The sequence below is a fragment of the Panthera leo genome, chromosome B1 (genome assembly GCF_018350215.1).
Source record: "Panthera leo isolate Ple1 chromosome B1, P.leo_Ple1_pat1.1, whole genome shotgun sequence".
NCBI classification, from domain to species: domain Eukaryota; kingdom Metazoa; phylum Chordata; class Mammalia; order Carnivora; family Felidae; genus Panthera; species Panthera leo.
In genome coordinates this window covers 102805948-102950126 of record NC_056682.1, presented here as the reverse complement: position 1 = coordinate 102950126, position 144179 = coordinate 102805948, and the positions used below count along the sequence as shown (strand labels likewise).

The window sequence follows — 144179 nt, the reverse complement described above, 5'->3', positions numbered from 1 at the left end:
ACTACAACACAATGTAATGAAAAGCGTCCTGGGTAGGAAGGTATGGCAGTGGTTTCCACTATGATCCCACTAATGAGATGGGAGATTTGCTTCTATGTGGTAGGGTGACCTGAACAATGAAATCTGACCTCTTGGGACTCCTTTTTCCTCATCTGTACAACGAAAACTTGAGAAAGTTGACCCTCTTTTGTCCAGCTATTGGCAATTAGGTACTGAACACTTTCTAGGATTAAAGCATACTGCTACTAATTTATTTCTTTTATGCAGTTAGCTATTTTAGGCACTTAAAAATGTTACATTTGATGTGAAGCTATAAACTGAGTTGAAGAACTCACTTTAATTTGTGAATGACTAGAATTGTACACAACAAAGTAAAGTGATTTCTCTAGTAATTCAGTATAACTTATGATAAATTGCTTCTTCAATATAAATGTTACAATGTGTAAACACATACACAGTCTGGGTTTAAATCTATTGCATATACAGACTGTCCCCCAGCCAGTTCATTTATTCTGATCCTCTTAAAGGTGTGTTGACTACCGTAGGCTGACCCAAATGTTATGATGTGGCAACCTGTGCAGACTTGCCTATCTGTGTATTCGTGAAAATACAGTTTGATAGAATTGCCCTACTATTCCATGATATGGCTTATGTGTATGACCATGTAATTGACTTCTTAGATGAAATCACTTCTATTGTCTTCTAGTCACATTGCAAAACAAAACAAAACAAAACAAAAAACCATGAACCAAACACAGATGGCCTTTTTCTCCAGTGTGGTAGGTTTTATTACTTTTCAAAATTCACCATATATTACATGTATATATATATGTATACACACACACACACACACACACACACACATATGTATATAATCTCTGCAATACATATTGTTCACTGCTATGTGCCAGGCACTGAATTTGGTACTGTGGTTATGGCTGTGCAAAAAACAGACACAGTCCCTGTATACCAATTCCTGGGCCTACTGGTGTTTGTAAATAGGCAAGAACAATTCAGTATGATCTATAAAGTGTAAGATGCCATTGGAGATACGTGGGGGGATAATCGGATCTGTATTTGTCAAGTTTACTCAACCTTCAGTGTGGAAAATGCATTGCCAGAAACCAAGACTAGAGGTGGAGTATCTAGAAGTGGAGTTAGCAGACATGGCAGAAATATAGGTGAGAAATTATGGTGGGCATACCCAAGACAATGGGAAAGAGATTAGAAAAAAGGGGGCATATTCAAAAGCTTTGTAGTTGGTAGAATTGAATTTTGGAATTAAAGAGAAGAACAATCCAGGGAAAATACTCTGGTTTCTGGCCTGGGAAGCTTGATGACTGCTACTGCCTTTCAGTGTGATGAGGAACTGAAAAATAAGCAACAGGAGGGTGAAAATGAGTTTGTCTTGGAACATGTTGCACTTTGGGTTCTGGTGGGCCATTCAAGCAGAAAAGTCTAGTAAGCTTTATGTGGGTATAAAGCACAGAAGAAAAGTCTAGGATGGAGATCAGACAAAGATATACAAGTCCCCAATCTAGTAACATCTGCAGTTGTAGATAAGATGACCATTCAGGGAAAGTGTGTAGGCTTAGAACAGAAGGCCAATACCAGAACACTGATTGAAGTCCACATTTTAACAGACAGGTTAAGACACAAGAGGAAATCCAGAAACATAAAAATGTCACAGAATTTCAAGGTAAGAGGGCACTTGAAAGAGGAAAAAATGGCCAAGTGTCAGTTGGTATAGAGAGGCCAAATAAGGAAAGGTTTAAGAAGTAACCACTGGATTCAGCAACCAGAAAGTCATTGGTGTCTTCTGTGGGAACAGTTTCACTTGAGTGATGAGGATAGAAGCCAGATCACATAGGCTTCAGAACTATGTGAAGGCCGTAGACATAGTGACAACATGTGTAAAAAACCCTCTCGAGAAGTTCAATTGCTAAAGAAAGAAAAGAGATAGAGTGCTAAAGTGTGTATCAGATTGAAAAGAAGGCCTTAGGAGAGACTTAAGCATCATTATATGCCCATTTGAAGAAGCCAATAAGGAAGGAGAAGAAAACAGCCAGTGGCAGGGGATCCCTAAGAGGATCGAGGGTATGAGATATTGGTAAAAGCATTAGCCTTTACCAGGAAGCAACAATCCCTCCAAGTAACAGGAGGAAGGAGTGATGAAGGTTCAGATGGTTGGGTAACAGGAGTTAGTGTGATAAGAGCTTTCAACACACAAATATGAATATGCCAGGATTCTAGTCCTCTCTTGGTTTGGAGGAGGGAGATAGAATATATGCATATAAATCTGTTATTAAGTGGAAAGTGAGACATGACACAAATGACTTAGAAATGAAAGGCAATGCATGTCAGCCTAGAGAATGAAAAGGTTGTTTCTGAATTGGGATGGAGTGGAATCTCATAGAGGAGGTAAAATCTAAGACGTCTTGAAGTATGCAAGAAACTCAGAGGTGTAGACAATTATATAGCAAGAGGACAGTTTAAGCAAAGGGAAAATATCAATAAAATGAAGGTGGTGTTTAGAGAACAGTGAGTATATAATATTTGAGTGAAATATAAGATACACGGAATAGGTGATAAGTCTCAAAATGTAAATGGGAGTTATGTTGAAGAAACCCCCTCACGTCAGACCAAAGAGTTTGGAGTTGGACTTGTTTTCAGTGACAGGTGGGAAGCTGTAGAAGAATTTTTTTAATGTTTAGAAAGTTAAATATTTGGGAATCATATTAGAAAGGTATGACAGCATATTAAAAACAAAGACATGGAAAACATGGAATACAAAAATAGGTATGTTAGGAATTTGATAAATATTGATTGATGAGTGAAGGGGTAATTGGATGGATAAAAAAATAAACACAATTATTTTAACACTGGAATGAAGGGCTTGTGCTGTTTTGCATTTACTACTAGAATCATGTGAGGGGGCTGACTTCTGTTCTACATCTACCATATACACCAAACACCAACAGTGTGCGGTCATTTCTGTAGCCAACTGTAACAACTGGCCCACAATCCCCTCGTAGGCTAATTTAGTTGTCTACCCTTAGGAAAATAAGCTTCTAGATGTTTCAAAGTAAAATTTACAAAGTATGAACTGCTTTTGTATTTGTACATATAATATAGTAAGTCAAAAACTAATATTTCAAACTTCATTTTGACAAATGATTTAAATGAAGAGTATAAAAATACTATGTTAGTTTTTGAAGACCTTAATATATTTGCTAAATTTTACTGTTAGGTAAATTATGCAAGGAAGAATATTTACTCTTAAAATTTTTTAAATATTTTTCAGTGGTGAAGGTTTTGAAAAACACTTTAAGAAAGCATTATAACTATTTCAACTTAATTAAAAAAAATTTCGCTCAGCTTCTATAAAGAAAAAAAAAACCCACAGTATTTTTAATGACATCATGGTGACTCAGATTGCTTTATGAAATACCTACTCTTTGATATTTCCTATTATAAAGAGTTTGCCAAGGGGCTGATTGATTTCTCTTTATCAATGATCAAAACTATTACACTTGTGGGATGACATGTAGAGGAAGCTTGTCATTAAGTTGGAGGTTTGAGGGCACCTGGGTAGCTCAGTCGGTTAAGTGTCCGACTCTTGGTTTCGGCTCAGGTCATGATCTTGGCGGTTTTGTGAGTTCCAGCCCTGCATCAGACTCTGCATTGACAGTGTGGAACCTGCATGGTATTCTCTCTCTTTCCCTCTCTCTGCCCCTCCCCTATTTACGCTTTCTGTGTATAAAATAAACTTAAAAAAAAAAGTTGGAGTTTTGAAGCCTCCAAGTAAAATGCTTTTATACTGCATCATAACTTGGTTTCCTCAGAATTGTACTTCTTAAAGATAAGTTAGTAATTAATTCTAAAGCTATGTTTAATTATAAAACATAAGATATTAAGTATATGCTTGAAAAATATTAGTCATAAGTATTATAGTATGAAAACAAAAAAAAATGCTTTAGAAGCTGCCTTAAGTTTACTAAACTAAGGGCAAACCATGACAAATTTCAGTTAATAAAGAGAATTTTTATATTCATGTCAGCCACTGCAAACAGGAGCAGAATGTGATTTGCAACTCCACTGTGCCATTTGCATTAGCCAGTAGTCAAATAGGCCCTTTAAATACAGTTGTGCTGGGGCACCTGGGTGGCTCAGTGGGTTAAGGGTCTGATTTCGGCTTAGGTCAGGATCTCATGGTTTGTGGGTTTGAGCCCCACATTGGGCTCTGTGCTGACAGCCTGGAGCCTGCTTCAGATTCTGTGTCTCCCTCTCTCTTTACCCCCCACCTCCACCCCAGCTCACATTCTGTCTCTCTCTCTCAAAAGAAAATAAACATTAAAAACATTTTTTAAATAAAAACACAAAAATAAATAAATACAGTTGAGTTCACTGAATAAGAATATGTGAGTGGACAACAATACTGTGTTTTTGAGGATTTAACAGATATACCTAATAGACACTCATATTTAGTCTCTATGTGTGTGTTTCCACACTTGAGAGTTTTTATTTTTTTATTTTATTTTGTTTTTGTTTTTGTTTTTGCTAAGCCTTTCAGCTTTAAGATTTTTGTTTAAGCTCTATGAATTATTTTTGACTCATTAAACAAGTTCCTAGGATTCTTATTTTAAAGCAGATTTTATAGGTAAGATATTTTCCTTTGTTTTCATTAAGCCTGTGAAGTATACAGGAAAAAAAAATTAAAATAGAACTCAGCATGGAGGCACCTTAGCTAAAAAAGTCAGAGATGGCAAAAGTTTTCAGAAGGTAAGCTGTCAAATGGCATTCGTTTTTAAGTGTTAATGTCATTTTTATAAAAAAGTTAGTTAAAAAAAGAAAAGAAAAGGTATTATCTATCAGTTTTTATGGTGTAACTTCCAGTGGGAAAGTTTTAGAAATGAGCTCTTTCCAAGGCATCACTCTCATTCTTTTGAGACAATAGTTCCATCTAGTGGACATTTTACTTAGAAACAAACCTTTGATTTCAAATTTTTCTTTTTCTTTTAACTAAGTCAACGTTAGAAGAAACTAACTGGAATAATAGCAGAGATAATTTGTTGAACAAGAAACTAAATGATTAAGTTGGTAAACAAACAAAAATACCTACTTTTACATAAAACCCTTTCCAAAAAAAATTGGCTAATTTAATCAATGTACAGACCCAATCTAGATAGTGCTGGGGTGACTGAGGTGAGAAATAATTACAACTTGATTAAAAAAAAAAAAAAAAAAAAAAAAGTCTGGTACAAGTGTTAACAAAAATACAAAGCAATAGAGATCTTTTATTTATTTATTCATTCAGCGATAGCATTTTATTGGATGCCCACTTCAACTACATGCTCGTCACTTTCTAGCAAGTGGGATACTGACAGACAGTTGCTTTAGTCATATGGCAGGGGAGGGGCACCTACTAATATCCCTGGCAGTCCAAAGTGAACCACTGGGCATTTCAAAACTTGACCTCTCATTAATGGCTTAATTTGCAACACAATAGCAAAATAGCCAACCTATTTAGATGGTTCATTCAAATATTAATCATCTGGACATATTCTAAAATATTACCATGGTTGGATTTTTAAAATTGATTTGGCAAAGTGTTGCTTCTAATTACATTATCTTTAAAAGCAGATTGAAGGCCTACAAAGTAAATGTCTGAACATTCGGAATAAAAAGTAAGCCTGAAGTCATAGCTCTTGTTATGGTTATCATCATGAACTTAGATGATTCTTTCTATGAATGGCTCTCTGTTAAGCAGATCTATCACTAGTTTCATTTCAAAAGACCCAAATGGTTGATTGAATCTTTATTTACTTTTAATTTGGTTTAAAATTAAAATGATTAAAGTTTGAATAAATCTTTCAAAATACACAGATAGTGTTTTGGGTGCAAGGGTGTTTGGATCTTAAGGCAGGGCATTTCTGGCTTTCTTTTATCCCTTTTATAACTTGACTATGACTGGCTCAACCCAGAGCAGACAAACTGACTACCAGGGGTAGTCTTAGGTTAAGTAGCATTTCTGTACCTCTTTTGCATACATTGGGACCAATTCTAGAGCCTCCCCATGCTGATCTTCCATTTAGATATATCCGATATCCCTCCTGGGATTCTCATATATTTGTATGGTGACAAAAATGCCACTTTGCAATTGCAAGACAGTGGCTCAGTGATAACGGGCCTTAGAAGTCTTCTATCTAGGTGCCAAAAGTTAACTATCCTCACCCTTTCACCAGGACAGGAGGAGTCTTACCAACTGTCTTTGATGCCATTTAAGTACTGGAAAGTACATTACGATGTCAAAGTAATTCAGACAGATGTGGATAGGATAGTCTTGAATCTCTAAAAATGTCTTCTCTAGTGATCTTTCTCTGTAGTAGAAGTTATAGCCTAGACCTGAAGGTAAACTTGCTGAATAGAGCTTTTAATAAAGTGTCAAACAGGTTAGAAACTTAAGCAGTGTTATTGTGATCTATGCAAGCGATTAAAATCAAACTCTTATGAGCCACAAGAGGAAACAGTGAGAACAAAGCCCAGACCTGTGACAATGGGGGTGAAGGAGGCAGCGTGGTTGAATTAAAAGTGTAGGGGCTGGAGTATGTGGCCATTTGAAGATAATACTAATGGCTGTCAGTCACTAGCATCTTACTTGGCACCAAAGATTTGACTAGGTGCTTTCGGATGTTGTCTTACTCGTTCTCACAAAATTTTGTGCAACAGATATTATTACATTGATCCATTTAACAGATAAAAAACTTGAGGGCTATAGAAATTAAATTACTTGCACAAGTTCACACAGAAAATAGGAGGCAAAAATGACATTTGCTGTCTGACTCCAAATCCTTAGTTTGTTCTGCTCTACCAGTGAAACTATTATTTTCAACCTCAAATTAATATATATATATATATAATGGAACTTTATGGAAAGTAGTTGAAACCATTGCAGTATTCTATGCAGAAAAAGCTTTACTACTCACAACAGCATTATTCACAACAGCCAAAAGATGGAAACAATCCAAGTGTCCATCAATAGGTGAATGGATACACAAATGTGGTACATACATACAATGGAATCTGGTTCAGCCTTTAAAAGGAATGAGGCTTTTGTTGTTGTTGTTGTTAAGGTGTGAAGTTCTGGCACATGCTACAACAGGGATGAACCTTGAAAACATGATGTGAAATAAGCCAGACACAATAGGATAAATACTTTGTGATTCTACTTACATGAGAATAGGCAAGTTGACAAATACTGAATATAGAATAGAGGTCAGCAGAGGCTGGGAGATGGGGAGAGATAGGAAGCTATTGTTTAATGAGTACAGCATGGGATGATAAAAAAAATTCTGGAAATGGATAGTGATGATGATTATGTAACATTGTGAATGTACTTAATGATACTGAACACTTAAAAATGGTTAAAATGGTACGTTTTATGTTGTATGTATTTTACCACAATTAAAAACAAAAAGAAAAAAGAACACTTTGTTGAGGATGAAAGAGATTTGAGGAATGTTGAAAGATAAAATCAGGAGCAGTGGAGGGGAGTAAACTGCACTTGTACATCCAGAAAAGTCAGAGGATAGAACTTGGAAGTTTCTGGTACGGAGTTGGGATCCACAAATTCAGCCAAGTCTGAGTACAGATAATCAAAGGGAAAAGGATAGACAAACAGGCATCAACCTACCTAAGAAAGTGCATTGACTGGCCTGTTAAGATGCAAATTAATAGCTGAACCTGCTCCCAACTCAGTCCAGGAAGAGGAGACACGTTACTTTGTTTTGCATACGTTATGGCCTCAGTTATGTCTCCCCTCCCATTCACATGGGGGGCCCTGACCTCCAGTACCTCAGAATATGACTGTATTTGGAGATCCTTTTTTAAAATTTAAAAAGAATGTTTACTTATTTGTTTTGAGAGAGAGAGAGAGAGGGAGTGCATGAGCGGTGAGGAGGAGAGAGAGGGAGGGAAAGAGAGAAAGAGATAGAATCCCAAGCAGGCTCTGCACTTTCAGCACAGAGCTTGACACAGGGGTCAAACTCAATCTGTGAGATCATGACCTGAGCCGAAATCAAGAGTCAGATGCTTTACTAACTAAACCATCCAGGCACCCTGAAGATAAGATCTTTAAAGACGTGGTTAATTTAAAATGAGGCCCTTGTAATGGGCCCTAATCCAATCTGGTATCATTATAAGAAGAGAAAATTTGGAACAAAAGAGACACCAGGGATGCTCACATGCCACAGGAAAGACCATGTGAGGCCACAGGGAGAAGGTGGATTTCTGCAAGTCAAGAAGAAACCAAACCTACTGACACATTGATCTTGGACTTCCAGCCTCCAGAACTATGAGAAAATAGAATTTCTAATGTTTAAGTCAACCAGTCTGTGGTGTTTTGCTGTGATAGCCCAGCATATTAAAACACTAAAGCAAGTATAAAACCTGTTTCTTGAGGTATTCTTGGTCTATGGTAGAGTAGTTTCATTGATGTAGGAGCTAATCCTTCATAATGCTATGCTGAAGAGAGACATCAGAAAGGAAAGGAAAGGTATAACTCTAATAAAAATGGCCTTTGGGTAACTTAAAAAGCAGTTGTCTAGACAGGAAGGTGCTGGGACCATTTTCTACAGTTGACACACATTCTCTCCCCTGGAGTTTGACCCATATAAGGTGAACTTCCCGGCATCCTTAGACTCTTGCGGCTGACTGGATCAGCATCTCAAGGATCCAGGCATGTTCATTCCCTTACCCCGTTCCTATGTAGACCTAGAAGTGGAAGCAAATGCCACCCTTGACAAATCACAAGTGGCTTGAATATTTTAATCAACAAATATTTAAACAAATTTGTTTAATAAACAAATAGTTATTATTTAAGTAGGAATAAGCAAAACAGTTGAATGAGAGAAAATGGCACATTACTTCAAGCACAATAAGAAAATATGTTTTTGAACATGAGTTTTTGAACTGATTAGAATTTTATACAAAGAAAACTGCTAGCCCAGGACCCTTTGGGGAAGGACCAATTCCTGCCTGGTGACTACCTTATTCTTTGCCTGGTTACTTGCTTGCATCTTCCTTTGCTTCCTTCCATGAGAACTGAGTTCCTATTGTGGACTAAACACTGTGCTGAGGAGTACAGAAATGAAGTCTAGAAGCACAGTTCCTATCCTCAAGGAGTGCCAGTTGAAGTCATGGGAAGAGCCAAGTAAGCCAGTGATTTCTTGCAGGGCATTGCATCCCATCACACAGTGATACAGAGTCTTGTGAGAACACAGAGGGGGCACAGCCAGATAAGATGGACACTGGGGGAGGCTATTCTTAAGGCAGGGAGGGGGGATGCTTGAGCTTAATTTTCATGGAGAAATTCATTTAGTCATCCAACCCACAAACATTTACCAAATACCTATCATATACCAGGCATCTTCTAGTGTTTCCGAACTTGGGAGAGCATCAGAATCATCTGGAAGGGTTGCTTGGGAAGGAAGCAACACAGACTGCTGCTTGCTGAGGCAGAAGATCTGCAGCCAGGTTTGATAATTTGCATTCCTAACCCATTTCTAGGTGATAGTGCCACTGGTACAAATATTAGACTTTGGGAACCACTGCTTTAGACAGAGCAGTAAGTAATGGGGGAAAAGAAAAGCAGCACCATGGGTAGGGTTGTGAAGTTTCAAGCAAGAAACAAAGCTTCAGGATGGGCTTTGGTGGCAATGAGCCTTGAAAGCCCCTAATGCACTTGTTAAGTCCTAAAAGCTACCTCAACCTGAGGGAAGAAACACTTGTTCATTTAGTCCATTCAGCAGGGGCCCTTTGCAAAATATCTATCCTGTATGTGAGTTTTAATCGTTGGTCTGCTAAAGGGACCACTTCTTTTGTAACTGGCACAAAGGCTTGGGGTATGCCAAGGCTGGAAACGATGTGCAAAGCAGGGCACGGGCGATGGAATTAGAGATCCGAGATCCTTCAGAATGTTCAGAGCACATAAACAATGGTGAAGCTAGGGCTCCACACTGGCCAATCTGACTTCCACCTGTTGTCTATTACACTTAGCAACCTGGATCCCCTTCCACACACAGATGTTGTGTTAAAATGTTTCACACACACACGGGAACTGCCTCATCTCATCCTGCTTGGATCCATACTGTCACTGTGGACAGTTCTTCAGCTTACCTATTTACAGGCCATGTGATGCTGCTAGATATTAAATAGATGTTAGAAAAAGGCAAAGGTATGGGACCCAAAGGACCAATTGAAGGACACTAATAAAATAATGGCTTAGGTGGAAGATAGTCAATAAACAACGAAGACCACACAGGACCAAAATGCCTGAAGAGGACCGCAAGGACATGTGGGCTCAAGGTCTGAACTTGGGAATTTGTGTGAAAAGATTAAGGGGAATGACTGGCACGTCAAATCAATAAACAACAACAGAACAGGTGATTAGAGTGGCTGTATTTAGAGTTGACCTGAGAGGATTAAAGAAACTTTGCTTGAGAAGAAAGCCTATTAGGAGAAGACTGGAGTCCTTGGGCAAAAACCATTCTGAATAAGAGATTTAGCTTCAGTAACGAAGAGAGAAAAAATCCTGCACATGGAGATTTGTAGGTTCAAAATATTTAAAAGAGGCACACAGCCTGCGGGTCATTTTGTGGGAACCATACTTGCTGTTCATCTCTCTGGTGTTTCCACTGCCTACAATTGTTCACCCCCATATTTTCAACAGGACTTGCAATGTCAAAGAATATGATTGTTAAAATGGATTTGGGTGAAAACAAGAAAATATTGAAATTTCAACATTTCTGTAGTGAAGGCAAAAGGCTTAAAAAAGATCATTTAACGTCTTCTCATTTAAGTCTTTATTAAGACTTCCAGCAACACAAGACTGTTTGTGTTAATGTGCAGGTAAAATCTGCTGTCTGCTAAGTATATCACACGTGAGAGCTCAGCCTGCATCAGCTCCCTGGGGGATTGTTCAAACAGATCAGTAGACTCCCACTCCTGGAATTTCTGATTCAACTTCTGGGGTGTGACCTGAGAATTTGTGTTTCTAACAAACAAGCTCCCAGCAGATGCTGATGCAGCTGGCCTGGGGACAACACTTTGAGAACCATTGTTTGTAAACACTAATAATGTCATTTCTTACAATGAGAAAATCAGTGTTTAAATGGCAAAAGTCACAGCTTGTGGACAGTTTGTGAAGCATTGAGGTAAAGCCACTGAGTTCAGACAATGTTTGAGCAAATGTGAGCACCTCTCACCCTGCAGGGAAGAGATCTTGCCAATTTTGCCCAGCCTGCTTACCAAAGATTTCATGCACAAGACGACAGGTGCAATATGGAAGCGTTTCATAAATTGTACCTCAGTGGAAGAGAGTTGATTACAATCTTAGGCAAGGCTGATTGGGTCATGCCAAGTAAATGGAAGACGTGAAAAATATAAGCATTTGTTGTGAATTTTCTATTAAATGGTAAAAAAGATTCCTTACAGGTAAATTTGAGAGCATATATTTGCTCCAATCACCAATCAGAGCAAACTTTGTACTACATATATCTTTGAACATGCAACTCTTTGAAGAACGCTGTCAGTTGGAAACAAGCACAAAGAGACTAGCACAGAATAGACTTCCTGGTGATGTCCACAAGCAGGTCTGGGAACCCATACAGATCTTAAATCAAAAGAGCCACCACTGAGATTCAGCAAGCTAGGCCTCACCCGTGCATTACTTAAGCATTCCTAGATTAAGTGGCTTATTTGGCCCCAAAGAAATCACTGAAATAATTGGAAACTGAAATAGCTGTTACACACTGTCCTTCTGTCTCTGACTGCTGAACGCATCTCCTCGGTATCAGGTTTAACCCGATGAAATGGTAAGTAGATCAGAACTACTATGGAATAAGCTCAAACTGGTGAAGGGGTTTCTAATATTCATCTGTGAGTGAGTGACCAACCTTTCCTTAGTACATATCAGTTAGATAAACTGGTCTATTAATAGGTCACTTTCAATCTACAAGCTCATTTGGGAAAGCAGTAGGTAATGGAGGCCTCATTCAAATGGGAGAAGCGTAACATAACACTTACTCGAAAAATAGCACTGTTGGTTCTGAAAAAGAAAATGTGTAGGCACTGAATAAGTATCATAGGAAACATGACACAGTCTTATTAGGAATGCCGTTGGAAGTAGCTGTGGTGGAGGGTGGGGCTCAGTCCCTTTAAGAGGAAGGTTGGGACTATTGAGTTCCAGCGGCTCCTCTCATTAAAAGGGACTTAAGTGAGGACTCCTGACTGCGAAGGGGAGGACAGCCAGGCTGGGTGAAGGAGGAGGCTTCTGCTAACAAGCCTGGTATGGGGCCTTACACAGAAAAACCACACAATTGACTTCCTTTGTTGTTTCTACATGGACTGATGTATGGGAGAGAAGGCCCTGATGGGTTAGTTAGGGATATCCCTTTTGAGGAGCCCTAGAAAAGGAGCCAGATGGTAAAATAAAGCCTAGCCAAGATCAATGTGACACAGCTTCCCCAGCACCCTTTAGTTGTGGCTCTTTCGTTCTGGAAAAAAACGTGTTTGTTCCCCTTCGAGCCACATACTCTGCGTGTGTGGTGTGAGTGTCTTGAATGTGCCCATATAAATGCAAAATGCTAAGACCAATGTAGAGCGCTATTTAACTGTACACACAAAGGCACCTCGATTAGCCCTCTTCCCATGACGTATTTTCAAGGTTGCCATTCCTCACTCTGCATATGGGCTAGAGCCAGGTAGCCACAAATCTCAGATGGACTGATCAGGAAAGACTCACTCCGAGCCCGCTTCAGTCAAGCAGCTTGTGTTCTGTTAAGCTTACGGTGTGCTCAGCACCCGTATGTTGTCAGCTCGTGTGCGTATTTGGGCTTCTCCACCATGGAGGATGATCTGGTCCTTACAGTTTAGTCCCTTCTGCTTTGCTTTCAGAAGATGTGCTCATCCTAAGTGAGTCCAAGGAAAAGAACAGATTCAAAACTGGATAGTCATTATTGCAGTATTATTTTCATCAGGAAAGTCTGAAGATGTCATGCATAAATTTGTTTGTCTCTTTTAGACCGAATAATGTTTTGGAAGGTGTGTGAAATCAATGGGTATAACCTGAAGAAAAAGCGGCCAGATGAGGGTCCTGGAGGCTGGAAATAACACGATGATGGTGATTGTCATTTTTATGGCTTCATTTTTGTTGCTTCGAAGGGATTCCCTAAAGAAATTTGCTTATTTTATCAAAGCAAGACAGCTGACTTTGTTTCAGAGTATCTATTGCCGACACTAACACTAGCTCTCCAATTTGCCAAATAAGAATTCTTGCCATATGTTTGGCATCTTTAAAGTAGCTTTTCTCCTTATCTTCAATCAGTGCCAGAAGTTAAGGGATCTGATACAATTTGCTACAAGGCTCTAGCTGTGGTGGTCTTGATCTTGCTGGATAGTATTGTGTCGGGCCATTCAACATGTTTCCCCTCTGCTTTCACTTCAACTATATTTCAATTAAAAAAAAAAACAAACTTGTTGATGTTGCTTTTTTAAATTGTTAAAAAAATCCTTAACTTTTGGGGGTCAGTCAGAAATTTTATGTATGATTCCATTTTGTGAAGAATCACATGTAATCATGGTAGTTATGACATTGTTTATTGCCAGGTAGACTGCTTCTCAAGACTTAGGCATCATTAATTTTGTTCATGACAAACCTAACGTGAGCATCCACAAAGGAAAACCACCATTATTACCACTACCAACAGCAAAATACTAGCTAGGGGATGGGGAGGTTACCACATAATAAGCTAAAAATAAACAAAGTATTCCAATAAGAAGATTCTGGAATGACTGAAAACAAAATATTGGGGGGCGGGGGGGAGGCAAACTTGTTCTACGAGACCTTCTGTGACCAAAAGCCCTGCACAGGCATGTATATGACTTTGTTTTCATACTTGAAAATCTCACTTTAAGCGTGGAGATCTTAACTATTTGTTAAAGCATTTCTAAGGACATCTGAAAAGACTTTTGGAATGAGCTTTAGAAATGGAGCTCACAAAATTCAATATGTCAGGATTGCATTGTCTTGCCAGCTAGTCCTCAAAATATTTTTTTCAACATGGTTTTGGTCAACTGTCCAATAAGGGTTGGACTAGCCAGTGCCTGAGCTATCACCCTAAGAGTACACTCTGCCCCCAACCTTTGTTCATCACTATCTGATTGACCTTTTCCACTGGCAGGACTTTTGCTGAGGGAAAGTCAATCCCAGGTGGAGGCCTGCTTCAAAACTCTGTTTTCTGTGGAGTTCACTAGGTGTCTCAGTAACATTCCATAGATTGGGTGCCTCATAAACAAGAGAAATTTATTTTTCACAGTTTGGAGCCTGAAATCCAAGATCAGGGTGCCAGCATGGTTGTATTCTGGCAAGACCCTTATTCTGGATTATGGAACTTCTGCCTGCTTCTCTCTGTGTCCTCAAATGGTGGAAGGGCGAGCTAGCTCTCCAGAGCCTCTGTTGTGAGGGCACTAATCCCATTTATGAGGACTCTTCTCTCATCACCTAATTACCTCCCAAAGGCCCTGATACCATCACCTTGGGTATTAGGTTTTCAACATAGGAATTTGGTGGTGGGCAAGGGACACAAACATTCAGACCATAGCACCAGGGTATCTTTAAGATGGAAAGGGACACTGTTATGGGTTGAATTGTATCTCTTCAAATTTTGTATATAAAAATCCTAACCCTAGCACCTCACAATATAATTTTATTCAAAAATAGGGTCATTACAGATATGCTTAGTTAAAGTTGGAATGAACACATACTGGAGTTGGATGAGCCACTGATCTAATGTGACTAATGTCCTTAAAAAAAGAGGAATTTGTGGGGCACCTGGGTGGCTCAGTGGGTTAAGTGTCCAAGTCTTGATTTGGGCTCAGGTCATGATCTCACAATTCGTGTGCTGACAGTGTGGAGCCTGCTTGGGATTTCCTCTCTCTCTCTCTCTCAAAATAAATAAACTTAAAAAACAAAAAATAGAAATTTGAGCACAGGCAGCACCATGTGCAGATGAAGATAGAGATGGAGTGATGTTTCTAAAAGCCAAAGAATACCAAGAAAATGGCCAATTAACCACCATAAACTAGGGAAGAGGCACAGAACAGATCCTTGCTCATATCTCTCAGAACTAACAACCCTGCTGGCACCTTGATTTCAGATTCCTGGCCTTCAGAACTGTGAGACAATACATTTATGTTGTTAAAGCCACCCATTCTGTGGTACTTTCTTATGGCACCCCTGGCAACGTAACACAGATGCCATTGTCTTCATTCCTGCTGATGCTATGCACTTCGGATGATCAGCCACTTGTCAGGATTTCTCTGCAGATGGTAGTGGTGCCATATAGCATATTGGGAAAGATCCTTCGTAGCAGTGGGCTGAGTTCTTCCTATTCGTCTTGCTCAGGTCTAAGCCTGCTAAGAGTTTCTGAGAAAGTTTTACCTCAGAACTCACCTCACATGTCACCTCTGAAGGCCTTTTTGCTTTCTGGTTTCTCTACGCCTGAACAAAATTCTGTGAGGAACTCTAGGCTGAAGTTGTTTACCAAGTCGGGGGGTGGGGGTAGAGAAGGGGATATTCTTTTTGTTCCTCTGAGCTCTGACCCCCAGTGATGCCAAAAGGCCTATCTTGGAGGATCCTGGAAGCAGCAGCAGAAGTACACGCAGAGGGCTGTGGGAACCCATTGCTTTAAATAGTTTTGCTTCAGACATTCGGAATTAGTCTATTTTCTTACCTCAAGTTTTGTCACCAGATTAGTTAATCTAAGTACATTTTCAGTTTCCAATGAAAGAACAGTTAAATGGAATTTGATTTGATATGGAAATATATTTACCACTTAAATGTTAGATACATAGTGCACTAGAACATATTAAAATTAATATTACAGGTGTTAATAATACTGTTCAACCCCACCATATTTATGCCGTGGTGATAATGTAGTTTCTGAGGCTTTGCTGAAACATGACTACTGCTAATAACTACTGCCTTTTGAATGACTACTATGTGTCAGGTGATTTATATGCATTATTAATCTTCCAAAAACTCTGTCAGAGGTGGAAGCCTTGCAATTAAGATATACAAATTCTATGGTTTTTAAAAAAAGTCAAGTAAATTGTTTAAGATTGTTGAAGTCGTAAGTGGAAGAGCTGGGATCAAATGTAAGTCTGTCTGACTCCAAATCCCATGTGTTTTCCACCACGACACTTTGCTGTTATTATTTCTGTACTTCTTTATGAAGAGAGAATGATTTTCATATATTTGGAAACAATCAGATCTTTTAATTAAAAAAAAAGTTCAAGGTTGAATATGGTATAATCTATCATAATAGAAAGTTTGGTATCCCAAACTCCAGGCAAATAATGGATGCTTTCCAAAAATGCATTCATTATCCTTCATTGATTTCATTAAATTTCACAAAGCCTTTTTTACAGCATTTATCCAGACAACTTAACTTCTAGATTCCTTATGGAAAATGCCCTTATTTTAAATAAAGCTACTTTATGCATCTTCACATTTATGATGCTTTTTTAAAAATGTACTAATTAACTTATGGACATTGAACTAAAGAATTGTCACATTCTAGTAAATTCTATTAAGTGGTGGCACCTATTGACGATCTATGATATTGCAGTCTGACATCATTAGACACAAATTCTTAAGATTTTAGAAGAGAAAGAAACTATTTTGTCAAGTTTTAAAACTACAGAATGTATATTTCTTGAGAAATATGGTATATCTGGAGTAGAAGTAGAGTGTGGTCACAGAATATGTATGGCACATCTTTCTGACATCTCAATTTTATTCAATATTTATATATGAAAACAAATTATATCATGACTTAGATGGCAACATTGGCCTGAATGTTCTATCTATGATGGAAACCTTTCACAAAGTGTCTATATTGCAAAGGTATTCATTGTTGCTTTGCCATTTGAGGTTCTTCAGTGGGAAACTTTTAGAAACATTGGGTCCAGTTCATTTTACTTGTGTGAAAGGTGAGAAAATGATGTTCAGTGCTGGGTGTAGGCTCAGACACAAGTGCGAGGAAGACAGAGTTCCAAAATCTTATTCAACATTCTTTCCTATTGAATTTACCACCGGATCCTCATTTATATAGTATAAACCCAATTAAAAGTAGAAGAAGTGTTAAATTTAGAAAATCACAAACGTGTGGTCAAAAAATTTTGGGAAAATGTGAGAAGTTCCATAACTTCAGAGTTACTGAAAATTGGTAGCAATGCTAGAATAAAATATCCCATCTGAGAAATCTTTACAAGTTCTCAAATGACTGTGAAGGATATTAACAAGCACGTTTTTGAACCTGACAGTTTCTTTTTGCTGGAAATTTTAAAATTCAGTTCTCCTTGGAGGAGTTTTTCGTTGGGAATATGCCTTTAATTTTATCATGCCAAACAACAAATAAATCACCAGCATTAGTTTCATAACACAGTCATCATTCTGAAACACATCTATTCCATATGATGAAGAATATTCTGGGGCACCTGGGTGGCCCAGTCGGTTAAGCGCCTGACTTTGGCTCAGGTCATGATCTTGCGGTTCATGAGTTTGAGCCCCGGGTCCAGCTCTGTGCTGACAGCTCAGCGCCTGGAGCCTGAATCAGATTCTGTGTTTCCTTCTCTCTCTGCCCCTCCCTCATTCACGCTCTCTCTGTCTCTCTCAAAAAATAAACATTAAAAAGTTAAAAAAGAGAATACTCAAATTTAGGCCAAATTTTAAGTTCAAAGAATAGCTTTGAAATAAGACTGTGGGTGAGTCTATTATTTGATTTGTAGCTAGTTAGATCTCCAGGGTTTTTTTTTTCTCATATATGCCTTTTGTATTCTACTTTTTTTTTTTTTTCAAAAAGCAAAGGGACTTAGGTAATAGACCACTTCAAAAATTCCAAGTGATTGCTCAAAATGAAATCAGACTGAGGTTGGCAAAGATAAGAACTGAAAACTTACAAGGATGCATTATTATTGCAAATAGCCAACGTGTCTCAAAAAAATTGCAAATTAGCTTGCTACCATATTGCTGAAGAGGCATGCCTTTAGCTTTTACTCAAAGTGGCTAGGTTAACATGGAAACTTCATTGTTGCACTTTACTGTTTCAGATGTAGAGAGACTCCAGGGTTTGTTAATTCAGCAATTTAAGAATGCCATTAAATAAATACTCAGAGTCTTTCCTTTTGTTCTACCAACCTTGGTATCTCTGATAGGCCTCTAATGTTTGCAAAATGATTCTATCTGCAAACCATACATCCTCACAGATCAATGTCCAGGGGCAAAACAAGCACAAGAGCTCTCTCTCTCTCAGGTCCCTTTTTAAGAGCATAGAATCTTTCCCTACAAGGTACTCCAGCAGATTTCCATTCTTGTCTTATTACTTAGAATTGGGTCAGGTACCTCCTTCTGACTCAATTTCAAAACGGCAAGGGAAATAGAACTACTGTATTATGGTTGGTTGAAGGTAATCAAGATTTGCCCTCTGGGGCTGAGACTGGACAGGACTAATCTTCCCTGAGACTGAATACCGGTGCCAAATATGGGTTTTACAATAAGTAAAAGGGCTCAGTAAAAAAAGCAAGTGTCTGCTACACAGCACAGCATAGAGCAACAGAAGTCAATCTCCCCCAATGGGGAGAAACTTTTAGTATGGCAGGTACCATGCTAAAATAGAATGTATAAGTGAAAGATACACTTAGAGGAACAAAAGAAAAGGAAAAAAAATCAATGTTTTCCTCTATCTCTTCTGCTATTTGGGAATTTAATCTCTGACTTTATTTTTTTTTAATGTATTTATTTTTGAGAAAGAGAGAGGGAGAGAGAGAGAAAGGGAACAAGCGGGTGAGGGGCAGAGAGAGAGGAGACAGAGAATCCCAAGCAGAGCCTGATGTGGGGCTCAAAACCCACAAGCTACGACCTGAGCCAAAGTTCAAAGATCCTGAGATCACGACCTGAGCCAAAGTCAAGAGTCGGATGCTTAATCGACTGAGCCACCCAGGTGCCCCTTAATCTCTGACTTCAGGTTGTCAAAAGCAAAAGCAGCCTAAGATCTTATGTCCACTTTCACAGCTAGTGCATACAAAAGTATCAGAAGGATTATGACTTGCCCTGAAGAATGCTGGGAGAGCAATTGTGTTTGGCTTAGCTGCCTCTTTCCCCTGCACAACTCCATGTGTTATTTGGGTTTACACATACACAAATTCATGAAGGCTACATTTAGCGTTACTGTGTGCCTGATCTTAGGATTGAGGTACCCTGTGGGAGAAAAGGCACAGGTAGATGAGAAGGAAGCCATTTGTTCTCAGGAAGAATCATGAGCTCTTTAGGTTCTATGAATTCAATTTAAAAGTACTGTCAAATGAAGTAGATTATGAAGGTAACACAGTGGAAACTAATGTAGATAATTTTGCTCATATTGCATATTCTTATTATGCTCTACATTGCCCTTGAAAACTAGATGATAGGATTTTTTTTTTCTCAGACAAGATTAAAAGGGTCAAAGGGGTATTATTTTAATAAATCACCGAGCCAGAATCACATGATAGTATCACTAGAAGAGTTCTTAATCTTCTCTTTGGAAACTTGAAAAACATTAAAGAAAAGGAAACTTCAAGAAAATTTTCTACTAGAAACTGGTTATAAACATTTCTTAGCATAAAATAAATAATGTACTTGGATAGCCTATCTAATAGTGAGTAATGTCCTAAAACCATGTTCAGCTAAGCCATATTTATACTAAAGAGAGCTCAGGCTTCCTTCAGATAATATGATTCTGATAATTATGCAATTCTATGAATTACTGAATGTGTGTTGTTCTCTTTGTTATTGAGTATATCAGAATTATATATATTTGTTAATTCAGCAAATATGCACTGAGTGCCTAATATGTTCCAGGCACTGTTCTGGGTACTTGAGATACGTTTGTGAACAAAATCAACAAAAGATCCAAACCCCGACGAGTTAACATTCTAGCAGGGATGATAAACATAATAAATTAATAAATGTACTATGATAGAAGGTGGTAAGTGCAATGGGGGAGAGAAAAGACGTGAGAGAAAATGTAAATTTGTGATAACTCATACACTAAATTGGTTAAATATTTTATCTCTGTGTTTTCCATGAAGAGCTTCTAATGTAAAATAACTGCAAAATAATATTTTTGTAATGTTTTTGCTTTTTCTTGGTTCTAATATCTTGCTTATTTCAGAACATTCAAAACATTAAAGAGAAAGAAAATAAAACCATCCATAATCCTACTGCTTATAGAAAACTACTAATATTTTAGAAAAATTCCTTGCTTTCCTATGCCTGTACTCTTCCCTTTTCCCTTCCTCCCTCCCTTCTTTCCTTCCATCTCTCCATCTAGATAGAATTAAAAATAAATATACAGATGAATAAGTTTTTTTCAATGTTTATTTATTTTTGAGAGACAGAGTGTGAGTAGGGAAGGGGCAGAGAGAGAGGGAGACAGACACAAAGCTCAAAGCAGGCTCCAGGCTCTGAGCTGTCAGCACAGAGCCTGACGCGGGGCTCGAACCCACAAACCGTGATATCATGACCTGGGCCAAAGTCGGACGCCCAACCAACTGAGTCACCCAGGCACCCCAGATATATGTGTGTGTATGTGTATATATATACACATATAATATATACACATATATATACACATATTATATAAATATATATATATATATATATATATTAAGGCTGTAGCATAGGTCTTCTATCCCTTACCTGAATTTTTGGAGCCAAAGTATGCTTAGGAATTGAGAATTGATTGGCTATAAAAAGATAATGAGGTATAAACTGTGTATTACATAATAGCCCTAGTGTGGTCTGGGGAAGGACCCTGCAATCAAATACGTTAATACTGAAATTTTTATTTTTACAATAAATAAGATGAATAAAGGCTATAAATAGCCTCATATAAATTCAGGTCATATTTTGCTATTAAATGCCTTACAAAATAGTTTTTATTATTTGGAAATTCTTAGATTTCAGAATTGAAGATGAATTGTGAACCTAAGTAGGTTTTTTTAAGTGGTGATTTTTCTTTACTTACATAGTTAAGTTAAATTAACATTCTACTATGTTAAATTTTTGTAGATGATTTTAATAATGACAAAATGGCTCGTGATGTGTTTCTTAACTTATTTAACAATTCTCATACAGGTCTTTGATCATATCACTAACTCTTTAGATTCTTAGAAGAGGACTTGACTGGATCAAAGAGTAAGAGCATTATTAAAACACATGGTACATGGCATCAACTGCTTTCCAGAAAAGGTAAACTAATTTACATTCTCACTAGTAGTATACTAGTAGTATATGAAGGTTCCAGGCTTATTTTAGATGGAATAGAATATAAGTGCTTAATCAATATTTGTTAAATAAATGTGCTTTTAAAAATTTATTTATTTTTTATTTATTAAAAAAATTTTTTTTATGTTTTTATTTATTTTTGAGACAGAGAGAGACAGAGCATGAACAGCGGAGGGGCACAGAGAGAAGGAGACACAGAATCTGAAGCAGGCTCCAGGCTCTGAGGTGTCAGCACAGAGCCCGACGCGGGGCTCAAACTCACCAGCCGTGAGATCACGACCTCACTGAGCCGACGTCGGACGCCCAACCGACTGAGCCACCCAGGTGCCCCTAAAAATTTATTAAAACTATTTATACATTAGGATGTTAGCCAACTGTCCATCATATGAGATGTACATATATATTTCTGGTTTATGTTTACATATTTATGTTGTTTATATGATATTCACCTATATGTTACAAGTAAATACCACATATGGTATTTATGGTGTTTGCCTACACGTTTTCCTAGTTTATAGTTACATATTTATGCTAGCTTTTATAAATCAAATATATTGGTTTCAGTTGTTTCTTCCATTATGCTAAATATTGCTTATAGGGTTTTATATATATATATATATATATATATGTATATGTGTATATATATATATATATATACACATATACATATATATACTTTTTTTACTGTTTAATCCTTCTAGAATGTGTTCTTTAGCTACAATGTATGTTTAAAATATTTTTATTTAGACATTCACATGGGTGATGTGTTTTCTGAGCTCCTGTATATGGGAGCTCGTGGTACAAGATTCTGTCAAGTACATCGGGTCACAATATTTTCTTTTCGCTATTTTATGAGGATCATCTCTCACTTTTGAGGGCTGGTGTCAGCCATGTAGAAGGTGAGGGAATATAGTCCTGACCCTCTAAGGGAAGGACCACATGGTTTAGCATTGCTGGCGTTGGGTCAATATGAGGAGGTCCTCAATCAAGTACCATCTTCAAAAAACCAAAGACAGTAATTGTGAGTAGATGAAAAAGTGAAGGGGGGAAAAAGCAGCTTTTTTCTTAAGAAAGTTTGTGGAGAATAAAAGAAGAAAATCCAGTGATTTTGGTAAATGCCAGTATAGCAGAGCAAAGACAGCCACTTTCTGTTGTGGGCTCTCAGAGCTGACCTGATGTTAGCAAAGAACAGAGAAACTTCTTAGGCTGTGAACTGTGTGTTCAGGTTCAAAAACTCCAGAAAAGAACATGATGACTTTTGTTTCATAAAGAGCCATACAGATGGCATTTCACAGAAAAGTTTCCTGGTGGCTGGCCCTGTTGATGGTCACAATGTAGCTTGTAGTGGATGCTAATTTACCAGAGGACCTCAGTGCTTCAAAGACATTGGCACTTAAGTTGACTTCAGGCTGTAATGTTCCCAGGGTTTGCAATTAAGTGAAGCTGTTTTGTTTTGCTCATAGATGCATCAGATGATGGGTGTTCTTTGATGTTACCTTTCCTCCACCTCATCAATCAACCCTTCATCTCTTTGTCTGCCAACTCCTTACCCCTTACTTTACAAGCCTAGTAAAATCAGAAGGTTGTAAAGGGGGCAGATTAGATGAAAATGGGAGAAGAATTTCCTTTAAGCTTACTGCACTCTGAGTTCTGCTTCTGATTCTAGCAATCTTCTGTCCACGAACATGCAAATGCCCCACCAGCGTGACTGTTTCTAACTTTTACAAGCTGCATACAACATCCTTAGGAATCAGTTTGGATATCTCTTAAAAAGATTCTTAAAGGGGCGCTTGGGTGGCTCAGTCGGCTGAGCATCTGACTCTTGGCTCAGGTCATGATCTCATGGCTCATGAGATTGAGCCCTGCGTGGGGGCTCTGTGCTGACAGCATAAAGTCTGCTTGGGATTCTTTCTCTCCCTCTCTCTGTTCATCCCCCTCACAAAATAAATAAACTTTTTCAAAATAAGTTCCTTCTCTCAAAATAAATAAATAAACTTTTTTCAAAAATCTGAAATGAAATGCACCAGGTAGCATGTTTATTGGTACAAAAGAACTTTCAGAAAAGTTATCAGAAGAAAAAAAATATTTTTTTCAGAAGCTCTTTGTCTTTCTCTGAAAATAAATAAACTTTTTTTCAAAAATCTGAAATGAAATGCACCAGGTGGCATGTTTACTGGTACAAAAGAACTTTTGGAACTTTTGGTACAAAAGAAAGAAAAATATTTTTATCAGAAGCTTAGTTCTTCTTTCATTATTACATTTCTGTTAGGATATTTTAATTGTCTATTTTGTGTTACACTTAAGAAATATATGCATTATTTAATATCTATAAATTGTATATAAGTTGTTTTGACAGATTAATTATAAAGGAAAGATATTTGGATGTTATGCTTTTTACCACTGATTTCCTCTTACTTAAACAAATAGCTTCAGGTGTATCTTTGGAGTACTTATGCTTCTAATTTTTGAAATAACCTCATTAAGAACTTGGATACATATTGTGTTGAAACTAATCAACGATCTAATTGTCTTTTGGAATTGGAGGTGTCTTGCAGACATTACTATCATGAATGTGCCCGAAGCTGCTTTACTCTGGAATATTGTCAGATCTCCAAAATTCCTCTATGTAAGGTGGCATATGTAAGTTTGGCTTCATTGAGGGTGCCTACCAACTAGAAAATTACATAAAAAGCTGTAGTTCTGCTAGATTGGTAACTCTATATCCACATCTGTGATTTAGTTTCTCCTTCCATGAGATGATTTGTTTATCTAAGGGATATAAACACGAAAACCTAAAATCTGAGTTTTACTTGAATTTCTTCTGAACTGCAAGATAGAATAAAAAATTATAAAAAGGATTTTGTGCAATGGCCAAAATGTAAAATGCTGTTAGGTTTCAAAAATAAAACATTTCTTAATCAAGTAATCTTTGGCTTGAACTTTGACCTATATATTATAACAGTAATAAAACCTTCAGATTTTCAAAACTGGAACATAAACTCTCAGGGAGGCAGGCTCCTTGCATTGTATCATTGTTACACTCTAACCCTAGATATGATAAAACTTACATGTATTTTTAAAAGTACAAATATATATTACTAAGAAATAAGGTATTTATAATTGCCTTATAATGTTATTAGGAATTACAGAGTAATTTATATAAAATTTAATATAATTTAAATGTATTATTTATATACATTCAGTATGTTATTTACATTGATACCTGAAAGGTGAGTGAAAAAGTAAATGAAAAATAAAAGTATAATGTAAAGAAAAAATGGCAAGTGCTACTCCATTAATGTTTTCCTGTATGTCGTGTTGTCCAGGATTGGTTGGTATCCCTCCATTGTTCCTTTGTAAACCAATTGATTTTTTAGCTTGAAAACTTGTATCAGAATTATTTTTAAATTCATGATTATTATATTATCTTTGTAATCCAGTTTTTTTTTTTTTTTTTTTCAGAATGTGTCCAGATATTCTGCTTCATTCTTTCTGGATCAGGATGAGCCCTTTTGATTTGCATGCTTTGATCTATTTTCAGTCACATTCAGCTTGAACAAAATTCAAAATTGTTACTCCTTGTTGGAATACATATTCCCTTGTCTCTGTCTCCTTCTATTTGGCATATGACACCCATTCACCCATATATAATATCACAACCCTTCCTGTGTGTGGTCTTATCTTTTAATAAACATAAAATATCTAAATTTAGTAAAGAATTTAGAATTTTATGCCTCTTTCTTGCAGAGATCAATCTTGACTGGCATCTGATTTTTGTGTGAATTCTATGTATGTTCTCCTTACCAACACAACTTAAAATCTTTACATGTTGGGAGAAATTCACAGTGTAAGTTTTGCAATTTGCAATTTCACATGAAGAGATATGAGAGGTGTCCTACAGTAAAGGCTGAGTTGGATGAAACACATCTTACACTCACGGGGATGGAATCCTTTCCTGTACAGCTCCTATTTCCCTTCCAACAAGCACATTTTAGGAATGTTATTCGAGAGAGATCTCTTTAACCATCACAATAAGCAGAAGGAAGTTAATGTATACTGAATACCACCCAGGGCCAAACATTATATATTTGATATGAATTAATTTTTATAAAAATCTTCTGAGATTGTTTTCTTACTGTCCTTTTTCAGTTACAGAAACTGAGGTTCACTGACTTACACACACTTGTTCGTGTTCACACCTGGTGCAACCAGGAGCAGAATCTGTACCTGACTCCAAATCCATGCTCTTTCTACAAAATTTTGCTATACCCATTCATTATACTCTTTTTGCTAAAAGTGGATCTCCTGAAGGATTTAGAATAAAATCTCTTAAACTACCTTGGCTACTTCTATCGGCAAAAAACAAAAAAACAAATGAAAAACAAATCACAAAAACTTATTTTTACCTGATTATTTTTTCATCTTACTGGAAATCAACTTAACACACGCTGTCTCCCCAGTTGGTAGAGGAGTGAAGGAGATAGATCCTAAATTATTTGGTGATGAAGCAAGAAAGAATGTCCAAAGGAAAATTAAAAGTTTGCCAAATAGTATTAGTAATAATTTTCTTTAGGGAAACATGATAAAACTGGAAAAAAAATTAAATTAATTTATGCCAGAACATTGGCTCTCCACTTCATTGAATCTAAAAAAAAAATCCATTTTAACTTATAAATTTTCTTAATAATTAATCTACATTCTGGGATTAACTTTTAATGTCTTATGAGAAAGGTGGATTTCTGTCATACCGCTAGAGCCATATCGAACTAATAATACTATAAAAATAAATCAAAGGCTAGTTGTCCTTTTGGAGAAAATTATTCTAGATTTTGCCAATTATTAAAATAATACATTTTTGTAAGAAAATTTTAAAAATTTGCTAGAGCACTTGAATATTATAATATTTTGCTTAATATAAATTGCTAAATTCTGACTATCTTTCTTCTATGCTTTCTATAAAAGGATGATACTTCCAAAGATGTTGAAAGGCTGAAATATATGTTGAAAATTAAAAGGAGCTTCACTCTCCCTGGCTTCAGTCCATCCTCCTTACAACTGCTAGAATAATTTTCCTTAGACAATAGAAAGAATAGAAAGTGCCTCTATTTCTTTTACATCACCCATCACTGCACACACATTTTTATGCAAACAAAACATGTTTCTAGTGAGTGACACTGACAAATAATAACATTCAAAATAGATATTTGATCAAGATGAGACTTAGGATATGTGTAGAATTGAATGTACTAACTCAGATGATTTTGAAGCCATCAGCAATTTTACCTTAACTTCTCATTGAGGAGCTACCCTGTATCTCAATTAACATTCTCTTACAGAACAATCTGAAGTTTATAATGTTAGAGTTTAACTTTGCTGGGGGAAAACAAAACAAAACATCATCCCACTGAGATGTTAAAGCAGAATTCATTTGATATAGTTCCTACACAAAGGAATTCTATTTCCTATCATTTATTTATTAATACCTATGAAAATGTAAATTAACAGTTATATGCAAGTTAGCACTTCAAAAAAAGAAATAGGAAAGTTAGACATGGGCTTTGGTGGTTTTACTTCATTGGAACTTCTCCCAAGTTTGCCTCATTAAAATATCTTCTTGAAGGGCTTTTCGGATTTAGGAGAAAATTCAAATGAAGAAGTATGTTTTATTTTTCATTGTGGTATTTCCACTTTAAAAGATATTAAAATGTATTGCACCATGATCCAAGATAATATTTTGTAAGACTGGCAAGCATGACATTTAAATTAACCCATCTGATTATATTATTATAAAAGGTTGACTTTCCATTTTTAAAGATATAAAAAAATGTGTGTGCATAACGTATATTTATTTCTTACAATATACTTGACGGTTACTTTCTGACCTTCAACTCTCACACTTGCAATTAATTAAGATTCTTTTCTTTCAAACTCAAGAAACTCTGACTTAACAAATTGATTGGAGAGACACTGGGTTACTCACATCAAAGTGAGTAGAACATGATCTACAATGTGTTGTAAAACATGACCAATTCTAAGGTGCCAGGTAATGACCACAGCCTCCGCAGGACTACGCTGGCTTAAAGTTCAAATTCCAGCAATGGAGTGTCCACATAGCCTGGTTTGGATCACATGGTTGCCTCTTACCTAGGAGAGGGCAGGGCACTTTATGTCAAACCGGTTCCGGTGGGGGAAAGATAACTCTCCTAAAGGATACTGAGGTGCTATTCCAACAAACAAACAAACAAACAAACAAACAAACAAACAAAGATGGAGTGGGCATTTGCAAACCAAGAAACAAACAAGTCTCCCAAGTTCATTTTTCTTTTACTTCAGCATTGCGAGATCTGCCTGCAAAGTAGTCTCTGAATAGAGGGGGTCTCATTCTTATTCTTGCCCTCTGTGTGTGTGTCTGTAGTTGACTAATGTGGGTCATCATCCTTTGGCTGTAGATATGAGAGAGGGAAGCCGTGAGGTTCCCCCATGGATGTGCAAATGAAATCACCAGTCCATCTAAGCACACCCCTGCCAGTCAAGAGCAGACTCAGGAAAATCAGTTAATAAGATGGATTCTCCCAGCAAATTAATGCTAAGTAATAAGCACATGAGGAAGCCCTAAGGGTTGGGTTTAGTTTACCAAACAGTATTTCCTGAGTCTCATAAATTGCGCTCTTCCTTCTGACGTTGGAATGGAATAAAGTCAAAGGAGAGTAGAGAGAAATTATTTTAACTTTCCGTGCAGTACACAAATTAGTGAGACTCACATGCTCCCATGAACATTAAAAGTCCCATCGTATTACTCAGCAGTTACTGGCAAATTATTTGGTTCTAGATTTCAACATTATCACTTCCTGCAGGAGTTTAGGATAGAGTTTGTCAGTATTCTTGGCAATATATTATGCACACAGGGATTTGAGGCAAAATGGAAAAAAAATTAGCTTTATTATGCAAAATTTCCCATTGAATAAATCTACTCAGACATAAATGGAGAAACTAGAGGCCTAAACTGTTGCCTGTAAGGTAGAGAGGTAGAGGCAGGGTGTGTGTGTGGTTTGTGTGTGTGTGTGTGTGTGTGTGTGTGTGTGTTATATGTGGGTGTGTGCATAGTGCGTGCTGGTAGAAGTTTCCTTTTCTATAGAATCACAAATGCTTGGAGTCCCCCAGAACACCTTTCTTCCTTGGACCAAAGACTGATGAGCACGAAGAGGTAGATAGGTAAAATGGTGATGAAGCAAGAAAAAATATTTCTAAAATTATTAAAAGTAGGGATTATAGAAAATATTTTCCTTTCTTTCAAGCTGTGTAATTGGAGATTAAGCAATTTTGAGGCAGGGAAGGAAGATCATAGTGTAGCTGCAACAGCAACGCAAATGATTCTGTATCACCTTCGGATCTAATATTATTGGGGTCCCTGGGAAGATGGGTAGAAAAATGGCAAAAAGGAAAAGGGGGCAAAGGGGCTCTCAAATTGAGGAGAATAAAAGCTGCTAAATGACTCTGCCTCTCCCCACCCCCAAATATGTATTCAACCAAAAATAGTGCACAGAGGCAAAAGCAGTGTGAGATGTTTTGTGCTGCCTAGACATTTTTGAAAATAAGCCTGTATTCATATAATAATTGTTGTGCTCACTTAGGCAGTATATATACTAGGATTAGAATGATACAGAGAAGGACAGCCTGGGTGGCTCAGTCAACTGAGCATCTGATTTCAGATCAGGTCATGATTTTGCAGTTCCTGGGTTCCAGCCCTACATAGGGCTCTGTGCTAACAGCTCAGAGCCTGCAGCCTGCTTCAGATTCTGTGTCTCCCTCTCCCTCCCCTTCCCCACTTGCTGTCTCTTTCTGTCTCTCAAAAAAAGGAATAAACATTGAAAAAATTAATTAAAAATACTGTTAAATTGAATTATTGAGTTGGGAGGTCATAGGTCTTTTAGATTTGATTTCACTAGTGACTGAGCTATGTTATGGGGCACATGGATAACTCAGTTGGTTAAGCATCTGACTTTTGATTTCAGCTCAGGTCATAATCTCACAGTTTGTGAGATTGAGCCCTGGGTTGGGCTCTGCACTGACAATGTGGAACCTGCCTGGGATTCTCTTTCTCCCTCTTTTGCTGCCCTTCCCTGCTCTCAAAATAAACAAACATTAAAAAATGTATTGATACATGAAAGCAACCATTCAGGCCCATACTTGTACCACGTAATGCACTTTATTTTATTTTAATGTTTATTTATTTTTGACAGAGAGAGACTGGGAGAGACAGAGTGTGATCAGAGGAGGGGTACACAGAGAAAGAGGGAGACACAGAATCTGAAGCAGGTTCCAGACTCTGAGCTGTCAGCACAGAGTCCAGCATGGGGCTCAAACCCATGAACTGTGAGATCGTGACCTGAGCCGAAGCCAGATACTTACCTTATTGAGCCACCCAGGTGCCCCTCATGTCACTTTAACATTAAGTGTATATTTTTCTTTTCCCATGTAGTTGCCTAAACGAGATACTTCTCTTATTTATTTATTTATTTATTTATTTATTTATTTATTTATTTTTGAGAGAGAGAGAGCAAGCAGGAGAGGGGCAGAGACAGAGGGAGACAGAATCCCAAGCAGGCTCCACACTGTCAGCACCATAGCCCGAAAGGGGCTTGAACCCACGAACCGTGAGATCATGACCTGAGCCAAAACCAAGAGTTGGATGCTCAACCAACTGAGCCACCCAGGCACCACAAAATGAGATATTTCTCTTAACTCCAGGGGTAACTTACTAAATTCTATACGATATACAGTATTTTCCTTATTAAAATACTTTCTCCTAACAAGTATGTTCTTGTAGTGCAATTTTGTGAAAACCCGAAAGAACTGTAAAAACAAGGAGAACTTGCTGGGGTAACCTAGAAAACAGAATTACAGCATGCACAGAACTGGGTGGCCCTGGCCCACAATTTTGAATCCTGGCTCTGCCATTTCCTTGCCTTGAGACTTTGCAGAAATGACTGAATCTCTCTGTGCCCTAGATTAATTATCTGTAACAAGGCAGTAATTATACCTCTCTTGCTGGGTGATGGAGCTCAGTAAATAAACTAAAGAAAATCATGTGGAACTCTGTCCGTAATTAATAATATTAGCAAGTTAGTCTGAAATGTCCTTTTCGTTGAAAAGAAAATGAGGTAAAACTCTATGCTAGTAGCAACAGAGGCTGGCCTAACTCCCAGACCTAACCAGACCCCAAGAAAGGTTTTCTTTTGACTTCACATCACAATCAGGACAAAGTGAAGGTGATACCTTCAAGATCAAATTCTCCACGATCATCAAAAACTTAAAATGTGCCCTAGTTGTACATTTCCTAGATAAAAGAGACTGTGTGGTAGGACTTCTTCCCCTCAGCTATTCCTCACCCAATTTCCACAAATTGTGTTGTGATAATGAAGCAAGTGCCACAGCTGAGGATGACCTTTATTATGGGCTGAGACAGAAGTCCCCAAACAAACGGTTTGGGGAGAAGGACCCAGGAGGGACTGGCTGGCTCTCGGGCCACGGCCAAGGCTGTAGACATCTGTCTTCTTGGAAGCGCAGGTGTATTCAGAGCAAGGGGTCCCCTTCTCACATTTGCAGTCACCCACTGGGAATTCAAATTAAATTAGGTCTCACTTAAATTGGAGTGTTTCCCATTACATTAGCATTGGTGCCATCTTGCCAATGTTTGCCAATTTGCTAATTAATAATAGGAAGACTTCAGTAATAGTAATGGGATGGTTAAGTCTTGTTTTATTGCTGTTGGATTGACCTAGAATGAGTCCATCAAAGGGTACTTCTTGTATGTGTGTTCCATTCTTATTCTGACAGGCACATCTCAGTTGGTAAACTTAATCCACCACTAAAAGTTGTTACTGCAATGACTTTTCCACTAATCCGAGGAAACAGAAATTAAAAAAAAAAAAATGTGTTTCCATGAAACTGACTTGTAAACTCCATTGTTTTCCTGATTCACTTATGCTGAAGTATTGCTCAAGAATGGTTTGTCTCTTTAATAAGGAGCAGCGAAAACAAAAACAAAGCTTCAGAGAATTAATGTAAGAGAAGGATAGTTCTTTCTCAGGAATTGTGGTTTGAGTAGCTGGACTCAGGCTGAAAGTAGTTAACTTTCTAAAGCTCTTTCACTTCTCCATTACACGAAGTTTCAAGTATATTCAGAAACTGAAAAAGAAAAGCATCTGAGCTGGAATTAAGTAGTATAACTTCGGGAAGTCGGAGCTAGATAGTTTCGGCAGTATCTTGGATTGTTTTATGTGACTTCAGGTTCAGCAGATGCTCCCGGTTTTCTTTAGGTACGTCTAGGATCACAGATATCTGTGGATCTCACGCTCCTGTTATACATCTCACAAAGAGGATCTCCGGTTGGTCGTAGCAAAACCCTTATTAAATGGATGAACGGAATACTTTTAAATCTGCTTAGTCTTTAGACATCTGTCATGCCACTGTACAATTTAATTGCCACACAATTCGGATACATTCATTTTCCATTTTAATAGGTTTGAGAAGTCAGACATGTTTTTCATCAATAATTACTCAAATCCACAGGAACTAAAAACAGATTTAACTACAAATCCACGTATCTCCGAACTACTACTGGACGTGCATATGAACACAGCCAATACCATCATCATCACAGTAGGGTTTTCTTTCATAATCTAGTCCACCTAGAAATGAAGTAGGCTCACAATTTCCCATCATCTTAAAGGAACGATCTGTTTAAAGAACAGTTTCAAGTTTATATGTTATTCAGATTGAACCATTCACTGAGTTTCAGGAAGTATATACACCTCTTCAGTCCTATTGACAAGTTCACTGAGGCCAACAAGGATGAACACAGTATCTAATCAAACAGGCTAAAGAACCAAGCCCCTATACAACTAACGGGAGCAATGTTACAAACTTACCCCTGCAGATGCTTTTCCCCCAGAGAATACATATTTCAATCAATATATAACACCACTGCACCAAAAGTGGAGTCGCTGAAATTGGGAAATCACCTCTGCAAAATCTGACAGCGATATGCTGAAGAGAGTTTCAAAGAAGGGCGCATAATCTGTCTGCTCAATCTCATGCCGAGGAAACTGGAAGTTGTGTTTGGTTGTGTCACACTGGCTTCTCAGACTTGGTCAGGATCTTAGCTGTCACAAGTCTTTTCCTCTATCCATGCCACAGGGAGACACTGCCGGGCACAAATAATGGAGTAGATGGTACGCAGTTGTGCAGACGCAAGCCACGGGAAAAAGAGAAATGAGGGCCCTCTGCCAAGCTCTCCCTCTGCCCGTACGCTCTGCACGTGTGTGTGCTTCTACTGATTGACTTTCTTTTCTGAGGAGAAGCCTATGAAAGACAGCAGGAAAATGTTTCAGATTAAAAACTGAAAATTCATTTCTTTTCTTCTGGCTTAAGGCTAACATAAACATTGAGGCTGGCAGGAAAAAAAAAAAAAAAGAGATTTTATTCATGAGTTCCCATCAGTTTACACGGAGAAATCAAGGGGCGGGAAATGGAGGGCTATTATTTTAAGCACTGACATATGCTTACCACTTTGTGAAATCAGCTGTGGCCTAGTTCTACTCACGCCTGAAGAGGAATAGTCCGTACTACTTCGTATCCTTGCTGGCATTTTGGTGGCTCAGGCATTTGCTTGTGAAAGTAAGTCATATATGATACTATGGGGTTCAGTACGTAGCCCACAGAATGACAGCTGTCACCTAAACTACTTTAAGTGTGGTAAAGGGTATGTTATTGTCAAAGCAATAGAAAAGATCACAGTTCTTAAGATATGTTAATGGCCCATGAAGACCAATATGAAAAACACAGTATATTTTAGTAGGACTACAGGAAAGCACTATAGGGAAGACAAAATCAAAGATCTCCTCATGGCAACAGAAAAAATATATGTAACTTTTAAAATATAAAAAAATAAAGTATATACAATTATATAAATTTCAAGAAATAAAGTGTTTTCCTATTCATGATAACAATTTTGAATATATTGAATGTTTTATTTTTGCTGGCCTGCATTTGGTATTTCAAATAAACAAACGTTTAAATGGACTCACTAACAGTTTCCTTTCCAGGTTTAAAAAATATTCTTTTAAGCATGGCGGCCATTACATTAAAAAGGTATCCAATATGTTAAGAACATAAATTTGGACCCAGAAGCATAGTTCACAGATCTAAAACAATCTAAAGTTTAGATTTAATACATTAATGATATCTTAAAACATTAAGAAAAATTAATTCTTCTGTAGTTTTTACAGCACTCTTGTGAAATAGGTACAGAGGCAAGGGTCATTATCTCCATGTTTTAGATGGAGACAGGTTGTGACCCACGAGATAATCCATGGCAGAATGGAAATCTGAACAAAAGCAAAAACAGGTCTTCAGTTCCTTGAAGAGAAGGCAGAGTGTCATATAGTGAATGTGGAAGAGACTTCTGTCATCAGACTTGGCTCCACAGTTCTGATGGCAGGGCAAGAGAAATGGCACAAGGGAATCATGGGTTCTCACAGTGCTAGACAGTCTGCTTTGCCTTATTGGTTGGTAAAGAATTCTACTCACTAATGTGTGGCTTATTATCTATTAATGGTATGTGTTACACTCCATGCTTTTATGTTCACAAGAGTGCATGTTAAATAACATGATGCTGAAGTGATCTGAATAGAACCCAGAGATCTTGGTGGCAGAGGCCATGTCTGACTCTACATCAAGGATTAGCTGAATCTGAAGTCCCCTGAGAGGAGAGGGGAGTGCAGCAGAAAGGTTAAAAGGATTGAGGGGACTTTGCTTTCTCTTTCTCTCTTTCTCTCTCTTTTGAAGACACAAAACTTAATTTCATAGAAATTTTGTAACTCTTACATTCTCAGTGCGAACTGAGCTGTAACCCACTGCCCCATGCAGAAGTGGGCCAGTCTTGGGAGCAGGGAGGAAGGGAGATGGTGGGTAGTGGTCAGAGCTCAGGCCCTAGAAGCCCTGTTCTTCCTCACTGCTGAGGGTTAGGGATGCCACCCTCTTCCCCTGTCCCCCTCTGGGATCCAGGAAGGAGAGCAGATGGAATCTTGGGCCTGGGACCTCTCCCCCACACTCCTGTCCCTTCAGGTTGGAGGGGAACTAAGGAATCTGGGGAGAGAAGGGGACAGAGAAGGCAAAGATATCAATCAAGAAAGAGGAGGATCATGCCCACTCACCTCTTAGAATGTGGGTGCTTATGCATCAACAGTAAGGAAACCTAGGGAAGTAAACATTCTTCCCTAGGAAGAATGGAATGCAATATGGGATATAAACCTCGCTTCCCTACAGAATTTTATCTTCCATTTAAGAGGTATATTGCAATACCTAGTGGAATTGTGACTAGTCTAGCCTTATTGTATGCATTTTTCTCATCTAGGTTCTATCTACCTACCTATATCTATATATAATGTTAACTAGAATGTTTAGTCTTTGCTTATAAATCAGTGTCTGCATAGGAATATATTTACCACCTGCATTTTCATATGTTCCTGTACATATAAATATACACTTACACTTTATTTAATATTCCCTTAGCAAAATCACTTAGTTTACCAATAAGCTGAACTTTATAGCATTATAAAGTGAGGACACCTTATAATTTCTTCTGCAATTCTTCTCTGAAACTCCAGAAATGAAATAGGCATAAAACTATCTGTCTCTAATTAATTAATACTCTTTATTAACTCCTGGTAAGATAATTATGAAAGTAATATATTTAATTTTTTTTTCACATTTATTCATTTTTGAGAGAGAGAGAGAGAGAGAGAGAGCGAGCATGGGTGGGGGAGGGGCAGAGAGAGAGGGAGACACAGAATCTGAAGCAGGCTCCAGGCTCTGAGCTGTCAGCACAGAGCCCGACGTGGGGCTCGAACTCACCAGCCATGAGATCACAACCTGAGCTGAAGTCAGACACTTAACTGACTGAGCCACCCAGGTGCCCCAAGTAAGTAATGTATTTTATAAAAGAAAAATATTATTTTACCCATCTGTAGTGAAAACCACCCAATGTAGCCTCTAAGTTTCTTCTGTTTCTTACATCTCTTAAGTAGCTTTTACTGTTTACACTGGTTCCTGTATCTCCTCATATCACCAGGTACTAAAAAAAAATCCAACTAATCCAGCCGTCTTACCAATGTAAAATTACCAGTAATGGTTAGATACAAAGACAGTTATAAAAAGACACAAAATGAGAAAGATTCTGGCTTTCAGGACAGGGCCTTAGAATTTATTTAAATAGGGGTGCCTGGGTAGCTCAGTCAGTTAAGCTTAGGTCTTGATCTCAGGTTCATGAGTTCAAGTGCTGTGCTGTGCTGGGCTCCCTGATGATAGCACGAAGCCTGCTTGGGATTCTCTCTCTCTCCCTCTTTCTCTGACTCTACTCTGCTTGCCTGTGCATGCGTGTCTGCTCTATTTCTCAATAAATAAATAAATATTTAAAAAATGAATTTATTTAAATAAAATATATGAAAACGACAACACTACTATATTTTAATGTATAGCCAGGGGTTGTCCATATTGCTCAGTGGTTACAATGTGGGCTTGGGAGCTAGACTGCTCGGGCTTGTCTATGTTGTAGGCAATAACCAGCTATGTGGATTTGGACAAGTGACATTACGTCTCTGGTCCTCAGTTTCCACAATTATAAAACAGGAGCAACAGTGGTACTCATTTCATAGGGTCGCTACAAGGTTTTGAGCAATCCTGTGCCAGACACAGGATTAGTGATATAGGTTGAATTGTGTCCCCCCAAGAGATATGTGTAAGTCTTAACCCCTGGTACCTGTGAATGTGACCTTTTTTGGAAACAGGATTTTTCATACAGAATCAGGTTAATATGAGATTATACTGGATTAGCCTAATCCAACATGACTGGAGTCCTTACAAGAAGATGAAAATTTGGACACAGACACAGATAAGAGGGAAGACAGCCATGTGAAGAGCAAGGCAGAGATTGGTGTTCTGCTACCACGAGCCAAGTACATTCTGGGGCTACTAGAAGCAGGAAAAGGCAAGAAAAGAGCCTGCCCTAGAGGATCTGGAGGGGGCATGACCCCAACACCGGGATTTCAGACTTCTAGCCTCCAGAGTGTGAGAGTATAAATTTCTGCCATTTTTAAGCCACCTAGTTTTTGCTCCTTGGTTATGGTAGCCCTAGGAAACGAATTCAGTAAATGTTCAGTTAACGAGTTATTATTAGACGTTAGTAAAGGCCAATTATAATAGTTGGACTTTGATCTTCTGTATCGTAAAGAAATAATTATGTTTTCTCACAACACAATCTCACATGCCTACATTTCATGTCTTTCCAAATATGTAAGAATTGAGCTCTAGCTCATTAGACAAAGTTCAACTCTGCACCATATGAAAAATTTGGAAGGTACAGAAGTGACTGGCAGGCAAAATAGTTAGAAAACATAGCCTTTTTGACATTTCACAAGGAAGAAACAAAACATGTTTTCAAAGTTATACTAACTCAACTATGTCATAATTGTTCTAGAAACATGGAAGTCATTTTGCATCCCATTCTGATAACAGACGAAATGAAATTAAAATGTTCTCTGTAAAATCACATTTCTTTTTTTTTTTAATTTTTTTTTAACATTTATTTATTTTTGAGAGACAGAGAGAGATAGAGCATAAGCAGGGGAGGGGCAGAGAGAGAAGGAGACACAGAATATGAAGCAGGCTCCAGGCTCCAAGCTGTTGGCACAGAGCCTGATGAGGGGCTTGAACTCACAAACTGCGAGATCATGACCTGAGCCAAAGTCGGACGCTTAACCGACTGAGCCACCCAGGCACCCCTGTAAAATCGTGTTTCTAAACAGAAACTGTAGCCCCTTAACATCTGTGTACTTCAATATATTAAAATCTAGTGCTATGAAGAGAGAAAGCCAAGCAAGTCTTAAATGTCTTGAAAACCTTTATTTAAATCTTTAGTTTTTGAAAAAAGAATTTTCTTTTTCTGTGTGTGCATTCTTTTTTTTTTTTTTTTTTTTTTTTAGAGAGAGAGAATGTGCATGTGCAAGTTGGAGAGAGGGGCAGAAGGAGGGAGAGAGAATCTTAAGCAGGCTCCACACTCAGCACAGAGCCTGATGCAGGGCTCAATCCTATGACCCTGGAATCGTGACCCAAAATCAAGAGTCGGGTGTTCAACTGACTGAGCCACCCAGGCACCCCAGAAGACTTAATTTTCAATGCGTCCCCAAAGCATTCTGAAATAACCAGAGACAGTAACTGAGAGCAACGATGGAAATTAGTTTACTCAAAGACTGTTCAATAGACTAATCCTTGGCCAGGAAGTCCTTCATTAGGTCTACGCTTATAGAGGGACCTGCTGTGGTCCTCCTCTAGCCATCTCTCTCCCTGGCCTGAGTCTGCTTTCTTCTAGAACAAGCTGTTGGTACCTACATGCAGATCCCCAAATTTCCTGCCCAACCGACCCTATTTCTGCTTCTAGGCCTCATGTGGTCCTCTTTCCCAAGCCTGAAGTCAAGGGGTGCTGTTGTAGCATAATGAGGGGTATATGGATGAAGCTGGGATGTGCAAACGGGCTGTACTCAAATTCACACTCAAGACCCCTCCCACTGGAAAGGTGGGAAGAGAAGGGGATGGGCCATGGCTCAGGTGTTCCTGTGCCACTGTTTCCTGGAACAGAACTGGTTGGAATATGTGCATTTTAAATTTCACTCTGCCATTCCAGGTATATATTTATCAGTAGGAGGATAGACTATAATAGCTTCTACGCTTGATTCATGACACTTAAATATTTAACATGAAGTATGCAGCTCTCCATGTATTCTTGCCTCAGGCCCTGGGAATGTTAAAGGAGGATCTAGTGGTGTCAGAGCAATTTAATCACTCATTACCCACTGTACCTTTGAAAAATCACAAGGCTACTGCTCTACAAACACTTCATGCATAGACATCAGAGCCGCTATTTCAGGTTAGATGATCTTAAGAGGAATAATTATAAGGAGCAAAATATAATGTGCTATATATATTGCGGTAAAAAAGTAAATTTGTCAGGAGTCACAGGAAATTAATAAAAAACTGAGAACTAGGGCAATGTACAAAGCACACATACAAATTAGTATTAATTTAAATACCATATTTCTGAAAGGATCATTTTCATTTAAATACAAGTAAATTACTTACATAGTTATTATATGAATAGAATTTATATGAGTTTTAAAAATACTTTCTGGGGTGCCTGGGTGGCTCAGTCGGGTTGAGTGTCCGACTTCGGCTCAGGTCATGATCTCACAGTTTGTGAGTTTGAGCCCCGCATCAGGCTCTGTGCTGACAGCTTGGAGCCTGGAGCCTGCAGCCTGTTTCTGATTCTGTGTCTCCCTCTCTCTCTGCCCCTCCCCCGCTCATGCTCTGTCTGTCTGTCTCTCTCTCAAAAATAAATAAACATTAAAAAAATACTTTCTGTTTATAATTTATCAGGAACAGAACCTGATTTTCCACTCATTTCTCCTTCCATTGTTTGATTGTTGGTATTTATAGCCCAAAGAATAGGGTATATTGGCTAGCAGTATATTCCTGAATAGTGAAAGATAAACATATTAGCCATATAGTAAGACAATGAGTACTATTATTTTAAGAATCTGTATAATAAAAAGATTTCTAAACTCATATTTAATAATACCACAAAGCTACTTTTAAGAATTTTGAGCAACTGGGAGCACCTGGGTGGCTCAGCTGGTTGAGTGTCTGACTTTTGATTTCGGCTCAGGCCACAATCTCATGGTTCGTGGGATCAAGCCCCTGATTGGGCTCTGCGCCGAAAACTTGGGATTCTCTCTCTCCCTCTCTTTCTGCTGCCCCTCCCCAACTTGTGTGCACATGCTCTCTCTTTCTCTCTCTCTCTCTCAAAATAAATACACAAACATTTGAAAAAAGGAATCCTAGGGGCACCCTGGTGTCTTAATTGGTTAAGCATACAACTCTTGGTTTTGGCTCAGGTCATGCTCTCATGGTTTGTGAGTCTGAGTCCTTGCATCAGGCTCTGCAATGACAGTGCAGATCCTGCTTGGGATTTTCTCTCTCCCCCTCTCTCTCTCTCTCTCTCTCTCTGTCCCTCCCCTCCTTGTGCTCTCTCTCTCTCTCAAAATAAATAAATAATATTTAAAAAAAAAAAAAGGAATTCTGAGAAATTGGGTTGGACTTACAAATCAAAAGGAGCTTTCCAATTAAATGAAATAAAAAATAAGAAGAATCACCACTGAAATTAAATAATGGCACACGAGATGTTTTTGTTCTTGTTTTTGTTTTTTGACAAGAGTGATTCCAGAGCTTTCGCCAATTTTTATGACCTGGCTTGAACTTTAAAATAGCATCAGCTTTGGAAGCTAGAAGGGGAGCAACAGAAATCAAAAACAGGTAGATTTCTGAGTAGGGAATTTCTTTCTATGGCCCGGCCCGTGATCAGCCCTCTTCTCTGCTACAGAGAAGCCACAGTTAGCTGCAGAGCTGTGTTGGTATGGAGAAAGAAAGGTTTCAAATGGCAACACATCCCATCAGTTTCTATCAGGGCTGCCCAAGCATTAACTCGTTGATAGCATTTATTATGTATTTCACCTTGCATTGTACTGTGTCTTTTATCTATGATATGCAAAATACCAAATGAGTAGCACAAATAACATATGTTACAAGTGCATAGGAAGAAAAGACTATTCATGGTTAGATTCTAGTCATATAATTATCCAAGTTAAAGCCCCCATTCTCACTTTATATCAATCATTTTAGAAAATTTTAATATAGTGAGAGGGGGGTTTTCAAGAGAACGATAGGATGTGATTCAAAGATAGGTTTTAAAGTTCTGTACATTTGGAATCTCATCTCAGGGCTGATTTTTACCAACTGCGTGATTTAGGCATGCTACTTAAATTCTCTAAGCCTCAGTTTCCTAATCTGTAAAATGGCATAATAACAAAACCTATTTTATGGCATATTGTGAAGATTTAAACAATGTTTTAAAAATACTCAGGTTGCAACATAACAGAGGTTTTTTTTTTCTTATTATAGTTTTATTTTTAATTTTTATTTTTAATTTTTTTTAACGTTTATTTATTTTTGAGACAGAGAGAGACAGAGCATGAATGGGGGAGGGTCAGAGAGAGGGAGACACAGAATCTGAAACAGGCTCCAGGCTCTGAGCTGTCAGCACAGAGCCCGACGCGGGGCTTGAACTCACGGACCGCGAGATCATGACCTGAGCCAAAGTCAGCGGCTTAACCGACTGAGCCACCCAGGCGCCCCTCTTATTATAGTTTTAAATCTATAGACTGTCACACAACATATTATACACCACAAATTTCATTATGTTTCTTCCCAAGTAGACAAAAATCTGTGGGTCTTGCACACTGACTATAATATTCTATTTTTGCATAATTTTATTTAGTTTCTGAAGGTCATGACAATTCATTTCTATTTTACATAATTATTAAGTTCTATTATATTAGTCCAAGAAGAATCTAGTAGTGATATATGAATGGCTTTATGATGTTACTGAATTCTCTATGCATAATTGTATTTTCTAGTGATTAAACTCCACCTCAGAGAGAAGATATCTTTAATATTCACTCTGGACCAATATACTATGAAGTGGAAAATTGTAATTGGGTGGCAGTTCAGCTATTATACAACAATGGGTTTCCAAAACACAGACATTATACAACAATCATTATGGTTAATAGTATGCCATTCTAATAAAAGCTCTCTGTTATGGCTGGAACCCAAGGACTTCATTAAAGCCAAGGGCTATATTCATAGTAAAAAGAAAAGAAAAACAAAGACCCACAGTTTTCTGATAAATAACTAGACATTTTATTATACAGCTCTCACTTTTTACCTTCTTTTTTTCTATAAGCCTTCTGTAAGCTATGGCATTTGCCATTCCTAGTGCTGCTGGGTACAGATGTCCAGGTTGTATAAAGCACAACTCTTTGTTGTAGGGGGCTACATTTGCAAAGACTGCCATGAAGAAGTCTTTGGACTGTGAAGTATACAACCTGGAAGACTGCATGTTATCCCTAGCTTTCTATTTCCACTCCATAATGGGCTCCTTATACTAAAAACCAGAGTTCTATGATCTCAGATCTGAACTAAATGAGATCAAGTTTCAAGTATGACCTGAAATTGGAATATGGCTCGTCTTCAGCTTTTGTGGATAGATTAAAATCTCTGGAAATTAACAACATAGAGTCACAAGTGTGTGTCACAGGAGATTTTTAAGCATGTAGCAGGCATGGCTGACTTTTGATGATATGTGATGAAAATAGAGGTAAGATTATGGTTATAGCACAGTTTATACAGCCCATTCCTAGATGGCCTCCTGAGACCATAGACATAAGTAGTAGAAAGTATGGCAGATTCTGGAAAGAAGAGGAGAATGGTAAACCAAAGAAAAGTAAGATAAAAGAGTAGTTAGTTGTGAGTACTTTCTAGGTGCCTTTTTAGGTTTTTTCCAGTGTACTTAGAGGTGGGTGTTGTGGGCTACCTTGGCCTAAACTTGAAGTCTGACATTTAGTCACTAGGGAACACAGTTCTGAGTCTTTGTTTCCTCTGTCTGTCTGCCAGTGACATTTAAAACATCTGTCTAGCAAACTCAACCTGGAAGAGTGGATGTGCATCTGCCCTTTGTAGTGGAATCACAGAGCTTTGTTGTTGTTGTTACAGTATAGCTCTACTTGAAGTTTTCATTTCTAACCCCAGATGGGATACTGACTCTGAGACTGGAATGGGAACAGAAGCCAGGACTGAGATTCATGCATTTCTGCATTTGAACATTTTCTTTTTCTGAAGGAGTTCAATTTAACCCCAGGTGCATCAAATTAGAGTTGTGTATGCAACACAACTTTAGAGAAGGCCCTCCCTGAGTACGAATGAATGTATGTTGAGTAAACATCCCGAAAAGACCCCATTAAAATGTAAACATGAAAGAATGCTCAATACAGCTGTGGTCTTACCATTTGCCTTGTGCTGCACATCTGGCGGAAACTGGTCAGGAGCATACCACTGATAGTCTGGCTGTGTGGAACAATACAACATTATTATAGCAATATGGACTTCAAACAAAACATAGAGGCACATTAAAAATATAATTATACTATGTGGCTTTTATTATGCAGGCAACACAAAAGTAATTTTTGTCCAAACCTGTTGCCAATCACGCTCATCTCTCTTACCTCCGTCATCACTATTACCATCTCCCAACCCCCCTCTAAATCCACACTGTGCACTGTGCTGGCCAGAATTTCTCGTACTTTGGGGTTGTGTCATGGTGTCTTTTGTTTTTTTTTTGTTTTGTTTTTTTGTTTTTTGGTTTTTTTTTTGAAGCAGATGTGTTTTGGATATCTGCAGAAGTATAAACACTTCTGTAAAACTTACTACAGCCCATAAACAAAACAAAGCAGTTTACCATCAATAAATACTATGTTTAAATCCCTCACACAGGAGGCAAAAGAAAGACCGAGAAAACAATCACAAGCTCAATGTTTTCTGGTACAAGGAAGAAATCTAAGCCGTTAACTGCGGACATGGCTTGTAGAGGCTCAGGATGGTGAAGCAGGGCAGATCTTTCTCTTTGTAGTGTTCCTCCGCGGAAACTCTTCTCTAAATCACTCAGGTGGTTTAGACTAGAGAGGCAGTGAGAGAAAAGGGCAGACTTGGATTTGCCCTGTGGGATTTTCTTCTAGGTTTCACCAGTTAAGAACATCTAGATATTGAATATCAAGGAACATGTCAAACAAACTGCATTGAATAAATCATGAGCTATAGACCTGAATTTCAAGATTCCGTTCTAAGATGAGAGTCTCTGTATTGAACCACTTGGAACACAGCAATCTGAGGTTCACCTGCCCCTGAGGATGGTCTGTCTTCCTGCTGCCAATGCTCACCCCTGCCCCCCTCCTCCCCCAAGACACGGAGAATACAGACCTTTTGTTCTATTATTCAATTACCTCCAGAAAATAACTCCGGGAAATTTTCTCTAACAATGAGCCAACAGGGAGCATTTACAGGGCTGCCAGACCACTGAAAGTAGCCTTAAAGTTCAATTATCTGACAAGACACTAAGAAATGCTGCATTTAGTACAGTCTGACCCCACTTTACCCCCACTCAGACACCTAGACTCTTGGCTCCTTTTGGTCCACGAAAAAGCTAAAAGAGGAAATGAGATCACCTCTGTTTTTTATCTCCTCGTTTATTTTTAGATGTCTCAAATAACACGTAGGATAAGTGACGTGAGCCTCAGTTTTATATTCCAGGAGAGTTGCCAAAAGAAGGCAAATATACTGTAATTTTACAAACACTATCGCTTGTGTTTTAATTCAGGCTTAGAAATAAGCATAGAACACTAAATATTCTTTTTAAATGAACCCTGGGAGTTAAATTCTATTGTTATAGCAAGATCGTGTTTAACTGAATACTGTTTAACTGAATACAAGCCATTACATACATGACTCAGAATCTTTTTTCAAATACAGACCTTTATTTGGTGATAATTTTACAAGGTCTGGACCACTCCTCTTATAACTGATCAGGAAAGTTTGATGAGCTTTTAGACTAGGTGAATTTCTGCCTTCTTTCCATAAATGAATATTTGAAGACAATAGTCATTTTTACTTCTAGATGAGCTTGCCTGACTCATTGGCTTTATAAGTTAACCTTTCACAAGAATAATTCTACAATTTCCCAACCTGTAGGAGATAACTCCAAAGTACATTTCTGTCTCTTTCTGTTTCCCCCAATATTAATTTACTTCTACATTCTGAAAGCAAATTTAGGGAATTATACCTATGTTTGGGAATTCCAAGGAATGTTTCTGGTGAAGATTGAAAAGTAAGCAAGCAGGTAAAGAAAAAAGGAAATGGGGGTGGGTCACAGAAGTGACATGGGGCAACAACACAAAATGAAGCAAATTCTCAGCAGTGTGCTGTGTCACACCGGGGTCAACTAAAGGATGCTCATTAAATTCTGACATCCTTCTGCCACCCGAAGAGTCATTACCTCCTCCCTTGGGAAAAGGGCTTTGAGTTACACTCAAATACAAAACTATGGCAATCAAAAGAATCATGCTCTCCATACATGTTCTGCCAGGAAAATCCCAGGTAAAGGGATTCTCAAGATTCTTTGCATAATTAAAAACACAGCTAATAAAAACTAAGGAGGAGGGGAGCTGTCTGAACATTTCCAAAATGCAAAAAAATGTATAATGTTTTTTCCGGTATAAAGATTCTGTCTATGTAGCCAAAACACAAATTAGAGACGCATCCAGACCATGGGGGAGGGTGGGTGGAATACCGCTATGGAGAAAGGAAAGAAGGGTGCTTTGGTTCTGACTTATTCAGGTTGACTGTCCAAATCAATTCCACTCACAAATAATTGCTCCACTATTCATTTCATTTTGCCTGGGTAGACACAGTCACAGAGAGCAACTTAAGTGGGTCACTTTTTCTTGGATGCTTTAGGAATATCCTTTTAATTGGAAAATGTCAAACCTCTGTGGCACAAATGTAGCAATGTCCACAGTAGTTCAACATAAGTTTATAACTGAAAAAGGCATCTCTCAGACTTGCTATATTCACTTTGCTTTTCTTTATAGACAAAAATGTCCTCTTGGAAGAGTCAGGCATTTCATTTAAAAGGACCCGTATAAAATGTTATATGTTCTTTCAAAGAATTACAGCTTAACTTGATACATTTCAGTTAATTCATTCATATCTATGTGTGGTCTGTGGGTCCAGTGTCCCCAAAAGATGATTATAGTGTAATTGACCACTGTAACTGTAACATAGAGGCTGGGATTAAAAGAGGCTCTTTCTGTGGAGAATATTACATGCTCAGATTACAGAGACAGACATGATTTCTTTTTTTTTTTAATGTTTATTTATTTTTGAGAGAGACAGGGCATGAGCGGGGGAGGGCAGAGAGAGAGAGAGGGAGACACAGAATCCAAAACAGGCTCCAGGCTCTGAGCTGTCAGCACAGAGCCTGACGTGGGGCTCAAACTCACAAACCGTGAGATCATGACCTGAGCTGAAGTCGGACGCTCAGCTGACTGAGCCACCCAGGTGCCCCTGAAACAGACATAATTTTTACCAAAAAAAAAAAAAAAAAAAAAAAAAACCAGCACTTATTAGATAATATAAGCACTTGTATGTTGAAATGCAAGCTGTTACTTACTGGGTGCTTATGTAGATCTTGTGCAGTCCCAGGGTCTGCCAGTGTGCATGGATCCCGCAGATGGAAATTCAAGCCACAGTTACAGATTGGGAAATACATCTGAGGAGGATAATATTGTCCGTTCACTGGAAGTGGGTAGAACTGGGGAGCCACATTGACACTTCACTGATACTTGCTTCGTACAACCACAGGTTTGGCTTAAATCTTAAGGTTTAGTCTAACTCTTGCATAATCCTAACTTGACATAGTAGATGTATCAATGTAGACTCTGGACTGATATAGATAAGGCTCGTGGGTCAAATTTCACTTAGGGTGAAACTCTAATTAGCTTTTCATTTTGAAGAAGTTGGAAACACTTGAAAAGAATAGAGTTAACATGATGTTTTTGAGTTATCTTCAGAGAGGATCCTTGCTTAAGAAGAATCAGCGAGGAAGCCATAAAACAAGTGTTCTTAAATTGTAGCCAGAGATTCCTACAGCATAACTAAAGTCCAGAGAGGAAATCAAGAATTAAGAGAAGAAATATTCATTCCTGAAGGCTACTAGAGAACCAATGGGACAGAATTCTTCAGTGCCCAAGAAGATACTGTATTTTCTCAAAAAAAGGCACAAATAATTGATTTAATTTTTGAAATGTAAATTGTGTAAGCAATTGCAAAAAATACCAAGGAAATATATTTCCCAGGTGTTCGTGGGTCTGTGAAGAGATCTCCATTTGTATGAACACACTAAGGCTTGTGCTGCTGCTAACATGTTCCAAAAAGCATGTGTTTTTCATGCACATTAGGGTTGAGAAACTTTGGATGTGCCTAAGCATTATGTGTCCACTGACATTTTAGTTGATAAGGAAAAGCATGGGTGTTCTGGGCCATCTTTAGCAGAGCTTGAATATGTCTTTAATTGGAACCACAAAGAACTGCTGTGCTTGGAAGGAAATACATGTGGGGGTGGAACATAAGGTTGCCATTTCAACTATGACAAGAAGATTGTTGAATTCAGGTCAGGAGCAACATACCTGTTTTAACTGCTTTTCGAGTTTTTCTTTCTCCATCTGACAAGCTTTTATCTATGGACAAAACAAAGACATCTGTTTGTGAAAGAGTTCACATGGTTTGTTCTAAAGTTACTCTTTACCATCTTTTTTAATGTTTACTTATTTATTTTGAAAGAGAGAGAGAAAGCGCATGCAAGAGAGAGGCAGTGAGAGAGAGAGAGAGGCGGGGGGGGGGGGGGGGCGGGGGTGCAGGTAGAGAAAATTCCAAGCATACTCCACACTCAGCATGAAACCCGATGCGGGGCTTGATCCCATGCACCGTGAGATCATGACCTGAGATGAAATCAAGAGTCAGACACTTAACAGACTGAGCCACCAAGGTGCCCCCTAAAGTTACTCTTGCCTGACCCAGCCGTCAATGACCTGCTCAGATGTCAAGGGGTGAAGCACTGATAGCAGCAATGCCAACGGTGAAAACAGTCAAGTTTTGGATTTTCTAGAAGTGTACTGGTTCTATCTTGAAATTCCCAAATGAAGTTTCGGAAAGTTGAATACAGTTTTAAACTCTTCTCCCTATTTGTTGAAAGTATTGTAAGTCTAAGTTTTAGGTTGATATACTGAGATATAAATATCTAGAGACATAGGAATAGATATAGATACAGAAACAGCTTCCACTGCCAATTGAATGTACTGGAACTGGTCAGCTGTACACTCAAAAGCTTCCATCATAAATGTTAGAAGTTGTACACGTACTTAATCCATGCCAGGCACTGATCTAAGTGCTTTCCATATAGTAACTCACCATATCTTCCCAGTGCCTCTGTGTGATACTTAAATATTATTATCACTACTTTGCAGATGAGGACGCTGAGACATGAGATGTTGAGTAACTTGTTCAGAGTCACACTACTGTACTTTCTGGCTTCTCACTGTTTAAGACCCAACCTCTTCAGTCAGAGTCACCCACTCTGGATTCCTTCAATCTCTGATACAATGAGAGAAAGCTGTTTTTTCTTGGACTCATTAGTCATGCTATCATCATCCCTCCACAGCATGGTCCACAACCCTGTGAGGCATATATCCCCACTGAATGATACCATTCCAAGTCTCACCTATCAGGATTATTCTCTACTTCCTTCGTCCTCCCATTTAACATTATACATTTTCTGTGTGACTTTTTATAGTCCGATGTGTATTGTGCACAGTCAACTTTCATTATCTGCGGTAGTTATGTTCTAATAAAGTCACCATGAACACTAAAGTGGCTAACTGAACCAGTGTTCCTAGAGAAATGCAGGGTTAGGTTCCTATGAGCCTCTGATCATACCATTTTTGTTAACCGATCAATATATAATTTTGTTTTATGCATGATTCTGTTAAAGACATCTCACATACACCGTTGATGCATTAACATTGAACTCTTGGCCTACAGCACTATGTTAATCCCTAACCAAAGCTTATCTAGCATGTGTCTTTTCTCTGTAAGGCACAGCGCAGCCTTCCTGTGCCAAGGAACACTAGGTAGTACTTCAGCACTACGTTCGAGGGCCATGTTAAGCAATGAAAGAACCAACAAAAAGAACAAGAATGAGAAAATGTGACACAAAATAAACCATAAAAAGGACATTTTTTATAGTCTGAGAGCCAAATCGAGGAGGCAAGGACTTATTGGACCTCAACTGGGAACAAGCATATAAGGTGACTCAAGTTTTTCACTGCATGTTCACAAATGACTTTAGGTGGCACTAGTATTGATTTTGGTGTGACAAATACGCCTTCATGAGTAGGCAAATTCACAAACATGGAGTCCACAAATGATAAATATAGACTATATATGTCCCCCTCATTGTACTGTGAGTCTTTAATAGTAGCAAGGATCATTTTTTTATTTCCTCATAGTATATAACAAAGTGCCTTGCAGAAAGAAAGTGAGCATCAAAATTAAATTACAAGGAACTAAAGGTGGCATGTTAATTGTACAACTAAACTCTATTTAAAAACTTCCCCTTCCAATAGACAAAAATCATTTGTGAAATACCTGTGATCCATGACCGAAGCTAGATGTTTTTGTATAGATTGTTTTCATTTAGCCCTGAAAACAACGTTGTGATGTCTATGAGGTAGGAACCATCATCCATATTTTACAGGTGAGTATAATGAGAATTAGTAACTCACCTTTAGAGACAGAGCTTTTAGAATTATAAGAAATATTTTAGAGATCATCTGGTTCAACTTTGTCATTTTACAGATGAAGGAAGAAAAAGGAAGCACAGAAAAGTTGGAGAAGTTGCTCAATGTCATTCCTGATTGTCAAAGCGGGCACAAACACAAAGCTTTTACCCCTAAATTTCTCCTACTCCTCAGTATCTCTAAGTATCTTGCCCTTCACCACACTTTTATTTTATCAGTCATTGACTTAAAATATCCTTAGTGATAGAATGAATAACCTCTGGTATGTAAGCAACTAGTGCCAGAATGATTTGACCTAAAAATTCCTTTTTGGTCAAATGGCCCATTTGGACCACCGATAATATGCTATTCAAATAACATCATGCCAGTTCTATTATATCATGGCATTTAATCTGCTGTTAATACATTTAACATAGATTGTTAAGCCATCTACCAGTTCCCTTTGTGAACTCTACCATCCTTTTACCAGAGTGAGTGAGACTTTTGAAAAATAAATGTTTGGACTATCATTATTTAAAGAAAAATGTTGGTAGTTTTAAGATATCATTAAGATTATCCCTTAGTTCATTAACACAGTTATCCCATACTGTATGTAGACAATGCATTATTTTGTTAATATCAACAGAAAGTTAGTTTGCAGATGATACAGAAATGAAAATTACTTGTGGATTATAGTCTATAGTATAATTAGATGGTTATGTGTTCCTGGATGAACTAGACCTTCTACAATGACAAGGACATTGCCAATTTCAGACATAAATTTATCATCAGTCTGAACTTAATACAGTAGAATGAATCAAGTTAAAATATGGCTGGAGGTAAGATAACTTGTGCAGTGACAACTTAGAACAAATTAAGGGAGCTCTGCATATAAGGGATACAAATTCAGAGTGATTTCCTCACCGAGAGTAATCAGAACTGAACTATTTTCACTATTTTCATTTTATTATATTTTTACCACGATTTTATTCCTTTCCATTTCTTGGAAAATAGTTCTGCCAAATGATTTTTGCATGTAAAATTAGGAATTTCAAGTGAATCCTTGAAAAACATCGGAAAAGAAATTAAATTTAATTCACAGTATACTTTCTGTCAGGAAGAAGGGGATGACAAATAGTTAAAAATTTCTTTGGAGACTAAGAATCTTGCAGCTCCGGAGCTGTCACACCATGTCCCGCAACAATTTCCTATTTACTTAGAAGTATTGGATGATTTTGCAAATCAAAAATTCTGTGGTTCATTTTCTTTTCTTAAGCCAAAATTGTGTTAGCTACATCTTCCTCATTAACATCAATATTTACCCATTGTGGCAACTTGCTGAGTCTACTCTTAATATATCCTATTCCATTTAATTGTAATGTGCTTATATTTAATATATTTTATTTCAATAAACTGGCAAATGCTATGTGGCTTCCTTGAGAGTGTGCCAGTCACATTTAGCTGGGGAACCCAGCGAACAAAATTCTCAGTATTTTATATATATAAATGACATTCAGAGATATGTATGTTTTTGGAAGACAGGAACATTCCACCATAGACCTTCAAAGAAAATGACAAGAGTTTAGAAACAACTTCAATGTGCTGGCGCATTGTGGATTTGAATTTTGAGTACTAGGTAGTTCAACTCCCATTCTACCAAGATAAATATTATGAGAAAAAGATCAGAAGAACTGGATTTTATACACGACTTTGGAATCCAAATTCTTAGGTTACTCCTTAATATACTTAAGTTAAAAGAAATCTCCAGTCATTTTCATCTCTTTATGAGATTGTTTAAGAATGATTTCATCCCAGGTGCTTACCTCTCAGAGAAAATCAATGTCAATTAACAGAAGCCCAAAGTCTTGAAAATTTTTAATGAAAAAATTAAAAACAATATGCATGAGCTGGTAAAGATTATTTTTGTTTTGACTGATACCTGAGAATTCAGCCTATTCAACTCGGATTGAGAAGTTTGAATAATTTGCTGTAGAGTCTCTTTCTCTTGATTAAGTCTTTCTCGGTCTGATCGTTCCTTTTTGAAGTCTTCTTCATATATTTGCACCTAGGAAATATTGATTTACTGTTACCGTGAGCATCCTTTTCTCCTAAGTCATTGTAAATGGATTTCAGAGGAGGTACTATCTGGGTTTGTCCAATCTGAATAATCCCTATCCTCTTCATGAATATTTTTTCATGGTGAGACTCTATTCTAATGGATATGGCCAAAATTTCATCTCTTGCTTTGTTTAGAATGGTAGTTCTCAACTTTTTCCTCCTTGAGTATGTGTCAGGAATTCAGAACTAAGGTAACAGCACAGATATTTTGGAAAAACAATTCCCCTCACCCATTATCCTCACCCATTGTCCTCACCCATTATTCTGCTGCACATTTCCTTATTGTGATGAGCCCCGCCCCCCAGGGTTAAGTGTCACTATCCTGGAGCAAGTCACCCATCCCTAACACAAGGCTTTGATGTACCAAGGGTGCTTGAAGTTCTAAAAGACAGTTTACTGACAATAGCTGTTAAGTGAAGCCAGTAAATATTGGCATGCTAGGTTCCAAATATAACAATAAGTTGAACACAAGATAGAAATGAAAGGCTCATGGATGTGGAAAAACAAAATGATTGTTAAAAGGTATTCACAATTTGCCCCAGTAATTTTGGGGGTATATCATTAAAAACAAACAAACATAGTAATATTTTAGTGGAGTGCCTCTCATGAAATACTCCAAATATTCCAGAAAAGCAATCAAACCAAAAGAAAAACAGATTTAATCATTATTGTTTTTAATTGGCATAGTGTCGACTGATGGCTTGGAGGCTAGTATATGGAACTATGAAAATAAATGAAGCTTAGGGAATAAGTTCCTTTAAGACAAGGATTTAAAGTACAACTTACATGGGAACTTAGTAGCTAGATTTCTGTCTATTAGTATTAATGCACACTGCACCTTCACCCCCAATAATGCAGCACATTTTAACTAGAGGCTGATTAAAGTCAATAATAATAGGACAGAATATAATAGGCAAGAGAGGATGAAATCAAACATTGTATATATATCTAGATGAAGATATACACATTTAATTTTGAAGGTTTTATTCACCAGAAGCATTGCAAGGGAACTACACCCAGCTAAGCTGACATTTGGTTGTGGTTTTGGTTTTAGTTAAGGGCTGAGGCTCAATTCCAGACAGAGTCAAACCAATGCTCTGTAAACAATTACCAGAGGCATTTGAAATGGGAGAAGCTCATCTGATCAAAACTGAACACTCTTTATCAAATACAATATGATAGCGTTGTCATCACGTCAGTCAGGTGGCCAAGATTCCAACTCAGTTTCTTTGTGAATTTAACTCCTTTAGTGTATCATGTGACATTCAGTGAAACAGTGATTGTGGCTGAGCATTTAGAAATATGCACAGTTAAAATGTGTATGCATAAAGTTAGCAAAAGAGCCACAGAAAAACTAAGAAGATGGATTCTGGACCTCTTGAGGATAGTGAAAAAAAGGATACCTGCCACTGTCTGCATCCAACATGAGCTAAACCCTTGCTGTAAACTCCATGCATGTGTAAGAGTGACTCACTTGCATGTGGGATACATTATATGAGAGCATCCAAGATGATTCAAGTGTCCGAACATAAGAAGTAGTTTTTTTTTTTCAGAGGAATCCTGGCTAGTGCCAATGGTACTTTAGGAGTTGAGGATTTGGCAGAGTTTTAATACTCTTACTCTCTTCATAGGCTTATTTTAAACTATGTATTTGAAGCTAAATGTAATGAGGCAGATTATTCAAATGGGGTTGACAGAAGAAAAAATTCAACTTTAACATCAGCTTCTCTGAATTTTTTACATTTACAGATAGGTTACTTCCTATGAAGTAATAACAATACACAGCAACAACAATAATACAATTGCTTAATTCTTTGGTGTATTGCATCAAAAGTCCTTGTAAATGGCCTTGCTCAGAGCAAAACAGTCAACAAATCAGTTCCAGGGACATACTTCCCAGCCCTTTGTTCCATAACATCCTCTCCCCCATTGCTAATATATTACTGACAATGCGTGCTTCAGAGATTAAAATTCCTGCATGTATCCTATATTTATTGACATCGCCATGAACTGTCCCAGCTCTTTACCTTCATTAGTTTATTTAACCTTCTACAGGAAAAGAGATGTGTTATGCATGGGTGGCCCCCTCGGCTAAGCTAGCTCCAGCTGGCTGAACTAAATTTAGACCCAGATAGGTTAGGCAGTGCCCACAGCCCTATGTTGCTGATACATATAGAAGCTTAGAGAAAGCCTCCTTTACTCTTCTGTCCACTTGGTGACATGGAGTGAGGTTGGGTGAGAGGGGAAGAGGAAGGAGAAGTGCATCAATAAATTGCTAGGTGGTGCCATCCATATGTGGCAGTAGATGAGCAGATCTGGCTCTTCAGAGATTATGATCACTGCACAGTACTTCCCTTTAAAACTGCCCTCATTGTTCAAAGGCCTGGAAACCAGCGGCTATGGAGTAACAGCGTGGCTGCTACCATTTGCTGAAAAGGTCCAGGGTTTGGGTTAATAGTGTTTTCAAAATAAATCATGTCTACATGAAGTTCTCTGGACCAGTGCTAATTAAATCTCACCAAAAAGGTTAATTAGTAAGTCCTTCTTTTAACCGTATGATCTTGGACAAGCCATTCAACCCATTTGAAATTTAATTCCCTCTTTCATAAAGTGGAAGTTGGGCTAGCCGATGTATATTCTCTTATCAAGCCTTAAAATTACATAATTCTAATGAAAATAAATGCAATAATTTTGGACACATTTTGAATAGGAAGACTTCCAAAACCATCCAAAGGAGCATGAACAATGGGCCCTGTGTTCTCCACATGATCATGTCACTTTCCACTTCTCACCTGCTGTTTGAGAACTTCCATTTCTGTTCTCATCTCCTTATGTCTGCACTCCAGTTCAGATTTTCCCAAACAATCCTCTGGAAATGAAGAACACTCGATTTTCAAGGCATCTTGAAGAGCCTAGGTTATAAGATAAGCACACCGTTGAACTGAGAGTTACCACATCTTACGAATTCTTCTATGATTATTAGAATTATCTCAAATGCCCCCCCAACAAGAAAGAACTCCATTTTGATGCCCCTTTTATGACTGAATTACTTGTCTTCCTTCTCATTTTCTAGCATATGATTTTTTTTTTTCAGAATCTGTCTTTTCTCCATGATGATGCGTATGTTATTCAACTGTCATTGTTATTAAGGAGGGCTTCCGATACTGATGTCAGGGATGTCCTGCTCCACCAAGCCAACCATGAAAAGAAAACATATCAATAGCCCTTTTTCAGATTTCCTGCTTCAATTAAAAGCAGACTCTATCAATAATGTTCAAACATTAGAGTATCAGAATCAGCTGGAGAGGTAGCAAATCCTTGGGCACCTTCCCCAGAGATCCTGAAACAGTTGATCTAAGGAGATGGTCTAAGAATCTGCAATCCTCAAAAGCTGACGCTGCTGGTTCCAGATGACATTTTGAGTGATACTGTGTTCTACAGCCCTGCTCCCAATAGGAGAGAAGAAAACCCACAGAAATGTGAACCTGTGCAGATCACTATTCCTTAGATCTGTTGTACTGTCCTCCTCAGTATACCATGCCCTGGCTTAGCCACAGTCATATTTATTCTCCAATAAAACATGCATGAACTCACTACAGGGTGCAGAGAAGCTCTGCTTTCTTGACATTCAGTACAACTTATTGGCTTTACTGTGGGGTGAGGAGATGAAGGAAACAAGAGTCTCTTAGACAACCATCATTATTCACTAGACCATAATACCTTACATATCCTATACTTTGTCAGATCATATAGAATACATTCTCTCTATCCTGAAGACCTTGGTTCATGATCGAGTTCAATAAAACGGCCGCCAAAATTAAGACACAACACACCTCATCCTGGTGTGGTCTCAGAGCCCACATACGATATGACTACTTGCTCATTATCAAATGATCCCTTTATACAAACAGAAACGTTTCGCTTTCAGAACTCCAAGACTTCACTTCCTCTGAATTTCTTTAGTAGCTTCAATGATGTTCGTTTGGTGGTACTATTTGTAACTTACTTTCCTGCATTACTGTATAATATGATCATAAAAGTAGGAAAAACAAAACAAAGTTATGGTCTTAAATATTGTAGGCAGGCTAGGAATTTCCTAATAGAATGTGTTTATAGTCTATGGATACTGTCTAGCCTAATGTAAATATCATTTTTCATGAAGTTGCAAGAGAAACAAGAACTTTTTTCTTCCTCCAAGAAGAATTTAAAGAAACAATAAAAGTTGTTTCATAATTTATGTTTTGTTAGAACTTGTTGTTAAGCTACATGGTTTTAAGAAGTAGTATATTAGTTACAATTTTTAAAAGTGGAGAAAATCTAGGATGGGGTGAGCCAAATGAGTTAAAGACAATCAACTATGCCGATTTCATATTCTAGACCTATGAACAGACTATTTTTGTGGGTGTTGTTATATTTGAATTTCCTGGTCTACCTTTCATGCTATTCAGGCTTCTAGAAAATTTTCAAATGAGTCATAACTGAAAGGTGAGTTGAATAGACATTTATTCCATCTTGGGGTTTTTTAACTTCCTTGAACAAATACCTATAACCTATTCCAGAATAGTAATTTACTATCAGCACAGGCATACTAAACAGATCTACCCATCTCACAATGGTGAGATGTTGGACAAATCAATTTTGCCCATGGGTGGCATTGGCTGAGGAGCCTCAGGTAATTTCTCTCACTTTGGTTAAACATCTGGCTTCTCTTTAAGAACTCAATGAAAACAATGCCCTTGGGTATTTCCTTCAAAGCAAATAAGCCGAATTGAGTACACAGAGTTGTGTGAACTTCTGAAAACCATATGTTAATTACTAAGCTGATATGCTACAAATTTCTGCTGTGGTGAATGGGTCAGCAGGGGGTCTGCTAGTGCAAGCAGGGTGGGCCCTGAATTCCAGCTGTGATGGAGGGTGTGCAAAATCAACTACCCAAATGAACGTTTTAAGTAACTTTTATTTATTCCTGTGCTAAGAGAAGAAACAATCCACAATGTATGTATGAATAGTAATTGCTTACGTTTCCTTAGATACTAATACATTCACTAAATGAGAAAAAAACCTTTCATAGCTCATCACTTTCTATCTATGCTTTTTAAATGATATTTTAAGGTATAGATATAGTGGAAGTACATCTGGCTTAAAGTATCCTTTTATTACTTTTTTTTCACTACTCATAAGTAGTGTGTTATGCCTGCTAAAGCATGAATCTTGGGGGGGCGCCTGGGTGGCTCAGTCGGTTAAGCATCTGACTTCAGCTGAGGTCATGATCTCACAGCTCGGCTCGTGAGTTCGAGCCCCGTGTCGGGCTCTGTGCTGACAGCTCAGAGCCTGGAGCCTGTTTCAGATTCTGTGTCTCCCTCTCTCTCTCTGACCCTCCCCAGTTCATGCTCTGTCTCTCTCTGTCTCAAAAATAAATAAACGTTAAAAAAAAAAAAAATTAAAAAAAAAAAAAAGCATGAATCTTGGGGCCAGAATTGGCTACTGAACATATTATGTACCAGCTAAATTATTTAATTAATTTATCCATTCAATAAATATTTAAGAACATACTGTGAGCAATCCCCTATTGTTGGCATCCAGAACACATTGTGAGTCCATTCCTCCAAATAAATGCATATTAAAATTATGTTTCCTACCTGCATTCTTACAAAGATGAATATATTTCATATTAATAAGAAAATGTTTTTTTGACTTAAAGGTCCATTTTTTTTCAGATTTTGAGAGAAATTAAACATATTAATAGGCCACTAAAAGTATCATGAGCCCTCAATACTGTGCCTACTATGCCAAATAGAGAAGTCGATTGCACAGTCCTACCCTCATGGAGCTTACAATCAAGATTGGGAGACAGGAAACAAATAGGGTAATTAATATGAGACATTAAATATATATTAGATAGCAATAAATTCCAATGAAACATTAAAATAGGAATATCAGAGACAGAATATGTAATTTTAATTAGGGTAGCCAGAAAAATCCTCTGAGAAGGTGACATTTGCATAAAGGCCTGAATTTTACTCAAATTAATTTCTCTCATTTTCTCAATTTTATTATAATCACAAGAGTTAAAAATTTTTTACTAACTTTGAAAATATTAGACTATAAATACAGAGACACAAAAATTAAGGGTACACATAGGAGCAAAAAACAGTTCATGGCTGTTCTAATTACTATAGGGTGTATATTCTTGTGTCAACATTTACAGAAATGAATTAGAGAGCGGAAGAAAACTTATCAAATAACAAATCACAGATGGGAAAGATTTCAAGCATAATCCCAACATTAGTTCCTCTAATTCATCTGTGGAGGATTTCCGACAGAGGATAAAAGGGAAAATTTATTTGCTCTAAATTTGTATCTCTGAACACTGTTTCCTCTCATAGAGGATAGAGAAGTGCATTGTTTATGATGTTAGTCTCTACTTTCCCATTTTCTCCTGACCAGTAACTTGCCCCACAAACAGATCAAATGCAGCATCACATTTGTAAAGCATTCTGTCAACCATACAGGCACATACTCAACCCTTTGGGGATCTTTAAATGATCCTCTGAACACTAAAAAGATACACAGTCCAGACTAAAATATACACGGTCCGAAAAGCACAGGCACTGACCACTTTTTCAAGGCCAATCACCCACTCTTGTTTTGGAAGGCAATTTCTATTACTTAGGTCAAGAGATATCTAACTTGAGAGATGAATATCTTGACTCAAACATGTACTACAAGTGCTCCTATGGTCCACATCTGATGTGGCCCTTTGAAAAATCAACAGCAAAGGATTTAATTACTAACTTGAATAAGTGAGCAATCCCTTCCCCAGGGAAATTAAGCTATCTGTCCATAAAACTCTCTCTCTCTCTCTCAATCTCTCTCTCTCTCTCACACACACACACACACACACACACACACACACACACACAAATGCACAAATTCTCTAGAGTCATCCTTTGGCAGCACTCCACAAGTAGCCCCTTCGAATAGTTAAGTTGAAGCCAAGGCACTTAACCACTTGTGTTTTTCTAACACACCTACCTCCATTCCTCCCCCCATCCCCCAGACCCCACACCCTAATTAAAAATGAGTTTTAGCCTTCTTCTCTGGAAGGCCACCATATCAGCCTTGGGGCTGGTCTTTAGCATGATTCCATACAGTCTGCATCATACTCAGCTCCATAGTGATGATTTTAAAGAGCAGCCTGTTTCCTCAGGAAACTTTTGTGGTTGACCAAGAGATATGCTATTGTTCCCAAACACCCACTTGCTTTACGTGGTTCTTTGAACTAAAAAAAAAAAAAGTTCTTACTATCTTCTGAAGTTACTCCTCATTTCTCTTTTTCATGATGATTTTTTGCAGGGACATGTATTCCTTAAAGCCTTGGCTGAAAGATACAGCTACGAGTGACTTATAAAATTACAGAGAAGCTCCTGTGCAGGCTCCCAAGACCAGGAGCTGTACTGCTGCACAGATTGTGTTGTGACTCTCAGTTAGGAATGTGCTCTTTCTACAGGGACCTTTCCTTCCAGCTCCCCAGATTGACCTGGACTGGTACCTTATTGAGGCGCTTTATTTCACATTCATACTGTTCCTTCTTCTTGCTCGCAAGAGTGTTTTTTTCCTTCAAAAGCTTATTTTCTTTCTTCAATTCATGTAATTCTTCACTTAGGCTCTCCTTTTCCTTCTGAAATAAACAGCAAGAAAACAAAACTGAAATCAATAAAATTCAGATGAGATAATGTTGTAGGAATACTTCTGAAATACAATAAAAACAGAACCTGCTAGATTTTCACTTAACGTTCCTTTAAATTTTTTTTTTTTATATTTATTTACTTTTGAGCCAGAGAGAGAGAGAGAGAGAGAGAGCATAAGAAGGGGACGGACAGAGAGAGAGGGAGACACAGAATCTGAAGCAGGCTCCAGGCTCTGAGCTGTCAGCACAGAGCTCAAGGAGGGGCTCAAACTCATGAACCGAACTGTGAGATCATAACCTGAGCAGAAGTTGGATGTTTAACCAATTGAGCCACCCAGGCGCCCCTTGACATTCCATTTAAGCAATATTCTTTGGTTGGAGGACAGGGTTCAGATAGAAAAAAAATCTTTCTTTCCTCCTTAGTGCTACTAAGTAAGTTTCATGACCCCAGAAAAAGCTCAAAATCCTCAGTCCTCACTTTCAAGGGTCAAATGGGTTCAGAGAATAAGCAAGTTCCCATGTACTGTTACAGAGTGATGGGTAAGCGATTTAGTAAAAGTAAGTAAAGTTCTACAAAGAAAAAAAAAAGTACGATTGCAATAAAAAATATGAAATATCTCAAAGACCAATCCTGCCTGCATCATTCTGAACTGAAGAGAGGGAGAAGAGGATAAAACTTCAGGCAAATAAGACCCTTCACTACAGATAATTACTCAGAGCACTGTATTGTTGTGTCATTGCTTTGAAAAGGGAGAGATCAACAAGTCCAAGTGCCATCACTCCTCCATGTTTCCAATTACCTTCAAAAAGTCCTCTGTTTTACATAACTGAAGCAAGGTTAGTTGACAATATCTATCTTCTAATTCTTAATTTTATATTTTAGATAGTAAATTTTTTGTGGAGTGAATTGCATTTTTTTTTAAGTTTTATTTATTTTTAAAGAAGGAGGGGCGCGGGGCGCCTGGGTGACTCAGTCAGTTAAGCGTCCGACTTCGGCTCAGGTCATGATCTCATGGTCTGTGAGTTCGAGCCCCGCGTCGGGCTCTGTGCTGACAGCTCAGAGCCTGGAGCCTGTTTCAGATTCTGTGTCTCCCTCTCTCTCTGCTCCTCCCCTGTTCATGCTCTGTCTCTCTCTGTCTCAAAAATAAATAAACATTAAAAAAAAATTAAAAAAAAAAAAAAAAAGGAGAGCAAGCTCACGTGAGCGTGGTGGGGAGGGGCAGAGAGAGGGAGAGAGGGAGAGAGGGAGAGAGGGAGAGAGGGAGAGAGAGAGAGAGAGAGAGAGAGAGAGAGAGAGAGAATCCCGAGCAGAAACCACGCTGTCAACGCAGAGCCCAATGTGGGGTCAATCCCACCAAACTTGAGATCATCACCTGAGCTGAAATCAAGAGTCAGACACTTAATGACTGAACCACCCAGGCACTCCTGGAATGAACTGAATTCTTAATGGCACTGAAACTTTAACCTAATAAAACAAACATCCCGGAATTTAAGTAAATCAAGATGAGAAAATAGCTAACACACGTTAGAATATGTTGTTTTAGTAATTAATATTTCCCAAAACAATAATTAGATCTAAGATATCTATGTGGGGTGCCTGAGTGGTTTAGTCTGTTAAGCATCCAACTTCAGCTCAGGTCACGATCTCATCATTTCTGAGTTCAAGCCCCCTGTCGGGTTCTGTGTTGACAGTTCAGAGCCTGGAGCCTGCTTCAGATTCTGTCTCCTTCTCTCTCTGCCCTTCCCCACGTTCACCATCTCAATCTCTCTCTCTAAAAAATAAATAAATGTTAAAAAGTTTTTTAAAAAAAGATATCTACGTGAGGTGATTTTTTTTTTTTAAGTGAAAACATTCCTATTTGCTTTCACTTAAATAGAGTGGGCTTATATACACTTAGAAAATGAGCCAATCATTTTCTAATTTGACATAATCTAAAAGTGACTTCAAATTGTAAATGGTTCCAACTTCATGAGGGAACAATTGTCATGATTCCTGGTCAGGAAAAGGAAGGGACTGCAACAGGGTCAGAAGGGAGTTGCTAAACCTTGTTTGTTTTCCTCTGACTCACTGGGACAGGGAGAACCTTACCGAGGTAAGAAAATCTACACCAACGGCTGTCTGCATTGATTTCAGCTATTGCCTTAAGATTGGTGCACGTGTTAATATACAGCCAATGCTTCATGATATCTGTCACAAGGCTACACCTGAGACTATTTACACTTATTTTTTCTTAACATACATAAAAAAAAGTGCATCCATTAGAGCTTAAGATTTTCCTCCCATTCTCTATAATATCCATTAAGCCCCACAACTAAGAGTAAAACTGAGAGTATTTTAGAAGAAGACTGTCACCTTAATGGCCACCATCTTGCTCTCAGTGGGGATTAATGGAGATTTCAAATTTGGAGGCTGGGTTCAAATCCCATTTTCCCAGGTACTAGGTTGGCAAGCTTGGCAAGTCCTGTAACCTCTTCACATCTCAGCTTTAAAATGGCAAAAATAGGGGGCACCTGGGTGGCTCAGAAGGTTTAGGGTGGGGCTCCTGATCTCAGCTCGGGTCACGAGCTCCTGATTGCTGGGATTGAGCCCCACATCAGGTTTTGCATTGACAGTGCGGAGCCTGCTTGGGATTCTCTTTCTCTCTCCCTCTCTCTCTCTCTCCCTCCCCCCCCCCCCCAACTCCACTCTGCCCCCACTCACACTGTCTCTGTCTCTCTCAAAATAAATAAGCTAAAAAAAAAAAAAATTGCAGAAATACCACTTCCCTCACAGATGGGCTGAGAATGTTAAATGAGATGGTGAAGGTGAGGCAGTTTTTTAAATGTTTTATTTTTTATGATTACAAACGCAATACCTATTTGTAAAACTATGTAAGCTCAAAAGCAGCTGTACAAACACAAGGCAGTGTCCCATTATTATTAACACTCGAAATAAAAACTGTATCTGAGTAAAAGCAAAAGGGTAAATTTAATCTCCTAGGCTGAAATGCTCTAGAAAGATGGCACCAAATCTATGGATCAGCACTCTCTGCGGGTAGAGCCTGGCACGCAAAGGCCTGCTCATTTGGACAACAAAGGAGGACGCAACCTGGGCATCTCCTTCCTCCAGTTTGCAGAGAACCGGGGACTTGCGTAACCCATCCGCTCCTACGCACACCAGTCTCCGCCCACCAGTCTCCGCCCACCACTCTCCGCCGAGCGTGCTCAGGCCCCGGGGCCAGGAAGGTCTTCTCCCTGAGCCCCACCCACCTCCTCGAGCTGCAGCCTCTGGCGGGTCTGGTCGTGCAGCCGGTCGCTCTCTCTCTGACTTTGAAGCCGCTCCTTCTCCTGCGAGCTGAGGAATCTTTCTGCGGCGTCCAGTTTCATTTTCAGCTCTGCGACCTGAGGAAGTCGTATACACAGTGTGGCAGACACCACTTCTGAAATTCACACCCCCTCCCACCCCCGGATTTATTCCCCCACCCCGTGCACGCAGGGACGGACACGCCCCCACTCCTGGGCGGCCCCTAAGAGAGGTTCTATTTCCCACCAGCCTTAGCAAAAGTCAGGACCTGTGCACTTAAGAAGAGCTTCCCCTACCGGAAAAGGTAAACACCGAAACAGCCTTAAGCCCCTTCCCTCCTTTCTCCAAACCACACCACTTCCGAGAGAATAAAGATTTAGATCTTAGACGGGGACGCTTCTGAGCCTGTCATTCTATTCCTAACTCTCAAAATGTGCTTTGCCTGACCTGAAAAGGGCAGCATGGGGTTAGGGGGTGAGTGAATTTGCCTGGGCCAGAGAAAAACAGACATGGCTTTTAACTCCTCAGTAATCTGCAATGCTTGACGCCCTACGAAATGCCAAGCTAGTTCTCAGAGCGATGATGGTCCAGTAAGAGAGGCCTTAGAAAAGGGTGTTTTATCAAAGATGGGAATTATGCCCACTGTTAACCAAGGGTCTTCACACACCTGCAGGCCATTCTTCCTGAGCAGCTTACACATTTTCTCTGGGACCATGTTCTTTAAAATTTGGAGACCCCAAAGCTGCCCCAGACTGAATATAACAGGCCTGCTGTAGTGGGAGCATTATCCTGCACTTACTAAATTTAATGCTTCAGTGTATCAAAATGGGGAAGAAGAGAGCAATACTGCTCTGTTACTCACTTGTGGTCAGGTTTCTTAATTCTGAATTATTTAGGGGAATTTACTTTCTCCTTTTCTCTATTTTTGAACGTGGAATAATTTAAATTACAAATTGACTTTGACCTATTAAAAGATATTCTCTCCAAAAAGTTCTTTCTCATCAAAGCAAAAGATTCTTGACAGACAATATGCTGTAGGGGGAAGAGGGAATGCCCCCACTTCCCCTCACACTGTCACTGCTACCATTGTTCATTTCTTTATCTGTGTAAATAGCTTATGCCAACTAATTAAAGAATTAGAGAAATGGCCTCGTATAAAACAGTATTAACTTTAAGCCATATCCTACCTCACATATAACTTTGTGTATTTATGGCTGCTAGTAACAAATCCAAAACAGGTTATTCCATGAGCTATGATGAATGTGCATAAGAACTCTAGAGACATCGCCAGAGGCTAAAGGCTATTTTTAGTACCTTTTTTTTTTTTTTTTTTTTGCCATGCTCAAGATAATTCACTGATATCCTTCACTAATCTTCAGTACCAAGAGACCAATAATGCACTCAGCACCTTCTCCCTACCCCCCCACCCATCATTTTTTCAACAGTTGGCTAGCCACATGTCTCCTTCAGCTGCAACCAGTGAGAATCTTCACAGACTTGGTCCCCCAGCTTACTGATCTAAAGCAAATACTAAACAGAGAGGTGTTTACCTTTCGTTCATATAACTCTTTCATACTTCTAAATTGCTGATCCCATTGCTGGTTAACTTCCAGGAGCTGAAATTATTAAAATTTGGTGGATCAATATGGATTTCTGCCCATTTGGAAATTTGGCCAAAATGAAATCACTTTTGGGGGGCTAGTAAGACTTGCAAGCCACGGTTGAACACAGTATTCCTTCCACCAAGTTCTTGTAGGGCTGGGACGATTGAATTGAGCACACTCCCTCTTTGTATAACTGGCTAACATATGAAAAACCATTTAGCCTTACGTATATCTTGACTAGTCAGCTGAACTGTTATTAGAACTTTCAACTTTGCTTGTTATTTGAAATTTTCATCTTTGTTTAATACAATCAAAATCCAGTAAAACTTTGGGAGTATTGATGGTTTTCTGTAAGATTTATTAATATATGAGGGTCTTTTTTCAAACCTTTCCATATTTTTCTGTGTGCTTACACTGATTATTATAATTAAATATTTCTTCTAGCTTTTCTAAAGCAGAATTTATATTAATGAATTCCAAATCCTGATAACTTACCATCACGTGCTTGCAATATTGTGCTTTTTAAAATCAACACATGACTTGTAATGTATATGTAATGAATGGATAATATCACCGTTTTGAAATTATAGATTTTCAAGGAATAATAGTTTTGTCATAAGAATATTTAGAAATAATTTAGGCTGCAATTTAGAAGCTTTAAAATTATGTGCTAAAGGAAGAAAAAAAACTATGTCCTGTGTTTTAGTTTTCTTGTAAGGGAAGCCTGTAACTTCCTACATCAAGAGAAATTCCAACACTTTCAATATGGGACAGAGATTGAGAAGATAGTTACAAGGACTAAAAGGAAGCAACATAGTCTCCTAATTATAAAACAAAATATCTAATCCAGACACCCAGTCCCTAGGTAAATCTTATGCTGGAAATAGCTATGGGTATTTAGTATAGACTATATTATATTATTATATAAAGATATCTTATCTGTTGGCATTTTAAGGATTAACATTTCTATGCCATGGTAACATTACCCTGCTATAGTTCAATAATTTTCCAGAAGGATACAATATTTTATGTAATATCAAAGAGGAGTAGAAGGCACCATACAGAAGAACATGAAGGATAAAACATATACAATGGTTTAGGAAACTAATTTAAAATTTGACAACATACACAGTGTTAAAATTGTTACACTTTTCACTTCTTCATCTTCAAGAAGAATAAAGAGGTTCTAACATTCATTAAACTCAGAAAAACAGAACTCATAATAATATCCATCACATTCCTAATGGCATTTTATAAACAACAAAAAAATTTTTTTTCAATAATGCTCCTTAACCCCTATGTGGCTGGATACCCAGCTCATGAAATCATAGTGCCTAAGTCAATTACACCTAAAGCCTTTGACAGTTTGAGTTTCAAGGTATGTCAAGTTGCAAGGCATAAGGCACAGGTGATAAGCTCACATAGTCCATGTGGAGGAAACATCTAAGTTTTGAGAAAAATTAAGATAATTATTAGATTTATGACTTTGTCATTTTTCACTCATTTACACAAACACTGAAAGACTGGGTAAGAGAAATGCAGGTGAATAAGAAAAAAGTACTTCCTCTCAACATAATGCAGTCCAAAATCCTGGAGATAAATACTGTGACCCAATAACAAAAATAAAAGACTCTAGACTCTATTTTATTCTCAGCATTAACTCATGATACATGTTGCTTCAGCTAATATTTGTAAATTACCTCTTTTCTCTGTTTTTCCAAGCACCTTATCTTTTGTTCAAGAGAACTTGTCAAGTTCTTTCTGCTTGATGATTGATCATGCTTAAAACAAACAAACAAAAACAAAAACAAAAAAAAAAAGAAAGAGAAATTGTGAAACAAAATCTTCTATAAAATAAGCAGGTGAAATGTTGTCCTTCACAAACTCTATGCATTTGGCTAACTCTCCTATTGTGATTTATAAAAATATCTTATTCTAGGGGTAACAATCCTTACACCATTATTCCTTCATAGAGACCTGTTGATGAAGAAGCATTATATTATATTTCAAATTCCTTTATATGAATTAACAAAATAATTCTCTAATAAATTATAAATGTATACATTAGTCAAACAAGAAATTAGGATTTTATGAGTTTGGATTTCAATCCTTTTCCCAAAAAATAGAAATTCAGAGTATAATGCTTATGGAAATCAGGTAAGTTTCATGGATACATTTTGGGTATTTACATAGTAATAAACATTTCTAAAATGTCATTTCTGTAGACATGTCCATATCTGAAGAGTGGCCCTGACAAAAATCAGAGGAATGACAGAATCATCATGAAAAACAGACAAAGACATAAAACTAAAAGGCAGCAAATCCATTCTAAGACTGTAATGAACTAGCTACCTCAGTGTCCTTCATACAATTATGTTATAGAGAGATTGACATAGATTATCTGGTATTGTGCAATTTTAACCAGCCCTTTGAATAAAGCCAGTAGGTTATAAGTTTAAATAATAAATCACTGGCACAACGAAAAAGTTAATCACCATTCTTTTCAGTTTTTTTTTTTTCCCCTCTCAGTGTTGGGGGTATTTATTTAAAGAAAGCACAAATGCTCTGGAAACTGTGGGCCATCTGTCTAAATGGACCACCAACAAAGCTCACTTAAGTGCTGTTTTCTCTATAGTAACTCAATAGTCTTGTTACCATCTCATCTCTGAGTCATATAAACAGTACAACAAATCTGGTGATGAGGGTAGTCCTAAATCTGCTACTTAGTTTCAAGCTCAATAGTTATGGAAATTAATTAAAGATATCCATGAACAATTAAATATTTTCAAAACATGTTGGCTTTTGCCAAAGCACTTACAGGGAGTGTTCTTTTACAATCATCATGGGGTTTCAAGGACTTTTTTCATTAGAAATGATTTATAAAACTATTTTTCTATCTTTTCTCGCTTACCTATGTCTCACTCAATATTTTAGGGCTGGATCATATGTTACATCTTTATAGAAGCTGCCCTTAGTTTTCTTAGCTTCTTCCTAGACCCATGTACAGTTAAGACCTTATTTTATTTTTAATTTTTTTTAATGTTTACTTATTTTTGAGACAGAGAGACAGAGCGTGAGCAGGGGAGGGGCAGAAAGATAGGGAGACAGAATCTGAAGCAGGCTCCAAGCTCTGAGCTGTTGGCACAGAGCCTGATGTGGGATTTGAACTCAGGAGCTGTGAGATCATGACCTGAGCTGAAGTCGGACACTCAACTGATTGAGCCACCCAGGTGCCCCTAAGACCTCATTTTAAAAGATATTCTTCCATGTGTCTATAAATTCAGAATTATTCTATTTGCTTCTGACCTCAAGAAGCTGGTTTGGCTGAGTTCCAGAAGTAACATCAAAATCCAGGTGACAAAAATGTTGGGTCTTAAAATTGGGCTTTCCCTTTTTTAGGAAGTCTAGACTCATTCTGGATTAGAACAGATTGACTATTAGGTACCTTTGATCTGGAAAATGCTGTGAGCCAACTGTATGTTGTGTAACCTGAGCTCAGCAAAGCAGAGATACAGTGAGACCAGATTCCAGATCAGTGGTTCTTACTATAAGAACACATAGAAGTCACTATGGAAGCATGCTAAATGTAGGGCACCACGAACACTGAAAAAGAATTTCTGAAAAGGGAATTGTAGCGCCTCCATTTTTTTTTAATAGACTTTATTTTTTTAGAGCAGTTTTAGGTTCACAAGAAAATCTAGCGGAAGGTGACAGAGTTTTCCCATATGCCTTCTACCCCCACACCTACACCTTTATCAACATCTCCCACCGGAGTGTTACATTTGTTACAATTGATGAATAGTTACTGACACATCACACAAATCCATAGTTTACTTTAGGGTTCATTCTTAGTGTTGTACATTCTATGAGTTTGAACAAATGTTTAATGACATTATAGTATCATATAGGATAGTTTCACTGCCCTAAAAATCCTCTGTGCTCAGCGTATTTATCCCTTCTCTACTTTAAATAAATTTCAGAGGTTATAGTGATTCACACTAAAGTTCAAGGTTCTCCTATTTCAGACCTTTCTTGGGAACACAGATTTGGGGTCCTTAAAAAGTTCCCTTGCTATTTGTGATAGAGACAAAAAAATCTGTGTCTAGCAGACATTTGTATGATTTAACCTTCGGGGAATCCAGATTAAGATTAATTATATACTGTGCATGTTTTTTGGTTTTTTTTTGTTTTTGTTTTTGTTTTTTTTTTTTTTTTTTTGCCATATATAACTTTCTCTGGAAAGAAATACTAAAACTTTTGGACTTTGATTTTTTATTTATAAATAAAAGTTACTGAAAAGCTAGATACTAAATCTGCAAGTGAGAGAGAGAAAGCACAGTAATAAGAATTGTTTAAAAGCCATAAATGTATCACCAGGAGTTTCTCTGGAGATTAATCAACATTTATTTTACTATGGTTCATGTTTCTCAGGTATGTATTAAAATGGAACAAAGTCAATCAAACACAAAATTTGGGGAAATTTTTCATTTGTATTTGCTTTGCTTTCCAGTTGCTAATGAAGGTGTCTGATGTTTCAATAAACACAAAGATTTTTAGTCATTAGTTATACTAAGGGCCCCACTTACAGAAAAATTATTCCTTATATGGTGCAATGTGTGTTTAAAGTGTCTGGGCATTTCTTTCTCATTTACCATAACACCTGGACCAACTTCTAAGATATTCAAATCCTGACACGCTAAATTAAGTATCTAAAGAACAAAAGAGTTCCCTTAATTTGCTATTATATCTTGGCTTATCTCTAAATAGAACTTTAAGAAAGAACATTCATTCATTCATTCATTCATTCAGTTGGGTAAGTGTTGCAGTAACCAGTAACCAAACAAAAACTATGGTATTCATTGTACATCCATAAATATTTTACTAGGGATACTTTATTGCTATATTGTATTCTATTTCCAACTGTACAAATATTCTTTTTGAAATTTATATTGAACCAAATTTCTTTAAATCAAGAGCAAAATATGGAGCCCACAGAACTGGGGAGCTCAGAGGGATCAAAGAAAATGCAACAGTCACCCAGATACTTTTTCCTCCTTAAATAACATTGATTAAATACAAAGCAAAGGGGTGCCTGGATGGCTCAGTCCGTTGAGCATCCGATTTCAGCTTAGGTCATGATCCCCCTGTTAGTGAGCTTGAGCCCCAGGTCGGGCTCTGTGCCGACAGCTCTGAGCCTGGAGCCTGCTTCAGATTTTATTTCTCTCGTTCTCTCTCTCTCTCTCTCTCTCTCTCTACCCCTCCCAGGCTTGTGTTCTCTCTCTCTCTCAAAAATAGATAAATAAACATTAAAAAAAGTTTAAAAAAATACAGAGCAGCTATTATCTAAAGAAAGCAAAGTAGCCATTTCTACTCTTATCCATCATTGCATAATTAACCATTAAAAATGCAATTGATGCTATATATGGTCAATTCATCCCCTAAAGATGTATTCTTACCTCTCCATGCTCCGAAGAACTTTCTGCTGCACTCATTCTAGTTGTGCCCTGTACGCAACATGCCATGGAAGCTGTTTTTCCTGGAGTCTTGGAAGACAGAAAGAAAAAGAGAAAGAAAATGTCTCTTGTGGTATCTTTTAAAGTGAAACCAAATATACAAAATTTTTAAAAGACCGCACTGTTAACTCATGGTGGAAAATAACAGCAATTGTTTTTCATTACAAATGAACAGAAGTGACTCTGTATATGAATTACACAGAATAAGGTTATAAGCACAGCATCTGTGATTTTAACTTTTCTTCTCTTCCAAATAGGGATTTCCCAGGATGTCTCAAGTAGGCAGGCTGTGACTAAGGGAGAGGCCGATTAGCCTCACTATGGTATGTAAATTGTCATTCTTCCTTTACTGGCAGTTTCTCCCACTGGAGGAGGAAGTTACCACAGAAAGCCTGGGCAAACCAAGTCTTTCCTCAGTAGCCAGACTGCCATAACTTCATTGTATTTCCCAGAGAGTTAGGTAACTATTGACTTTTTGACAACTCGGTTACTTGCTTCCCTGAAGGCAAGATTTTCTGGCAATGCCTTCTAACTGTGAGCTTAGCTGTGTGGAACTTAATGAGTCATACGTAATTCTGTATGTGCTACTAATTCCTATGGAACTAAAAGAGAAAATTCATTACAGCAAAAATGGGCATTGTTTGGAAAGCTAATGTTTTATATTGGCAGAAAGTTTAAACTTGGTTCTCAAGTTTAAGACTGTCTTGATGGTAGTTTGTTAAGTCCAGATTTCTCCATGATCCGTTTGCGGTTCAATCTTTTGTTTTTTTGGCACTAATATTTTAGTGTTCATGAGTTGACTCATACGGTATTGAGGTAATGAAATACTGGGTAATGCAGATAAAAGCGTGCAAAGATGATGCTTGGAGCTACACAAATGAGTCATGGTAGAACAGAAGACCTCATTCCAGACTTGGAGGAGAGGGACCACAGTAGAGCCAGGAATGCAGAAAGAAAAGAATGTGTTGCTGAAGGAAGAAAACAAAGAATTTACAGTCAATTACTTAATTTACATTTTTGTTTACACCTTCCTATGAGATAGCCACTTGTATGCAAGATAAATCCTACAATTCCTGAAATTCAAATTCTTTAAAAGAGAATGATGAGTATCTAAGATGTGGCTGTTGTCTTTTTTTTTTTTTTTTTTTCCTACTTCATATCTAGCACCACTTTTTAACTCTGCCTGTGATCCAGCCATCCTGAACCCCCTTCATTTCCTGAAACAAGCCATGTACCTACCACCTACTGCTTTCTCTGGCTGGAACATTCCCCTGTCTGGGCCCCCTCCAACCAGTTGACCTGGGAAATCTGCCTAATGCTTCTCTTACCCCATAACCTTATTTGATCTCCTTTTACCAACCAGACAGAGCCTTTACTTAGAATTTACATAGTGTATTTACACGTTTGTAAGTTCACCTCCGTATCTACAGTACTGTGACACACAGCACATATTCAACACATTCTGCTGAGTGAATAAATTGATGAATATCTACATGCCACATTTACAGACTTTTTGCTATGTGTGTGTATGTATACATGGTTTTGTTTTTTGCTAGTTTCTTGGTCTGGTTTGGGGGTACACTTGTGAAATGGAGTGATATTTCCTTAAGGCAATATCCAAAAATGCAGGTGGGAATCAAATTGTTCTGATTTCTAAAAGTAAGAGTTATGACTCACATCTGATCTGATTTTAGGGGACATAAGCAGAGATTTCCTGGAGACTGACACTTCATTAACACTAAAACCTGCTCATCCAAAAAGAAAAAGAAAACTCTAACATGAAAATAGTTTCTTCCAGGGGTGCCTGGGTGGCTCAGTTGGTTAGGCGGCTGACTTTGGGTCAGGCATGATTTCTCAGTCTGTGGGTTCGAGCCCCACGTTGGGCTCTGTGCTGACAGCTCAAAGCCTGGAGCCTGCTTCAGATTCTGTGTCTCCCTCTCTCTCTTTGCCCCTCCCTGCTCCCACTCGGTCTCTCTCTCTCCCTCAAAAATAAATAAATATTAAAAAAAATAAAATATTTTCTTCCAAACGCTATCCCCCACAACATAGTTATATATAGATAGAGATAGAGATAGAGATAGAGACAGAGATAGAGACAGAGCTACAGAGATAGAGATAGAGATAGAGATAGAGATAGAGATAGAGATAGATAGAGATAGAGATATATAGATGTAGTTCAAGGTTCCTTTCAGCCTTATCTGTGTATTTGGTAGTAATAACCCAGTGGATATGGTAACATTGACCTAGAAAAGTAGTTGGAAAGATCATTTCTTGACAGAAAGTACAGTACTTGGCCTTGGTGTCTTTTGGGTCTCCTCTGTACAGTATCCTGATGCATACTCAACTGTTTCAGCACAGCGTGGTGTGATGGCTTCCATTGAATGGAAATCCTATACCATTACATTTTTCATTACAATTCCTTTGTGTCTTCTGCTATGCAGTTTAACAGCAAACAGATTTTCTATTAGCTTCAGAGAGACATGTGGTAATTTATGAATTAACAATAACTCTTCTGGAGAGCCCCATGTTTGGATTGAGAAAATAGGAGCTTGCACTAGGCCAGTCTTAGAAATAAACTGGACATTTTCTGTTACATATACCCTTCTTACCTCACCTCCAGCCCGCTTACATGTACTATGTACTTAAGAGTATGATTCTTAGGGGTATCTGGGTGGCTCAGTTGGTTGAGCATCCAACTCTTGATTTTGGCTCAGGTCATGATCCCATGGTCAGAGGATCAAGCCTTGTGTTGGGCTCCACCCTGAGTGTAGGGTCTGCTTGAGATTCGCTCTCTCTTTCTTTCTCTCCCACTCCCCCATTCATGCTCTCTCTTTCTAAAAAAAAAAAGAGTCTGGCTTTCAGTCAAGCTTTGTTTTGTGAGAAGTCTTACTAGCTGCAATAACTCTCAGAGAAAAAGATGTGTTTCCAAGGGGATTCTGAAGAGCCTTCATTTTTCAAGTCACTAAAATATTACACAGAGAAAAATAATTAACAAAGAGAGATATGGTGAAGAAAAAGGACCAAGGAACTACCAGCCACTAGTTAGTTTGTAACTCTCATCTGAGTTGATGATAATTCTCTCAGAACTAGTCTCAGACAGATCATCACAGTTCTACAAATGCTAGGAGGCATTCTTTATCAGGTAAAATAAACATACCCCCCCCCCTTTTTTATTATCCTTTTAGAATGAAGGTTGAAAACCTCTTTTGCTTCCTGAATCTATTTGCATGAATTTTTAGGTGAGTGTGTTATCCAGGCAGGACTGAGAGCCTTGGCTGGTGACAAAAAGGTCTGACTCTTGACTCAGGTCATCTAGATTCGTATGTTGGCTCTCCCATTCACTACCCGTGACATTGGGCATGATGCTTAAGGCCTCTAAGCTGCAACTTCCACATTTGTAAAATGAGAATAGTAATAGTGTCCTTCTCCTAGGGGCCTAATAGTGTCATCTTGCTACTTGTGAGAACACATATAAAAACTTAGATACTACTGGTAATAATATGATCTTAAAGATAGGGGGACATTGATCAAATTATTTGTGCAATAAATAATATGAAAAAAGGAAAGGACCATCGATCATTTATGTTTCACTTGGCACTAAATGGATGCCAAAGGAAAATAAGCAAAGGTCCCTGCTTCCAATTAAATTAATATGTATACACATAATATATATCCGCTTGCCTGCAAGAATTCAGAGAGAGAGCTCACTCCCAGCCTTAATCCTTATAGAAGGAGCTGTACTTTCTGCTGGGCCTTGAAGGGTGGATTGGATTTTGATAGATGGTAAAAGCTGAGGTATATTGCTATAATGTGAACAACATAAACGGAGTGGAAGTGGACAAACTGTAACGAGCCCACTGTAACTAGAGTAGAGCTCATCTAAAGTTGATTAGGATCAAATTGTGAAAGACTTTAAATTTCACATTAAGAAATTTTGAGATTATTGCATAGGCCAGGGGGAGCCACTGAAGATCCCTGAGAAAAGGAATTTTACATGATCTAAGTAGCGTTTTCATAAAAATAGACCTCGATATACGCATTATGTAACAAATGAGTGAGATTGAGAACTGCAATACCACTTCGTAGATATTATCAAAAACAATATTTGAAATATTTAACAGCGTGTGGTAATCCAGATATTTAACAATCAGTTCATCTAGGGCACTCAGAATGAATCAGTAAGATTCCTATATTAATTGTCTTCTTGTCATGTCTATCTGGATTTACGTCTTTCTCTGCTTGCGTAAAACCTATTTCCTGATCTTCCCCATAAAACTTGTCTTCCCCATTACAGTCAATGGTGACTTTCATGCTCTATATTACAAATCTTGGAGTTTATATATTTGATTCCTCTTTCTCACACAACCTGCATCCAATTTATCTGAACATTTTGCAGGCACTTCAAAAGTATACCAGAAAGGAGAGCAACACATTGGCACAAGACCCAATTTAATGAGAGAGTGGCAAGGTGAAATAAACATGCCTTTTAATAACTTTTTCAAAATGAGAACTTTAGCGTTTGTGTCCTGATTTTATTCACATGAAAATTTTGAGAGCATCCAATAGGGGCTGAAATCTGACTTCGTGTCACATCCTACCTCTATGTTTACTAGTTATGTGACCTTGGGAAGACGCTTAGCATCTTTGGACTGATCAAGCCACCTGCATCCCTTACATGGATTATTGCAATAACCTAATAGCCTCTGTGCTTCCACTCTTGCTCCCTTCCTCCATCTATTATCAATATAGTAGCTATTGTGAGTCTTTAAGAACATGCCATTTCATGTCACTTCTCTGCACAAAACCTTTCAGTGACTTCTCATCGCACTCAGAGATGAAAGCAGAACTCTGTAGAGTGGCCCACAAGACCAAATACACTGTAGCCTGTGCTTCTCTGGCCTCTTTCTCAGTGTTCTTCCCTTTGCTCACTCTGCTCTGTGTCCTGTCCACACTGCTGCCCCATGAGCCTGTTATGCACACTCCTTGTTCTCTCTGCTTAGAACTTCTTTTTCCTAAATATCCACATGGCTCATCCCTTCACCTTCAATAGGTGATTGCTTAAATGTCACCTGTTTCTTGAGTTCTTACCTGACCTCCCAATATAAAATTGCTCTCCAACCCAGCATTTTCTATCTACCTTTCCTGCTGTATTTTTCCATAGTACTATATATAAGCTACTATATATTTTTCTTCTTTGTTGCTCTCCACCATTAGAATGTAAACTTCATTGGCAATAATTTTTGTCTCTTGTGTTCATTCCATATTTCTCAAATCTGAAATAGTGCCAATTATTTTAGTACCTACTCACATGCACATAATGTTCAGACACACATCATGGCCCCTCCCTACCCAAAAACTAAATCAAGAATATTCCTGAATCAGCTACCTTCTTAAGAGACTATGAAAGATATAAAGATCAGAATTTCAGCTTCTTAGCCTCAAAACTAGTAAATCACCTCTCTTTCAGACCCCAAGCCTGGGCTTGGACTAAGAGAGTTGGGTGAGAGAGGAGTCCCAAATCCTATAACTTCATGGGGGCTAAATGCTTATGTCTCTCCAGCTTGTAACTCTGAAGCAATTTTTTCATGCAATTTACAAGTGTTGCTTGAAGTCTGTTTCCACTATACACTTTTAGTTTTTAGTGCATCTCAGATACATCTTAGGGCAAATTGACTTTTGCCAACTAGTCTGTAGTCTTTACAAAATTGCAGACTTTATGCAACTTCCATGTCTGAAGATTTCTCAGCACTGCACAAAGTATTAAAGGATCTGAGCCAGTTTGACCATCAGTCCCCCTCTGGAGTCTCCCTTGGCTCACCAAAGTAGTGTTAAGTTACTTCCTCCTTTGTGATCCCAGGGTGCTCTGTGAAGTATCACTTCCAGTATTTACAGTAAAACAGTCATGAATTTTATGTACCTTTCTTTTCTGTGAGACTGTAAGCTTCTTGAAGGTAGTAGACTCAATTTTTATCACTTGAACATTGGGAACTAACATAGTACCTTCAGAGTTCAGAGTAGTGATACTGTTCATTTTTATTGAATGAATCAGTTTATGCATGAATTTTCAGTAGGAAATCATAGCACACCTCTGCTTCTTGTAATACAGTTCAGAGGATAACGACCACAGTGATATACAAAGTTATACACTTTGCCTCAAAATCAAAAAAGATCAAGTAGGAATATCAATGTATTTTTTTAAACTGTTGTATTTCATTCACTTTTTATTCACTTTATTCTCTTTATGTATAAATATTTTACCCTTTCCTATTTTGGTTATATGATCTATCTCTCTATCTATCTATCATTTATCTACATCTTTCTACCTATCCATATCTATGTATCTATATCTATATCTATATCTATATTTATATCTATATCTATATCTGTATCATCTATATCTATCTCCATAAAAATCCCCCTTTAATTTTCTCTTACTCTTGATTACTATTTAATAAATAATCAATATAAATAATTGTACAAGCTATGGGGGAACTTTTGTTATTTTTTTAATGTTTATTTATTTATTTATTTTGAGAGAGAAAGAGTGTAAGTGGCGGAGGGGCAGAGAGAGAGGGGAAGAGAGAATCCCAAGCAGGCTCCAAGCTCAGCATGGAGCCAGACCTGGGGCTTGATCTCACTACCATGAGATCACAACCTAAGCCAATATCAAGAGTCAGATACTAAGTGACTGAACCAGCTAGGTGTCCTACTATGCGGGAATTCTTAAAAGGCATAAATGTGATCTTCAGTAATATTTCCTAAATGTGCACAGTGCTTTTTACATTTTAGGAGACAAGTTAATATCTTGAAGTATTAACTGATGATCCCTCCAAATGAACACTGCTCTTTGTTTCATGTAACCACTCCTTTGTTTACTTGGTTAATGGTATCTTTTGTCTCCAGCACTGATTAAATTTGCTGTAAATGCAAAGGGAGAAACAGCCCTGTTCAACCTGTCATTTTCAAAATAGACCCTCCAAACTCTGGAGACCAAAACCAACTTTGAAAACCAAAGCTTTGAATTGCAAAAGCTAGCATTTTTTTCCTGAAAATTATGTTAAAAAAATTTAAAGACTAATTCCTTTCGTGCAGTTTATTTTGAAATACCTCAGAAAATAATGTGGATTTTATTTGATTGATCCAAAATCAAATGTGGATTGATTGATGGAAAGAGGGGTGACTAAGTGGATAGATGTGTGGTAAACAAGTAGAGAAAAACATTGATGGCAACACTGAGGTTGTGGACGTATAGGTGTATGTCATAAAATCCTTTCAAGTGGCTATCCTTTCAAGTGGTTTCATGGCCTGAGGGAAACGAGGAAGATCAGAGTAAAAGAGTATCTGGATGGTTTTGAGGGCTCATGAAGAAATGGAGCCCCATTCCCCTACTTCTAGGGACTCATCCATCATGTATCCAATTGCCCATATTGAACAGCAAAGAGCAGAGACAGCTTTAGCCTCACCCTTGGGTGAAGCCTGGGCAAAGGGCAAGTCTTGAAGAGAATTTCTCCATCCCATCATGGTACCTTGCTGAGATTTTGTGGCATGTCTAGGTAGAGAGGTCCTAAGACAGGTCAACCCTAATGTGCTGTGGAAGCAGAACCAGAAATTTGCTACCTTCTTGAGAAGAATGTAAAGGTGGTCAATTGAGGAAGATGGAATATTTACCATATGGCCCTGAGGATAGGAGATGAATTGAATTGTATGGAAGCTTGAGTGACTGCAGTGAGGATATAGGTCAATGAAAAGACCATAAAGAGTACTTTAGATTAGTCCCAATGGCATCGTGAGATGGCGGGTTATTGAAGCCTAAATGTTTTCACCCTAAAGTTGTCAAAAAAATACGGGACTTCCAGATAAATTTGGATTCCAGATATAGTTTTTGTTTATGTGTAACTATGCCCCATCCAATATTTTGTTGTTTGTATGAAATTCAAAGTTAACTGGGTATCCTGTACTTTTATTTCTACATCTGACAATGCTACTCCACTTGGATTATGTCACAAAATCTGCTTCACAGACCCTAAGTTCCATTATGGGGAGAAGGAGGGAGAGGAGAGAAGTTTTGCAATATAAAATTGCCTGAGAAAACAATAAAATGACTGACATTTCCTGTAGCCAACCAGATTAAATTATCTTCTATGAGATAGGATGGGGGTCCTAGACCAAAGGTAAATTCAGTTTAGGAAAAAAAAAAAAAAAAAAAAAAAAAAAAAAAAAAAAAAATATATATATATATATATATATATATATATATATATATAAAATTTCACACACATGAGCTCTGTGGTTTGGAACATTTTATTTGCTTTAATTTGAACTTCATAACAGCCCTATAAGCTTGTCAGGAAAGGTATCTTTGATGGTAACAAAGATTAAGTTGAAATTTAGAGATGTTAACTGAATTGAATTTAATCTTTTCTCTTCTCTTCTCCCTTACCACTCCATATGAATGCAGATTGCTTTATTTTTATCCTACTTAGCTCATACATTGACCTCAGTTTCATTCATGTATATATTCTTATAACAAATATTTATTGATTATGAACTATGGATTTGGGACTATGCTAAGTCCTAAGATATAAAGATGCACAAAACAGACATGTCTTTCGCATATTTTCTGTTTTTTGACTATAAATCTGAAGATCAGAGGGACCACTGCATTGATGATGACATTGTTTCTGTGTCATTTCATAATTACCAAGTAATTAGCTTGGACATTTTACGTAGAAGAGACTACTTTCTTCTTGAGACAATACATTCCAACATCATATACATAGATTTACATACAATTCTTAAATAAAAATATAACTAAGTATAATTAAGAAAAAGCATGTGTATATAAAGATGATGCTGGAATCGGAGGAGCCTGTGGTGATAACTCAGTGGAAACACAGGTGATGCAAAGAGTGTGTATCAGGAAGGTTTTGTCTGAAAATGAGCCTGACTCAAAAGAAAATATGCTAGTCTGAAAAATTGCAAATATTTTCTAATTGCTCTTTAGTGATTAAAAAAAAAAGTATTTTAAAAAGTAAAGCTTCCTCACTGAAAGGGAAAAAAAAAAAAAAAAAGAATTGATCTCAGTTTTTGCTACTTACCCCAGAATACTGTAGGAAAAGACATCTATAAACTTTATGGGTCGAGCCTTATTTTCCCCACAAGTACAATATAAAGTAACAAAAGTCTTAATACATTTCATCTAGAAGGTAGCCATTATAATGATATGAGCATTCTTCAGTGAGAGCTGACAGTGCCCACTTGGCTAGTACTTTTCCCACACTTGTGAGAAGAAGTTGTTATCAACCAAACTAGAAGTGGGAAGTCTTGCTTGAGAAACAAGGCTTTTGAGACATTGGATCCCAAAATCCAGCCAGGCAGGGTTTAGAAGTCCTTATGAGTGATCTACAAACTGTCACAAAACTAAACAGATCACGAACATAAAGAACACATTTGCTTAACAACTCTTACGAACATATGACTCACAATACCTCCGAAGCCAAATATTTCACTTCTTTAATACTATCACAAGTTTTCAAATTTCTTAACCCAGAGGCTTATGTTATTCTTCTTGCATAATAAAGAAGACATATCTAAATTTTTTTTTTCAAATTTGCTTGTTGAAATCATACAAGTGTGGGAGAAGACAATCAAAGGCAGAGTAATAATTCTAAAAGGAAGGATAACACCTTTGACCTGTTCAGTAGAAACCCTGAGATTCTGAACTCTCTTTCTTCTCTTTGCAGACTCCTGGATACCTTATATTCTTTTAATCAGTTGGAATTATAAAATCAATTATAATTTCCACCCAGTTGTCACTCTTCACTCCAAGTCTTGGTGGCTTCCTCTAGCAGCCACCCCGCCTCCACCCCAACTCTTACCCCATGTTGTCATGCCGTTCTTCCAGACCCAAGTGATCAAAACTGGAGCTGCCAGAATTATTATTTTCACTGAGGCAGAAAGAATACTCTTCCACCTATTGCTTCCACCTTTCCAAGGACAACCTGCATCTTCCAGTTTTCTGTAACTCCCTTTCTTGTGGAACTTGGGGCAAATCCTCCCAGCAATGGAATGAGCAACATTTGAGTAAGGAAAAAAGTGTCCTTCTCAAAAGCGTTTCAGTTTATTGCTTCACTTCTCTTACCCCAAACGGATGCCTCTCAAATGTTAGGGAGAGCTTTTGCCTTCCTTCTTTTGTAAGAGTTAATTCTTGCATCTTACAGTGCAGTTTTAGCTTACAGACCCGTGTCTCTATTTTCTGTTGTGCCAGGTGATATACTTTACTATAAAATAGAGTTCAAGATGGGCATACACAGCAAGATCTCTGTATCTGGACATGTACCTGATAATCATACATTGTGGAAGGCTTTAAAAATCCTTGTTATTAATGGAAGAAGGAATAAGTCTTAGACTAGCCATGGAATCAATTTAACTCGAAATATTTTTGGGAAACACAACTTGGCTTCTTTACCCACTAACCTGTTTAGTTTTGAAGTTTGATTATACTTTGAGAATTAGAAGACTCAAAACTAATAGCTGCACTTACAAATGGAGAAAGATACATGGCTCATGTAAGTGACTTCACCCAGGTTGCCAACACTGAGCTTCAAGCACAAGGTGTGGCAGCTGACCTAAGATAGGCCTTCTTGGGGCCTGGGAACATGCAGGCAGAGCTTAGCTAGCCAACTGTGCAGGCATTTCCTAATGAAGAGTTAACAAATACTCATGTAACAACATATTTTTCTGTTAGGAAGAAAAAAAAGGATTAAAACATTCCAAAGCCATCACTACTGAAATTAGATAATGGGATTCAAAGAAGCTACTCATTATATGAGAAAAATGGAAAATAAATAGAGGGGGTTCAAGGTCACCCTACTACCATAAAAATAATGGTGATGGTGATGGCAATAATGCTATGCTTGTTTAGTTTAGCTCTTTATACTTATGAAATGCTTTTACTTTTTCACTCACTTTGTATTCTTATCAGAATCCAATTTACAAATGAGAAAACGAGATTTAGATCATCCAAATTGTATTTTGATAAAGAATACTAGCTTAGCTTTCAAAAAAAGGGAAATAAGGAAGAGGAAATTAGCTTTTTTTTTTTTTTTTAACAATGTGGTTACAGAAAACGTGTGTCAGCTTACTGTATTTTGCAGGAAGTTTTTCCTTTATTGTCTTTCCAAGTGTCATAAGTTTATATTACTCTCTGAATCATCAAAAGAATTTTCCCAGGGCTTTTTACATTGGGAAGAATGTCTGGATCTAGAATTTGTCCTCAGTTACTGGGAAATCCTCCCTCAACTTGTGCAAAGTTACTAAAAGCCAATTTGGGGTACTGCCTCTCAGTTAAAACAAAATAGAATCCAGAGACAAAACAAGTTCTTAAGCAAATTCAATTCTAGTGAATCTTATTAAAATTTGGACAGTTTTCTTTCTCACTCCCAAGTTGCATCCTTGTTTCTAAGAATTACTGGAAATAGGGGTGCCTGGGTGGTTCAATCAGTTAAGCATCTGACTCTTGATTATAGCTCAGTCATGATCTCACGTTTCATGAGATACAGCCCCGTGTCAGGCTCCATGCTGATAGTGCAAAGCCTGCTTGGGGGTCTGTCTCTCCCTCTCTGTCTGCCCCTTCCCTCTCTCTCACTCTCTCAAAATAAATAAACTTAAAAAAAAAAAGAATTACTGGGAATATATTTGTCCAAAAAATACACTTTAATTCTTCTCTCATTTTCTTTTGTATTTAAAGACCTACAATTATAGGGTCCCAAATTAATATTCATATATTAATTTTCTCATAGCATTAGGACCGTGTCTTGGCTTAGTGTAACTCGTACTCAACATGCATTTTGTAATTTGAATATTTTTCTTACTTAGGCAATTATTTTTCTTTTTGATGCCCTTTGTTTGCCAACCGTCCACTTCAACTGTCCCAGCATGCTCTCATACTGATGGAGTTTCTCATGGTCATCAACAATGTTTCTCTGTTTCCTCAAAGTACAGTCCCCTTTCCTCAAAGTACAGTCAGTCTGTTCATTTTATCTTCTAGTAATCCTCCCTCTTATTCTTGGCAAAGGTAGTTGGGCAAAAAGGGAACTTGACATATGTCTCAGGTTCTTTCATTAAAACATGTCTCCTTCATTCAGCAACACTTTTCCCATCTCATAAACTTATAAAGAAATTCATTTTCTGCTGCTGGAAAGGAAGTATACTGTACTATTGTTCTTATTGTTATTTCATCCAGTGGAAAACAAGAGACACCCGCAACTGTCACTCTGTCATTGGCTCACTCTTGTCTTACACCAAAAAGAAATTTTCTTATACTTTTTCCAGTTCTATCAATATCTCAGTGAGAATGTAAAAGTTTTCATTTTGTTTTGAATGTAGAAGTCCCCCTGTAGAGTGCTTTTGGGTAAATAGTAACTCAGCCAAGATTCCAGCTGGAAATTAAACTATGTTTACTCAAGGAGTCAAATATTGGAAGATACTTTCAGACGACAATTGAGAAAGATATGCCTGAAATCTATTGGGATGAAAAAGGACTCCCAGGGGTTGTTTTTGGCAAACTTTACTCATAGAGAGAGTAAAAGCACAAGTTTGTTTGTTTGCTTGCTTTTGTCTTTGTGGAACATTTTATCAGGGGAGGGTCACACATTCTGACTCTGTCTTAGGCCAGAGGATGACAAGAAGGTGCCAGAAGCACTGGGAAGCCTCAGATGGAAGCTGTAAGAACCATATCCAAAGGGCTGCTCCTCAGTGCCTCAGTTTCCCCTTCATGATATGGGAGGGTTATGTTCCCTTCTGGGTTTGAAACACTGTTTGATAAGATAAAAGTAGGTCAAAAGCTACAAAGAGTTTCTCCACTCCCAGGACCTGCTCTGAAGCTCCTACCTCATACTATGGAGCCAGAAAAAGGGAATTTTCCCAAGAAACCGTGTTGCTCACTGGTCCCTGCTGCAGGGGTAGGGAGAGTGCAGCTGTCTCTGAATACCTGGATGCTGGGGCAAGGACAAAGGGAGATTCTTGTCTGGACAACATCTTGGTTTTCCAGGAGGGAAAACTGACCTTCCTGAGCCCTCAGGGCAGAGGCAGGGAACCCCAGCCTTGTTCATTCATCACAGTGGCTTGATCCAAGGATATGCTTCAAGTCCAGAGAGGAGAGGTTGCTCTGACAACAACATCACTCCTGATAATAGCTTGAGGTATGGCCCAGTTGCCAAATGATTTATGTGAGGGAGAGGGAATTAAGAGCAGGAAGTTCAATTCAGGATATACAGAATTGAGTTTAGGTCCAGAGTCCAATTTCCATTAGACCGTAGGAAAATGATTTAGCCTCATTATTCCCATCTATAGATGGGTAAGGATTGTATATAAATGCTTTTCAAAGTGCTGGCCCAAAGTAATCACTCAGTAGGTGGTAGCTAAAACACCCAAAATAGGAAACCATACACATATCTCTGTGAAACACTGGATCTGTAAGGGAGCATTGGGAGCCTCCTGTGTAGCTAAAATTGGGAAAGAAAAAGCCTTCCCACTGAGGTGGAGACAGGAATAGTGTTTAGCTGTATTTGGCACCCTGGAGGCCATATCCCATGCTGGGCATACTTAGTACAGTGAGTGGGGCCATAGCAGTCTCAAGGGTGGTACAGCTGACATCTAGAAGTAGCAGTGATAGGTAAGCACCTGACAACCATTGACAATAATTTAGGAGACCAGAATGGGCAAGAACAAATGGTACTTTCCACACAAAGGATAAGACTCTGGATCTATGAGTATACCTTTGAGATTCCCCCACAAACTTTGAGAATTACTTGTGGATGGACTCTAGAGGCTGAGTGAAAAGCTAGCTTTATCAAGGTTCATGAAATCAAACGTGTTGTTTCATACTGATACCTCCTAGAAAAACCTACTTCATGTGACATTTTATACCTCATTCTCAAGAAGTCTGACTGGTGGGGATGATATATCTATACATAAAGGATTAAACACCCAACATGACAAAGTCTATGAATGACCTATTAGGAAGGTAAATTGTTCAGGACAGAGTAGGAGGGGCTCGAGCCACTCTGTGGGACTAGAGAGAGAGGTTAACGGTACAATGAAAAGTTTGAATTGGCATAACAGACAGTTCATCAAATAGGTGGGGAGGCAAGGGTTTCCATAAAGAATAAACAGCACATGAAAAGGCATAGTATATGAAGCTGCATAGTCTCCTAAGGGATTATGGTGTGGCTAGAGCATAAATTGCATTTTGGAGAGTGGCAGAATATGTAGAAGACAGCATGACACTGTAAGAAAAATATGCACAGGCTTGGCTTCCTATCTTGAGACTAGAACTTTGCAGCTTCATGAATTTAGGTAACATTTTAAAATTTCTATGAACCTTAGTTTTTTTTTTTATCTGGAAAATGAGGATAGAGATAGCCATATTTAAGTGTTGTTATAGTTATCAAACATAATATAAAACACCTCCATATCTGTTATGGTCATTGACCCACAAATATTAGATTCTATTCCTACTGTTTTATTCTAAATGTAGGCCAGGACTAGACCCTGGAGGATTTTATATATTAAGTCAAGGCATTTGGACTTTATGATGCAGGTAAGGAAGTCTGTTTTTAAGTTCTAAGCACTTGAACAGTAGCAACATCTATATTGGTCAATATGAATTAGTGTGGAGCAACGCTTAAGAAGGGCAACCAGTTAGGCATCTTCTGGGGATAGTCTAGCAAGAAATAATGAATATCTGAACCATGATATGGTAGTAAGAATGAAGGAAAAGAAACAAAGTCCAAAGATTTTATGAAGGTAGAAGAGGCAAGAGCTTGAGGGTCCAGGGTGAAGGCTGGCCATTATTCTAGGAATGCCTCCTGGAGTTGGGCAGCATGGTAGCCCTGGAGGAATACAGGATTATACTCAAATTTGGATCACTGGGTGAATAATGATCCATTAACTAATGTAGGAAATGTAAGGGGAAGGAACAAGGAGTTTTAGCAGAAAGGATATTGAATTCACTTTGGAAAATACTGCATGAAATAGATGTGCATGGAGAAAAGAACTCCATGTTTAGGAAGTTATGTGTGTGTGGAGTCATCAGCACATATTTTGCAGTTTAATGACCCAAGGACTACATACAGATCCCTGGGTAACACTGATATAACATAAGCAGGTTATGAAAGTGAAAAAGTGAAGGTGAATGAGAAGGAAAGATCGGAGGAAATAAAAGTGTGTGTATAAGGGAGGGGAGATGATGAGAGATTAATTTTATAGTTGTTGATGGAGTAAGACATTTTTAAAAGATTCAATTAGTAAATAGCATCAAATGCATATGAGAAGACAAGTGAAAAATCAGATGCAAAATTACCATTGGATTTATCAAGATAGAGCTTATTGGTGGTGTGACAAGGGGTGGAACATCCCTGGACACCCTGATCAATAAGCCTGGCTATAATGCCCAAGAATGAGATAGAACATTCCCCATAAAATAATATGGGATCTCACATATGTTTAAAAGTGGAGAAGGTAGAAGAGGCAAGAACATATTTTAAGCTGGTGAGAGGTGATGGAGATATGGAAGATATAGGAACTCAAATACCATGCAGTGACCGGACTTATCAAAAAGTGGTGGCCGTGAAGCTTAACTCCATCCTCACTGCTATTCAGCAACTCATTGCAGTTTTATGCCTCTTTTCTGTCTCCCACTGCCTACTTCTTTCCATCCCCAATTTCCATATACACTGGACCTCACCTCTCATTTTCTCACTTTCTCTAAATGTTTTTATCTCACACTTTACAAGGAAAAGGAAACAAAAACAAAAACAAAAACATCAGCTAAAAATCTTCAATCCTTTGCCTGGATGTGTGGTATGTAGGAAAACGAGCACATTTCATCAGGGAAGTGATGAGAGAAGCTGTATCTTAAAGAGAGGTACAAGTTTTAGTTAACTCTCCAAAATAGAGGAAACTAATTACCAAGAGGATGGCAATGAGGATGTAGAAGAGGCCTTTACCATATAAGGAGGAATCCAGAAGACAAAATGAACAGAGTTGAGAGGGAAGTCAGTCATGAGCAAATAAATCTTGGGGCTGATAATCAGAGCATATGAGGATTAGGGTACTGGAGGGGATTCAAAGTCTCACCATAAAATCTTATTTTCAGGAGTAGACAAGAAGGCCACTTGAGAAAAGCATACATTTCTGTGAAGAAAGAAAGTCCTAAGTGGGAGTTAGATGTGTATGTGTGAGGGTTGGGAGGATGGGGTAAGATGAGAAGAAAGAAGTGGAGAACTAAGCCTTCCTTGGCTCCTAACCATCAGCAGATACTCATTTCTAACTTTAAAAATAGACACTACTGGGGTGCCTGGGTGGCTCAGTTAAGCATCCAACTTCAGCTCAGGTCATAATCTCATGGTCTGTGAGTTCAAGCCCCGTGTCGGGCTCTGTGATGACATCTCAGAGCCTGGAGCCTGCTTTGGATTCTGTGTCTCCCTCTCTCTCTGCCCCTTCCCCACTCATGCTCTTTCTCTCTCTCTGTGTGTCAAAAATAAATAAACATTAAAAGAAAAATTAAAAAAAAAATAGATAACTACCTTTTCAGGAAGAAGTGGATTTCTAAACAGGAGTACATAGATACCGAACAAACACACAATACATGTATAAATGCATATTTACACATTTGCATTTATTAAATGCATGCAAAAGAGTTACGGGAGTGACCATAACATATTTTTAAAGTGAAAAAAGGTAAGTTCAACAAACCTCTGTGTGCCTCTGTGTGCGTGTGTGTCTGTGTGTGTGTGTGCCAAAAAGAGAGACACAGAGAGAACCCAAATGCTAAGAGATGCTCTCTGGGAGTGGTGGGCCAAAAGGGGATTTCAGAGACAGATTAAGTGTAGTGAGGCCAGAAGTTTATACTATATACAATTCTAGGGCCTCCTTTAAAAGAAAAAGATACAAATGTATGAATGTAAATTAAGTGCCTAAGTAAATATTTGGCTATGGGGATCCAAGCTTCACTAGGTCCACCAGAAATCTGTTTCCACATGATTTTTATTGTTTTCTCTCTCTATGCTTAGGATAACTTTTTCACAATGAACATGAGTTACTTTAGAAATAAGGACTAAAGAAGTTATGTAAGTTGTTTTTGTTTATTTTTTAAATATTTATTTATTTTCTTTTTTTTTTTATGTTTATTCATTTTTGAGAGAGAGAGATAGAGTGTGAGCAGGGGAGGGGCAGAGAGAGAGAAGGATACACAGATCTGAAACAGGCTCCAGGCTCTGAGCTGTCAGCACAGAGCCTGATGCCGGGCGCACACCCATGAACCATGATATCACGACCTGAGCAAAAGTCGGATGCTTAACCGACTGAGCCACGCAGGCACCCTTGGTTTTTTTGTTTTTGTTTTTGTTTTTTTTTTTGTTTTGTCTTTTTTTTGTCAGCCATGCTTTCAAACTTATTTCTATTGGATTTTTTTTAAAAGGTCATTAGAGATGGTTTCTAATCAGAACGGCTATGGGTTCATATTGTCATTTATGATGCATTTCTAGGAAGTTATCCACAAAGTTCCTAGCTTGAGCTTACCCTGGAATTTTATTTGCTTCCATGAAGCACTGTAAACAAATATCCTGAAACGAGGAAACTCAAAGTCGGACCACTCCTTTTATCCAGAAAGCCTGTTTTTTCTTTAAAAAATGGACAACGGATTATGCTGATTTTAGTAACCCAAGTTTAGAGAGTTTACACAAATTGGGTTACTTCCTCTCCCCAAAAGAGATGTTGCTGTATTAAACATTATTTTTCATAGCACAAGTTTGTTCCTGCTTCCCTGTTGTCACAGTTGCCTGCCTGGTATCAAGCTTTAAATGGGAAAGTGTTTGTGCTGAAGGGTTTCCTTAGTAACAGGAAGTGACTGTGTAAGAGGGTTTTAGAGTGGGTTGGCTTTATAACCTCTCAGTCATCAAGGAAGCACATTACTGTAAATGATCTGGGGACTGTCCCAAACTCTTCTGAGTGAACACACTGTTGAAAGGTGTTTTGAGAAAAAGTAGAAAAAAGGTGGTTTCTTACCTTTAGAGAACATGAATTTCTGTGACCTCGTGTGGCTCCTGGGGTGGCCCCTTTAAGATCAGGAGAATCATTCCTCTCGATCAGATCTCTGATTTTATTGTCCAACTCCATGCTTTCACATCTGCTTGGGGACATGGGAAAGTCACATTTTACAAAGTTAACTACAAATTATTCAGAGGTATGATGAGTTTGTCAATGGCACGGAGGTCTTATGTGTCTACAGTACCTCTCTAGAATCTCAGGTCTCTAATCTCATTTTTGTTCATCAGTCCATGCCATTGGAACACTTTAAGGATTATTGGAGTTTAGTTTTCACTTACTTGCACATTTATACAAAGTGATAGAGTAAGATGCAGGCAAGCTTAGGCATTTTCACAGGCTGATAACAATGACCAGAATTGAGTGCTCACGGTGAACCCGGTGACCTACACTTTCTTATTCTGTGGCACAACAATGCATTGAGGTCACCCATACCTTCATTTTGTAGAGAAGCAAACTTGGTTTTAGGAAATTAATTAATTTGTTAATTTATGCAAAGTCAAACACTGGCAGGGCCAAAAGCAAACTCAAATCTATAGGATTCTATAGCCTGTGTATATGTTTTAGTTTTTTTCCTCCGGTTTTATTGAGAAATAAATGACACACATCACTGTATAAGTTTAAGGCATACAGCATGATGGTTTGATTTACATACATTGTGAAATGATTACCACAGTAGGTTCAGCTAATGTCCATCTTCTCATACAGATACAATAAAAAGAAAAGAAAGAAACACTTCTCCTTGTGATGAGAACTCTTAGGATCTACACTCTTCACAACTTTCCCGTATATTCTACAGTGGTGTTAGCTCTAGTCATCACATGGTACATCACATCTTTAGTACTTATTTATCTCATAACAGCAGGTTTGTACCTTTTAATCTCCTTCCTCCAATTTGCTCCCCCCACACCCCCTTCTGGTAACCACAAACCTGATCTCTTTTTCTAAGAGTTCTGTGGGGGTTTTCTCATTTCGTTTTGTTTTGCTTTGTTGTTACATTCCACATATAAGTGAGATCATATAGTACCTACAGTATTTGTCTTTCTCTGTCTGACTTATTTCACTTAGCATAATGCTTTTAAGGTCCATCCACGTTGTCACAAGTAGTTGAATTTCCTTGTCTTTGTATGGCTGAAAATACTCCAGTGTGTGTGTGTGTGTGTGTGTGTGTGTGTGTGTACACACTTCTTCATATATTCATTACTGACAGTTAGGTAGTTTCCCTGTCTTAGTTATTGTAAACTATTCCCTATCTTAACCATTTTTCTGTATGTTTGCAATTAATCTGAGAACAAATTTATAAGCAATTATTTGCTACCAAATGGAAATATTATATTAGAGTCAAAGAATATTTGCCTTAAGGAGAATCTCGTCCAATTGTATCATTTATCTGAAAACCAGAATGAATTGCTTACATTCCCATGACCATTAATTAATAGTGCCAAGATTTAAACCAGATTTTCTGACTTAAATTTTCCATTTTCTTTCATATTATGCCATCTTGCCATGATGGAGAAATTTTTGCACTAAAACCACAATTCACAAGAAAAATGCATACATTATGTGATTTTTCTTCACATACATTTTTTTTGCCTGTCTTATCATTTCTCAGCCCCTAAAAATAACACCTAGGATTGGGGTAGGAGATCTTTTAGGAGGACTTTTCAAAGTTGTCTGCACATAAAATGAATGTGTAGGTGGATGACCTAATTGTATACCTATGTGGCTGAAGTTACTTGATTTGTCTGCCCAACCCACTACTTTCTTTGAGAGTAACTCCCAGGAGCTTGTTGCCAGGCTTGTTGACACTTCTTGACCTCACGTCTTTGGTTATAATTGATTGGACCAAAAGAAAACAACTGATCCCAGCCAAAGAGATTTTCTTCTGTGTGCGGAGGGAGCTAAGAATGAAGCATACGAGTAGGAAAATGCAGGGCTGTGAGATGGAGAGAGTCCTGACAATTTTCTAGTTCTGAAAAAGCCCTTTCTAAGGCATAACTGCCTTCCCACCCTTGTATTCTGGGAACCACTCCATGTCCTTATAATGAATTGTCTCCATTTTTTAAAACTATCTAGTTTTGCTTGATTTCTGTTATTTGTGATGTGAAATCCCTAAATAATATACCTTGACCTTCATATTTATACTCTTTCTTTCAGGCTGTGAAATGTCTGTACCTCAAGCCCTACATATGATGTCACTGTATGTTATAAGTCACTGGGTCTACAGTAAAATCCTTCACAGCCCACATCATTGCATATTCATGGCATTGGGGCTTCAAAGTTTCCCACAACCCTCTGAGAAGTGTCACAAAATTCCTTTGCCTCAAATCCTGCAGATTATCTACATTTCCAAATAGCACTGGAATTGGACTAGACTGAATAAGTTCCTGAGGTGACTTTCAGACCTATTCTAAACCAGACTTGCCCACCATAAGCTCACAATACTTTCTGGTACTATATTCCTCTGTGGCAAACTTGTTAATGAGCCATTTCAAACCCCAGACAGGATCACCACTTTTATATGACCATTATGACCTACCCCCAAGTCCCATGATGCTCTGGCTCCCTTGCTATGTTTCTGAGCTCATCTTCTATTCTTCCTCCTGCTTTTTCCTTCCAGGAACACTTGCTCCATCACAGTGTACAGAACATGCTATGCAAGACTTCCACTTTAGGACCTTGATATTTGCTATTCCCTCCACATGATTTGCTCCCCCATTCAGGTCCTGTCTCAAGTGTCACTTCATCAAGAAAGCCTCTGCTGACTAAAGCATCTGAAATAGTTTTTCACACCCATCACTACTCCCCCTTAATTCTGTTTTATGTTCTTCTTAGAATTTTCTATTTTCTATTATTTTCATTTCCTATCTGTTTACTGTTCTTCTCTCTGACACCCATCTAGGCCCTATACATGTCCCCTAAAAGAAGGGTCTTCATTTTTATTTACTGCTCTGTTTCCTTGGCGCATAGTATAAACTCAGTAAGTACTTGTTATTAAATCAGTGTGATTCTACGATGAAATTTAACTCAAAATACCTGTCATTAACTCAAATCCAATCATTAGATTCAATGCTTATTTAAAATGTATGCAAATAACTTCAAACTCATAAGACGGATAAAGTTGAGACATAAATCATTCAGCAAGGAAACACTAACAGCAGCTTTAGAATGCACACCCTTAGTCAGTTATTACTGTATTCATGGCTGCCTTGTTCATTTATACTTCAATTATGTGAATTCTTCAATGTTCAACAATAATTCATTGAGTGTTCACTATTGCAGGGTTCACGTTTTGCAGAAATAATTATATGCGGTGATGATTCTCCAATTGTCATAATTTTAATAGGGAACATGCTTACAGGCTTACAGCCACCCTTTCCTTTTTCATTCGGACAAGTGAGTAAAGGTTTTGCTCTGAAAGAGGACCCTGTTCCCTCTTTTGAGGGTGGGGTTCAGCATATGTTCCTCGGAACAATGGCCAAAGAGGGATGGTCTTATAGGGGTGATGGGCCCTGGACTTGGTACAGTGTGAGCCTCAGTGGGTAACTTTGACCGCTACAGGAAAAGGAGAAGTGACAGCAAAGAGGAAGAGAATCGTGTGTTGGTGACCAGAGGTGAGGAGCTTCTGGTAAGATCTATGGAGATGGTGGGTCTCAGTATTGACTGCTGTGGCAGGGACAGGGTTTGGGCACTCAGGAATCCAGCTGGGAGCCGAAAGAACACAGGACGGGTGGGACTCCAGACAGTGTACCTCAGTTAGGATTTGAGTTTATTTCTCATTGCCATGGTTGTAGCCACTGCTGTCGCTGTAATGAGTGTGCCTCAGAACTTACATCCGAAGCCTCTGAAAGAAGCATTATGATGTAGTAGAAAGTAGAAAATAAGCTTTTAGAGTTGAACCTAGTGGTGGGACCTAGGGTAAGTCCCTTAACATCTATGAACCTTATTGGTGTGGTTTATAAAAAGAGAAATAATGTTACATTGGGAGACCATCAATAGGCTTAGTCATAACATATGTGCAAGGGCTAGCACAGTGCCAGACATGTGGTAGGTGCTCAATAATTGAGAGCATGGTTAGTATTCTGAGGGCCTGGCCCAGTTACCAAGCATTCTAACAAATGAGTTTGGAGAGTAGGAACCATACATTTTGTATATTGCTGAAGAGAAAAGTAATTTAAAAAACACAGAAAAATTTCAATTTGGTTCAAAAGATAATCAAAAAGTTTAGTCACACCTTGGATAAAAAAAAGGTAACCATATTCCCTATTTGGGTTTTATGACATTCGTAGCAAATCTTTTTACAGTATTCTTTTAATATAAGAATTTGCTGGATAAAAATATTTTTTGTTGTTTTTAACTAGTGAAATGTATTATATATAGTTCATGAATTTCAATTGGCCTTAGATTTATTCTACAAAAGAAAACATATTTACTAAGGTTTATTTCTTGCTTATAAAGCTCAACGTTCTGACAAGTGAGAGGCAGAATGAATTACAGCTGATAAACTCTGCTTTTCCCTTTAGATCGCTAAATGCATGAAACATAGTTATAATCTTAATATAACATTTTGACTTAAGATTTAGAGTAGAAAAAGAAAAACATTCTACCAAACTTTTACATACAAATAGAACAAATCCTACATGACCCTGCATTACTGGGTATGTATATCCTCAACTTTGGATCTGTTTCCTGATTCTACCCAGCAGATTAAACAAGGGTTATGGTTCCCATGAGTTGTGCTCTGGATTCTGCTCCTTAATCATTCAGATGAGTAACTTGAGCCTTAAGAACGGAGTACATTCCATTTTAGGTTTATTTATTTATTTTTGAAAGAGAGAGAGAGAGCGAGCATGAGCATGAGAGCGGAGGAGGGACAGAAAAAGAGATGGAGACAATCCCAAGCAGGCTCCAGGCTGTCAGCACAGAGCCCGACATGGGGCTTGATCTCATGAACCATGGGATCATTATCTGACCCAAAATCAAGAGTTGGATGCTTAACTGACTGAGCCACCCATATGCCCAAAAGAAGTGTCTTTCTTAAAGTCATTTCACTTATAAAGGGCAGGACAAGGGTGCACTCTGAGGCCCATGACATTTCACTCTACGATTTGGTTGTTCACGATTTTAGGAATTGTCAATACAGCAGGACCGTAAGAGGGCTATGTTATCCCCAAATAATTGGGCTTAGGTTTTCCATTCGTTGGCTGTTGTCTGCTTCAGCTTCAAAGAAAACCTACTAGTGTCTACAACTGAAATGTAGCTGATTTATAAGGTCAGATGTTAGGACAGGCTTGGGAGGCAAGCTATGAGGATCAGTTGTCTCACCTACCACATATCTTTTATGCAGCTCCTTATTATGCAGCTTATATATGCAGCTTAGGAAAGTAAGCTGTGAGTTCTTGACCAAGGTGCATGAATGGGATGAATCATCCCAGATAAAATGAAATATGAAATAATGTATGTCTTATATGCTCATTGTCTCTTTCTGAAGGAAGGGCTTATAGTTTTTATCAAGTTCTTGACTTCCCCTAAAAAGCTGAAAATCACTGATCCAACAAGTTATTGTCTTGAGTGACCACTTTAAAATCAAATTTTACTGTGGCTTTCTCTAAGAGGACACTTCATTTATTTGTTTATTTATTTATTTACCATGAAGGAGCCACAGAAATTCATAAATGACTCTTTGACTCAAACACTATTACTAAAATCTTTATTTGAGGTGGCCTCCCTACTCAGTTGCAAGTGGACAGAGAATTACATAGACTATTGTTAAACCAACAGTTCTCTGAGGGGAGTGTGACAGAATTCAATGAAGTCTAGTAAATCCCTGTTAGACCTTGGCTTATTCATTGTTTATTTAGAATTAAGTGAATATAAACCTTCCGCATTATTACCCCTCATTCTTACCTTTCACTTACAAAAATAAACCAACATAGAAAGCAAACAGAAAAGGTATGTTTTTTAGAAATGGTATTAATATGAATTAGATTTTACCAGTAGGATAGTAGGTTAATCCAATATGACAATGAAGCTTTAAAAAAAAAAAGAAGCTTTTTAAAATGATGTAAATTGTGTAAATTATGTCTAAATTATCTAAATTATGTAAATTGTGTGAGCAGATTTCCCCTAGACTACCATCAGAAAATTATGATTCACTAGTGGCCCAACCAGAGAAAATAGGGAAAGAGATGAATGGATTTCAGGTGTATTTGGAGCCTTTGGACATCAATTACATATTCAAGAGTCTCCAGTACAGAAGCCTTCAAAAAATTATTGTTAAGGAAAGGATATAGCATGTCTTTGAATGCCATGGTTTAATAGGCTTATCCAAGGATTATTTAATGATTTAAATTTTACTATTTGATTAGAACCTAGACATTGTCATTTGTAGAATCCTTTCTGGTAGAAAAGATAATATCAAAGGTTATGGTTTCCTGCCTTGTAGGGCATTAACTGTATCTAATCTAACCATCTTATTCTAACATTCCTTTATTAAATTGCCTGTACCTACCCAGCTCCTCGAATACTCTTTGAATGTGCCTTTTTATCTTTTTGGATATTATTAATTAATTAGTTGAATTAAAACCACAAACAGAGGTGCCTGGGTGGCTCAGTCGGTTAAGTGTCCAACTTTGGCTCAGGTCATGATCTCGGGGTTTTTGGGTTCGAGCCCTGCGTCAGGCTCTGTGCTGAGAGCTTAGAGCCTGGAACCTGCTTCGGATTCTGTATCTCCCTCTCCCTCTGCCCCTTCCTCACATATGCTCTGTCTCTCAAAACTAAATAAACATTAAAAATATTAAAAAAACACAAACACGTTCATTTTATACTGTATCATGGTCATGTTTTTAACATTTTGTGCATTGATGTTAACATCACTGGATATCTATACTTTAAAACCTCAAATTTCTAGTTTCTGATACTGAGTCATGGTGAGCATGCAACCCAAATTCACCAGACTTGGTTTTTATGGTTACATGCTATGGTTGCATCATTGGTACTGGCAAGTAGTGTAAATTCCTGAAGAACAAACAAATAACTACAATCTTAGAAATAACCTGAAATTGGGACGCTTGGGTGGCTCAGTCGGTTAAGCGTCCGACTTCGGCTCAGGTCATGATCTCGCGGTCTGTGAGTTCGAGCCCCGCGTCGGGCTCTGTGCTGACAGCTCAGAGCCTGGAGCCTGTTTCAGATTCTGTGTCTCCCTCTCTCTCTGACCCTCCCCCGTTCATGCTCTCTCTCTGTCTCAAAAATAAATAAAAACGTTAAAAAAATTAAAAAAAAAAAAAGAAATAACCTGAAATTCATTTAATTCAAGTCCTGCATTTAAGACAGAAAAAGGAAGCTCAGGGGAGTCAAATGACAGCAAAGCCAGGGCAAGAATGAAGGACACTAGTGCTCTTCCTTCCTCCACACACTCGCCCACCTCTTATGTCCACATTTCCTCCCGGCCTGCTGCCAAGGTCACATTTTACGCTTTGATCTTACACCGTAAGCCAAGACTTTTTAGGAAAGATTCCGGAGAACAAAGCATATTTGCAAATATAAGACAAGGAAAAAATCGATAGTGGGTTCTTCTATAAAGGAAATGCTTCCAGATGTCCAAAGCCCAGGAACTGTAATCTTTGGTGATTCGGAATGAGAAGTGTTGTCTAAAAGACTATAGTGAAGGAGTAATTTTTAGGTTTTACTTTTTGTTATTATGATTAGTACTCTGAGCATATTCTTGACCAATTTGGAGAGAAATAAATTACTCAATAAAGATTACTTTGTGAGGGCGCCTGGGTGGCTCAGTCGGTTAAGTGTCTGACTTGGGCTCAGGTCATGATCTTGTGGTTCATGAGTTCAAGCCCCATGTCCAGCTCTGTGCTGACAGTTCAGAGCCTGGAACCTGCTTCAGATTCTGTCTCCTCTCTCTGCCCCTCCCCCGCTCATGCTCTGTCTCTCTCTCTCTTTCTTAAAAAATGAATAAACATAAAAAAAAAAAAGATTACTTTGTGTATATATGTTTTCGATGAATAAAGTCATGATGTCTTAATTACTTTAGTAATTAAGAACTTTAACACTTGTGGCTTAAGAAGGTAGTAGAAGAGAAAGGTTTGCTCGGAGAATTAAAAAAAATTTTTTTTTTAACATTTATTTATTATTGAGAGACAGAGAGACACAGAGCATGAGCAGAGGGAGGGGCCGAGAGATGGAGAGACACAGAACCTGAAGCAGGCTCCAGGCACTGAGTAGTCAGCACAGAGCCCGACACAGGGCTCGAACCCACAACCCGCGAGATCATGACCTGAGCCAAAGTTGGATGCTCAACCGACTGAGCCACCCAGACGCCCCTCGGAGAAATTTTGAAGTTGCATTGGCCTCAGGCAAAAATGGATATTTCTAAAGTTTTACCTAAGCTATGTGCTTTAATAATTTAAATAGTGTCTAAAAATGGTCTTTGCATGTCTAATACTCAAGCCCAGAGGATAGGGGTATTTCTTATAAACATGGCCTCTGTTGTAGCACTCAATTTGCATTCTTGTCTGTATCCCTATTCATTTCCTCTCAGCTTCTGTAATGTGCTAGGTTGCTGAACTGATGTGCCACGTGCCCAAATAAGTCAAACCTCTTGTGGCTGCAGCCAGGACAAACATGCGGGGAGAGAAGCCAGGTTGGAGCAGAGATGTAGTGAACTGCAGGTGCTGTTCAGGCCATGAAAGGGCACGAGTGAGCAAAGTTACACAGAAACCACATCCTCCCACAGTTATCCTACTGAGTTGGCCTCTTCATTGGAACTGTTCCGCACAGGTGAAACACTCTCATTCACAAGGGCAGAGTGACAGATTGAGAGTAGCATATAGTTTCCGTGAATAAACACAGTTTTGTCAGAAGATACTCTAATAAGTGCATACATTGGCCTTTTTGCCTGGCTTAATGTTAGCCATCCTACGATTTTCACCTTAAATATGGGAGGGAAACTGAATCCTAGATTGCATGAGACAGTCTGACTATGTACTTCCATAGCAACCTCTATTTCTCCCGTTACAAAGCTTATTACACTTTATTGTAATTGTGTGTTCACTTGCATGTATTCTCCATTAGATTATACACCTCTGGAAGCAGGACAGGTTTAGCTTGCTTATCCTTGCAGTTCAGATCCTTGCTGGGATTATTAAATATTGGATAAGAGGACAAAGAGTCAAGAACAACTAGATCTGAAGTCAATAAAGATAAAAGGTAGTACTGAAGAAGGAGAAGCTTATATTAAAAAGTCATGTGTAGGCTTTTCCTCTGTCTTTTTTAGATGCATTTTTCTCCATGGTATTTATATTATTTCTTCCCTCCTCATTTCAATACATCTGCCTCTGAGCAAAAGAGCCAACAAAGGCTTAAAGGCTATGAGTATTGTGACAGGGACACATCTTTCTGCTACAAAGTATAGTTTCGGGGATCAGTAAGCAGGGTTCAGGAGGTATTTCTGATTTGGGAAATCCTTTCCAATTCCCTGGAATCAAACTCACAGATCAATACTTGAGAAGAAATATAAACAGGGGTAAAACCTTATCCAAAGGCAAATATTAAGCATGATTCTCACCTAACAGTACTTCTGAGATTTTATTAAGAGGAAAATGACACCATACTAGATCTCATGAACAGGCTGAGCCCGGAAGAGCACAGAATGTTAAGATGTGAGTTTCTCTACTTTGGGAAGCAGGGATGGTAGGAGAGGAAAAGGAGAAACATGAAGAGGTCATGCAAACATCATTACTCTGCTTACCATTTATTACAAAGTTAAAAATAACACAAAATGCACCCACTGACAGGGATACAGGAAGAGCATAGCTTGATAGCTTTATGGATCAATAGGGGGGTAGATTCTTTGGTATTTTTGTTATTTTTGTTTTAATATGGGATACTATCATCAAGGGTGGTTTTTATTTATTTAAAATTCCATTCTCTTGAAGAAGCAGACTATAAAAAGCGAATAATTTTAAAGATTGAAGCAATAGAAAACACAGTTCCTAACCAGCGTTATGAACAAGTTAAGCTTTCATTTTTAAGTCAAGAAAACCTTGGCACTTACTCTAACATTTGCATCATCTAGTCAATGCTTTTGAACCTTTCTTTGTTCTATAGTGTAAATATATTCGTATTGGCTTATTGATGAACACCTGGAAGAGAACAAAATTAAACTAGCTATACATGCACAGAAAAGTTGTATATTTTATCATTAATTTTGAAGGGTGGTCGACTATCCACTTCAAAATATGCCACTTCAGCATCAGGATTATTTTGAGGTTAAAGTCACTTGAAAAACAGTAGATGTAAGAAAAGCATTCTGCTCTCCCCTTTTCTTCCTGAAAACAGGATAAGACCCCCCCCCCCCTTTGAAAGATGTCCTCCCTGAACCAGCAAGAAAGGAACATTCTTATTATCAAGGACAGGAAGACTGAAAGAATTCTGCATAAACAGACCTTGTTAAATAATTCTTATCTTTCTTTAACCTTACTTTAACATATTTTCTGTTTCCACAAAAGCTTCTCTTTGTTCATCCTAGTAGAAGAGCGTTTAGGTTTTGTCATTTCTTTGGGTCTTCATTTCCATACAAGGGCTCCCATATCACATGAACATGTGTATGTTTTTCTCTCTTAAGCTGTCTTTTGTTACAAAGCCCAGCCAAGACCTAAAATGGGCAGAGGAAAGAATTTTCCTCCCCTGCAATGTTCTTAGAAATAAGAATTTCAACAGAAACATTAAATGATATATTTTACAGTTGAGTCTATGTCAAAAAAGCAAAGAAGATAAGTTAGGTCTGGTATAGTCATCTGATGTAACTATATTCTTTTTTTTTTTTTTTTTTTTTAGTATTTATTTTATTTTTGAGAGAGAGAGAAAGGAAGATAGACAGCAAGGGAGGGGCAGAAAGAGAGAGAGAGAGAGAGAGAGAGAGAGAGAGAATCCCAAACAGGATCTGCACCGTCAGCGCAGAGCTCAACTCGGTGCTTGATCTCACAAATCCTAACATCATGACCTGAGTCGAAATCAAGAGTCGGAAACTTAATGGACTGAGCCACCCAGGAGCCTATGTAACCACATTCTTATGTTGACTATAGTTTTCCTTTAATTTCATAAAATGTATCTGCCAAGTCTCTATACAATACCAAGGTGTGACTAGGAAGACTAGAAGATTAAATTTTGAATCATGTCTAATTATATTTTCTCTTGGATCATTGACCATGTATTTAGGTAACAGTTACCATTAACAGGAAAATAATATCATTTTAAAACTTTTCTCTTAAATCAGTAATGTTAAAGTTGAATTTCACTGGGACAAATATTTGAAAGGTCTTTTTTTTTTTTTTTTTTTTTTAACACAACAGCTACTGGTAAAAGGATTTTATTCAAATTCCTCTAAATTATAGCAAAGGCGGGGAGAAAGAGATGCTTTTAATAACTATATCTGAGACATTAAGTAATTTAGAGACTATATACTTTTTTTTATTTAAAAAAATTTTTTTTTACATTTATTTATTTTTGAGAGAGTGAGAGCGGGGGAGGGGCAGAGAGAGTGGGAGACACAGGATCGGAAGCAGGCTCCAGGCTCTGAGCTGTCAGCACAGAGCCCGACGCGGGGCTCGAACCCACAGACTGTGAGATCATGACCTGAGCCGAAGTCGGACGCTCAACCGACTGAGCCACCCAGGCGCCCTAGAGACTGTATACTTGAGAGCAGTACAAAAATTTTATAGCAGAAATTGTTTACCTTTCTACTTAATTATTCATTAAATAACACTTATTTAAACTATATCAGCTTAAATGTGATATTTTTCACATCTGTTTTGAAGTTTCATTTCAAGACCTGGTTGCCATTCTTGGTTTTAATTTATGACTAGTCTCTGGGTCTGCTGCGGCATATAGTGAACCAATGAAGACTGGGGAGTGAGGCAGCTTGCCCATCAGAATCTACACCAGTTTGGCTATGGATATAGAGGAAATAGTGGAATCAGTTATGAAGATATTCCTTCTGTGATAAATTTTTGGAAGATTTCATAACAGCTTTACCAAAGTTACAAACTGACAATTTAATGTCTTCTATCTCCTGATGGCATGTTTTCAATTCTTTTGTGTAGTTGATTGGGTACAAGCCCACTTTTCGTCAGATCCCTTACATTCGTTTCGTTACAGGCAGTCCCTCCTATGCTGAATCAACTCAGGGTCACTTATTGTGTGTCGAGTAATTCTATTCATGTAATAAGAACTGTGTCTGAAACGTATAGAAATTTAAGTAGGTTCATCCGCTGTTGGAAATACTGCATTGATTGAATGAAGCCTCTAGAGGGCACTCTGCATTCAGTTCAGGTGAAAACCAGTTTCTGATGTTGCTCACATCTTCATTTTGAATTTTGAGGGAGAGAGAGAGAGAGAGAGAGATGTATGGTGTACACATGTGTAATAACTGATGCCCATTTCTGTTTATTTTCTTTTTTTAAACTTAGAAAAATTGTTTTTCTTTATAGGAATTTTTTTTTTAAGTTGCAGTCACTGTTTAACATTTATGCCCTAGACTTGTACCAAATAGATTTCCTCCTACAGCTGTAAATTGGTTTATTAAAAATTTCAATAGTCCATATTCCCTTTTTTTGTAACATTCATATGAATCTAAAATGGATGAACCTAGAATTTCTTTTTGTGCCAGAAATTAAGAAGTATTCAGAAGCTGGTTAAAAAATGGGACAATTTTAGCATCAAAATAAATAATAAGAAGAATACATTATAACTCATTAATTACAATAGGAACTCATTAATTAATTTATACTTATAAGGATTTTAAAGCAAACCTAAATAGGAACAGGAGAAGTCTTTTCTTTACACTGGAGTGCCTACTAATAAAGGTAGAAGAAATTATGGAATAGAAAATCAATATTTGGCAGACATCACAGTAATAATTCAAATAAGAAATATCAATGGATGCTAAAACTAGTGGCTAAAATTTAGATGAGGAATGGAATATTTACATAATTCATAGGATCTCCCTCCTGTCAATACTTAGTGAATACTGAAGGAAATACTAAAGAATAACTTTACATTGGAGAATCTTGGCAAGCACCACCTTAGTCAAAGGATCAAGGTTAAAATCACCTGTAATGAAAAAAATCCAAACTCTGACCGTCTGATAAGATGCATTAAGAAAAAAATAGCTTCACATCTGTGGTATTTTTCCCCAAATGCATAATCTGAATCTAATTATGAGGAAACATTAGACAAAAGCCAATTGAGAGACGCTCCACTGAATATCAGGCTGTAATCTAAAGTCTCAGGTCATGAAAGTCAAGGAAAGATTGGGGAACTATCTCAGACTGAAAGAGACCTAAAATCATAAAATATAAATGCAGTCTATGATCGTGAGTTGCATCCTTTTTTTTCTATGAAGGGTATGAACAAAGTATTTGGCAAAAAATTGAATGGGTTTGAGGATTAGAGGGTAGTATTGTACCAATGTTCATTTTCTGAATTTATATCACTTTGACATAGGATTATTTTAAGCTGAAGGCAATTAAGAGTAGACAAATACAGGAAGAATTCTTTGCCCTTCCCTGATCTCTCTAAAAGCAGAGCATAAACTTCCCTTTGTGAAGGTGGCATAAATTTCACTCCTCTTGTGTACCAGGATAAAAGGAGAAACTTTTATCCACAGAGATGGAGAGCCAGCACCGAAATGAATCTGCATAAATAAACCTTACTAAAATGGCCCTTATCATCCACTGGTTCCCCCATATACTTCCTACTCACTTCCCTATGATTTATCTTCCTTTGAAGCTCACACCCTCTTTCCTTTGTTAAGAAGTATATATACATTCCTGAATCTGCTTCTTTAAGCTTCACTTCTTTTTCTGTGAACTCCTGTGCAAATAAAAATACTAATAAATGTATATTACTTTTCTCCTGTTAAGCAGCCTTTGTCAGTTAAATTAGCAGGCCCCTGATACTGAACTACCCTACAAGAGGGTAGAGGAAAAGTTTCTCCTCCCAGATAGGTGATTATCTTGTGGTTACACAGAAGAATTGTCCCTGGTGGTAGGAAATGCACACTAAATCATCCAGTGATAATTTATTTCAGAATGGCTCAGGAGTAAAAAGATCTTTGTACATTTAGAAATTTTTGATAATTTTGAAATTATTTTAAAATTAAAAAAACACTTAAAATATTAAACCTACAAAATAAAATCTGGTTTGATGCTTTATCTCACGCTCAATGTAGGAATCATTTTATGAAAATGAAATTAGCATTTCATTATGTAACAGACGCTAAGACACAGGCCAATAAATCTTTTTTGAGATTTGTGAGATTAATGCAGACCAAAACAAAGATGATTAAGTGTTTTGTTTTACTTTTCTGAAAGAATGTGGAGGAAGAGCATTTGTATGAATCAAATTACTTTGATGATCTGTTCTAGCCATTCCAGAAAAACAAATGAGCTATTTTCACCATAATATTTAAAGCCCAAGTAGGAAAAAGCACAAAATAAAAAAACAAAACCCCCACATTTTGAATGTCTTCACCTTTGCTCTGTAATGGCTGGCATTTCACCTTCCTGTGGACTTAGAATAAACACGTCAGCTCTTTTGAATTCTCATATTATAGAAGCCTACTTTTGGAAATGTGGGTTAGTGTTAAAATCCATGCTCATTAGAAAAACAAAAGTCTCATAGAGACTTTTTTCTTTTAATTCAATAAATATTTCTTTAAAACCTCTTTGTGTGAGACCTCTTAACCTTAGAAATTAACCAAGACTGTCCTCATCTTTTTGGATGAGTTGTGAAAAGAAAGAAAGGTGCATAAAAGGGGATTTTTTTTTTCCTTTCATTAGTTATCTTTTTTTTTTTTTTTCCACACAAGGGTATGACCTTTGACACACAGGGGTTGAAATCAGTGTTTATCACTGTATTATTTTTAGTTGCAAAAGTTATAAAATAAAATTATATGGACCTTGTCTATTCATTTCTGAGTACAGAGAATGGGTTATTTATTTGTAGGTGAAATGGAAGAAACACTGGCTTCTTTATGTTTTTACAAAATATCAAACCATTGAATTCAGATGGGAATTATCAAGGGCCATGAATTATGTAAGAAACCAGCAAAGAAAAATAATTTTATTATTTGGTATAAAATTTGTTTTTGTTTTTCATATATCTTTACAGGCTTTATATTAAAGCAACCTGTAGTATTTGTATAAATGCAACTATACAAAGACTAGAAAAGGAATTACTGAAATTGGGTAGGTCAGAATACATGGCAGTGGGAGTGAATCTCACATATAACTGGTATTTCAGAGATCCAGTGGAAAAAGGAAAATCTTCAAAGGCAAAGTGGCATTCTGTAATAAAAATAGGGACCAAGAGGTGGATGAGGTGATAGTTTTTATGAGTAATAACAGGATGGATAGCAAACAGTAGCATTCTGCTAGAGACATGACATTCACCCTCAGGGATGTTTGTTGAAATATGACAAACATAAAGTCATCCTGGCCAGGCTAGTCATAGAGATGGCAGCATTTATTGAGCATTTATTGAGCCCAGCATCGCACCGAACATTGTATATGCCTTATCTCATTCAATCCATAGACGTCTCTCCTGAGGTTGGAACTGAATCCCTTGTTTTACAGTTGAAAAAACTGAAGTTCACGGAGGATGAAACAATTTGCCCAAGCTGAGCTCTTAACCAATGCATTCCATTGGTCAGGGATTATGTGTAGACTGCCAAAGGTAAAACCTTAGAATAGATCATAGTGACACTGGTAGAGGCAGATCTTTTTTAAAAGCAGTGTTTGTTTGTTTGCTTGTTTTCCTTCAACAAATTTAAAAAAAGAAAAAAAAAAGACAGTAAAAAGGAAAGAGCCAAATGTAAGATTTGGTCCTGAAGAACTAAAAAAATTAGGAACTGGTACAGGAAATAATTGTGTGTGGTTGACCACATAATGGAGATCATAGCACAATTAGATTCAGAATTCCAATGAGATTTGGAAAGCCAAGAAATTGGCCAGATTATTTTTAGAAAAATGAAATTATAAATGTCCAGGGAAAAGAGTTTAGTTTTATAGATGAAAAAAATTTAATTGCTTAAAAATACACGTTCATACCAAATATAAGCATGAATATTTGGCACAGTCAAATCTCAACAATGCTGAATAAATAGGAAAAACAAGTATTTTAATACTTTGTAATAAATATTTTCATAATAACTGTTATAAGAATACAACTTTAATGTAGAAAATTTAGAATAAAATGATGGTAGACTTACTCTATTTTATTTATAAAGCCATATGCATTTTTTTTGCAAATTGGGATTAAGGGTATATAAATTTTTATATTTTACTTTTTCTGATTAATATATCATCAGAGTATTAAAGGCCTTTCCTTTAGTAAAGAAATCTGTGAGTAGAAAAGGAATTCAATTCAAAGCATTCAAGAATAAACATGAACCATCTTGGCTCAAAGTAAAAGGCTTAATAAACATCAATAAAATACGATGTATTTAAGTACACCAAGACAGGCAAAAACCAGTCAGAAGGCAGTGTGACTATCGGTACAATGTAAAAGCTGATTTATGGAATTGTTGAATCACTATATTGTACACCAGAAACTAACTATATGTGGACTAACTGGAATTAAAGTAAAAACTTATGAAAAAAAAATGAAAACAAGCAGATGGATGTTCGGAGTTAAGAAACTTGATTTTCAACTTTCCTGTTAAAGATTTTGTGTGTTCCTCAACACCTAAGTCCAAGCTTAAGCACACGTAGGATCTATTCTAAGTCTAGCTATAAAGCTACACATAAACAAAAAATTGGGATTCACCCAAAGATTCTGAAGGAATTTGAGGGAAAATTTAGGAATCCTTCTCAAAAAATGGTAGCTGTCAGGAAAGAGAAATGAGGATTGCTAATATTATTTTAATTAATACGAAGAACCATATAAGAAAGGCAAAGACTTTACCTGTCAGCAATGTAATTTCATGATATAGATCTAATATGAAAGTAATTTAAGCTATAGAAAGAAATCTTTCTGTAAGGACAAATCTTGCTTCACTGAATAAACCCACGTGAGAACTTCACTAAGATTGTAGGTAGGCAAAAGCAATGTTAAAAATGGAGTTGCAATAAAAATGTTTTGTCGTGTTTAAAAACAACAGATTCTAGAAAAGAACTAAAGGGTGTAGAAAATAGATATATTTTTGGGTCAGTATAAATATTTGGTTTCTCTCAGGAATCTGGGTTAGGAAAGATTTTGTTTTGTTTTGTTTTGTATGTAAATTACAAGAAAGAAAAGTAAACAATGGCAATAACATTTTTAAAGGCTTTTCAAACCAAAATGCTAAAGCAAAAGCAATAAACTACAGGAAAGTTACACAGCTTATGGAAATAGACCGAGAAGTAGTACACGACTTTCGTTATAAGGAATTACATTTAGAGAAAAAAACAACCCAAAACATATTATTTACTTATGAAATCATTCTCACAGCTCTATAGAGATTAAAAAAAAAGACTGGATTTTTATCATTCAGCTATTCAGCAGATAATTATTGAACACCTACTACGTGCCAGATGTTCTTCTTGATGGCTGGCACATTATATCAGTGAACAAAAAAGAAAAAGAAAATCCCTGCTCTTGTGGAGCTCACATCCTTAAAATAATTATCTGGCCTCCAAACACACTTATTAGTGAATTTGCTGTCAGGTTCATTAATAAACATGACTCAGAAGATGATCCAGTGAGGGCCAAGTACTGATCAAGAAGATTAATTGCTTTAAAGTAATTAAAATTTTTTTGGGGCGCCTGGGTGGCGCAGTCGGTTAAGCGTCCGACATCAGCCAGGTCACGATCTCGCGGTCCGTGAGTTCGAGCCCCGCGTCAGGCTCTGGGCTGCTGGCTCGGAGCCTGGAGCCTGGAGCCTGTTTCCGATTCTGTGTCTCCCTCTCTCTCTCTGCCCCTCCCCCATTCATGCTCTGTCTCTCTCTGTCCCAAAAATAAATAAAAAATGTTGAAAAAAAAAATTTAAAAAAAAATAAATAAATAAAGTAATTAAAATTTTAGTACATCTGTTTGGAAAATATGAATAGTTTCAAAGAGAATGTTAACAAAATCCCGGAATGCGTTCTGAGAACAACCTGTCTCTTCAAAAGTGACTATGATCTGCATTATGGCCCTAGAGTTTGTGTCATAAAACACATAGCTCTGAAGTATTTAAATCTTTTTAAATAAAAAGGAAGAATTAGGGAGGTTCCTCAGAAAGATACTATCTTTAACATGTAAAACTTCTAAAGAGCTCTTTTGAAAAGGGTACAGATCCTATGATGGCTGGAAATACAAAGTTGTAAAAAGCTTAGGGGGTGATTTGGTGAAACTCAAACAAAATAAAAAACCCTGCCTGGGCATGGAGAGGGTCGTAATCGCAGGGACCCAGCAAGGGCAAGAGCTAGGAGAAGTTTAATAAAATGTAACAGTTACTGACAGCAGTTTTTATTTAAAAGTAAAAGAATTCGGGCATGAAGCCTGTAAGAAAAGAACGTTGCTCCTCTTGTAGTTTGGCGATGCCCCTGCCTGGCAGAGGTAAATGGGCTGGTGAAACACAGACCCCACATGTCCTGGACGTGAGTCAGGGGTCAATGAATTAGGGAAGTGGCAACTAGCAACCATTGATTAAAAATTTCAGCCCGTGACAAGTTACGAGGTGTGAGATTAAACTTATAACTGAACTGATTATTATCTCCCCAATTCTCCCACACTCAGCTGGAACTGATTGTGTGTGCCAAGCTGCAACGCCTAGAGAAGAATGTTCTAGAGAAGAGAAAACAGAGCACGTAAACCCAAATTCACAGTGCTCAGAGGTGAAGCATCCCTTTAATACTCTCAATAAGAAAGGAAGCTAAGGGGGCTTGATCTTTTTGGGGTGACTTTGGAGCAGATAACTTGTCAGGGGAACTGACAGGGGGCAGGCAGTTGTTCTGGGTGCTGCTGTGCTGTGTGACACAGGAGGCAGGGGAGGCTGGAATGTCACCATTCCCCACTTGCCACGCCAACAGCTCTGGGGAGGTCTGCATACACCCAGAAGAAGGGGGCCCCTGTTTCTCAATCACACGACACACTCTATGGGCTAGTGGTGCCCTGGCAACTGTGTCCCCTCTCAAAAACTACAGTCAGAGGCAGAGCCCCTCCCTGGCACCACTGGGGTGGAAATTTGGCAGCTCTTCTGTTTGTATGTCGAGACACTGAGACCACTTTGAATCAGTTCCTTTACTGCCCCCACAGGGATACAGACATGCCAAAGGAACTTCCTCTGGCCGATTCTCACCCAAACAGGGGACACCATCCCCACCTGAGAGTACTAAGCAATGGCAGCGAGTTCCTAGGACCCCTGCAGAAGAATTTTTACAAAGAAGACATTTTACAAAAATGACAGATTCCCTTTGCATACTCTTTAAGAATAGGACTCTTAACAGTCCAAGATTTCTCAAAAACGATGTAGTAGGGCCCTCAGCAGTCTTTATTTAGACCCAATTTCTCAAAACCGTACCTAGTTAGAACTTGTCAGGCTGAGGGGATTTTCCACGCTTCTAAGCAACGTTTTTCATCTTTACACAGAGTTTTGGCCGTTGGCAGCTGCAGGGCCACTGGCAGTCTCTGGATGCATAAAGAGATCCCTGAGCGCACAAGCCCTGACCAGCAGGCTTCCAGTTCCTGTAGTGCTTTTGGTAACCACCAACGAACTGCTGATCAGAAAACATCCTTTTCCTATGACAGAACAATCTAATTCAAAAAGAACTCTGGCTGACACTTACTGCATGATTGATTTATTGACCAGGGAATTACTGCGGGCAAACAGGCACGCTGGCTATCCTTTCTTAAGCAGATTTTTGGTGTGTTTGTTTGGTTTGTTTTTATTCCGTCAGAGAGCTTTTTGTTTCTTTTCATCCATCAGATTTCTGGAACTCCAGCCTAGCCTGGTTGGCCATTCTAAGTCCTCTGCTCTGACTCTATTAAGAGAAAAACCAGAACTGTACTGGAAAATAATGTATCTGAGGTAGAATTAACCGGGAGGAGATTATCACAAAGTGAAACTGTTCTTTGGATCTGCTAGGTGAGAGTGAAAGTAAAGGTCACTTTTTGGTAAGAGACTCTGAATATTAGTAAAAATGGAACTGTGTGTTGGGGAAGAGAGTGGGAGTTGAAGGTCAAGGGGGAAATTTGGTGGCTGCAGTAACTATAGTTAATTTATGAATGGACTCTAAGCTACGTCAGTGGATGCTTCTGATGAGCCTGAATGAGTAGAGGGCAAGTAGAGGAAGTTTTGGGGTGTGAGGAAAGTCCAGAAAAGGTGCTAATCAAATGTTCCACAAAAGGGAACAACTGGGTAGCCATGTTGATGCTTTATTTAGTGCTTGGAAAGGACCACAGGAGGACTCACGATAGAAACCATGCAAGACGGCATGTGGTCACTGGCCTGCTTCTGACAGAGCAGCAGGCTCCAGAATACAGCATCTGGTTATTAGGTATTCTATTGGTATTGTGTCTCGTATGTTTAAAATTAATTTCTAAACATTATTTTGCATGCTTCAAGAAACAAAACACAAAAGCAAAAGAACCCAAAACAAACAAAAAATAAGCCTTCTAAGAGGAAAACGTAACTAATGGTTCTTCACTATGATTTTTGCTGTAGACAAATTTAGAGCTGGAATACTTGTAAGTTTTCTAGATAAGCCTATCACTGTTTCAGGCAACACGAACAACTTTCTCCCTGTTGGTCTTCCAAGCCTATGTGGTCATGGAAAGAGCCCTGGACCTGGAATTGGAAGATCTGGATTCTAGACGTGTCTTTGCCACTACCTACCTGTGACTTGGGCAAGTACTTAGCTCATTTTTTGCCTAAAAATTAATGCAGTTATTCATTCAGTCAATGGTCATAAACCAAGAAACTGCTAAATGCATGTGGCTCTCATTTTCCTCATATGTAAGTTAAAGGAACAACCTTAGGTCAACCCAATATTGAAATCATATAATTGATTTAAAAATGTCACTTTTTTCTTTTTGAGAATGGAGATAAAAATCTAGGTTCTCTGGGGATGCCTGGATGGCTCAGTTTGTTGAGCATCCAACTTCAGCTCAGGTCACGATCTCATGGTTTGTGAGATCAAGCCCCACATGAGGCTCACTGCTGTCAGCACAGAGCCTGGAGCCTGCTTCAGATCCTCTGTCCCCACCTCTCTCTCTGCCCCTCCCCTGCTGTGCTTTCTTTCTCCAAAATAAATTTTAAAAATCTTAAAAAAAATCTAGGTCCTCTGGTATGATACATAAACATTGCATATTTATCAAAATATTAGGCTATGTATTTAAAAAATTTTTTTTAATGTTTTTATTTATTTTTGAGACAGAGACAGACAGAGCATGAGCAGGGGAGGGGCAGAGCGAGGGGGAGACACAGAATCCAAAGCAGGTTCCAGGCTCCAAGCTGTCAGCACAGAGCCTGACGTGGGGCTTGAACTCACGGACTGTGAGATCATGACCTGAGCCGAAGTCGGATGCTCAACCAATTGAGCCACCCAGGCACCCCAAGGCTATGTATTTTTAATTAATAAACTTTAAAAAAATTTTTTACACTATAAAAGTACATCTATTTTAATAAGTATGCATTAGAGAAGATAAAAAGAAAACAGTAATATTTGTATTCTTCCTTGAGTTCTACCTTACTGTGATAATTAGTATTAACATAAGTATTCCATATTTTTCCCTATGCTCATAACAAATATAGATATATATGTATATATATATATATATGTGTATATATATATATATATATACACAATATTTCCTTTCTTTCTGTTTTAAAATAAAAATATATAAAAATAAATAAGTAAAAATATAGTCATATTATACATTACTCTGCTAATTATTTGGTTATTCTGTATTACTCTGAACATTTTTTTCAGGTTCATACATATAGCTCTAACCAGTTATTTTTAATGGCCAAATATTATTTGAAAATTATGAATGGACCAAATTCATCTAATCATTTCCCTATAATGGAATATCAAGCTGTTTCTAATTATTTTTTCCTTTTTAATCTCACTACAATCAATATGTAATAGAAATATTTACCTAAATATATTCTTACACAATGATACTTTATTTATATAGAATAGATTTACCAAAGCCAGATTGTTGGGTTAAAGGGTTTGAATGTTCAAACTTTTAATTATGCTTCCAGGTTACTTTCCAAATTGGTTATAACAATTTTCTTTTCTATCATTTATGTGTAGGACTTTTTTTGCTACGAGTTAGCTCTAGATATATTAATATCTTTGCCAAAATGGGTATTCCATTGTTGTTTTAATTCGTGTTTTCCTAATTACCAATGATGTTGATCATATTTCAATATGGTTATTATTTATTTGCTTGTTCTATTCTATAATTGCTAGTCCTGGTTCTTCACTGACCTTCCCTATGGGCTCCTTTTTCTTTCCCATCTGCAGTAGTTCTTTGTCTAGCATTTTCACAGGTATAGGGGTCATAGAAAAAATAAAAAGCAAGTTAAATGGGATCGGGATCATGGGTGTTGGTTCGGGGAGGTAGGAGTTGTAATTTTATATAGGTGATCAAAGGCAGGGCTCATTGAGAAGGTGACATTTGAGCAAGACTTACAGTGAGTATAGGAGTGACCCATGTAGTGTACTGGGGAAGCAGTATTTCCGGTCAAGGTAGCCAGGGCCAAGACTCTAAGGCTTGAGCTTGCTTGGTATGTCCAACAAGCAGCAAGGAAGAAGGTATGACTAGAGTAGAGAGAGCTAGAAGGGGGGCTGTAGCTGATAATACTAGAAGTAAAAGGGAGTCAACCCAAGGAGGGCTTATGGGTATTAAAAAAGATCTTGGTGTGTGTGTGTGTGTGTGTGTGTGTGTGTGTGTGTGGTGAGCATAACATAATGTATAGAGTTGTTGAATCACTATGTTGTATACCTGAATGTAACATTGTGTATCAACTATACTTTAATTAAAGAAAAAAATCTTGGCTTTTATTCTGAGGAGATGAGGGTTTTGAGCAGAGAAGTGGTATGATGTGACATATTTTGGAAAGATCACTCTGATTGTGTGTAAAGGGAGGTAAAGGAAAAAGGTATAGGCCTATTTGGAAAATAATTGCAATAATCCAGGCAGGGACACTAATGGTATGGATAGAGTGGTAGTGGGGATGTGGATAGAAAAGGATTGGATTTTGGGTGTAATTTAACCAGAAAGAGGAGGAAAGGAGGTGGGGGAGAGAGAGAAAGAGAGAGAGAGAGAGAGAGACAGGGAGGTAGAAAGAGAGAGAGAGAGAGGGAAGAGAGTTAGATAGTTAAAGGATGCCTCTAAAGTTCTTTTAGACTAAGCACCTGAAAAAAAAAAATGGAGTTGTCCTTTATTGAGACAGAGAAGAATGAGGGAGGAGGAAATTTGAGATACTTAGAGAAATAGAGGTTTTTTTTTTTTGAACCTCTTATTTTGGATGTCTTTAAGAAATCCCCATGAAGACATACTTTTAGTTATGTTGATATATGATATGTATCATATATTCAAATGATATGAATATAAGACTTGATCAAATTTAATCCTCACCTTAAAATAATAAAGAAGCCACAGTTATTTCCTGATTTGCAGTTAAGTTAAATATAATGATGATGAACTTCTTCCTTAAGATAATCTACAAATCATTCGTTATTGTCAGAGGCATTTTATCACAGACACATTACTTAGTGTTTTGATTTTTTAAATACAAATGTATTTAAAGGTGTTGAAATGTTAGACTTGGATCTATTCTGGGTTTTTCTTGTACTGAGCCCCTGAGGGTACAGAACTATGTAATTTTGTATTTATGGGGTTGCCTCTTGACATTTTGACTCAAAATAGGAATAAACTTAAGTATTAACTCCAAAGGGCAAAGAGCTAAGAACAAAATGAGGTGGTCAGGTAAAGGAAAATCTTCTCATTGGAAAAGAACAGTCATGGAGGGTCACATTAGTGAGAATATCTTGTGTATGTGGTCTGGGTTTGTGTTTTTTGTTTTTTGTTTCTTGTGTTTTGTTTTGGTGTTTGTTTGTTTTCCCTGTTTTTTAGCATTATTAGCTACTGGCAATTGAAAAGATGACCCTGAATGTTCAGAGATTTGTTCAAAAGTACAATGAAAACAAGCACAGGATGAGTAAAAAACAATGGTCAATGATCTATTTTAACCTAAAACATAAAGAAGACCTTAAATTCTGATAATTATAGAAGGAACTTCTAAATCACAGCGAAAAATTAACAAGTTTCAGAAAAATCAGAGAAATTTTAATTAAGGTTAAGCCTATTCAAGCCTGGTAGAAACCAGGACAGACCAATACATGATTTATAATAGTTAAATGTCATTGACTTACTCTGTTATTGACTCATTCTATGTAGGTGCTATGTTTCTTTAGATCTTACTCTCCACATTACTTCATAATGATTTTTAAGTGTTTTATTTAACTGCTTCAGCACTGAGTTAAGATGTTAGTGAATGAAAACAAGGATAACAAACATGCAGATTTGAGGCATAGTTGACCAGACAGAGGAGCAGAACAATTTACACAAGAAGGCCAAAAACTGGGTGTGGTATAATAAAAGTATACTTGGTCTTTGGCCTTTGTTCTTAGCAGACCTCCTCAAACCCTTGGAGTTTCCTGAGTGATAAGAGTGTCTTATTCACAGAGGGCTCCTTTTGATCACACCTACATTTATCCTAGTGAGGTGACCCAAGGAGGGACTCCTAGAGATCTTTGGGCTGGCTTACTGAGAGGGCAAGGAAGCCCAGTCCCGGCTTCCCCCCACCCCATACCTTACTTATGCATCTCTTCCTTTTGGCCTTTCCTGAGCTGTATGCTTTATAATAAACTAGTAAATGTAAAAATGTTTTCTTGTGTTCCGTGAGCCATTCTAATGAGTTATTGAACCTGAAGAGAGGTCTGTGGAACCTTCAAATGTATAGTTGGTCAGTCAGAAGTATAGGTGGCTGTTGGGGTTTGTGACTGGAGTTCAAAGTGGGGTCAGTCTTAGAGGACTCAACCCTTAAACTGTGGCACCTGTGCTAACTCCAGGGAGTTAGTGTCAGAATTGAATTGAATGAACTGAATTGAACACCCAGCTGGTGTTGGGAGAATTTGGTGTGCAAAAAATCACTCATTTGCTGTCAGAAAGAAAGATGTCACAAAGGGTATAAGTGCTGTTTATATTAACCCAAATATCATCATATATAGAAGGAATAGTGAACCCAGAGGAAATAACAAGCCTCCGTATTAGCCTTATACATTCAGATCAGTAAAATTATGGCAAATCTCACACATATTTATTTGTACTTCTGAAGTTCCATAAAATAACTGTAGAAGAATCAAGATCCTCTATTCTTTGATCCCAAATGGGGTGAGATAAATATCAGTTACATCATTTTGTTATATGATCTTTTATTTACTCACTCAACAAATATTTATTAAAGTTTACTATAGGCCAAGAATTGTCTTAGATGTTCCTTATATTTGTTATTGTAAGAAACAAATCCGTGACACATTTTTGGGTATTACGTATAATTTACACCTAATCTCACATGACTGCTTCTAAGCGAAAATTACTGAAAGTTGAAAATACTTTTAAGGCAACTGTTTTCTATACCATAACCTAATTTGGTTGCTAATTGGTTGTTTTAAATAGATCTGCATGTTGATTGAATGCTTACTATGTGTCAGAAGCTCTAAACGTATTATCTTATTTAATACTCACAACTATGATTATCCCCGTTGGGAAGATGAGACAATGAAGATTTTAGAGAGATTAAGTAACTTACATAAAAAGTGTGATTTGAACTCAGGCAGTCTGACTCAAGAAACCACACTCTTAACCACAATACTGATTTTAAGTGGTGTCATTGAAATATTAGATGCCCTTTTCTAAGGTCAATAAATAAGACCTTCTGCTACCAGCTTTGCTCAGAAGGGTAGGTGTGCTGCCCTGAGCCATTGATGAGAAAGGGTTTCACCATCCTCTAATAAATTATGCCATATAATACTTTTTAAAAAAGATCCCCACTGTATAGAGATGAGGTAACTCCTTGTACACTCTAGAGCATTTCCAATAGTCTTCAATCGAACTAAGGTTGATAATAACAGCACTTGTGCTTCTCTAAGGAATACTTGCCAATACATTGCCTGGGCTTCTAGATGCCTATTAGATATTAGCAGCTGCCTCATCCAAATTCCTCCACACATTTTCCCAAATCCTTACAGATCAACAAGGAGAGCAAATAAAATCAATAACAGGAAACTGCAGCATAAATAAGTATCTTAGGCTGCTCAGACTTCCATGACAAAATACTACAGATTGGGTTGCTTCAACAAGAGAAATGTATTTCTCAAAGTTCTGGAAGCTGGAAGCCCAAGATCTCTTAACAGTGGCAGCCCTGGGAAGGCACCACTGAACAGAGGGCATGAGATTTGGAAGAAAGAAGTGTCCTGTGGAATTTGGTGGTGAAAGGATATAAGCAAACAAGCGGTGGAACTGAACCCTAGGGAAATAAAAATCAGAATATACATCAACCTCAAATACATCAACTACCAAAGAAAAAGCAGTTATCTTTATCAACAGAAGAGGGTTCTCTTAGACTAAGAAACCTAGTAAGACACACTCACCATATCTACACAGAAACACCTGCTATACCCAGTCCAGAAAAATGATTACAGAATGACAGGCAACATCCATTAAAAACTGAAAGAAGAAAATAGAAAATGACAATCAAAAGGTTTTAGCTGATGAAAATATTCTCCAAAACAACAAACACAGGGCACCTGGACAGCTTAGTCAGTTAAGTGATTGACTTTTGATTTTGGCTCAGGTCCATGATCCCATGATTTGTGGGTTGGAGCCCCACGTTGGGCTCTGTGCTGACAGTGTGGAGCCTGCTTCAGAGTCTCTCTCCCTCTCTCTGCCCCTTCCCTGCTCTGCCCTCTCCTTCTCAACAATAAGTAAACATTACAAAGTGTTTTTTAATTAAAAATAAAACAATAAACACAAAACAGAGGAAAAGTGCAATAAAACACCTCCCCTCCAACATTTCTAAATAAGTATTATTAGATATAAAAGAGGACTTTAAATCATAAATTCAAAAAACTCAGAACAGAAGTGGACCCAAAAAAAATTTTTTTTTAATTTAAAATGAGATATGACCAAATTCAGGAAAGAAATTGAAGACAATGATGAAAATCATCTCATAGGTGAAGCCCAAATTACAAAGTATCCAAGGGAGAATAGATCTGATGGCAAGTCTAATAAGATGTTTTGAGTAGAGGAAACAAAAATAAAATGAAAGGCTCAGAAAGAAAGTACTAAATATAGAACAGCAAAAAAGATCCTATATACAATGGATTTTCCTCAATTAAGAAAAATAAAATAATGGAGTAGAACTATTGTTAAAACTGTAATCAAAGGAAAAGTAAAACCTTAAAGTTGTTGTTGAAAGTGCCCATCATATACCTTGGAAATTACAAGTCAGAGTCTAGCAAAACTGTTTACTTTTAAAGAATCAGAAAAAAATATGTTCATCTGGGAAAAACAAATACCAAGAAACTTACAAAGTTTCTTGACTGAAACATACAAAAACAAGACAAAAATGACACAGATTTTTTTTTTTAACTTAGGAAAGTATGAGTAAAGAATTTTGCATCCAGTGAAGCTGTTTTATATGTATCACAACTAAAGGAAATTTTGGCAAAAGGACTGTTGATGAGTATTAAAATAGTAGACCTAAGAATACATCCAGAACTAAAACAAAGGCGAGGACGAATATGAAAAAGTGTTACGTAAATTTTATGTGCTCTTACAAAGTGAAAGTAACTTAGAAAAAGAAAAAAAATTGGAGAAGGGAAAAAATAGATATTAGAATAAGTTCATTGATTGCTGCATAAGTTATAGATAGAAGTCAACAAATGTCATTTAAATCTAACAAATAGTAGAAGACTAATTAAGGAAAAAAAGATCAAGGGAATTTTAAGAGTTATTAGCACAGAGTTAGTCAACTACTAAAACAAAAATACAAGCTTTCCTAAGTGCAAAAATAAGTACCAAATCTAAGCAAATAAGACAGATTAAGAGAAACAAAGTAAATCTGATATTAATGTTAACATCAAATAGTAACACAGAATCGAGAACAGATACATTCGTCTTATCAACAAATGGAAATGGGATTAACTCGGCTACAGGATTTTCAATGTGGTTTACAAAGCAAAACAAATCTATGCTGAAGAAAAGACACTCCAAAACCAAGGGATTCAGAGAGGCTAAAAGTAAAGACTGGGCTAAGGCTGAGCAGACAAATGAAAGCACCAAGAATGTTGGGGTTGTGATCAGTAAGGTAAAATTCAGAGGCAAAGCATTAAATGAGACAAGTTAACACTCTGAAATTAATTGGAAGTAAATACACTTGATAATTCACCTATCTCTGGCCATTAATTTGAAAATGTCAGATAACATTAAACACCAAGTCTCACTTATGAAATAATTCTTACAATTGATCTTGACATACTTTGTTTCAGTAACGAGCAGATAAACATTATATCAATAAGGTATATAGCACATATGAATTTAACTCTTCTTTTCTTGAAACCCTGTTAGAATCCTAAGAAATGAATTCTTGAAACTATCATTAGCCCACAAGGACAAAGAGAACTGGAAAAGGAGACACCAGTAGATGAGATTTTCTTAATCACTTTCTAGAAGAAGAAAAGAAGTTTCAATTGAATTATGGGGGCACAGGAAGTTAAAACCAGTCTCTTTAAAGAAAGATGCCAGCAAGAAGTGAGGACAATTTTCTCCAAAGAATTTCTGAGAGGCTAAGCACTTGAAAGGGCTGAAGAAAAAATGGGAAACGAAGGAAGTGATTCAGTGTCTGATTTTGGAGCACTTGAATCCCTCAGGTCTCTTCCCACAGGAACCCGTGCAGCCTGGCAACCATCTTTAACACTATATGCGTAGCCAGAGACTGATTCTTTTGGGAAGATAAAACCAAAAGCCTCTGGGCTCAGGGACAGAGGCTCAGAGGAGGACAGAGAGGGGTGAGGGTGAGGGTGAGGGGTTGCATGAAAATCTACATAGAAAACTGTAGTAGATCTCTTCCCACGTTTTTGCTCACAATACCCATAACCAGCCATATGTCTCAAGACTACACATTTGGAAAAGTCCTCGCTAGAAAAACTGAACAGCCAGAAAAGACCCAATGATCAGAAGTTCTGAGGTGGTACAGAAAATTCTAGGAAGTAAAAGTGCACTATAGGCCAAAGAGTAACAGTCCAGATTGGAGAGCTGAACAAGGAGTTCAAGAAGGGAGGGTGTTAGAAAAAACAGCATCTGAAGGGATTGACTGTAGAGAAAATATCAGAGGTAGGGTGTCTCATTTACTGAGAAGGACTTCTCAAAAGTCAACCAACTAAAGCAGCAGAGCAACTTTTAACTCAAGTGAGGGAGAACATTCTTAGGAGAGAACTTTTGACCAGACTGAAGTAGTACTTGGTTCAACACTAAATAATATGTGGAGCAATACTAATAATGCAGAAAAATTACTCTCTGTATCCCTGCAGGGAAGGTAAACTGGTGTTATTCTGCTTGAGAGCATTGTGAGTACATATAAAAAGTCTTGAGGTTTTCCAAACTTTTATTCAACACTCCCCGTTTAGGGATTTATCCAAAGAAAACAAAAGTGAATGTGCACAAAAGTTTAAATACAAGTGGGCTCGTTGTAGCATCGTTTGTAATAGACAAAGATTGAATTCAACTCAAACATGCAACCATTTAAATAAACGCTGAAATAGTTATATAACTGGATACTACTGAGAAATATTTACCTGGGAAAATATTTATAATATAACATTAAAAAAAATAAATAAATAAAGGAGGGGGGGCGCCTGGGTGGCTCAGTTGGTTAAGCATCCAACTGCGGCTCAGGTCATGATCTCGCAGTTTGTGGGTTCGAGCCCCACATCGGGCTCTTTGCTGACAGCTCAGAGCCTGGAGCCTGCTTCAGATTCTGTGTCTCCCCCTCTCTCTGCCCCTCCCATGCTAATGCTCTGTCTTTCTCTGCCTCTCAATAATAAATAAATATTAAAAAAAAAAAGTTTCAAAGACAATCTTTTGCTATGGTCTTATTTAAAAAAAAATTGTTTTTAATGTTTATTTATTTTTTTGAGGGGGAGTGGGGCAGAGAGAGAGGGAGACACAGAATCTAGAGCAGGCTCCAGGCCCTGAGCTGTCAGCACAGAGCCTGATGCGGGCCGGAACTCAAGAACTCTGAGATCATGACCTGAGCCAAAGTCGAATGCTTAGCTGACTGAGCCACTCAGTTTCCCCAACAATGGACCTATTTTTAAAGAAAAAAAAAAAAATGGAAAGGTTGAGAGAGATCTGAAATATTCAGTAGTTATTTTGGAGAGTAGGTTTAAACCTGAGTTTTCTTTTCTTTCTTTTTTGTCTGTATTTTAAACATGTAAAGCCTTTTGCATAAATAAAGCAACTCTTAGAGTGACCACACATGGAAAGAACTGACTTATAGCTCATGTTTTAATATTATAATTAGAAAATAAAAACTACTTTCAAATAGAAAGAAAAAGACAAGGAGGATAAGAAGATGGCATGGTGGCAGGTTATTTTGTAATGACCAGAAAATGGTTCCCCTTGGCATAAAAATAGAGCCACCTTACAGGCTAAATTAATCTCCAGGTGTCCCCTTACTCAACAAACATTTTCAGGGCACTTACCATGCACGCCACTCACTGTGATCAGCTCTTTTCCTATTAGAAGCAACTAACTATTCAGCAGATAAGACTTGGAAGCAGTTGGAAATAAACAAGAATCATATACTTTTCCGTGTAGATTGTAACCTACTCTAAATTTAGACATGAATGTGTAAAGATGTTCTGAGCTTTGTACAATAGTAAACAAGTGTGAGTACAATTATGAATAAAATCACCCCAACAATGTCACATTCAAGTATTAATAATGACAGCATAGGGTGTGAAACTTAAGTTTTGCTGCTAATATTTATATTTCTTTTCTTGCTTGTGTTCTAAAATAAAGTGTGGTAAGGTATAGAGCAAAATGAAAACAATTTTTAAAAGGCAAGTAAGCCAAACGGTTTCAATCTTAAAAAAAGTTTTATTTTGTTTTTTAATGTGCTGGTATCTTCCACAATGATTGAAAACCCCACTCGGGTAATATAAAGAGAATGAGGGGTCTTACATGGTTAAAACAATGAAAGCAGTTGTGCTCAGAAAGCAGATGTCCCTGGCTTAAGAATATTTTCTAGACATGAAACGGAAAAATAAATCTCTAGTCCAGTTGCCTTGGAAAGTGAGGTGATGTGTGATGTAAGTAATTACAATCCTAACAGAGCAGTATATTCAGAATACAAAGTGGTAGGTAGAGTATTATATCAAAATACAAATTAGCAAATGATATAAATGTCTAAGAGTGGGGAGTAAAAATTTATAGCAAACAAATTCTGAACATAACATATCTACTCTCTAAAGTAAACCCATGTTTGAACAGACGTAGCTAGTTTTCGAAGCAGAAGCCTACCAGAGATGAAAAGAACCCAGTTTACTGAGGATATTAAATTTAAATTTTCAATTTATATTAAGGAATAAAAGAGAAAGATCTAAGCCGAAACCAAGCCGAACTTTCTAAACTCGAGTCCCTTCATTTTTTTTTTCTTCATTATTGTATCACTTAGTGTATTCACACAACTTCCTGTCTGAACAGCACGAAAGGAATTGTGAATTTATTATTTCCAACTGCGCTGAAAATCAGAATTTTGCTAACGCAGTACCTTCCATCCTGTTATTTGGCTTTGAACTGTGTCAAGTTTGAGCCATGAAAACTGACTATACTGGCTTAGAAGATCTGTGTATTTAATTACCACGTTGGAGGAGATGCCTTTAGCTTAAATTCTGAAGCCTTCAGCACAAAACGGCAACTCTGAGAGCTGCCAAACAGAAAGAGTTGCCAAACGGAAAAACTTATACATAACTCATTCAGCTGGCTGTGTGTTGTCTGTGACCTGCCCAGGATCTGGTATAGACCTCTAAGCAAGCTCTGTCTCTCCACAGTTAATATCAAAGACATTTCTATTAAGATAAAAGCTGGCAGATCCAGTTTCCAGATACACAGATTTCATGCTGAGAGGCAGAACTAGTCCTTCCCAGAGAACTGATAAGTAGATTCTTTGGAGGATTCTAATTTGGTATTCCTTCCAACAACATCTCCCCAGCACGTCCTAGCACATAGTAGGAATTTTACAAATGATTGTTGCATGGAATCAAACAAAGAATTTATGGAGGTATGAGGTATTAAAAACAGGCAGAACAGAAGATATGCTACAGACATCTTCTTAGGCATTCTATATAAGCTAGGCCTCAGAAAATGAAGTCTATATTTATCCCATGGGTGTTGTTTACATGAAGAGCCTCTTCCAAAACGTGCTTTATAGAGTCTCGCTGAAAACACAAGTTTTCCAAAAGTCCCTTGCTTAAATCTCTGTGAATTTATCCATCCAATAAACATTAATTTTACTTAATGTGTTACACATAAACACATAGTTGAGATAGCACTTTCTTTTCTCAGAAAGAGAAAAGACTTAGACTATTGTCCAGAAACCCAGTATGACTTTGGTTTTTATTAGTTTGAATATCTATAATTCATGAAAAACTGACAAATTTGTTTTGTGAACTTTAATACTGAAACTGCTTAAAGCATGACTAAGAATTAGTAAAATTTATGAGAAAAAATGATGATGTGTGATGTTCTGTGAGTCATTAAAAATACTTACTCAGCACTTCAAGATCAATTTCTCTTCTACCCCATGAAACAATATGAATGGACAGAGAATAATCTCTGTTTGTCTGAGAAAGTAGATGGTCCCATTGACTTGTCTGTAATGTGGACAGCAACTGTATAAATGGCCCTTTATTCTACCTTTCCAAAATACTTTAATTTAAGGTCAAGTAAGAAGGCAGTTAAAAACAAAGAGGCCAAAGGAATTGTAAAAATGCTGATGATATCATAAAAGAGATCACTTTAGCTTTTGCTCACCACATACATAGTCTTGCTCCAACAAAAACATCTGCCTGTCACCCCATAAAAGTCCCTACACTTCTCTTCCCTTTATGAGCAAAAAATGGAGCTTTAAGGGACACTTAATAGCCAGCAGCTGTTTGACTGCCAAATACTGCATCTGGAGGGGAGTGTAGTATTCATATGGAAAAAACCAAACCAAAACAAAACAAAAAACAAAAATCCCAGCAACTATCGCTTCTTTTTCTGTCCCTTTCCCTCCTTCCTTCCTTCCTTCCTTCCTTCCTTCCTTCCTTCCTTCCTTCCTTCCTTTGAGAAGGATGGGGGGAAGGGCAGAGAGAGAGGGAGAGAGAGGATCCTAAGCAGGCTCCACACCCAGCAAGGGAGCCCGACACAGGGCTTAAGCTCACGACTGTGAGATCACGACTTAAGCCGAAATCAAGAGTCAGAGCTCAACCAACTGAGCCAGCCAGGCATCCCTATTGGTTAATTTTCTTAAAGTACACCAGTGCTTTGAATAAAGAAATTTGAGCACTTTGAATATGTGGAAAGACACAGGAGCTCCTTAAGTGCATCTGAAACCAGTACATTGTTCCCAGAAAGCAACGAATAACTGAGATTGTATTCAATCGTGTTTAGTACATAGGTTGAATGAGTGCTAACATGAATTAAGTTTAAGGCCAGGTAAAAGACACTTCATGAGAATTTACCATTCACTTTACTTTTCTGAGATTACCTCTATTTGAGGCTATAATGAATCACAGTAGTTTTCCTTGCTAGGCTATAATTTTCTGAACACATAATTCATTTAAAAATATAATTCATAAAATAAAATGTGAAGACAAGGAAACATCTACCTTAGAAAAATTAAGATGAGGGCCCCTGGGTAGCTCAGTCGGTTAAGCATCCAACTTCAGCTCAGGTCATGATTTTGTGGTTTGTGGATTCAAGCCCCATGTCAGTCTCTGAGTGACAGCACAGAGCCTGGAGCCTGCTTCGAGTTCTGTGTTTCTCTCTTTCTTTCCCTCCTCCACTCAGACTGTCTTTCTCTGTCTCTCAAAAATAAATAAAAGTTAAAAAAATTTAAAAAAAAGAAAGAACAATTAAGATGAGGAGCTAGCAAGGGGTGCCTGGGCGTCCGACTTCGGCTCAGGTCATGATCTCCCAGTTCGTGAGTTCAAGCCCTGCTGCAGGCTCTGTGCTGACAGCTCAGAGCCTGAAGCCTGCTTCGGATTCTGTGTCTCCCTCTCTCTCTGTCCCTCCCCGACTCGTGCTCTGTCTTTGTCTCTCTCTCAAAAGTAAATAAAAACATTAAAAAAATTAAAAACAATAAAGATGAGGAGTTGGCAGTATAAAAGTACTTTAAAACAAAGACCAATCCAGGATCATAATATGTTGAGTGGGATTGCTTTTAAAACAATAGGCTTTGAGATCCTGTTAAAGGGTAATGTAAAAACTATAAAATATTGTATTTACTTTGATAATCCCCCACTGGGATCAGAGTTGTTTCCTCCACTCTTTACTTTCACTTTGAAAAAGAAGCTTGGTATGACATCCATAATATGAATATGTAGTACTTCAAAAGATGGAAAGTTATATCCCTGCAGAACTTATAATGGTTCAATTAGAAAGGAGTCCATGCAGAAAAGCAAGAAGAAAAGATGACTCAGCACTCACTATTCTGTTGTTGCCCTGTTGCCTCTCATCTCCTTTTTTACCTTTCTTTTTCAACTTGCCTGAGGCAAAAACAGACTACAATGTCCGCCTCATCCAGTCACCCTTCTTCTGGACCCTGAGTCATAGCCACCTTAAAAGGTTAACTTGAAAACTATCTCTTGAGCATTTAAAATTACTTACTCTCTCTCTTTCTCTCAGAAATACAATTTTTTTTCTTACCGTAGAAAAAAATATGTTAACTTCTAAATTCTGTGTAATTGTCATCATCGGTAAATAGAATCTCAGTATTAATGTGCACTGCAGGAGGAAGCAACAGAATAAGACTGAAGAGGCTACTGAGTTCATACAATTCTCTGCCTGAAGAAAAGATTAGTCCCTACCTCTTTATAGAGTGGATATATTGAAGACAAAGCTAAAGATATACATATCTTCAAAACACAGAAACAATGTTTCTGTCTTCTTTCCTTCCTCTACTTCCTCCTTCCCTCTTTCCTTCTGTCCTTTCTGCGCTTTTCTTCGTTCTCTTAAACTGTAAAAGTTGGCAAATATGGGCCTTTCTACCAACGGAGAATGGGTATCATCTTTCCTAGAAATCATTCAGCATCATAGATTGTATTCTATGCTTCTATAATATCTGTAGTATCTTAGAGGTTGTCGATATAATCAGGAAATCCCCAGAGTACTCCTGTGATATAAATATAAATTTATACAACATTTACATGTTGTAAAACTGTATGAAATGGATCAATGCTTGTCTGTAGACCTACTGTTAAAGCAGGTTATGTTGTTGTATGACACGTTCTTTGTCTTGAAGTGGATAAAATGTTACAAGGACACGAGACTTACACGCCCAGCACCGTTGTAGAATAATAAAGAGTAGTACAAAATAAAATGCTAAATTTATACAATTATAGGATAAAATGCTTGTTATAGATACTGGTTGAGAGGGATAAGAGAAATCACCATTTCTATATTTGTTCAAGCTCCTACTCTTCCCCCTTGCCAGTTTTAAACACTGTAGCCAGATTCGCCTGTTGTCAGTCCCCTGTTCAAAATTTGTAGTGGCTGCCCTTGTGTGTGGTCATGATTCTCATATTGGAAGTACATATGAACCCCTTTTCATGAATAGGTTTTCACAGATCCGGAACCCTGGACATATGCCTCAGACCGAGGGGCTTATGAGAACCCCAGTTTGAGAAACACTGACTTATTTCTTCAAATAGACTTTTACTTGAAAGAAGTTTTGTCTTTCTAGACAGAGAGACCTCAGCCTACAGAATAAGTTCTTGGCTATTTGGTGTCTCACTCAGGATGTGTTTTGTATTACATGCCAGATGTGGAAGCCGCAATTAACTGCTCCCTTGGTCCCTTCAAAAGTCCTCAACTTTCCTATGAGGACATTTACACCTTCAACCTGGAACACCATTTCTTTCTCTTTCTTATCTTTTCTCCCATCTTATTTTTGCCAGAAGTTAGGCCAAACAACTCCTTCTTCACGCTTCTCTTTACGTCTGCAAAGAGGATTCTCACCTTCCTCTGATTGTTTAGAGCAACATATCTGTGCCTCACTTATGAGGCAAACACCGAATATATATTATCCTGAGGTATGCGCCTGGCTTTTTACCTGCGAACAGCAAACAGCTTGAGGATAGAGTCTGTACCTGATTCATCTTTTGCATGTAGCTAGCAAATATCTTGCACACAAAAGGTGCCAAATAAAAAGTTGAAGAAATAACTATACAGGTCAACGAATAGGATGAGGCTTGAGACAAGCCATAAGGGGTTGATTGAATGTGGAAAGTGACTGACAACGGGATTTTTTTGGTAAAGGATTTAGTAAATTTCTCACCCTATCCATGAGCTAAGGATTTTATAACTGAGGAGTGAAGATACAGCTACCTCTTCACCTTATGAATAAAATAGAGTTGTTTTCAAGGAGAACATTTCTGCTATTCAAGAGAAATTATCTTAAGGTCCAAACTTGCCAAGGGAAATTTACCAAATACTTAAAAAAAAAAAAAAAGAAGAAGAAGAAGAAGCAAAACCTCCATAAACTACCATAATTCTTGCCCATGAGATAGCAATGAAAGAAAATGTGTTCAAAACGTCCACACTGTTCTCCATCCTCTTTTTCTTATCTACTCTATATGGTTTGATTCAGATAGGTTCTCGTCTACTAATAATAGACTCATCATCTCTGACAGCAGAAGTGCTGTCCAGTAGAACATTACTAGGAGAGGCACGCACCCTCTAAATAAAATGTCATGGTTACCTTTCAGAATCCTCTTGCTGATTGGTGAACATTACCAGTCTCTCTTCGTGTTTCTCGTTTTTGTTTATGCGTTGTCCACACGGAATCTAAAAGGAAAAAAAAAAATATGAAGGACATGAGGCTTGGATGTGTCTCAAGGGAAGATAACCATGTCAGTGACTGGAGGAGAAAAACCACCCGTTAAATGCATTTTTCATCAAAAATGTTTTTATTCTCATGTCTTGTTTTCAGCACTGCCAATTATGAGAAAACAGACCACAAACTTGCCTTCTGCCTAGTTTCAAGCAAAGGTAAAACGCTGGGTATAAACATTAAAGACTCAGTCTTTCAGTTAAAGAAGAGTCTTGTGACAGGGAGAGATTGTCCAGGAGCAGGTAAAAGAAGGCTGGACATTTCAACACAGGTGCCATAAACTGTTAACATTATTAGACTGACATGTTTGTAGTTCAATTAGCCACAGCCCAGGAATGAGTTTTCCAGGAGTGACTCGTGACCCATGGACACCAAGAACTTTCTTCTCCCAACACCATTCATTCCAGCTTTTTCTCCAAGGAGAGCTGATGGTTATTTCTGATTTTCAGATAACAAGGGAACTGGTAATGTGGCCATTAAAAGAGAAGAAGGAGGTAAAAAGAAAACTGTATGTAAGACACAGAATCCCCTCCCCTTTTTTTTCCTTATTAATTGCAACTTAAGCACCAAACTCCGGTCTAACATTACATAGACGTCATAGTACCTCATGGGGCTTATAGTAGATTCTTGAGAGTGAAGCATTTGAAGACTGTGTATGCTTTAAAAGCCAATCCCTGTAGGCACTTGACACATTTTAAATGCATCTGGAAACCACTAATTGCTGTGATCCCATTAGAAAATTCAGGCAGTTCAGGTCTGTGGGAAACACGAAGCCAGCTTGTCTGAGTTTTATGAGTGTCTATTTAATTATAACAATAACCAAAAAAAAAAAAAAAAAAGTTTGTTTGTTAAAACGATCTTAGAAGGATTTGTTTTAGCTATTGGCAAGCTGTCTGTTCATAGTGTGGGAGGGTGGCTTTTTTATTTTGTTTTGTTTTCAGCTTGTGACAGCTGTTTAAAAGTCATCTGTTACCACCATGGTAGCCAGTTACTAGATGAAAGCAAATGCCTTTCAGGACTGTTGTAGGAATTGGACCACCAACTAGTCCAGCTATCTCTTAACTATGCAATATTGCAAGAGTGCCCAGTTGTTTTATATGGCACTCTGGAAATATTACACAATTCTGCAAATGCATCGAACAGGCAGACAGAGGAGGTGCTACTTGACAAAGAGTGACTTGCAGAAAGTGCCTGTACTGTAATGTCTGGAATTTTTTTTTTAATTAAATTAATTAATTAAAATAAATTTGCAAAAAAAAGTTGTTTAAAGTGTCTTCGATGCTTTCGTTATTTTTAAAATTACTTTTTAAAAAGTACTAATGTCACAGAAGACTGGAAATGATACAGGAAGTCTTGGAGTATCAGAGAGTCCTAGAATTTGAGACCTTAGAGAATACTCTGAGAATTATGATGCCATCACTTTACAAACCTGAAGAGGACAAATGATTTGGTTAATTAATGGCTAATCTAGGATTAGATGTCAAGCCGTTTGAACTCACAGTCTATGATTTTCTACTGTGGTTATAAATGAACATTATACAGATTAAATTTCAAGTTTGAAATAAAGAGAGATCTCATTTTAATACTAAAATATTTTGAAAGTAACATACAAAAATTTCACATTATGAATGAAACCCAATAAAAATATATTTCTCAGGCAAGGATACTGTATTAACTGAACTAACTCTGGTGGTAAACAACCCCCAAAACAGCATATGGAGGGGTAAATTTCCAGATTTAGATTTTTTTTAGTTTAAGATTCACAGATAATACCTCTGAGGCAGTGCAAACACACAAGACTGGTATTATCGCAAAGGTATTAGTTTACCGAACATTGTATTTCCTTTCTAAAGAAACTTTTCATCTGCTGAGATTTTACACTTGTAATTATTCTGTTTAGGAAGTCAAAATATCAAGTAGTGATAATCAAAAAAGCTAATAGCCCAACCATATTATAACTTCCAATAGTTGATCTGTTTCCACAGACAGAGATACTTTTCCAATGGAACAGACAGAGAAGACAATCAGAAAAAGATAGCAATTAAAGGACTTCTCTTTCAAGTGGAAGCAAATAAAATCAAGCCAACCCCAAGGACACGGTGCCTTTCTTAACTCCAGCACCTCATTTGTTTTAATCATAGAGAAAATGAACCATTTCTGAAGTCTCATAAGACTTAGCAAATATTTGTGTGCCTCTGAACTTCATCTCCACTAATTACAAGTCAAGGTGACATGAAACTGTAAGATAAGGAATTCTACTGAAGTTCTCTCTTCTATGGTTTTTCACTGAGCAGAAGCACAGAACTGATCTAAAAGGGAGGGAATGGATTTCCTGAATTTTTATTGGCCAGTGTGGAGACATGGAAAGGGGCCAGAGCAAAGCCAATACAACAAACCAGAAGACACGGCAGTCATAAGTGCCAAGTCCGGCAGCACACTGCAGTTACCTTTGATTGTTGTTCATTGATTTCTTATAAAATGTGTAATTTAGGGGCACCTGGGTGGCTCAGCTGGTTAAGCGTCTGACTTGGGCTCACGTCATGATCTCATATTTCCTGAGTTAGAGTCTTGCATCGTGATCTCTGCTGTCAGCATGAAGCCTGCTTTGGATCCTCTGTCCCCCTCTTTCTCTGTCCTTCCTTCACTCACACTCTCTCTCTCTCAAAAATAAACATTAAAAAGAATTTTTACAAATTAAAAAAAATAAATAAAATGTGTAATTCAAATATTTTTACTATTTATGCATATATTTCCTATTTTTATGTATTTTTTACTATTTTACTACTTGCTAAACATTTTAAGTATTTGAAACACATTCTAAATGGGACAACCAAGTTAGACATAGAACATGGTGGACTTTCATCACACCAAATTGTATCTGAAAACCAAACAGTAGAAAGATAAAGGAAAGATAGGGTACCTCAACCCTCTTAACCTTAAGATTTAGGGTTTAAATCTTAACCAAAAGATTTGCAGTTAAAGACCATAGAAAATAACTGACTGACAGCATCCTCTAAGCTAACGGCAAATACATTTCTTTGTTTCCCTCATTTGTTTACTTTCCTCTGCCTCTTCCTTTCCCCCTCTCTTACTCCTCTTTATAAGGAGTTTTTTTTTTTTTTTTTTTTTTTTTTCCTCACCTGCTCAAAAAGCATCTGTTGCTCTCTGTTTAACATAACCAAAAGGTGTCCCGGATTTTTGGATGGATTTCAGTAAATCAGTGAAGATCATAAGTTGTTTGATTGTTTAAGCAGAAGTTTACACAATCCACAGTTCCAAAATAACCCAACTTTAGAGGATAAACTTACTTTTGGAAGTAAACCAAGTTTTATGAGATTTTCGCCATTTGTGGTGACAGCTTTTAATACGCTTGGATTTCTAAAGTCAAATTCAAGGACTAGAATGTGACTAATACCAGTAATAGTCAACTCTGCAAAAATAGGTTTCACAGACCTTGAAAATGTCACCTTAAAAATTGCCAAAGAATTCTTCTACCATTGTAGAAGTTTTTGTACTGGTCAAGCCTGTGCTATAGCATTGGAATGTATGAAAATACATGTGTAATCAAAGGCATGAAAGCTTTACTTAAGACAGAAAAAAGATTTAAGCTGACAAGGAATTTTTATCTATATAATGTGCTCTTTCCTCTGGGGTATAGAATTTAGAACTCATGATTCTTAACTAGAAACTCTGTTTCATTCCAGTATCCACCTATACTAAATTCAAAATCAAGTGTTAACCAGAGTCAATACGTTTAGGATGAAGTGCTCCAGGCAAGTACTAAACCATCATGAAAATTACTATTCTTATACCTACATATATGATAAATAATAAATATTTTATATGAAAATATACTTCCATACATACTTATACTTACATATAAAAGAAATAATATTGATTTTTTTTAGAAATGAAATTTTGGTGTCTAATACATAAAAAAGCTTTCTTATCAATCACATAAGAGATCTACAGGTAGTCAGTTGACCAAAAAACTAGTTAAAGCTGGGACTCATGAAGATTAATGTATTGACACCATATTAATTTAGTGTAACTTAAAATACCCAGGTGCACTTCAATTGCCAACCTCTCATTTCCAGGTAGGAGTCTACTGATAGTATTCCACATTGACTTTCTGGCCCACGACAAATCTGTGAATTCTAGTTTTAGTTTCTTTACAAGGGAATTAGATTTTCAAGACGTTTACAAAGCTATGTGAAAACAATGCTTTTAGATTTTTATGATATATGTCTAAACTTTTATGTTTCTCTCACCCACATCCAATTTAAATTTGGCAACTCACCTTTACTGGATGTTTCAGTTAGCTTGCTTAGGAACAGCGTTTATTGTATCTTTTTTTTGTACTCTTGTGTCATTGGCTTATATTAATTTTACTTATAGTATGTAGTTGGAAGAAAGTAAGACTGTCATAAATACTTAGGGGAACAAAGAAGGCTGGCTCTTGGTATAACGTACCACTCAACTTTCAAGGCAGAAATAAGTGAATAGCTTTCAGCAGCCTTGAGTTCCAGGCTGTAGGTTTTACACAGAGAATGGACAGCGTGGTTAAGCCATGCTGAGCTGGTTAAGTGGAGGTAAGAAAAAGAGCAATACTTTTAGTCAGGAGTGGGAAAATCGTGCAGAGTCAGGAAGCTAACATAAATTGGTGACACTTGGTGGTAGGACCTGTGAAGAATAAGTAAATGAATGTCCTTTAAAATTTAAAATTCTTTTAAAATTTTTTTAAATTTTTTAAAATTTTTTAAAATTTATTTTTTTAAAGAAAAAGTAAAATAAACAAAACACAATTCTCTTTAAAAATGTTCCATTTTCTTTCATCAATTATTGAGTGTTTTTTCATTACCTTTTGTAACTTCTAAAGTATGAGCTTATTGGATGCCAATATGCAGATAGTAATGTGTAACACTTTCAAGTTCCTTGTTATTATTAGTAAGAAAGAAATATGGGGCGGGGGGAAGCACCAAATGAGATTTTTTTTTTTTACTTTTTTTTTTCTCGTCCCGATTCCTAAATTACCTAGATGTGAAATCTTAAGCATAATAATTTTCTCTAGGTCTCAGTTGTCTTCTGTAGAATCAAGGCCTGATTGGGTTAGATCTAATATTCCCTGAATTCTAAAATTCTATGACCATGACTATCACTGCCAAATATCTACTGTCAGCATGGGATGGTGACCAGGATCACTACTAGATTAATGCTAAAGGGAGGAGTGCTATTGCCTCTGTGTTTGGCTCTCCTTAAAGTAGAATTAAGTGACTTATACAAAGCTCGAGAATAAATTTTGGAGCTAAAGGACCAAAGGAAGTTTTCCTTATGCTTAATGTTTTATTATATTGGCTGATAAGAAATAACTTCAAGAATTTTATAGGTTTTTTTTCCAATGCTGCAAACCACTGGTAAAAGCATTCCTTCTTACCTGGACCACTAGAGTATCATTTTAACTGGTCTGCCTCTTCCCTCAGCTCCCCTCTATCTGCTCTCCACATTGTAGGCATAGTTTTTTGTTTTGTTTTCTTTTCTTTTGTTTGTTTTTCAACATATGCATCTGACCTTATCATCTCTCCTTTCTCCACCCCCACAATAAACACACCATCATGGTTTTCCATTACACTGACCAAAGTCCTTGTCATAGCTAAAGGGCTCTGCATGTCTTAAATGGGTTACATACTGGATATAGAAAGTGATGGTTCTTTGTTGTGTGGGAACAGTTCTGGTCTTGCAAAATGCTTAACATCACTGACCCCCCAATCATTATGATAACCATTCTCTTCCTCCCCAGCATCACCTTCCAGCATCTTCTCTATCACCCATAAGATAATTTTGTCAGTTTCTTGAAGGTGCCAAGCTCCCATCTGCTATAATCTTTGAAGCAACTGTTCCTTCTTAGATTGTTCTTCTCCTTAAAGTAAATATTTCTTGACTTCCCATATTATACAAATTCCTTTAACATATACGCTTACAGCTCTATGCACCTTCCTTTCGCAGCATTTATCATAATTGTAATTTCCCTAGTTTGGTGTGTGAGCAATTATTTGCTTAAGGCCATTCTTCTCCACTAGACTGTAAATTTTGTGATTTTACACCTTTCTTGTTCAAAACTGAATCTGTAGTACCTAATCCAGTGCCTGTAATATGGTAAATGTTCCACCAACATTCAGTGAATGAATTGAAGAATATTAATTATGTCAGCAGTTAGTTGTACATGGAAGTTTAACATTTTTCATACAGAATCTTGAATATGGTTTCCTAATAATACCTTAGCTTTGTCTAAGTTACTCATTATACCAGTTTCTATGTTCAAGAAGCTTTAGCCTCACAGCTCCCTATCAAAGTAATTGTATCTCCAAATTTTTAAAAAATTAAAAAAAGAAAATGGAATCCACTTAGCTGGGAAACAGGAACTATGAAACATATCGGGTGATTATAAAACCAACCTAAATTTATAAGCACAAACCTAATGTTCTATTAAAATATTTCAGAAAATTTCTATCCCAAATTAGACAAATGCTCAAGGTTTTTAAGAATATGATAATGTCATAAAAATTTAAGCATATGTTCTAGATCTTCCTTCATTTATATCCTCTAACAGGCAAGATTCCTATATCTCACAGATACTTAAGACTGATTGCAGCGTAGAAGAAATTGGAAGAGAGGAAAATTACACACCACTCTCATTTACAGTAATGGCTCAAGGGAAATTAAGAATAAGAAAGATTTTTGGCTACACATCGTTTGGCTAAACCAAAAGAAAGAAATACCCAAAAGAACTGCTGTTTTTTTTTTTTTTTTTTTTCCATTTCATGTTTCTGAGAAAGGTGTCAAATCAGGGGACTTTTATCATCTATTTCCTTCTAAGAAGTCTTTTTTGTTTTATAGCATTAAAGTAAAATTCTTTGCCATCACAGATTCTCTATTGCTCAGTCATATCAGGCCACCTGCGCTACTTCTATGTGAAAAACTTAACATCTGGACACTGAAACTGGAAAAGTTCCTGAACCAGTTGGTTCCAGAATCAGGAGACCAAGATTCTGTCACCAGGGTTGTCACTAAACATGCTTGTTCCTGGATAAGGTGTTTATCACCATTTCTGAAATGAGAAGAGATTATGACTAGAGTGGCTAAGAGCCCTTCTAGTACTTAGGTGTTCTGGAACTGGTCATCCTAGGATTATATACATTGCAATATCACTCATGAAGCACGTGTCTTAATGATTCACCAAAATATAACCAATACCCAATTATTACCCTATAGAGAGGATTTTTTTATCCATATAATAGTTCCTCATTCTGCAGCAAGATAAGTATATGCTTACTCTGGGTCTTTTTCCTGCTTAGTTTTAGGAACTATTCTTGGACTGTAGATTTCTACTGAAGAACTTCACTGAGGTCCCCTAAGTGATAAATTCACCTTTTTAAACACGTGTGTTGTAAAGAGGATCGGATTAAAAGTCAAAAGATGTGTGTTCCAATCTATCTCTTACAGTTAATAAGACTTGTGACTTGCGGCAAATTATTTAAACTCTCTGAGCCCTAATATCCTCATTTGTGAAGGATAATACTTCCTGTCTTCAAAGGGAAGAACATAAATATTAAACAAGTGATTGGATTTGAAAGTCTTTCCAATTCACCTGTACTACCAGGACATCTGCCTTGAGTCACCTGTTCAGTACTATTAGAGTGCCTATTTAGTACTAGAGTAACTATCAGAGTGACTATTCAGTAAGTTCCAAATAAATATGGTGGAATTTAATTCTTGTTTAATATCTACAACTCACTGGAAAGCCTATAGAGAAAGTAATGTTTATGGAACATGAATGTTATTACATATGTTATTGTTTGTGAAAATTGATGCTTTTGCTGATAACCATAAAATGGGAGATTACGGATGTGTTATTTGTTTTATGGGAATTGGCTTCAGGTGAATGTGTTCTGACCTGCACCAAATTTTTAGCAATATAAGCCATATCAGAGACTATACTTGCAAAATATTATTATTATTGTTGTTATTGTTATTATTATTAAAAGCAAGCAATTGTGAGATAAAGGGAATTAAGAGTGCACTGATAGTGGAGATCACGGAGCAATGTATAGAAATGTTGAATCATTATATTATATAGTTGAATCTAGTATAAGACATTAATTATACTTCAATTAAAAAAATAAAATATAGGGGCACCTGGGTGGCTTGGTCTATTAAGCATTCAACTCTTGATTTTGGCTCAGATCACGATCTCACGGTTTCATGAGTTTGAGCCCCTCCTCGGGCTCCATGTACTGACCTCACTGAGCCTGCTTGGGATTCTCCCTCTCTCCCTCTCTCTCTGCCCCTTCTCCCCTCTCTCTCTCAAAAGAATAAATAAACACTGAATGGTAAGCTTTGGAGGCCTGTTTGAGTTATAAACTATATATGTATATGATTTCAATAAAAATAAATTCAAAAATATATTTAAAAATCAAGCAATTGCCATAACTCTAAATACCCCTGACTACATAAAAGATCACCTTGGAATTTTAGCAGGCGATTATCTCCAGTTTAGTAAATGTTATGTAAAGAACTATGCTATCTCAGTATGACTAAAATAGAAATAAATGAAAGACTTTAATTATAATAAAAATTAATTAATGATGACTGAGCTCAGCCCTGGAATTATGATAAATGCTTTCTGTTAGTAATGAAACGTTGAGATGAGGCTTGACTCCTGAACCCTGGATTCTAGCTACAGAATCCAAGCTTTGGTTTTTACATGTGACACTTAAGATCCTCTCAGACGAATTACCTTAGTCTTAATGTTAATGTTTACAGTTATATTTTTTGATATTTTCTTCTTGTTTTTAAACAAGCAACAGAACAATCTCTAATTAGAAAATCATCTTATTTTTTGACACATATCTAAGTAGGATAAAATCTGTCTACATTAACACTTTAAAGTTGAAAATCTTTCTACTCATTTTTTTTCAATTATAACTCAAACTTGATTCTTTTGATGCTATCCCAACATTTTATGTTCGTCTCTTCAAGGAAAATTCAAAAGGAAAGCACATTTTCCTTTGGGTTAGGCTGGATAATTTTTTTTTTTTTTGCTTAATTTAGTATCCTTGGCTGTTTTTCCTTTTGTAATTCAAAAAATGTAAGTTATCTTCCCAGAAGACTTTTGAACACCTTCTCCTGGTAAAGAGTTTGTGAAAAATGATAATGTATTCTCTAAAGTTGAAAGAGAAAAAGTGAATATGGCCATCTATTAAAGAATATGCTGATGTAACTTGTAAGTGTACAATCTGTTTCAGAGTCACCAGAACATAACTTATTCTCTATCAATATTTATTCACACCAAAAGGAAACATTTCACCATATTTGTAAAGTACGCTGTAATTTAAGACTGTTAAAGGGATAATTTACCTTTAAATGTATTTTATGAATTATGCTGCTTAATATATTTCCTCTTGCAGAATTTATACAAAAGCATAGACTAATTAACTTTGATTACTTACCATAATAATCTATTAACTGTGTACTAACTGCCCCACTGTGACTATTTCTCTGCCATCCAAGGTTTTTTACGTTCTTAGATCAATCAAAGGATCCATTTGTTGAAACTGCTTTGCGGCCGCTAGAATAATTTTCACCCATATGTGGTTTTAATTTTAAAACGGTGGGGATATTTAATCTTGGCAGTGTTTTCAAATAAAATTAATTTTTTACTCATGCTCTGTGCAATTTAAGTAGAAATACATTTTTAATTTTTGCCTCTTTCTTAAAGACTTGAGGACATATGTGTGTAAATTATGTTTCTTTTATTCTAAGTCCTTCATCCTTCATGAAAACAATATTTGAAAGGTTCAAACTGTCACCACTCCAACCAGATGGGAGAAAAACTGTGACTAACGGGTTTTCCTCTGAAGGATCCTCATTATCTAATCTTAATGAGGATGCAAAGTTTAGAAAATGATAGTTAAAGCGATAAAAAAATAAAGCATTGAAGAGCACTTTTTAAATTGAAGTTTTATCCTCAGCAGGAAGTATTCAGCTGACGAAGAACTTAGTAAGCATCTTGGCTCTCCTCCCCGCCCTGACCCCCACTGGCTGGATAAAGAGGCCTAACCTCTCCCCACCCAGGAGTCCCCACGGTCAAGAGCCAGGGACCTCAACTGACTAGGCATGTAGAATGCCTGACTGTCCTATGTTATTCCATAGGTCCCTTTGGCACCTATGTGCTTCAGATTCTTTTGGCAGGAGGAATTGAATTTAACATTCAATTTCCCATGGTATTTATTATGTCTTCCTCCTTCATGTGTCATTTACCTCATTAAAATTGGGAAATGGTCCAGGGGCCACAAATTTCACTGGAAAAGTTGTCCTGGAAGCCAACAATATAGTAATGGAAATGTAGACTTAGTGGAGAGACAATAGAAACAAGCTGAGAGGGAGACAGAGACAGAAGTGAAAAGGAAAGGAGAAAATGAGAAGATACGTTTCCTCTTCTTTTCTGGACTTTAAAAATATATTACAATTCCTATTTTTAAAGAAATTTCCTCAAAAAATTGAGGAGAGCATATCTGAAAATAGTGAGCTAACACTGACCTGTTCTACAAATACTTGTTTGTCACGCATAATGTTAAGGTCCTATGTAAGCCTTATGCTAACAGGGACAGGTTTGTGGATGCTGTCATTTAAAAGAAGGCTTTTGGAGTTTTCACAACAGAGCATGACCTAAGAAGAGATTCCTAAGAATGATGTCCCTCTGCATTTCACAGCAAGAAATTTTGTGGCCAAGACAGAAATCTAGTGTTGCTAGATTAATGAAACATTGTCCCTAGACTCTCAGGCATTTAGTCTCCCTTTGTCCACCTCTGGCGTTTAACAGGAACTTTCCTTGGATGTCAGTTTGCTTGCTTGCACTTAAATTATGCCCAAGGAAGTTTATGCTTCAATTTCCTTTGAAAAATTTGACTATTTGAATAAAGCAGTCCAGTGACTTTATATTTAGAAATATACTTTTTAAGATCTTTTTTATGTTTCCCATCAACATGATTAGGTGACACGGTGAAGAACAGGATGAAAGACACCTGCTACAGTGGTACACGCTGTGGGAATCCTCGCACTGATTATTGCTTAGTCAGGATTAATACCCATAATACACCAAAGGGGCAAAGCATAGTAAAATTATTCACATGAGTACTTAAATTTTGTTGCTACTTACAAAATTGTTAGAAAGAATAAAGTAACTCGGATGACATCCATATAGTTAAGTGTGTCATTTCAAAGCTTGTTTATCTGTTGTGGACAAAGGGGCTAACTGGTAAGAGCTGCATAATTTTAAAGGAGAACATCACACATTACTACATTTTATAAGTTCCATTTCCCACCTGGAATACATGAAGCCATATCTTAACTGCTAATATTACCAAGCTTATAATCACTCACACAAGGCATTTTAATATGAAAGCTTTAGGCATTTAAAAAAGAAATTAACTTACAGCAAACTCTGATAAGCAAGCGAAATGAAAGTAAAGGCACACAGCATTATGTTACTCACCATGTTCAATACTGAAAGTCCCGCTCAGTCCTAGGTAAACGTACTACAAGGTCTAACAGAGACGTGAAGAGGCTGTCTTTCTGACTCTTTGAATCAAACAGTAACTAAGTGGTTTAAGTAGAAACATATATTTTGAAAGGTTAATCCACCCATACAGAGGGAAACCCCTTTTTTAAGAGTCACTCTGCTGCCAAGAGGCTATTAATATTCACCTCTCAGATACAAATACAGCCACCAGATAAAAGATTCACAACCTATGTGAAAATACCACAGAGGATTCCCTCTTAGTCTCTATGTTGTAATGGAAACACAAGAAAACAATGTACCTCTTCAAGCAACTGGGGGGACTACAGGAAATCAACCTGCCCACTTAATGGAAAAATTATATCAGCTTAATAGGATCACAACACATAAACATAAATGTAGAATTAGTATAATTTACTGTAAGGACCACATAGGTCACACACTCATTTCTAGGAATGTTCCTCTGTTTCATCTTCCTATTTCTTTCCCTCAGAGAGCTAGCACCCAGGTTAACATTTAAATACTCATCCTTCAAAGTAATTTAGAAATAAGCCCACTACCTTTAAAAAAAAAAGTTGCTGAATGTTTTCCTACTTAGAAGGGAAATTGTATTTATAGTCTATATAGTCTATATGGCTTCACTGGCACAATACAATAGGAATTGTGTATATTTTTCTCATCATATGAGAAAATAGCCTGTATAACTATCAGCAGTGGCAAATCTCTCCAAACAATAAAGACATTTCTATCAGTTCAGGAATGAAATCATTGCTGATGAGGTCCCCAGTAGTAATCACCAGTGGTTATCATACCATTTGTTTATGTTGAAGCATTCATTCTTCAGGTAGTCACAGTAAGGTTAAGTAAACAGACAGGGTGTATCAGAGTTTGTCTGTTTGACTGGCTCCGGGTCTCATCACAAGGCACTGCACCTCAGGAAAACAGATTTGACAATGTAAGTTAATGAGGACCCCACTTCTATAATTCCACTTCTACAAAAATACTTTGCAAAATTAATGAATCACAAAGGAAACTTCAACATTATACTTTTTACGACAGAATGTTATAAATATCAATAATGGGTGGTGAAGTCATGAATGTTCATTGTATTTTTCTTTAGTTCCTTCTGCACTTTCAAAAATTTTTCAAAAGAAAAAATAGTCCATAATGCAAGGTAGCTTGCATGTACACTCAACCTAAAAAAATTTTTTTTGAACTTAAAACTAGGAAGTAAACAATCTGTCCTTAATATGAGTTATTAAACATTTGGTATAAAAATACCATTGTTGCAATGTCTCCTAAAGTCTTTTGAACCTGTTTTTTAAAAAAATATTATTAAATAACACAAAATGACATTTACCTTGTCAGTTTCTTTCCATGTGAAAAAAAATAATTACTTAATGTTTCACAAGAATATGTCATTTTAGTGTGATACCCAAAGAGCAAGGAGACATTTATCAGCAAACAGCAATAGGGTGATTAGGTCATTCTTACAGACTGGAATCTTTAGAATCTAATTAATATCTTCCTTTTCTGAAATTTTCTTTAAAATAACAGTTCTATATAAATGCACAATGTAATTTCTGTTATTATAACTCTAAAGGGTTCTCAAAGCATGTCCAATCTTGTTTCAAACCATGCACCTTTTCATTTGACAACCACATAAATTAAAGGGTGTGAAGAAAGCATAGAAGTGTGTTTCAGAGCCTACTGAAGGTTTTGGAGGAAGGTTATTCTATTGAAAATTATGGGATGCACAGTGGGGATGATGATGCTAGTCAATGGAAAATGAAATAAGACACCATTTTCATTTATCTCATGAAATCCTGGAGAAGAGAGAGTCCATAAAACACAAAGACAGATCTTGTTATCTCCACCTCTCACCACTGGAACTGTAAAACTGAAGCTGGACTGTATAGAACACCACCATGAAATAAAGGCATTATTGGTCATAAAGCACTGCATTGCGTCTAGCGTGCCTCTAAGCCACTTAACATCAACTGGAAGAAAAATTTGCTATTTGCCGACCAAATAATTTTTACTGTTCACAAAAGAGTGTTTTGCTTAGTGATTTACCTTTAGGGAAAAACAAGGAAATGAATTGAAAAACATTTTAATAAAACTTGAAGACTGGTGTCTAAAGTGATTGATCCAAAATTAATTTCACATGGCTTAAGGGTACAGGTGTCTGGGGGGAAAAGGGGAAAGAAGGAAAACATGAGACTGGTGAAGTAAGACAAGACCATTGAGAGTTGAGTTTGGAAAAAGAAAGTCACACTCAGTGATTCTTCCTTTATCTGGAAGTAATATCAAGATTACTTGGAATCTTGAATCTAGATTACTTTCTAAGGAAAGGAGGTTTTGAGGGTTTAGGCTTGGGAAAGGCAAATCCAACCTGCCTCTAAGGATGAGCTGAATGTATCACCCAGTAAGAAGGCTCCCCGGACCTCAGTTGTACCTCCTGGGTCAACCGCAGGTGTCCCTGGGAAGACCAGCCAAGTGTTTCCAAGTGCTTGGTTTCTGGCACCATTCCAAGCCAGCCGCTCTTCCTCTCTGCCACCAACTCAGCTTCCCAACATCCTAGATTCCAGATCATGGGTAAGAATGGAGTTTGAATGAAGACAATAATGTGGATACCACAGCTGAGGAATGTAAGTTCCTCAAATACTTTCAAAGGTTTCACCACCTTAAGGTTTTCTAAGAAATATGGTAAAGTCAATCTGGCAATGTTTGTCCCATTATAGTTTCTTTGGGAGTTGTTCAAACTAAATTCTGCCTGTTTGGTGAGAATTTCTGCGGATTAGGGACATTTGATGGCCCTCTAGAGCCCTTCAACAGGGAGGCCGTGGTCCCTTGCCAAACTTTGGTCCTTATTGTTTCCATGAGAGCGTCAAAGCAGAAGAGTGTATTTTTATTATAACTTAAGAACATCACCTGTAATATTACTTAAAGGACAGAGATGGTTGTGCCAGGAGCCTCAGCTGGGTGGATATCAAACTAGAAGGGCAATATGGCTTGTGCTCTACTGTCTCCTATCCTACTTTATTGGTAATAAAACTTAGTGCTTAATTTGAGCTTTCTACTTCATAAAAAAGATGGTAATTTTTTTCTCTCGGATTCAAATTCTCATAAGACCCAGGAGTATAACTGACTTTGCTATTTGATGAAATCTCATCTGGATGAAAATTGACATGGAGAACAGACAATTTGTCGCCATTTTGCAAAACTGAATACCCATTCATAAAACTCTAGGAACAGTTATACTTATGATATAATGATTAAATTTTACTTTTTTCTCCACCTTTTTTTACCCAATAGAACTATTTTTTTTAAGTGTTTATTTATTTATTTTGAGAGACAGAGTGCAAGCAGGAGTGGGGCAGAGAGAGAGAGAGAGAGAGAGAAACCCAAGCAAGCTCTGTGATGGCAGCACAGTGAGGAGCTTGAACCCACAAACTGTGAGATCATGACCTGAGCTGAAATCAAGAATTGGACACTTCAACAACTGAGCCACCCAGACACCCCCAATAAAACTATTGTTTTAAGGAATTGAGTAATTCTATACATTTTTGCTGAGTTCTCCCTCATTATCATGTGTGTGTGCATGTGTGTGTGGGTGGGTGGGTGTATGTGCATGAACGCTTTTTTTAAAACTCTAGTTATGGATAAAGAAGGGCTAAACAACATATGATTTAAACCATTAAATGATCATCATTCTGCTTTTTCCTAAGGAGCAGAACCAAGTTTATTCTGAAGAATTCTGCCAAAAAGAGGATATATCAAGCAGACGATTGGGAGGGAAGAGAGGCATAAATCTCCTTTCTAAAGAGGATGAAAGGCTGGATGAGAATCACGGATGTAGATAAATCAGAAATGCAGCTGCTTGGGACCAAAGTCCAGTTATCGCTGTACACCAGACCCAAAGATGTGGTGATCTTTACAAGACAACCCCAGGTGTTGACAAGTAGAGCTGCCCCAGGAGAACGCTGACACTCAACCCCTTTGACCTGTACCCTCACCACAACTGTATTCCTTCCTGTTTTCAATACACATGAATATATGTTTTCATCCAAATCCAGGAACCATACCTGTTTTCAATATTAAATTTGCTTTTGATCATTTCTATCTTAAGGAATTACCACCCAAAGAGCATTAACTTAGAAGTCAGGCATTCTGGACTAAATTCTATAAGATCAACATTGAATAATTGACACATTCCCCATCTGTGGGAAAACTGAGTTTGGGTATTGGAAACCCTATACATCTTATTTCAAGGGACATTTTTCATATAGAAGTTTCTTGTTTTCAATTGAAAATCTAAAATGAAGAAATAACTTTTGATCTTAAGCTGTGATTTCCACCTCCTGTGACCCTTCTTACAGCCAATTGTATTCATGTGATCTTCAGATCTTAACTCTACATCTACGGCATGGTGGAGTTTGTGCATTTGGGAATAGACAGGAACTTTAAAACTGTAAAAACAGTTACTAAAATGATTTGCTTTATGGTTATTTTAAGGAAAAGTCATTTACTCTGCTGAACTTTGGGAGGGGTCCTCATTGTTTTATCCCAAAGGACTCAGGAGATTACATAACAAATGTAAAACTTTACCTCCAGCACATTGAAACTCACAAAAGAATTTTAAAGCTTGTATTGGAGGTCCTTTTATACATCAATGAAAAAAATGCTGAGATCTGTCCATTGAAATTTAATTACAAAATTTTGTTAATGTTTATTTATTTTTGAGAGAGAGAGAGAGAAACAGAGTATGAGAGGCAGAGGGGCAGAGAAGGAGGGGAGACACAATCCGAAGTAGGCTCCAAGCTCTGAGTTGTCAGCACAGAGCCCAGTGTGGGACTCAAACCCACTAACTGTGAAATCATGACCTGAGCTGAAGTCAGAGGCTTAAATGACTGAGCCACATAGGCGCCCCCATAGAAATTTAACTTAAACCAATTCATTATTCTCCAGTGGCATTCATTCTAACAACCTTACTACAAATCAGATTCATTTAACCCCTGGAGGCTTCTATTCCTTTACCTAAAAATGAGATTTAGATACATGATGCCTAAAATCCCATCCCAATTTGAAGATTCTATAATTTGGTATCACCCCAAATAGAAAATAGCACATTACCATTTTGATTGGTTTTATGGTTTTTAAGGTCCCCTGCATAGTTGAGAAAAAGATATCAAAAATACAACCTCCATATTGTCTATTGTGTGTCTATTTTGAGTCAATTCTACTCATGGAATCATATGAACTCATTCAGCTCTTAAACCAAAACATCGAAGACCTAAAAGAGTTGGACTCTCAACACAACTAAACACTTATATATTTCAATGCCTAATTTACTGCCAAGAAGTAAGTAGGCCTTAGGAAAAAAACTGATGTCATCATGTTCTTCACTGTTCTGTAGAAATGTTTGACAGTAAGGGGAAGTACTTCACTCTTAAGAAAATTTCCTGTATATTACAAAATGTTAGGATTTCAGAAAGTCCACCATATCCAAGGACTAAAAGAAATAATTAATTTCCTTTAACTGTTTAAATTATAAATGTCAAACATGAGAATTATGCAAAGTTTAAAAGTATGAAATTATACCACATGGAAAGAGAAAACATGGAGAAATAATTCCTGATAGTAGGCTGTGATTTCCTAAGATAACACCATTTTCAGGTAATGTGCTGCATATTCCTCCTTTTTCTTTTTTTCTATACACATAATAATTGGTATCATTATTAGGTATAATATTTTCTTCCTGATTGAAACTAACAAGTATTGCTATTGGCAATAATATTTCTGATTTGGTGAAGCTAAGAACACTTCTTATAGTTAAGTAAATTATAGTCTCTCCATTATCTACTAAAATGGAGGGAAAAATAAAAAATAATGTCATAAATTCAAGAGGTTTTCATGGTCGTTCTCTCTGGTTTTTAAAATTGTGAATAAAAAAAAAATCCATGTAATATAAAGAACAAACATATATGGACAGAGCCCATTGTTGAAATTAAGCCAAATTCATGATAAAAATTAGTTTGGATAAAATTTAATAACTTACATCATCATTGTTGTGGTGCATGATAATTAACTATAAATGGAAGCAATTCACATATATGAATTTTATGATGATGACTGGGAATAATGACCAGAAATAATTTCTGATCATCTATTATATATCAGATGCCTTACAAACATTATCTCCTGGCTACTTAAAGAGAAGTCTTTGGATCAGCAGGAAACTTGTTAGAAAAGAAGAATCTCAGACCCCACCCCAGGCTTACTGAACCAAAATCTGCATTTTAATAAGATCTCCAGGGATGAGAGGGAATCTCATTAATGAACATTAAAGTTTGAGAAGCATTGAGTTATCTCATTTATTCTTTATAGTAACTAGCAAACAAGGTATCACTAGCTCCTTATTATCCATGAGGAAAGTGAAACTCAGAGATGCAGAAGTGATATTCAAAATATTTGATAACTGGTTCAACACAGGCGTCAGCCAATGACAGGGGACACCTGAACTACAGTAGGTATAAGTATCCAACATCAGCTTTGTCAAGCAAGAACTGAAGTACCATCTAAACAATCTTATCTCAGCCAGCAATTAGCATGGCTAGGATTCAGACCCGTGTGTGTGTGTCTCAGAAACACATACTTTTCTTCCTATCCTACACAGAGATTATTGTATTTCACAAATCAACCAAGAATTTCTAAGGCCCACTGGGGCACAAGGTAGATCCAAAACTAAAGATAAAAGATTTCACCATTTCCAATTTCCCTCTGCCTATTCATTTCTTCATTTCAACCCCTTCTGCCCTACCCCTCTACTTGAATATTCCAAGTGAGCCAAAATGGTGTCGTGTCTCAGTCAAGGAAACAAAGCCCAATTCCCTTGAGGACGGATAGAACCTGACATTTCCCTCCGTGACGTTGTTATTTATGGTAAGAAATATGTGTCTGGACTTTGTCTTCCTTTCCGGCACAGAACTCCTGAAACCCTTGGAATTTCCTAAGTGATGAGAGTGATAAAGCTACTTTCGTTATTTTAACAAAGTGACTTTTGGACCAACCTAAGGTTGCCTGGAGAACCAACCATGTGATTAGAGGGTTGGAATTTTCCTTTCTCTCCTTGACCTCCAGGGAGGGGAGTGGGGCTGGAGGTTGAATCAATCGATGATTTAATCAATTGTGCTTCTATAATGAAGCCTCCATTAAAAACCCAAAGGATGGGGTTTGGAGAGCTTCTGTGTTGGTAAATGTGTGGCGATTTGGGGAAAGTGGCATGTCATGTGAGGACATGGAAGCTCCATGCCCTTTCCACCCTTTCCCCATATCTTGCTGTATGCATGTCTTCCATCTGTCTGTTCCTGAGTTAGAGCCTTTTTATAATAAACCATCAATCTAGTAAAATGTTTCTCTGAGTTCTGTGAACTACTCTCTAGCAAATTAACCAAGGTTGAGGTGGTGGGAATTTCCCATCTATAGTGTGTCAATCAGAAAGACAGGTAAAAACCTGGACTTGTGACTGGTGTCTGACATCCAAGTTGGGGGTTGTTGGAACTCCCCAGTCTATAGCCAGTCTGTCAGAAGCACATGCGACTATCTAGATTTGCAACTGGCCTCTGAATTTGGAGGTAGGCAGTCTTGCGGGACTAAGCCCTTAACGTGTGGGATCTGACTCTATCTTGGATAGACAGAGTCAGATATGAGTTGAAATGTAGGACACAGCTGGTGTAGCAAAGAATTACTTGTTGTGGGGGGAAATCTCCACATATTTGGTGACCAGAAGTGTCTGAAGTGTCCTGTGTGAGTGTGATAGTAATTAAAGGAGACACAACAAAACTCGCAGGTGGACAACTGGGGTGTTTTCTAATACACCCTCCAAAAGTGTCATGATTTTGTCTCTGTGACTGCTCTTCTCACAATAAATGACTATGGAATATTTCTGGTGACACCCTAGTAAAATCTATGTCACCTTCCATAATGTGGAAGTGTCTTTCTATTCACAGTCTTTCTATTCACAGTCTAGCAAGAAACCTTATCTCCTTCTTCCCTGCTCAATGTCACTGCACTCTGGGGCCTCTGCCAGGCTCAGCTAGGAGTGTCTGTGTGATTCCTTCTTTCATTCCAAAGGTTGAGACCATAGGTACCGTGAAAAGGAAAATTTGTTTCTCTGGAAGATATTGCGTGGTTACAATCTGTGACTGCATGTTTCTTCTTAACACAGCCAAAGCAAAGTCCAAGCCTCAATGTTGGAAGAATTTAGAAGGTAGTTTTGTTTGTTTTTTTAAATTT

The 144179-nt window shown here is 37.4% G+C and overlaps 1 protein-coding gene and 1 long non-coding RNA gene across 4 annotated transcripts; one reads left to right on the top strand and one right to left on the bottom strand.

Annotated features, from left to right (window-relative positions):
* Nucleotides 1-32616: 32616 nt before the first annotated feature.
* Nucleotides 32617-124260, bottom strand: TNIP3 (TNFAIP3 interacting protein 3). 2 transcript variants are annotated; one of them, XM_042935600.1, is made up of 13 exons: nucleotides 124175-124260; nucleotides 87058-87178; nucleotides 68932-69018; nucleotides 65176-65256; nucleotides 63422-63487; nucleotides 61838-61969; nucleotides 58451-58579; nucleotides 53691-53810; nucleotides 50720-50845; nucleotides 46633-46683; nucleotides 45618-45716; nucleotides 42400-42460; nucleotides 32617-32749 (listed from the first exon to the last, which is right to left on the bottom strand). In XM_042935600.1, exons 1-13 carry the CDS (start codon nucleotides 124204-124206, stop codon nucleotides 32718-32720), a joined length of 1137 nt encoding a protein of 378 aa, XP_042791534.1. In that variant the 5' UTR covers nucleotides 124207-124260; the 3' UTR covers nucleotides 32617-32717. The 2 variants fall into 2 exon arrangements, with proteins under 2 accessions (XP_042791534.1, XP_042791535.1); XM_042935601.1 differs by lacking the exons at nucleotides 32617-32749; nucleotides 42400-42460 and adding an exon at nucleotides 42467-43068.
* On the top strand, nucleotides 61962-108254 carry LOC122217904. Of its 2 annotated transcripts, XR_006201740.1 has the most exons (4): nucleotides 61962-62175; nucleotides 69246-69311; nucleotides 105868-105965; nucleotides 106720-107845. It is a non-coding gene; the product is annotated as an uncharacterized LOC122217904 (long non-coding RNA). The 2 variants fall into 2 exon arrangements; XR_006201739.1 differs by lacking the exons at nucleotides 105868-105965; nucleotides 106720-107845 and adding an exon at nucleotides 107852-108254.
* Nucleotides 124261-144179: the final 19919 nt, after the last annotated feature.

Excerpts from the sequence above, each read along its gene's own strand:
- TNIP3 (XM_042935600.1), bottom strand. The coding sequence starts at position 124,206 with ATGTTCACCAATCAGCAAGAGGATTCTGAAAG. Across the intron at positions 58,580-61,837 it reads AGAGGCTGCAGCTCGAGGAG|AAGGAAAAGGAGAGCCTAAG; the intron begins GTGGGTGGGGCT and ends TGTTTATTTCAG. Across the intron at positions 45,717-46,632 it reads TCGAAAAGCAGTTAAAACAG|ATGTATTTCCCAATCTGTAA; the intron begins GTATGTTGCTCC and ends TATCCTCCTCAG.